This window comes from Pyrus communis, chromosome 7 (genome assembly GCF_963583255.1).
Source record: "Pyrus communis chromosome 7, drPyrComm1.1, whole genome shotgun sequence".
Classification (NCBI taxonomy): Eukaryota; Viridiplantae; Streptophyta; class Magnoliopsida; order Rosales; family Rosaceae; genus Pyrus; species Pyrus communis.
This window is the reverse complement of record NC_084809.1, coordinates 11613390-11730283: the sequence shown is the minus strand read 5'-3', so window position 1 is coordinate 11730283 and position 116894 is coordinate 11613390. Positions and strand designations below refer to the sequence as shown.

The following is a 116894-nucleotide window of genomic DNA, read 5'->3' as shown; positions in this document are numbered from 1 at the left end:
TAAAAAGAAGACATGGAAGTATTTTAATAGTAAAATGCTGAGGTGTACAAAGTCAAGGAATTTTAATAAAAAACTAAAAACCAATAAAATTTCAATCTATGAACATTAATGATTAGGGATTGGATCCTTATTTTTCCTATTTTAATTTTGCATACCATTTCATACACTTATTTAGCTATTTTACATCCCTCTACCGTAATTTCTCTTCCTCCTTCATTCTTTATTTCTCTAATATTTTTTCTCCTTCATAAAATAATAACAAAATAAAAATTAATACCCAAAACTGAAATGATTATCGAACAACAAATCCTTTCTTTTTCTTAAAAAGGCAACACATGTTTGAATGGAAATTACATGGAAGGTCAGAATAAATAGTTACTTCACTTTCTTGGTTATAACCTGGAAGCAAGAACATTGACTGCCTAAACAAAATGTGTTGACCTCCTCCCAGAAAACTGTAACCTTGTGAGTTCGTCTCGGTTGCATACATCAGGTCCTGCCTGCAGTCCCACACAACTTGAAGGAAAGCAATAAAGCAACGAATATGATATATCTTTTCTTTCTTTTTCTCACCTTTTTTATCTTCTTTTTCACTGTGTCAACTGACGGATTTCAAGCAATGAATATGTTTGTTGTAACGAACACAAGTCCTATCGTCTAATGTAACATGATAGAGGCTGGCGTTTCTTTAAGCTCATGGTTTCATACAGAGTTGCAGCCACAAGAGTTAGATCAGATGTGCTTCTCACTATGTACCCAAGTTTTTAAATTTACTCACCGGATTAATGTGTCATGCCACAAGCAATTTTAGTGGTCGAATTTATGAACAAATGAAACATCTTAACGAGTCGACGATAGGGATTTGTTTTAGTGTTTGTCTTCCAAAGTTTTACAAAAAAACCTTTCAATCTGTCATCTAACTGTTGTGTTTAGAGCCGAAGAGCGCACATTAATTTAGAACCAACAGAACTGAAAATGATATGAAGAGATTCAGCTTTCCAAAGCACAAATGTTAACACTAAAGTCAGACTGCACAGATCAATGATTAAATAAAACTATTAAAACTGACCATGCTTGCAAGGGGGTTCTTATAGCTCAAGGGTTACGTTCATTCACCCCAATACTCGAGATCTTATGCTGGAAACCACTTCACTTGAGATCCCGTGTTCTAATCCAGCTTCCTATATCTGATGCACTGAATTTTCGGAGTACTAGGAAATGAGAAGTGAGAACATGGGTTATTCCATTCGACTTAGTCGTTGCCGCAAAAAAAAAAAAAAAAAAAAAACCAGCAGTTCTCTGAGGTCTCACAACGACCAACACTTGAACCTACTGGGAAACTCCATTAATTAATTTAGCACATGATCAAGGCAAATTAATCTTGAGACTTGGCCCTTCATAATATGAAACATCCAAAAGTGCGTTTTTGCAGTAAACCTTCCAAGTCTTGGAGGGACCAAACTTTATACACAACTTTAGACTCATGACTGAAATTAAAATAATATTTAGAAAATTAAGAATGATATATTTTTCTTGTACCACACATGAAATATCAACAAAAAGGGAAAGGAAAAAAAAGGTTGGTTATCATCATTGGGTCCTTGACTTCTTTTTGCAGTTTATATAAATGATTACCCTATAGCCCTATATCTACCCCCCATATTATTCTCTAGTTTGATCCAATCCAACCGTATGCATTTTGTAAACTAACTTCTAGCTTCAGCAAATATGAGTCTCAAGAAACTAGCATTCACCTTCTTGACTCCTAGTTGTTTCAAGGCCAACAAACTAAATGCAGATCAAAAATCCCAAACGTCAAAAGAAATCTCATTGCGGAGATTGTCACTCTCGGATTTGAGTAACTCATCGGTATGCACAGCCCTCAGTGATCTGTCAAATTCACTTATTGGCTCAAACCTTCATATTTTTGCACACAAGGAGCTTAAAAAGATTACACAAAGTTTCTCCAAGAGCAACTATCTCGGTGAGGGTGGGTTCGGGCAGGTGTACAAAGGTTTCATTGATGACAAGCTTAGGCCTGGATTGGAAGCTCAGCCTGTTGCTGTTAAAGTCTTGGATTTAGATGGCAAACAAGGACATAGGGAGTGGCTGGTAGTAATTCTTTTTTTTTCCCATTTAAAGGCTATGCTCCTAATCATATCATATGCTTCCCAAGTTGTGGGAAAATGCTCATTATCAGACACTTTTTTATGTTGTAGGCTGAAGTGATTGTTCTTGGGCAACTGAAGCACCCGAATCTTGTTAACTTGATCGGGTACTGCTGTGAAGACGATCACAGGCTTCTGGTGTACGAGTACATGGAGAGAGGCAACTTAGATCACCAGCTATTTAAACGTACAATTCTGATCATGCACGCATGGTTTTTATGCTTTTTTAATTTTGAAACGAGCACAAAATATTTGGATCAGAAAATTTATGAATTTGTTTGTTTGTTCATTAATGCAGGTTATGGTGGAACCCTGCCTTGGCTAACAAGAATCAAGATAGCAATTGGAGCTGCAAAAGGCCTCAGTTGCCTCCATGAGGAAGAAAAGCCAGTCATATACCGCGATTTTAAGACTTCGAACATCTTACTGGACTTGGTAATTTTCTCTCCTTAATTAGCACTCTTCCGCTCTTCATACAGGCGTAAATATTGCTCATCTGATAAAATTATGTCTTCCTTTTTCCTGCAGGATTACACGGCTAAGCTGTCTGATTTCGGTCTTGCCATAGATGGCCCGGAAGGAGATGAAACACACATTACAACGCACGTCATGGGAACTCATGGCTACGCAGCTCCAGAATACGTCAAGACAGGTAATTCAAGTTGGTATCTTGAGTATTGCTATTTGTACCATGTCAACCGACCACTATTATATCAACTACACATCGAAAACGCTGCACATGTCCAGTTAATACTATACAAATTGTTTTATTATTTCAAGTTACTACTTTCATTTATTCATAATAGCATGAAATTTTAAATTTTCATTAATCATACTCTCTTCGTTTTCAGGTCATTTAACAGCAATGAGCGATGTATATGGCTTCGGCGTAGTTCTTTTGGAACTACTAACTGGTAGAAGGTCCGTGGATGAGAGCCGTCATGGTAGAGAACAGAACCTAGTGGAGTGGTCCAAACCATTTTTGAAGGATACACATAAACTTGACCGCGTGATGGATCCTAGGCTCGAGGGTCAGTACTCGACCGAAGGAGCTAGAAAAGCAGCTGCATTGGCTCACCAATGCTTGAACCACAACCCCAAATGTAGACCAACGATGAGCAGTGTGGTCAAGACCTTAGAGCCTCTTATGGACTTGACTAATGACATCCCAATCGGACCCTTTGTGTACGTTGTTCCAACTGAGGAAGAAAACAAAGTTAGTGTGCATAGGGTTGAAAGAGAGGGGCAAGCTGAGTGGGAAGTGGTGAAAAACGAGAGCAAAGGTGAAGAAAGAGTGGTGGAAACGAGGGCGAAGGGCCGCCACAGGAGACGTAAAGGTCATCGGTATAGAAATCGGATTAAATCATTGAGGTCTAGTACCGTTTATTCTGATACTGCTCTTTATAGAATTCTTGGAACTGATTTGTACTCTCCCAAATAAGCAATTGATGTCGTTAGGGAAAAAATGCACATGATTTGGTCATACATCCTCTTGGAAACAAACGGAAAAGGCGAAATATGCACAGAAAGAACTGATTACAAGCTTTTAATTAGTTGAAAATAGAATTGAAAAGACACTAAACATATAATATATTTGTACGTATACATTAGAGTTGTTTTATTTCTTGTGAGGATCTTCCCTTTGTGTATGATTTTTGTAACTTATTATTATTACAAGGAAAAACAAGTACTTTGAAGAAACACAATACTCTGTTTTCAACTTCAAATTCTATGCTTTCCATATAAAGAATTCATATTACATGAATTTATTACTAGTGCATAAGGTTATATAAAGAATAAAAATGACCTTGATTAAATTATTTATGGACTCACTATTTCGTTTCTGGAGTGCAAAATATTCTATTCAATGTTCCAAGTCAAATTTCCATCAATTCTTCCCTTATGTTCAAAATTAGCTCAAATGTAGTGCACCAATCAAAGGGTTTGAACAACCCACCAAGCAGATTTCACAAAAATATTTGCAGGGTTAAGGTCATCATGGTTAGACTAGAATTCTGCAGGGGCCTGCCTCATATTTTTCCACCCTTTGCACCAAACCCACCCAAATCCCAAGTTTGGCCTAATTCATAAGATGAGTTTTGCTGATTCAACTGATGAAAGTCTTTGTAAGACTTTGAATTATTTGCCATTGCTTATGACCACAATTAGTAAACAACTTGCAAGGGTCTCATTGGGCTCGTGTTCAGGTTTACTCATTTATATCCATGTCGTTTGAAATCACATATTGATGAACAAGCAAAACGATATAGAACAATTTATAGTACAATAATTCATACTCATGATCAGAAAAATGAGAGTTCGATTAATTCATATTGATGACTAAAAAAATGAGAATTCGATCTAATATTCATTGAGAAGTAAAAATTGTGTACATCCATCCCATCCCCAATTTGAAACAAGTAGGGTTAGAAAAGGGTCAGGGTTACAGAAATTCAAAGCAACTTTTAGCTAGATAAGTTGGAAAGCTTAAGCTAGAAATAGGGTTAGCTTGAAGACTTAAGACCCCCAAGATAACCTTTGTACAATCCATTTGGATGAAAGTCAATGGATGGCGTTCGAGTTGATGCAATTGCTTGTCACTAAAATTTCTAGCTTCCATCACCAGGAGGTGAAACTTCATGAGCAGCCTGATCCGGATTAAGTAACCGAGAGCACTAATGCAGGGGCCATAGGTGTGATTAAGCCTTGTATTTTTCGTCACACACCCAGTCTGCGTCATACTTTTCACCATATGGAAGAGCAACCCCTTCAACTAAAGGCTCTCCTGTCCAAAACCAAGAACATGTTCAGAAAATACAATGATTGATAACCTATATGGGAACATGGATTGTGGCTTGGCATCACCTAGATGAGTTTACATGTTATGTGTTGGCACGACTTGTAAAGACGTCCGAGAATAAATCCGCCCAAGTAAGCAGCCGCTTTCTAGCTCGAAGAAAGCAGACCCATTAAGTTACTCCGCACTAATAAACTTTAGCCGTTTCGCCACTTGCATTCTAATTCTTCTTAATGACTCTTCTTAAACCAACTCCATCCCTGCCAAATTGCCCAAGCAAATTGAGCAAGCAATTACTGCATTTAGTGAACATTAACTCACTAAGTGCATTTTATCTCGAAACTAAATAGCTTAGGCTATTGGTATTAAATTATTATTATTTTTTAAATATAAAATAATAAAAGATAATTTTATTTTTAATTTCAAATAGGATCTGAAAGTACAATTTTTGTAGATAGATTTTCCAGTAGATTTTTAACTAATTTCGCAATGTCACTTGTTATGATTTTGTAAGAATTTTGTGGATAGATTGGTTGAAAGTAGATGAAAAATATGAGAGAAAGATTGGTTGAAAGTATTTGAAAATATTTAAAATGTGGTGTAAGGTGGAAAAGTATGGTTAGATTTTTGAGTAGATTTTTAACTAATTTCGTAGCATTACTTGTCATGATTCCGTAAGAATTTTATGGATAGATTGGTTGAAAGTATATGAAAAATTTCAGACAAAGATTAGTTGAAAGTATTTGAAAAGGGAAGTGTTATTGGCACTCCAAAAATCTCATTCTACACTCCTCACAAGTGCATTTTTCTTTCCAAATATAGAAAGTTTGGAATGTAGAATGAGATTTTTGGAGTGCCAATAACAATTCCCTTTGAAAATATTTAAAATGTAGTGTAAGGTGGAAGAACATGGTTAGGTACTTATATTTTTCTGTACTTTTTTTTTTATAATTTTTATTAACTTAATTAATATGGACCATTATATTACAAAAAAAATTGTGACTCAACAACCTAGATTTTGACACGTATGCCAACGGTAACTGACACATCCTGACCCAGAATGTCCACCTAGACTCCGAATCAAGCTGTGCTAGCTGACACCCGGATGGTAACGGAGCCATAAAGTGTAGTGAGGTTAAAAATGTGAATAAATTTAAACCTAAAAGTGCCCAAATGTAAGAGTGCGTATGTGAGTGAGAATGAACTCATTTCACACGTGATGTCAAATCACAAGTACAGTACAATAAAAGTAAAATGAGAATTATACTGTCGAAGGTAATATTCTATTCCAACATGGAATGAACCCATTTCACACGTGATGTCAAAGCACAAGTACAGTACAGTAAAAGTAAAATGAGAATTATACTGTCGAAGGTAATCTTCTATTCCAACATTTGCCAAGAATCCTCGTTGACACAAAAACTCTGCCACTAAAACCTAGAGGAGCGAAAAACAAAGGTGAGTGTGCTTAAAAATAAAGTTTTGTAAAACGTTTTCAAAAACGTATAACCCATCACCGTAAAACAAGTATAGTTTCCAAATATATATACTATATATAGCATGAAAACACTTACCGTAAACAGTAATACTTCAGAAATACAGTAAGTCACAATATTTCACATATAAAACATATAACATCCAATAATCACATTATCTTGCGTAAATGAACATATAATATCTGGTGCTCATCGACATATGCTCACACACGAGCTCATGCATAAGTATTCTGACATGAATAAGACTGGATGTAATGATGATTTATGCGCTAGTACTACAATCATATGAAGACTGGCGCTATGCGCGTCACATACAAGTTCTAATTGCCTTTAGCAATCTAGGACAAGACTGGGACTTACAATGGATCCAAAGTGAGTGTACGGTGCGATATGAACATACATGTGAAGACTGGCCCTAGTCCAGTCGAGTACTAACACAAATATAGCACATGATAAGCAGATAACATAAATATGATAATGTAACGGTAAATCGACAATTCGATAATTCTAATCAATGAAATATTATTCATGACCATAAATACAACCAAGGCATCCATAATAATACGCATACTTGTGCATCATATAGGACATAGCATAATTTCATGAATTCCGTCAATACGCTAATTCTTATATATGTTACTCTAATCTATGCGTAACGTAGAAAATTATTTATCAAATATATAACTAGAAACTAAATAAATATATAATATTTAAAAGTAAAGACCCACTCATAAATCATGTCGCTGGGTCGAACCTGCCTCGCGGGCATCAAAGATCCTTGCGATGTGTTTCACCTAGGAACGAAACCCTTTACATCAATATATAACGTACTAACGTAAATTCGAGTATTTGTACAAAGTACAGTCAATAAAGAAATTATTTTAAATTGATCAAATTTCAAAAAATGGAGGGCAGATATGGATTCGGCATATCAAGAAACTTAAGGATGGACCTCAGGTTCCTCCATGTGCCGCCACAAGGTAGCTGCATTGGCAACCACGCGTCAGTTACCACGCGCCTTCATTGTGATTTCTAGATTTTTGCAGGTTTTCTCTCCAGCTTCTAGAGCTCATTTCGAGCTCGATACTTAACCAAAATTGATGATTCAAAAGCCAATTCGAAGCTAGAATTGTAGGGAACAAATCCATACCAAAATAGGATTGAGTTATGGTTGGTGTTGGCCGAAGGAATGAGCTAAAAGTGACCAGATGATCATGGTTCCTTTGCTGAAAAACTGGGGAATCTCCCCCATCGAGATTTATGTGTTATTTTGTTCATTTAAAACATGTACACAAGATCAATATTGAACCATAAGAATAAAATGAAAGGTTTTTAGGATTTCCCGAGGCTTACCCCTAGTTGAAAATGCAAGAAACTCGCTAGGGAATATAGCTCCATTGGTGGTTCGGTTTAATTTACAGAGGAAAGAGACGAGAGAGACAAACAAGCTTAAAGCTTTACTCTTCAATTCTGGTCGTACAAGTAGGTGGTGATGGCAGTGATCTGAAGGTGGTCTTGTTGTGAGGTTCACCAGAGTTAGCGAGGTGGTGTGGCGGTGTTATTGTTGCACCCACTCGGTGCTTGCAAAGGAATAAGGGAAAGTTATAGATGCGAGTTTGATATAGGAGAGTGAGGTGAGACGTGGTGGTGATCTAAATGGTTAGGATCACTGGAGTGGGTTGGTGTTGCTGCCTCTGTGTTTACAGAGAGAAGAAGAAGTAGAGGGCTGAGGAAAAAAGAGAAAGTGAAATGCGAGGGAGAAGAGAAGAGAGAGTTGAGAAATGTGATAGAGTGCCCAAGAGTTCTGGAGGAAAATGGGACACAGGAACAAGGAAAAAGTGGGGTGTGGGCCCCACGTGGCTCACAAAACAAAGCCCAAAATATCTTTCGAACGCGAAATTACCAATTTGCCCTCAGTATTCGATGTTTCGTAAGATCTTTATTTCAACTCCGAATTCAAATCCACTTGCGCCTACAAGTTCCTGGCGACGATTACTACACCAATATGCTAAAAGAATGGGTCATACATCTCACTATACGGTGGTCAACGAAAGTCAAAATCTTAGCCTCTAAGGTCATTTTGGTTAATTCACTCTTTTAAAATTAATAAAATTGTAAAATTAGGGATATGTTGCTATCGTAACAATTCAAAATTTTCTGATTTATATTTTTTTTGTCCAAAAAGTCTAGACACTTGATTAGAAATACCCAATGGTCCATAGGGGTGGGCATAAAAATCGTCAAACCGCAAAACCACATTGAACCGTATGAAAAAAAATCGAAAAGAACCATGTTGACCGAAAAAGTCAACTTTGAGTCAAAAATTGAACCTTACTGGTTTAAACCTGTTCTGGTTCTGATTTCGAATGAATAAGAACCGACCAGAACCGAACCGAACCGTTTTATTAATAATAAATTAATTAATTATATATATACACACATGTCATGGTATAATAGGTTGAAAAATTAGTTTCACCAAGTTGCAAAGTAGTGGATCCCATCCTAATTAGGGCTCACCCTGTAACATCCCACATCGTCCAGGGGAGTGGATCCTACAAGCCTTATATGTATATTCCCATCTCTACCTAGCACAAGGCCTTTTGGGAGCTCACTGACTTCGGGTTCCATCGGAACTCTGAAGTTAAGCGAGTTTGCGTGAGAGCAATCCCAGGATGGATGACCCACTGTGAAGTTCTCGTGTGAGTTCCTAGAAACAAAACCGTGAGGGCGTGGTCGAGGCCCAAATCGGACAATATCGTGCTACGGTGGAGTCGAGCTTAGGATGTGGTGGAGGCCCGGGCCGGGATGTGACAATTTGGTATCAGAGCCTGACCCTAGCTGTGGTGTGCCAACGAGGACATCGAGCCCCTAAGGGGGGTGGATTGTAACATCCCACATCCCCTAGGGGAGTGGATCCTACAAGCCGTATATGTATATTCTCATCTCTACCTAGCACGAGGTCTTTTAGGAGCTCACTGGCTTCGGGTTCCATCGGAACTCCGAAGTTAAGCGAGTTTGCGCAAGAGCAATCCTAGGATGGGTGACCCACTTGGAAGTTTTCGTATGAGTACCCAGAAACAAAACCGTGAGGGCGTAGTCGGGGCCCAAAGCTGATAATATCGTGCTACGGTGGAGTCGAGCCCGGGATGTGGTGGAGGTCTGGGCTGGGATGTGACACACCCACCTCACCCTCACCTCACTCACGGCCTCACATCCCCCATTTCACACTTTTAGACTTTCATTCATTCTTTTTTCACTCAGCCGACCACCTCACTCACGGCCTCTCATCCAAAAATATCAACGATTCCTCAGGAAGCCCACAACCTCAGCTCTCTGCGACTACCCTCGTCATCCCTCTTCCGTGACAGCTCACGACTCTTCGTCCTTCGTCCTCCTTCCTTGGTATCTTCTCTATCTTTTCTCATATTTGAGATTAGGAATATGGTTGAGTTCTACTGGTTTTCCATTTTCTCTTGGGCTGAATTACAATTTACTCTTGTTTTGTTGTCATACTACTGTATTCTTGTGAGGTTAGCTCATGTTGAGTGATGTGCTGCCTAAATTGTAATAGTATCACTTAAAACTACCATATGTTGTTAATCAATAAGAGCATTTATTATTTCTGCCAAGAATTAAAATGTAGAACTGGACATTGGGTGGATTGGACGGGGTTTACCCTCAACCCATAGGCCAAGCCGATATGCTCAGAATACCAACAAAGATGCATAGAAAACTAGGAATCTTAGAGGAAATTTAATGGAGTGGCTATGGAGGATGCAACGGAGAAAACTGAAGTTGGGGATTATGGAGAAGGAAAGTGGCTTATGATATTTTAGAAATCAAAATGCTAAGGTGTGGGAAAGACCACAAAGTTCTAACTTGCATCCATTAAGAGCATGCCATGTGGCATGTGTTAAAAATAAAAGCTTGTATTAATACCATGCGGGTGGGTTGGGTTTTCATGGGTTAGGATTTTATAAACCAACATTGGTAACACAACATTAAGGACAATCAAAACACATGGGTTGTTAAGGACAATCCCCACACCTTATGTGTGAATGTATATTTCTATAATTTAGTATATGTGTGAATGGATTTGTTGTTTGTATTGAAAATTGGATTGAAACTCAGAAGGGGAGGGAAGGGAAAAGGTGGGCTGGTGTTTTACACGGATGAGAGAATACAAGGTGTTGATGTATGTGTGCTTACTTTCTTATTTTCTAATGAGTTCTTAACTTTTATATGTTCTAGAAAAAAGGAATGGCGGCACATCTAGCATTGGGGCTTCAGAAACTATTAAGTCCTAACTTATCACCTTTTACAACTGCTGGTATGTATGTAACTTTAGTTTTTTAGCACTTACCTTACTAATTTGAATTGTAAGCTTGTTGTTTGATGTATGTTGTTTGCTTGCTTTCCGAAATAAGAAGTTGTTTGATTTTGCTTGCTCTCTGAAATAAGTTATTTGATTTGATTGTATGTTGTTTGATTGTATACAAGAGTTGCTGTTTGAAAAAGAATCTGCCACTACTAAGGACATTTGGATTTTTTTTTGCTTGTTGCTGCCAATATCAATAGACCAATGCATATTTCCTTTAATGCTATTTAAATATTTCTTTTTGCTTGCTGCTGTTGATGCTACTGCGAATATCAAGAGACTAATGCTACTTGAGTTCTTGATTTTTTTTTGTTTGTTGGCTGACAAATGCATACTTCTTTTAATTGCCTCTTTTTGTTGACTTGATGTCACTGACCAAAGACATTTGCATTAAAAAAGAATATATGTTGTATGCAACTTTATATAATCCATTTTAGAATATGTATTTGAATGCCTGATGATTTGATGTTTAAATAATTTAATATTCGAAATCACAAACCGACAAGAATCGAATTCAAGCTGGCATGTGGGACAGTGCATAGCACAGGGCCCATCTAATGGCACGTGGGTTGTGAATCGTGTGATGGGCATAACACAGGGCCCACCTACGTTTGTTTTGTTTGTTTATTTGTCAGATTTTTTTATTTATTTGTGGAGGATATGATTTTATGTGGGCTCAAATTAGTTTTTTTTTTTTTTTTTTGTTAAAAGGTTATTCTATTAAACACCGAAAACAAACAAACAAGCAAAACCAAGGCCCAATTTAGTTTTTGAATCATACTTTTGGGTGTGTTTTGGTTCTATATTTTTATATTTAATTTGGGGATTTGTGGTTGTTTTAGTTTGGGAAAATTAGAATCTTCTGCACTTTTTTAATACTATTTAGATTAAACATTGGTTCTATTTTGAAATTTGATTAGGGCCTAAACAATAGCCATGTCAGCATTTTTATATTTATTTAGATTACATGTAATTATTGTGTTTTTTTTTTAAATTTAAAATGCTAATTATTAAATTCCATATATATCCTTTTAGGTTAATATATTTTTGTACGTGGCCTTTTTCTTAGGAAGCCAGTTTCTTCTCCCATGTTATAATTATGTGATCCTCATTTTTTAATTTTGAATGGACTTATCCATTTCAATTAGTGGTTGTTTTCACTATTTTATATTGATATTATGCGAGATAATTAGACGTATTTTCTATTTTCGGAAGCTTGAGGCCGGTATGTTCAGATAATATATTTAAACGTACCGAATACGTACCAAGAAGATATATAAAGTAACGTACCAAATACGTTTTTTTAAAATAAATATAAACGTACCAAAATAATATATAAATGTATCAAATACATACAAAAAAGAAATATGAACGCACCAAATACGTACCAAGAAGATATATAAAGTAACGTACCAAATATGTACCAAGGAGAAATATATGTACCAAATATGTTTTTTTTTTAATAAATATAAAAAACAAACATACCAAATATGTACCAAGAAGATATATTAAGTAATGTATCAAATATGTACCAAGAAGAAATCTACGTTTCATGTGTAATTTGAAAGACTTTTTATTAAAATTGAATACTACAATATTTATCTACAAGAGTTTAGGAGTTTTAAGATATTATCTAAGAAAATTAAAAGGTATATTAAATATAACGGCAAGTCGCATTCATGGGTATTTTGAAAGACTTTTTATTTGAATTAAATTCCACAATATTATCTACAAGATTTTAAGAGTTTTGATGTATTATCTAGGAATTAAAAGGTATATTTATATAATGGCAAGTTGGGTAATTTAAATTATAAAAAAGGCTACTTCTAATACATGTGGCACCTAAATTGTAGGAAAATGTTTAATCAAGGGAAGTGTTAATGACATTCTAAAAATCTCATTCTACACTCCTCATAAGTATATTTTTATTTCCTAATATAGAAAGTTTGGAGTATAGAATGAGATTTTTGGAATGCTAATAACAATTTCCTTAATCAAAACTCTAAAAGGCATAAATGTTTAATCTCAAAATTTAAAAAATAGACATCTGTATCAAAACCTCCCTTTTAGTTTTGGTGTTACTTTTTTTTTTTTTTTTTTCTTCTAGGAAAACTATAAAATTTTGGAGTTACTTTCATTCTCATTGTTTTGTACAAAAAAATAAAAAAAAATAAAAAAATGGTTGGTTTATGGTATCGATTTCAAGTTTAGTAGAAAAGTTTGTGTATGGCATCGATTTATGGTTTTTTTTTATATATTCATGAGAATTTAAATAATCGTCTTTAAATTTCGCTCATCACTCTTGAAGTTCAATGACCGACAATGTTGTTCTGGTTGTTTAGTTTAGACCATAAAATAGTTGGCATTGTGGAATCGATTTAAGTCTAGCCGAAAGAATTTGTTCATGCATCGATTGATGTTAATGTTTTTAGTATGTTCATGTGAAATCATGTAAGAACCTCAATTTCAGCTTTCAGACTCAAGAATCTTGGCTCGATCGTTTTGTTTTTTGTTGCTTAGTTTTCATAGATATTCTTATAAGCTCTATTGTATATTATACACGAAGATTTTTTATCATTAATTTTTAGTCAATGAATTTTAATCAAGAATTTAAACGATCCTAAGAATCAATCAATGATAACCGCTCACCACACATCGTTGAAAATCGTTATTCCACATAAAAAGAATTAAAAAATTAAATGATTTATGATCGTAAAATATATAGTGAGCGAGATTGATTAATCTTTACGATCCCCCAATGAAGATCTAGAAGAGATCCTGATCCGAATTTAACAACTAAAAACCCTAAATACACGCAACTTGCAGTTTCAATTGTTCCATCTAAATCATGGCATTTTAAAGGGGACCCGGCTTCTCTGCCCTTTCAGTTTCCATACACTTCCATCTTCTCCTATTTTGTGTAGTTATAGTTAAGTCACGTCAACATTTTATATTAATTTTTTTTATAGAGATAATACGATAAAAAGTAATAACATGTTGACGTGATTTAATCATGATCGTACAAATAAAATGAGATAAAAGCGTATAGGAACCGAAAGGGTAAAGATGCGAGGTACTTTTAAAGGGCCGACAGGAATGGGTGGTCATGAGTCATGACTCGTCAGTTGTGATTTAATAATTATCTTCAACAATTATTTATATTTTTGGACTTCTATGACCATATCAGAAATGGGAATACAGTAAAGGCCTGGATAGGGATTACAAACTTTCCCAAGCACTCAACATCGGGCCCAAACACACTCATAACGTACTTTCCCAAGTACTACATTATTGAGGGGGAACTAGCTGAGACGAAGAGACTCACGTGATCACAGTGAGTAAACATGAGGTGGAAGACGAGGCTCGCAGACTGCAACGAGGGGAAATTTTTTCGGTGTCGAAAGCCCGAAAATCTCCTCCATACTCAAATCCTCTTTCTTCATGTTATCAGGCAATCTCCATGTAAACCCATGCAAAAGATTAGCCAGACTTGACTGAATGACCTTTATGCCCAGACTGTAGCCAGGGCACATCCTCCTGCCTGACCCAAAAGGCAGTAGCTCGAAGTCCTGGCCTTTGACATCAATGTCCTTTCCTAGTAACCTCTCGGGGCAGAACTCCTCAGGGTTGTCCCACAATTCAGGGTCTCTTCCTATTGTCCACACACTGACTAGGGCTCTGGTGCCCTTGGGAATGTCATAGCCAGCGATTTGGCAGTCTTCCGTGGTTTGCCTTGGCACCAACATGGGTGCCACTGGGTGTAGCCTCATGGTTTCTTTGGCAATGGCATCAATATATGGGAGATTAACAATGTCCTTCTCCTCAACCCATCTCTCTCTTCCAATCACCCTGTCTAGCTCCTCCACTGCCTTCTTGAATACCTCCGGCTTCCTTAGGAGCTCAGCAATTGCCCATTCCACCGTCACCGCTGAGCTCTCTGTTCCCCCGGCAATTAAGTCCTAATAGCAATAGAATCGATCAACACAAATACTGAGCAAGAGTACACCAAAATAAATCTCAATATTTTCAGTCACAAATAAGATATCAATGTTCATCTAGGCTCGTCTTGAATCTCTTTCTTACGTGTGAGCGGAAAACTATGACCTATTACTGTATTGTGAGACCTAAATGCAGCCTAACATTCCTCGTATATCAACTGTACATGACACTAGTATTTCACACCTCATATGTCACACATCTACTAAACTTTAAGAAATATCTCAGTAATTATAGTCAATTAATGTTCTAAGAGACGTTAGACAGTAGCCACCTGTGGATTGGGACCTAGTGTTTAGGCCCACAGATGGTCCCTAGGTGGGACTTAGACGGAAGCTTAAGCAGACTAAATAGATTTAAATAAACATATTATTATCATATAAATAATAGATGCACATACACACTGTGTGTGAACAATTTCACTTCATTTTGGTTTTTTATTAAGGATTGTGATAGTTTTTTAAATTTAAAAAAAAAAAAAGTCAGATGAAAAATGGAACAATGATGGGGTAGTTTCTTCTAACGTGAGCAAATTTTTAATTTTTAGTTATTTAATTCTTTATTTTTAAATAGGACATGTTATGCTCATATGGCTGTGAGGTTAGTGTAAAAATTAGCAAAACTTATGTTACATGTAAGTACTAAATTGTCCATGTTATTTTTTATTTTTGCTCAATTTGGATGAGACGGTTAGAATGATAATTTTTTAGATGACACTTTGACATTTTTTAAACTTCTGCTCTTTAATCGATATGTCAAATTTTAAATATAAAATAATAATTCATATGTATTTTCTTTGCATTGAGAATGAAAAGAAACAAAAGAATAGAAACAAAAGAATAATGCTTTAAACCAATAAAAAATTAATAAAAAAACATTTAATAATTAATTAAAAAAATATGAAGGTGCAGTCAAATTTGGCAATAAGGGAGAGAGATGTTAATCCATGTCATGCCACATGAGATTTGGCTTTTTAAACATTAATGCTGTTTTTTGTTACCGTTATTACTGATTTGAACAATTTAACATTTCCTTTAGAGATGTTTTAAGCTGCAGGTATGGGGTCCTCAAATTTCATGTCTCTTTTGTATCTTTTGTCTAATTGTATGACACATGTCTCTCAACCTAACATAGTTTAACACTGTTAACTTTTATTATTTTGTATTAAAAATATATAATAAAAAAAATCAAAAAACGCGAAGGCCGTGGACGGCCAAGAGCTCTACAGCCACCAAATCGTCATCACCCACGACCAACCCACCTCACCGAATCGCCATCAATCCCCACTGATCAGCCCCGACAGCCACCGAATCGTCATCACTCACGGCCAACCCAGTGCGATTGCAGGCTACGAATTAATTAGATTTCAATTATCGATTCCGACTCAATTTCATTTCTAAAACGTTTGAAATCTGCATCGCAGCTCTCGATTTTTCTCATCTTGACTTTGTCCAGGTACGGGCGTGGACTTAATTTTGTGAATTGAGGTTGTGTTTATAGCATTGGCTGGAAGATTGGATTATAATATTAATGAGATAAAGAAGGAGGAAAGCAGAGAAAAATGTAGAGAAAGAAGAGGATTTTTTTCCGGCGACTACCAGACGGGGTCTTGTCGGCCGTGTTGATCTGGGTTGATATGGGTAATGCCCAAAGATTTTTGGAACTCTATTTTAATAATGCAAAATAGTAGAAATTAACGGTGTTAATTCTAAGTTAAATTGGAGGACACGTGTCAAGCAATTAGAAATGAGAGACATAGAAGAGACGAAGTTAGAAGACGAAGTTTGAAGACAGCAGACGTGCTGCAGCCCCCTAGGCCTTTTGCCTCGGACTCAAGTAAATATTTATAGATCGACTGCAAATCATACCTGAGTAAATGCCTTGACCCCATGCCTCTCAAGTTTAACTTCAAGGTCAGGATCATCAGCAAGCTGCAGTAGCACATCAACCATGTCTTTTGCAACAAAGTCTTTCCCGCTAGCCTCCCTCCTTGCAATATGTTCATCCAACACATGCTCCAAAAACCTATCCAGCTTCTTGCTTAAAGTCTTCATCCTCTTTATGTACCCTTGCAAGTCCAGAAAGTCAAGCCAAGGTATCGAATCGCCGATGTTCAGCACCCCACTGAGCAAGAACAACTCATCCAACATCTTCTTGAACTCATCGGGGCTCACGATGGAGTCTTCAGTCTCGTCGGTGTACTTTTTTCCGAGCACCATCCGGCTTATGACGTTGAGGCTCACGGTTGAGAGGTGGTCTTTGAGCAAAATGTTGGAGTTGGAGGAGTCATATAAGCCTTTAAGCAAGGCGCTCATTTCCTCCCTTCTAATGTATTCATACGACTCTAGGCGTTTGTTGCTGAAAAGCTCCATGATGCACATTTTACGGGCTTGCCGCCAATATGGCCCGTACTGGGACCAAGTGATGTCTGAGTAGTTGTAGGTGGTGTGCTTGCCGGCTGCAAATTTGGGGCGGCCGGCGAAAGTGACGTCGTGGGTTTTCAGGAAGGCCTTGGCCATTTCTACTGAAGATCCGACGACGACGGGGTATGACCCAAACTTGAGCTGCATGATGGGGCCATATTTTTGGGAGAGCTCGTGGACGGAACGGTGGGGAAGGTGGCCTATGAGGTTGAGGTTTCCAATGATGGGCCAGGGTTTTGGTCCGGGTGGCAGGTTGAACTTGCGGCGGCGGAGGCGGCGGGAGAGGAGGATGAGGGCTAGAGCTCCTAGCCATGCGGCAGCGTATGCAACCCAAGTGGCTTCCATTTTCTTGGAAGTAGCGGTGAAGTGGTATGTGTTGTGTGATGAAATTATTGATGCATGTTTGAGGTGGTGGGAGGGGATTTTATAATTGAAGTCAGTACACAAGTCGTGATGAAATTATTATTGTCGTTTTTCACGATGCCAACTTATGCTTCAGAACAACTTCGTTGAATTGCCATTTTGCCCTTCTGGAGTAGAGTCAATGTTGATTATGGTTAGTAAATGGCAAGTGAGTTCAATGGGAGAGATTGTAACACATGTTTGATTTTGGAAATAATTTTTTTTTTTTAACAATTAAAGTGCTTCTAATTACTTCAGAAAAACTTTGTAATTTTTTTTCCCCTCATAGAATGATTTTTCAGCCATAAAAGCGTTTTTTGGAGAAGGAGATGGTATGTACTTGTTTAGAAAGCACTTCTAAGTATTTGTGACCGTTTGATTTAATTTTCTTCTTATTTATGTAAAGCACTTCTATTCAAAATAATTACGAGCGCAAGTGATTCATAGAATACTATTGCATTCATACCCACAGCTAGGATATGATAGTCGCATGGAATCTTTGTAAATACAATTTTTTTTTCCTTGCGTTTTGCTCGATTGCCCACGATTATAATAGTAAAGGAGAACCAAATTACGTAATAAAATAAAATATAGACTGAATTGTCCAAATAAAATATCCAATTGAGTCACCACAACTCAAATAATGTTGTGATTAATAGCTACAAAAATAGGGTTAGTAATAGGCTCCTAAATAATAATAGTGAAATGTCTTAAGAAACTGTGGGAAGGCCAACTTGGTAATTTGGTCAATGATCAATACACTTGTCTTTAGGAAAATAACAAGAAACCTACCAAGCCAATACAACAAGAAAATAAAGTATGTTTCCTCAGTTGGTAGGTGTGAATAGTCCGAAGAACTTGACCGAATTCACTTTATTTATTACTCTGAAGAATTTGACCGAATTCACTTTACTTTCTTATGAGTTTCCTGGAAAATTTTGGATCATATTTTGGGATCGGATGCAAAAGTGAAAAGACAATTCAAAAAGTGGTTTTCTTTTATTTAATTTTTTTAAGCAGACATTTCACTCAATTCAGAGGCGGCTCTTTTAAATATATTCCGAGTCTCTACATTTTATACACCCGCATTTCTTTGCATTTCTTTGAATCTTGATCGTTTTATTAATTTAACGTTTTAAGACAGCACACGTTAAATTTTAAAGTTTAGACACCTATGATTATCTGGTAAGGCTAGTATATTTTGCAATAAGGTTAGTATGGTCTCGTGCTGTGTGTTGAACACATGATGAATATACACGTGTTTGTCTGTTGGATAAGTTCACCAAATATTGACTGCCCAAGAAGCTTAAACGTATGGATGCATACCACATGTACCACGTTAAAAACTCCGGGTTGTAGTATGCGAATAGCGATTAGACCTGAGGTATCATTAGATATCTTGTGCTTATAAATATGAACTTTAATTTCACCTCAAAGTCCTCGCTAACTAGCATGGGAAAATAGTATATTGTTTGGGCTCATATGTATAAGTATGAAGATATATGGATGCACAATAATGAAGCTATCATCTTTTGGCAATTGTTCAATAGCAGGAGATATCCTTCGAAGCCACTTGAAGATTCGTATAAAAAATTTCGATTGAAATACTTGTTGATCAAACTATGTTTGTAAGAACTGTTTTAACATGAGATTCATCATAGTTATCATAGATATCTATATGTGATTTGACATTATCCATATCACATCAATCTTGATTGGGATATTGATGATAGAAGAACTGAATTGCAATAGCTACGATCAAGGTTCGAAAGAGTATCATGTTTGATTCACAATACATCTATCTATTCCAGGTAGCCATGACATATTGCTAGATGTCATTCATGGCTTGTGGAATTAAATTAACTTATCAATTAATTTCATTGCCAGCTTTAGTTATAAAAGAGGTCATACATCTATAATAGTACCAATAATGTTACGCGAATTATAAATTATTCCATGAGAGAGATCTTGCTAGCATAATCGAAACTATCACTCCATCATTTGTCGTTGGTGTATCAATGTGGATACTCCTACATGCTCAATACTTAGGGAGTTTCACATGATCAATCATGAAGAAGAAGAACGCAAGCACAAGAATGATCATACAAAGTGATGCACATGTGGCTAAGGATCTATGTAAGTAATCCCTTCATTATTTTTCTTTGTTGCTTTATTAATTACAATCAGCTAGATATAATTGAAATAACATATTATTTTTTATTTTTTATTTTTTCGAAATGTATCTAATTATTTGAATTAAATTTATCTCAACCATTTCATTAATCTAAGTTTTAAGGCATATGACGTCAATTTTAAATTTTGACACCTATCCACTTGATCAACTTTAAATTAACTATAAAGTGTATATAAACATACATAAAGCAATAAAGAATAAATGTATCAGCCAACAATACCTACAACCTAGTACGAACCAACGAAACACCCCACCCTCTAACAAATCAGCTACCCCGCTCCACTCGATCACCACCACGGTAATCAATGTAATTAGGGACCGAAATCAACGAGTTATTGGTCCATAGCTGCCAAATTCAATCAAATAGGGTCTGAACTCTGAATTCCGAATTGTTACGGACGTACCAATACTTTGACGTTGGTATTAAATGCTGTGAATCTCTAAACTAAAATAGGGTTTTGGGGGTGCGATGGGTGTTTTAAATCGTCTATTTTTATTTTTTATTATTTTCTTCTTTTAGAATTATGAGTGATAAGTTGGAGTTAATCAAGTGCATAGGTTTTTTTCTCTCCCGTTTGGTGAGTCCTCCTCTTTGTGTGAGAGGTTTCCTCAACTTTGTTTGAGTGCTTCCAACTGCGGCACCTCGTTTAGCCACCGATCTTAGTTTTGGCTAAGGTCGGTGGCAGCCCATTTCCCTTCACACATGCTTTTCCCTCTTCTGTATGTTCTCTGTTTCCCAGTCCATGTGCCCCAATTTTAGCCATGCTTTGCCACAATCGAAAAACCTCTTTTTTCGATTTCCCTCTTATCCTTCCCTCCACTGTCTTTCCCCCTCCATGAGTCCAATTGTTTCTTCTTCTTCCCCTCCCACTTGGCTTTGCCCTCTCTCGATTCCACCTGTGATTCGATCTACCACTACTTTGTTTCACCATCGTTCAGGGCTTTATCGGAAGGTGAGTAGAGCTTAGGCTCGGGTGTTCACACCACCACCTTCCACTTGTGTGTCGATCTCGACATTGTTGCCAGTGGTCCCACTAGTTTCCTTTTCAAGTTTATTCCCTTGGTGGTGGCAGATTGGTTCGTTGTTGGGTTTGATTGAGGACAACGACAGCTTCTCAGTTTGTGTTTGGGGTTTGGTTTGGTTTCTTCTCTGGCAGTTGCAAGGAGGCTGGTTTGTGGTCGTCAGGAAGTGCTTCTGCTGCGGCAAGAGAACTTGGCAGCTAGGGTTTGTTCAATGTTTTCTATTGTCGGCTCAACCCACGAGTAGGGCTTTTGTTGTTGTTGTTTTGGAGGCCAATCATTTGTCTTGTGTTTTATGTGTATTTGGACCTATGTTTATGTAAGCTTCTTGTTGGTAAATGAATTTACCTCTTATCACCAAAAAAATAAAAATAAAAATAAAAAAATCAAGTGCATAGGTGTCAAAACTTAAAATTTGGCATGTCACGCCTTGAAGATGTTAGATTAATAGAATGGCCAAGATTTAATGTGAGTAAATACGAAAGGTGTAAATGTGGAGACTCAAAATCTCACTAGATATTAGCTATAGAGTCTTTTATAAGACTTAATTCTAAGGATATATATTTGCATAAAAGGGCAGAGCCATTCTTAAGTTGCGGGTTCAAATCCAGTGCGAAAACTTGGAATTATAGAAATTTCATATTAATTTTGGTGAAATTCACCTTAGTTAGTGAATATTAGCACACCGTAATTTTATATTAAAAATTGTTCACTCCACTCCAGCAAGTCCTAAAATGAAATAAATAAAGTAAAATCACAGCATATATCCTTATGAAACTTCATGACTCTGCCCTTATTCGTTTATATTTCTAGTCACGTTAATATGAGATTTATTCTCAACAAATTGTAACCAAATGGAGAGTAACTCAACTCTTTACAAGTCTATGCAAAGTCCATTCTCACATCAATACATGATTCATTCTACGATTATGCTTGCAAAAAGACACTCCAACACTCAATTTTGTCAGTGTTTGAAATTATTGCAATCAAATTGCAGATAATATGTCTACCTTTTCCCACTTGAAACATTCTTACCTTTGATCATAGGTGTAAACACGAAAAATTCCTGAAACAAGAAACAAGAATACGTGTACAAAATATATTTTTTGTATTTAATGATTTTGGGGTTACAATCTCTTTGTAATTTGATCCTCTGATTCTATCTTCGTAGGGTGTAGGTTTGTGGATGAGCTGTTGATCCAAAGGGCCGTTGGGGCTTGATCTAAGGATGAACGGATGATGAACACTTTCTTCAAGGGCCGTTGGGGCTTGATCTTGAATAATGGTTGTGTGGATTTCTTCAAGGGCTTTTGGGCTTGATCTTGAATGAACGGATGATGAACGATGAACACTTTCTTCAAGGGCCGTCGGGGCTTGATCTTGAATAATGGTTGTGTGGATTTCTTCAAGGGCTTTTGGGCTTGATCTTGAATGAACGGATGATGAACGATGAACACTTTCTTCAAGGGCCGTCGGGGCTTGATCTTGAATAATGGTTGTGTGGATTTCTTCAAGGGCTTTTGGGCTTGATCTTGAAGGTTGATGGATGAACGGATGAACACTTTCTTCAAGGGCCGTCGGGGATTGATCTTGAATAATGGTTGGATGTGTGAATTTGTTGAGGTTGTTGATCCAAAGGGCCGTTGGGGCTTGATCTTAGGATGAACGGATGATGAATGATGAACACTTTCTTCAAGGGGCCGTTGGGGCTTGATCTTGAGTCGGTGGAAGTTCTTCAAGGGCCGTTGGGGCTTGACCTTGAAGGAGGATTTGACGAAGAACGAAGAGTGTTTTCTTGATCCTTCGGGATTTGCTTGAGAGCTTTAGAGTTTCAAAGCTTCAAGGTTTTGGTGTGATGTAAATTCCCTTCTTTTTTCTTCCCTTCCTTCCTCTTTTTTTTTTTCCTTCTTTTCTTTCTCCAAAATGAATGCCTTGGCTTCCTATTTATAGAATTCCAAAACTTGATTTTTGGATTTAAATAATCAGATGAAATAAATCTTTTCTGCCAGGTATTGACACGTGTCCTATTTGATGACTTTTCCAATTTATTTCGATTTTTCGTTGAGTCACACGCTACATGTAAAATTTATGTAACACGTGAGCGTTGAAATTTTAATTATTGGTCAACATTCATTTCACCGAAATTTTGATGTCTACAAATGTCCCCACTTCAAGGCGCGTCGTAGACATGTGCTTGTCACGTGTAGAAGATGCGTTTTGAAGTCCCTTAATGTAGATGTCAACCCAAGGGCCGTCGAGGCTTGATCTTGAGTTCGACTGGAAGATTTTCTGGTTTCCTCCAATCGTTGATTTTCCACAGGCTACTCTTGAACTGGGCTGGAGGATTCTTTTGGTTTCCTTCAATCGTTGATTTTCCTTTGTGCTACTCTTGAACTAGGCAGCATGATTCTTTTGGTCTCCCCCGAAGGTCTGAGCTTACTCCTTTTATCTGTTTCTTTGTTCAATCTCTCCAATTCGTATTGAAGAGGGTTAGAGGATAGCTCAGCATATGCAGTTGTTGCTTGTCTCCACATGCTTCGATGTATTATTTTCACTTGCCTTACTTGCTCCCCTTTGCAGAAGTGGTCCCTTCTCTGGAAGTGTATCAACCGTTGAAGATGACTACTCGAGAGCAACGCTAGGTAAGCAACCAGGGAATAACTTCCAGGCAGTCGGCTCCAGGTCGGAAGACTGACTCCAAGTGCCGGCTGATTGCTTCTTTCACTTTGCCATGCGAGTAAGAACAAGGACAAAGAAAAAGACAGGGAAAGAGCATGATATGAGATACTTTTGCTTTTGACCTTGATGATATGAGATACCTTTGCTTTTGAAGAAGCAGTGAATGAATCAGCACATGCTTCAATCTATCGTTTCCTCCTGGGTCATCTGTACTCCAGGCATCTGGTATCATCTTTGGGGAAGAAGAAAAAATTGAGTATTTCGAAAGGCTTTGCTGGGAGTGCGCCCTCAGAGGTGAGGAAGAGTTGGGCATTTTCTTCAGGTCTGCCTTGCCATAAAAGATGAAGGTCGACATATATAGGGATTTCCCAATAGCAAGTGGTGGTACTGTTCTTTTACCCTTGTCGACAAACGTCTCTTCGATTTTTGAACAAGCGTCTCTTCGATTTCTGAGCGAGCGCCTCTTCGAAAAAGTAGTCACGGGTGCGGCTCTGTCACCACGCTTGTTGGCAAAGGCGCGTAGTTGGGATGATAACCTTCACGTGTTTTCAACTTTGTCAGAGATCTTTTGACAAAGTTGAACGCGTTATCTGAAAAGCCGCGAAAGCGTCGCCGAACTTCACGCAGGAAAATTCGGTTTTTTGAATCGTTGGTCGTGTCGCCTTGGCTTTTTATAGAGGTATCGATTACCTCCAACATGCACACTTTGAAGATCGCCCGTTTGTGAAAATCGTCTCCGGCCCTTTGAGAATTAACTTCATCCACCCTTCTCTTTCAACACCTTTGAAAAATGACTAACCCATCGAACCTTTGCTTAAATTTGAGTCTCAGCAGTGATCCGGTTGCGCCCCGTCAAGGTAATGTATGGCGCCCTTCTTTTTTATCTTCTAATGGCCCTCTTACAGGTGAAGACTCCATGATGACGGATGCAACAACAGCTACGATAGTAGCTCGGAATCTCCTCACTCCTAAAGATAGTAGGCTGTTTTCAGGACGGTCCGATTTGTTGGCCGTTCAAGAGTCCCTCGCTCTTAGTGTTCAGTGTGCAGGCTCTGTGTCCAACATGGGCCAACGCCTGCTTGCTCGCTCCCGTCAAGTTGAATCGTTGATGGCAGAGGTGGAAAATCTCAAGCAAGAGATCAAACAGCTTAAGCACGAGAATAGAAGTTTGCACGTGCTTGCAAATAACTATTCGACGGGCATGAAGAGGAAGCTTGATGAGCTGCAAGAATCTGAAGGTCGGATTCAAAGTGACCGTCAAAGGCTTGCGGCTTATCTCCAGAGGCACATTTTTCCTGGGTCATCCAGCGTTCCACCAAGTATTGAGGCCTCGAATGATCTATCTTCGATGCCTCCCGCTCTGATGCCTCCCGCTCCTAGAGTTTTGCCAAGTAATGGGGCTTCACGTGAACATCCTTTGTGAAAACTTCATCTTTTTTTTTTTTTTTTTTTTTTGTACGCACTTGTAATTTCTCGGAGATCAATGGACATGCTTTATTTTATTCAGTGCATTGTGCTAAATATATATCTCCAAGATGTGTTATTTCTTTTTTTTTTTTTTTTTTTTTTTTTTCATCAAACTTTTGCAAGTTTCTTCTTTGCAATAATTATGTCGCCCTCCTTTTTTTTTTTTTTTTTTATCAAACTTTTAAATGATGTTGTGCACCATCCCATAACCTTTTTTATTTTTTTTTATTTTTTTTTTTATTCTTTACCTTCATCATTACTTCCCAACATCATCATTACTGCCTTTTTATTTTTTTATTTTTTTTTTACCTTCATCATTGCTTCCTCTTTTCCTTTTTCTTTTGACTTGCTAATAGTAGCATGCATCATTTTTTTTTTCTTTCTGTATAATTGCTCTCAGTGGGCACCATCAATACTTTTCTTCTTTATTATTATTTTGTTTATTTATTTATTTTATTTTATTTATTTATTTATTTATTTATTTATATATATATATATATATGGTGCTATGCAAGGCTAGGTTTGTGGGTGAAAACCCAGGCCGAGTTTGAGAGAAGACGGAGGAGGAAGGGGTGTCCATGTTGCTGAAGCTGATCGGTAGAAGGAGAGGGCTCGCAGAGGAGGACGAAGACGAACAGAGAGCTGGAGTCGAGCTTGGAGGTAGTGCAAAACGTCGAGCTTCACGATCGGCTAGTCGTTTGACAGCGGTCGTTGAAGTTTTTCTCCAATTCAAATGCAGCAGCAGAGGCAAGAAGATGGATGAGGTCTTTGGGTGTGAGTTGACAAACTTTGGTTTTGTTGATCACATTCAAAGGCAGCAGCCATGGCGGAGGTGCAGAAGCAGCTAAATCTTGAGGCAGAGTGTAAGGCATCGAGTTTGAAGACCGGCTAGTCGTTTGACAGCGATCAATGAAGCTCTTCGTTGATTTTGATCATGGTGGCCAGAATGACGAGCTCGAGGTAGTGCAAGGCGTCAAGCCTGAAGTGGAGGAATTGCAACAGCGCTAGGTGATGAGCAGAGGGCAGATCACAGCCACTGAGCACAGCCAACAGACTCCCCCTCGTGAATTCCTACCGAGCCCATGCCAACGTTATGCATGCCATTCCTCCAACAGCTTCAACTCATTCAACAATTCAACCGAGTCACACAAGCTCAGACAACTTCAACCTTTCATCGAACTCGTTGATTCGGGCTATAGTTTCAGTCATCGCACAGATCTGGTCCTCACCCATTTCCTTCATATCAGCATGCTTATACAACTTCTCATTGAACACCACCTGGGGATCCGATAAAAGATGTGGAGTAGAAGCCAGAGTTTTGGCAAGCTCCTCCTTGGAAACTCCGAGGGAGCTGAAAAACTTGATCTTGGGCAAAAGGGTTCTCTCCGGATACGCCAACAGAACTCTCGGGTACGACCTGACGAGCTTCGAGATCTGGATTTCGGAGAAGCCGTGGTCTCTCAGAAGGGTCAAAACAGAGTCTGCCCTTTCTGGGTTTTGCAATTCGAGCATTTTGGACACTGAAATTGCAGCTTATGGGGACAACCCACATGACTTTATGAGGTAATCGACGGTGAAATTGTGTTGGTTTTCTGGGATTTTTTAGGTAATGGGTCTGTAAAGCAACTGGGGGTCTTTGAGCTGCAGAGTAGAACCATGTTAGATGCTGCCGGCGACGAACGATTTCTCACGGCAAACCCCAGAACCCTTGGAGTGGCTCTCAGTATCTTCTCCATTAGGGTTTTATAAGAAACCAGCCCGTGTAAGATTATAGCGCCTTTGTGTTTGAAGGACTTGACGGTGTCAGCCTTAGAAGGGTGAAGAGGGCCGGGCCGGACGAGAACATACGTGGGTTGGCCGGCGGCGAGGCTGGCTTCAGCTTCAAACCTCCCGATGAAACCGGTGGCATCGACAATGAGGACTCTGCCATTTATGGCAACAGAAAGAGAAGGTGGTGATGGTGAACTTATGGTCGCTCTGGTAATCCCTGTACAGAAGATCTCTGGCTTTCTTGCCGATGTCGGTGTAAAGCCCAGGTCCCACCATCTTCTCAGCAAAGATTTGGGATTAGAACGCGAACAATGGAAACCCAGAAGGGACTTGGGTGTCTCTGTAGCTCTCTGAGAAGGGGAGCTTGACCCGGCGTAATCCCGGCCACAGACGGAAGACGTTCTGGACGGTGGAGTGAGATCGGGAGTAGACAGTGAGTGAGGTGACGGATAAGAAGGCGTCACGGAGGCGCTGGGCGAGGAGGAGAAGGTTCTTCTTGGCGTGGGCGGAGATGCAGGCGAAGTGGAAGGAATGGGAGCACTCCGCCGTGAAAATGGCGGTGCCCTGACCACTTTTCACAGTTTGTAAGCAGATTCCGCATCTACTTTTGGAGAGGCGTAGGGTGGACCTGAGGATTGAGAACCTGGAGGGAGATTTGCTTTCCGAATGCCTGCACATAAGCAGCCTCGAGAGCTCCAGTGGTGCTGAATGTCCAGCAAGATCCACAGTGACCTTGATCTTTAACTGGAGTCACTATGCCTTCTTCTTTCCAGTTTTTCGATTCAGGAAGAACGGCATCAGTGAGCTTGTGGTTGCCCTTTGTGGTGGCAGAGCAGTTCTGAGCAGCTTTGTAGGCGGAGATGGTGCTTTCTGCGGCCTCCTTGCGCTCAGCGCCGGTCTTGAACTCGGCAAGATAACGGTGGTAATCGCCCTTCATCTTGAGATAAACGACCTTGGAGTCGCCGGCATAGGCGGAGGGGATGAGCCTGGAGTCAAGGAGCTTGAGAATGCCGTCGCAGATGTTAGAGAGCTCGGTCTCGATCTTGGATCGGGAAGATTTGAGGAAGACAGACGGAGACGAAGGCTTGGAGCCGAGTGAGGATGGGCTTTGAGAGCTGGGCCCGAATTTGTTGCTAGGCTCGCTGGCTTGGGCTTGGATTTGGGCTGCTCCTTTTTGTGGACTTCAACTTTTGTTTCTTTGAGTTGGCATGGGTCTTAAGTGTAGGCAAACCTACTTTAACATGTATAATTTTTTTTTTTTTTTTTTTAATTTTTAATTTTTTTTTTTTTTATTCATTTTGGAATAAAATTGACTTTCTTTAATAAAACATTTATTTATTTATTTTGATGTGACTGTACTTGAAGTTTTGAAGTTTCAAGTTGCCTACGTATTCTTCCAAAGAAGGGATCAAGTCATAACGTAGTTCAAATGAGTGATGGTGTTTGATGATGATTTTGCCGTACACAGTTTATGCTCTTGCGGGCCAGGAGCTTTTGGTGCCGTTTGCAGTTTCAGCTCATGCAGACAAGGAGCTTTTGGTGCCGTTTGCAGTTTCAGCTCATGCAGGCAAGGAGCTTTTGGTGTCGCCTTTTATGCTCGTGCAGACCAGGAGCGTTTGATTGTCGCCTTTTAGGCTCGTGCAAACGAGGAGCTTTTGGAATTTGTCAAACGATCTTAGAGAGGCATTCCTTGCAATCTTTATAGGAAGGAGCCTTGACCGAGTAATTGAAGAAGTCTTCTGGGAAGAAATCGCGCATCGTGATGGTAACGGACGATCTTTGTGTCATAATTTCATCATCCTCAACATTTTCATGTGGCTTTGAAGGTTGACGGTAGCTGCTTTGCCCCCTTTCCGATTGGTGAACTTGTGGATGAGACCTATGTTTCTTGTGCATTTTCTTTGGAGTGACATAAGTCCATCCTTCAACTTCACTTGACTTGACTGACATGGTTTTGGAGCATGCCCCCAGCGGTTGAGGTGAAGATTTTGAGTTCAAAGAGCCAGAAGTGACGGTGGTATAGTCTGACTTCACCACATCATTAAGATCTAGCTCGATGATCCCTTTCTGAGCCAACTTCATGATGAGATCTTTTAGCACAAAGCACTTTTCCGTCGGATGACTAATGAAGCGGTGGAATTTACAGTACCTTGGACTGTCAGTACGGTTCATATCTTCTGGCCGTTTGCACTCAGGTAGGTCAATCACCTTTTTGTCAAGCAAGTCTTTCAACATGGCAACCACGTCAGAGTCAGGGAATGGATAAGTCTTCTCCTCAAGCTCCTTCAAAGTGTGTCTACGTATCTCTTGATCACGAAAAGCTTCGGTTTGAATTGCCTTGCTTCGTGTATGGATTTTGACTGGAGTTGTGTTGACCGTCATTGCTTCCTTGGTGGGTTTCGACGTAGCCTTATCCACCTTTGGCCCCAAAACTTTGTCATTCTTGTAGTCGGCGATCTGTTCTTTCTTCCCATGACGGGTGATGCTTAACTCCATATCATGGGCGCGGGTGGCTAACTCCTCAAATGTTCGTGGTTTGATGCCTTGAAGGATGTAGTGTAGTCCCCACTGCATGCCTTGAACGCACATCTCAATGGCAGAGGTTTCAGAAAGCCGATCTTTGCAATCCAGGCTTAATGAACGCCATCTATTTATGTAGTTAATGACAGGTTCATCTCTCCACTGTTTCGTACTGGTCAGCTCTAGCATGCTTACAGTACGACGAGTGCTGTAGAAACGGTTGAGGAATTCCCTTTCTAGCTGGTCCCAACTGTTGATAGACTCAGGTTCGAGGTCAATGTACCAGTCAAAAGCGTTACTTTTCAGCGAACGCACGAACTGTTTGACGAGGTAGTCTCCCTCTGTCCCAGCATTGTTGCAAGTTTCAACGAAATGGGCGACATGTTGCTTCGGGTTGCCTTTTCCATCGAACTGCATGAATTTTGGGGGCTGATAACCCCTTGGCATCTTCAAAGCATCAATCTTCTTGGAGTAAGGCTTTGAGTACAGTACGGAGTCATGCGAGCTTCCTTCGTACTGTGTCTTGATAGTGTTTGTGATCATCTCCTGTAGCTGCTGGATAGAGAGAGATCCCATGAATGCCGTTACTTGGTCTAGCTTCGGCTTCTCTTCAACTTTCTCCGCTGGTGGCTCCTCTTCTTCGTCGACTTCTTTCTTTAATAGGCCAACATTTGGGTCGACTTTCACGTCGGGCAGCGCATCTAGTTGGTTGACAAGTGCGGCAATCTGCAAGTCCTTCTCTTCCACAGTCCGTGTGAGCTTTGCGATTGCTTCATTCATCCGAGCTAGCTGCTCCTCGATTGAAGTTGCTCCAGTGGTCATGACTTGCATGGTTGTACTGCCGCTCGGATCAGCGTCGGAGAGTAGGGACTCTGAGTATTTCCTCGGGCTTTCGTCTTCTTTACCTTCTTGAACCGTGATGTAGAAAACATCTTGGATCTCCTCTTCAGTGCCGTTCTCTTGGGTTTGTTGGCATAAAGATTTGCCAGTGTGGACGATGATGCGCCTCCTTACCTTCAGTGGTCCTTTTGTGTCGACCTCTAGGATTGCTTGGCGCTTCATCCTTGAAGGAATCAAGCTTCGAGCGTCATTTTTTTTTCCTAACCCATCGAGCTTTTCTTCCTTTGGTGTTGTCTTCCTCTTTCCAAAAGGCTTACCATTATCTTCAAATCTTTCTGAAGCTGATCGTCGCAGAGGAGAGATAGTTGTGTTGCTTTGTTTCTTAGGCTTTAACAACCTTTCAAAAACAGAGCTTTGGGATGTCGGCGCGTTAAGCCTCTTGAAGACAGAGGTTCGGTCTTGACCACCAATGCGATTAAGCACTGAAGTTATGGAGCTTGAATGGCTCATTCTATCGAAGACCAACGTCCAAGGGGAGGGTTTAGGCTCTTCTTGGTCTTGTTCAATGCTCACGCTGATGTGTTGAGCGCTAGCTTTCTTCACTTTGCTTGAAATCTTCACGGGCGCATTTGGTGTGAAGCCAAGTCCAGCTTTGTTGTTGTCAACTTCATAATCATGCTCCTTCAACTTCTTTTGAGTCTCGGTGAGGTCGCGATCTTTGTCGTTGACGGTGTTCGAAACCTTCTTTCCAAGATTTGAAGAGGAAGCAAAGTCATGCCTAACCTTTGACATGAGTTCGTAGGCATTTGGGTTGAAGCCTTCTTCGGTCCTCTTAGTTGGAAGAGAGCTTGGTCTCACTATGACACCATGTTGCGCCTCCAGACGATTGATGAGTCCGGCGGTTTGCAAGTTTTTCTCCTCTGCAGTCTTTATCAGCCTTGCAATTGTTTCCTTCATCTGAACCAACTGTTTTTCAATGGAGGTAGTGCCGATAGTCATGACTTGTTCTTTGTTTGAAGCCATAGACTGTGCTTGAATATCTTGAACGGAGACAGAGATTAGAGGTAGAGATAGTCCCACCGAGCGTGCCAAATTTGTAAACATGAAAAATTCCTGAAACAAGAAACAAGAATACGTGTACAAAATATATTTTTTGTATTTAATGATTTTGGGGTTACAATCTCTTTGTAATTTGATCCTCTGATTCTATCTTCGTAGGGTGTAGGTTTGTGGATGAGCTGTTGATCCAAAGGGCCGTTGGGGCTTGATCTAAGGATGAACGGATGATGAACACTTTCTTCAAGGGCCGTCGGGGCTTGATCTTGAATAATGGTTGTGTGGATTTCTTCAAGGGCTTTTGGGCTTGATCTTGAATGAACGGATGATGAACGATGAACACTTTCTTCAAGGGCCGTCGGGGCTTGATCTTGAATAATGGTTGTGTGGATTTCTTCAAGGGCTTTTGGGCTTGATCTTGAAGGTTGATGGATGAACGGATGAACACTTTCTTCAAGGGCCGTCGGGGCTTGATCTTGAATAATGGTTGGATGTGTGAATTTGTTGAGGTTGTTGATCCAAAGGGCCGTTGGGGCTTGATCTTAGGATGAACGGATGATGAATGATGAACACTTTCTTCAAGGGGCCGTCGGGGCTTGATCTTGAGTCGGTGGAAGTTCTTCAAGGGCCGTTGGGGCTTGACCTTGAAGGAGGATTTGACGAAGAACGAAGAGTGTTTTCTTGATCCTTCGGGATTTGCTTGAGAGCTTTAGAGTTTCAAAGCTTCAAGGTTTTGGTGTGATGTAAATTCCCTTCTTTTTTCTTCCCTTCCTTCCTCCTTTTTTTTTTCCTTCTTTTCTTTCTCCAAAATGAATGCCTTGGCTTCCTATTTATAGAATTCCAAAACTTGATTTTTGGATTTAAATAATCAGATGAAATAAATCATTTCTGCCAGGTATTGACACGTGTCCTATTTGATGACTTTTCCAATTTATTTCGATTTTTCGTTGAGTCACACGCTACATGTAAAATTTATGTAACACGTGAGCGTTGAAATTTTAATTATTGGTCAACATTCATTTCATCGAAATTTTGATGTCTACAATGGGCATGAAACATTCTTGCCTTAGACAAGTTCCACTGATTGCATAATTTCGTTTTTGTGGTAGTTGGTAGGGCTGGGTTCGGTTCTAATCGGTTCGGTTTTTTCTCAAAACCGAAACCGAACCGAAATTTCGGTTCGGTTCGGTTCATTTTTTTTTCGGTTCGGTTTTTTTTTCGGTTTTTTTTTTTTTCTCCCTCCAAAATTATTAAAAAAAAAAAATGGAAATATGAAAGTTCACATTCAAAACCACTTCTTCAAAGTCATCCACATGAAAACCTACAAGTATGAAATCAATTTTACACATCTACATTTGACATAAAATCTTCCAACGTTTCATCATTTCATGTCTTGGGACAAATAAAATCTTCCAAGTCCTCAAGCTCAATGCTTAGGCGGCAACATAGCACCTTTGTTTGAGTTTCCACTTGCCATTTCTACATACAAATAAAAAATGAAACATGTCAACATGATGTAAAGCAAGCATGTAATTAAAATAGTCTAAGTTCTAACAAAACCAAATGGAATAAGTAAAATTACCTTTCTCAACTTCTTCACAAAATTCAATCTCCTCAATGGTTGATGATCTCATTGAGTTTGATGATCTCATTGAGTTTGAGCTTGAGCTCGAGGCCTTTGATGCACTTGACTTCATCTAATTAAGATACAAAACATATAATAAGCAAAGGTACGATGCACATATATGTTTTAACAATTTAATATGAAGTCATGACAATGGAATGGGTTCTTAAGAAACTGAACTAAGTTAGATGCAATTTGATTAAGAATGAAATGCATGAAAAATCAAACTGCACTAAGTTAGATGCCCTGCAGCCCTAGGGTACAATAATTTCTTTCCACAATATGTTTTTTGTCTTCTCATTTGACAAAAGATTTCTGAAACTTGTAGGAAAGTTCGACACAAGAATGTTGTACAATTCATTGGTGCGTGTACCAAGCATCCAAGCTTGTGCATTGTAACAGGTAAGTTACAATGACTGTATAACTTTGATGACTTGATATTTTCAAATAATGGTAGTTATTAGTTCCTTTTTTTTAAGATTTATTCTTGTGGTATGGCAGAATATATGTCCGGTGGAAGTGTGTATGACTACTTGCATAAGCAAAAGGGAGTTTTAAAGCTTCCATCCTTGCTCAAGGTCGCAATTGATGTTTCCAAAGGAATGACCTACTTGCATCAAAATAACATAATCCACAGGGATTTAAAAGCCGCCAATCTCTTGATGGATGAAAATGAAGTAAGAGACCCTCATGATACTTTAATCAAGTTAGAAAAGTAATTCTTTGTCTAGTTTAGCTGCTAATATTTTAATGATCATTAACCTACCATTTCTAAAGCCTTTTTGATATATGCATCACTTTACAGGTTGTTAAGGTTGCTGATTTCGGGGTTGCTAGAGTAAAATCTCAATCTGGAGTAATGACAGCAGAAACTGGGACTTATAGGTGGATGGCTCCAGAGGTCTGTACTTCCACTTGAAAGTTCTGGAATTGTTTTCGTTCATTTCATCATTTAAGTTTTATATCTGTGTGTGAATATATATACAGACTAGCACAAATGCACGAAGAGAAGGATGGTGTTAGGGTTTTGGTCCTAATTGATAGTCTAACAATAGAGAGAGAGAGAGAGAGAGAGAGAGAGAGAGAGAATCCAGCCGTGTACTCACATTTGTGGGTCGGCCGTGGTCACATTTGCTGAGCATCCAGCCTTGTACTCACATTTGTGGGTCGGCCGTGGTCAGAGCCCTTCAGAGCAGCAACCTGTGCAAGAAAGAATGATACTCCAATAAGTGAAAGATAATCACTGCATGTCAATTTAAGATATTTAAACATAAAAAACTCAAAAACTTACAGCCTCATTCGTCACTATGGGGGAGGATTTTCTTGAAGCTTGAGAGAGACAGATAGTGATTGAAAAATAAGGAGGCGGAATGAAAAATAAGGAGGAGGAGGGTTAGGGTTAAGTTAAAGGGTTTTGTTAAAAAGATTAAAAAATTAAAAATAATCTCACAAATCCTGGAGGCATGAGGGTTCGAACCCATGCCTCCATGCTTGTAAAGTTTCACTGAAACCAACTTGGCAACAGGTTCTGTTTTGTTATGATTGTATGACTAAACTATTTATAAATATTCAAAAAAATTATATATATATATCGGTTCGGTTCGGTTTCCGAGCCTCAAAAACCGAAACCGAACCGGTCAGATTCGGTTCGGTTCGGTTTGACAATTTCGGTTCGGTTTTTTTTCGGTTCGGTTTTTTTCGGTCTCGGTCCGGTTCGGTTTTCGGTTTTTTTCGGTTTTCGGTTTTTTGAACCCACCCCTAGTAGTTGGTAGAAATGGTGGAAGTGTTGCTTGACCATATAATTCCACTTATCCACCTTTAGGGTGGGAGATTGTTGCTTTTTTTCCTTCATAAAAAGAAAGACAGCTGATAGTAAGTCACGGTTAATTATCGTAAATTGTTGTTTTGACTAGTATAATTTTTTTCTCCACACACAATAATGCGTAGGTATTGCACTGTCTGAACAAGTTAATATTTTAATCATCTTGTATTATATAATTATGAAACCGTTCAAACAGACAGCAACACTTGGCCTAAAAATGAAAATAAATCTTTCACAATTAAAATCTCGTGACGTCGAGGTGTATTATATATGTATGAAAGACCACACATACACAAATTGTACAAACAATTGTTTAATTTTGGGTGGGAACGGGGCCACCGTGGCTGATGTATTGTATACATGAGTCAGTAAACGCGGGTTAGGCTTTTTTCTCACTGGATTTTACTCGATTAAATTTTGTTTCATAGGCGGTTTCTTTGTAACATGCAGGTTGATGTTTATGATTTTGAATGATGTTTGAATGAAATCCAATCTTTACGGTAAAAAAAATCCCTTCAACCATACTACATACCGTCTTTACTTGTTTAATATTGTTATATCATATATTTCTTTTGTCAATAATCTACCTATATCACGGATATATTGTTTTTACCTACCTATATTTATAGATTTTTTTTTTATAATCTACCACTTCAGAATTAATTCATCTTAAATATGTTTCGCTTGGAAAAGTTTTGTAGTCTTCTAATGATATAGGTATGTTATAATTGTTTTTTGAACAAGTGATATTATCTACACTAAAGGGTGCGGGAGTGGGTTAAGTCTCACAATGGGCTAGCAATAATGTTGTTCAAATTCACCTATGGTGAGTATTGAACATAAGACCTCTCACTTATAAATGAAGAGAAATATCAATATTAGACCATGGTACTAAGCAGCGATATAAAAATGTTAGAATTGGACTCAACTTAAAAACATCTTGAATTTTTTTCACTTGGATTCGATGACTGCTCCTTGTTTAACTTTGTTCTAAGGTTATAACTGGCCGCTCCTTGTTTAATTTTGTTCATTATTACATAGAATTGGAAATAAACGAGTGGCATGGAAACTTCCCGACATAAGAGTTGATGCATGCAAAATGGCAATAAATTATTCAAATCTTAGATTGTTTATGCATCTAAATGCATTAAACAAATCGATTATATGAGTACCAAATAACATGTTTATGATGAATTATTCATTTTTGAACATTTGGATGATTAAAAGAACTTCGATTCGAATGATTATTTTTGTAGGTATGGTCTTTAAATGAAGGTCGCGAAATTGAATTGTTTCGATTATATGGAAATATGTCATTAGTAAAAGGAGGAATATGTGCATTATGTCCATGTTTGATTGTATACATATAATATAACGTTATTAAACATGAAAATTCTGCTAAGCCACAAAATAATCATTTATAACTAAAATTCAAATCGTTATTTACAAAAATTAAACTAACATCTCACTTACAAATAAAAAAACGTTTTGACCGAAGCATAATGCTAGTGACAATTCTTTAATACACGTACATTCAGATCGCGTAGTGTGGACATAGTGCGGGTCACATTTTGGGTTGGTGGGGGAGGGAAGTTAGCCATTTTGCGTTTGAAGGACCCAGAAACGATTTTGTGGTATATAATTTTCCGAAGTGGGTTAACTTTTTTTGTTGAAAGGAAATTTCGAGGACAGATAAAGGTACAAACAAACAATGACATGGGAAGCAGACTTGTACTTGTATGGTTCTCGGAAAAGGTTGCACTTTTATTATTATTGTTGACACGACTAAACTTTATATTACTTTTTGTCAAAGGAAAATTACACTTATGGAGACTATAGTTTTTCCCCATTAATTTTTTCATTTACTTTCATGACTACATTCTATGGTTGTGGGATGTAAGAGGAGTTATCTCATAATCCACAATATAATATCCGGTTTTTCAAGACTTTTTTATACTTAATGACGTCTTTATAGTTTTATTAGCAAATACACCGTCATCGTCTTTTTTATTGAAGAAAAATTATGGTTGTATAAGTCTTCATGAGTCTGTACTATTGGGTAATTTGGTTTTATATTCATTAGATAGACAAGTAAACAAAAATGGTATTTCTCAATTCAATCATTAATTATTGTTCATTAATTTTATGTATATTAGTCCAGACTAGTGAAGAATAAAATTAGTCTTGATAGCCGTTGTGAGTCAAATAGTAATATTCCTTCATAATGTCATTAGATAGATTCAACTTGAAAGACTAGTTTTCTTTTGTTGTTTAATAAATCGATTCAGGTTGTTGTACTGAAAGTGGAAAGCAAATGAATCGAGTAGCGAACCTGTAGGAGCATAAAGGATGTACTACAGCCTAGAGGGAAATTCAAATCCACGTTCCTAAGAACAGGTTGGAAGACTTGCCCTAGCCACTATAGCGACCGCACCACCAACTCTAGCTCTCAACAACTATAAGTTTGGTTTTTCCTCCATAAAAAGATGACATCTCTTCTCCGAAAAAAAAAGGAAAGAAAAAAAAAACAAGATGACATCTCTTCTAAGGTGATGTCGCCTTATTAATTTCACCAGAAAAGAGCCTTTGTTAATTAATTAGCTCATGGTTCTTGCTTCTACACAAAGTCTTTGTATTATATTGATCAATTTCTATATATATTAACACTGAGCTTACTTCAATATCTCTCTTTTGGATTTGTTTTACCTTTTCTGTTTTCTAGTGTCAAAATGGAGCTTCAAATCCCCATCGCATAGAGGAGAATTCTCTCAAAGTCGTATTTCCGCTACCATTCAGCTGTTTCTCTTACACAGCTTTACTAGTATCACTTTCGGGTTTGAAAATTATAGAGGCAAGGCAAATCATACCTCTCCAATAGCTCAAAGCTCAATCTCAAACCCAATAACAGCATATAATAGAAGCGATTGGTTCCAAAACCAATGCCGAAAATTAGAAAATTAGATAGAAAATGGGGTGCAAGAACAAAACAAGAGAATTAAAAAACGAATAATCTGTACATTAGCCAGAAAACAAAAATGTTATTCTTCTTACAATCTATTTGTACCGTCTCTCTTATACAGATGGAATCCACATGCATTGGTGGGTGCTACCTCTATTAGAGAAATAGTATCAATGATAGTACAATAGTAAGTGTAGCACTATTTGTAAAAAAATGGGTTAAATTGAATAAAGATTTGACGATACGAAACCAAAGAAACGAACATACCGCAAAATGAATAGCCTTCTTGAAGCCATTGTTGGAACCAGGAGATTACTCTTCCTCGTTCCGAATCGACCCATTCAGCCCACCCGTCTTCGTCTTGGCATCGTAGGTCCCGGCATTGTACTACCCGATTTCACACCTCCAAAAACAATCAATCATAACTCTACAAAAATCTATGCGAACAATGGCATGCAAACACTTCATTTACAAAAAGAAATCAAGGGCCATTCTGTAAGTATGAAACACTATGCAATGGTTCTGTTTGGCCGAGAAAACGGAAAGAAAAGGAACAGGATTTTTCATTCATCGAAAATTTTATCGTTAAACAAATAGAGAAAGAGAGAGAGCATATACCAAACGGAGCATAATCGGAGCGTAGCTACAGCTGTAAATGAGAGCGCGAAGATCACAGCGAGCCTTGTCGATTTCTTTGAGGTACTCGACTGCGACTCAGAGTGAGGGAGAGGATTTGATTTGATTTGGGGCCAGCCTGATTGAAGATCTGAGAAGAAGGCGCCAAGTTTACCAAAAAAATTGACAATGGTAGAATATTTTCCATCTTAAGATGAGGCGTGCTAATTGAAAATCAAGTGCTAAAATAAATTTTTCAGAGAGGGTATCCATTGACGTCACAACATCATTTGCGACATTACTTAAAGCAGAGTTGCAAAAGTTTTCTTGCAAACACTTGCGTGCTGTATTATTGAGAATTTACGAGGGCTGTGTGCTCTGTTGCAAATAGAGTGTCGCAAAAGAGCCTTTTTCTTGTAGTATAGTTGTTACTAGATAATAAACCCACGCGTTGTGGCGGGAACCAACTGTTTCAGGCGTAACTGCATGAATAACATCATTCTTTAGTGCTTATCAAGAGTATTTTCTATTAGCATGTTTACGAATTCCCTAGTATGTCCATCAAAACGTAAATAAATTCTCTATTATATATGTTTTCAGTAATCGTACTTGGTGGTGAAACAAACAATGTTTACTGATGCATTCAGACTAAGGACAAATAATAATCCGCCAACGGAATTAGATCTATGCAGTCAATTGAACATGTCAAGTAAAATCATATTCAGTTGAATCCCAACTTTAGCATGCTAAATAAAGACGGAAAAAGGATACAATAGTAGAAACTTCTGAGAATAGACATAAAAGAATTTTATGTTCTGAAAACTTCTAATAGGAAGAGAGAAGTTTAATGCACTCACAACATCCTCCATTGTGGTACGCCACCCTTGCGTGGACGATAAACCATATCTGACACAGCCATTCTCACAAATTTCGGAGAACTTTGCAGTTTTAGCAGTGCTCAGATTGCACCCATTCTGATCTGGAATTAAATAAGAACTCAATCAAAAACTTTAATCCTACAATTCAATGCTGAAAAACTAAAGTAGCCAGAAATCAAAAGATCTAAGTGACAACTTGTACGGACGTTACGAAAATGCAGGACGCGAAACGCATTAAAACTTCTAGAAACTAGAAGGATATAATTCTCCTCTCCTTATATTCTTCCCCTTTCTCTAACCAAATAAAAATTCCCAAAAATATGCACAAAAATTTCTCAAAAAAAACAATACAAAATTAATGCAAGCAAAGAAAAAGAAACGAAAGCTCTTATGTCAGATTCTGTTAGTTTTTTAGTAACCAGCAGTGAAATGTTTCTTCATCTCACCAATTAATTAATAAGTGAATAAACAAATTACTAAACTTTCTTAATCACAAAAGGCAGAAAGAAAAAAACGAAAATCATTTACCTTAATGGTAAAGCACTCTGGAGTCTGAACGGTTACATTTTCTCATTGTTTAAAAACTGAAAATCTACAAAGTGTTTACATTTGCACATATATCAGAAAAGGCATTATCGCTTGGATTTATCCTTTAAGAAAACCGACAACAACTGTAACGTAAACTTCCAAATACCAAATTAAATACTCGAACATGACAACCCCAAACATAAACAAAATTCTATATGAATTCAAAACACTATTAATTAGGGCAAAAGAACCCCAAACATAAACAAAATCTCAAACCAATTGAAAAAAGAACTCAGGCCAAAACAGGCCAACAGGTGCATTCCTCATCCTTCCCTCCTTCCCTTGTTTTTTTTTTACCCTCATGCCATTAATCTCTCTCCTCTTAGAATTATATAAACAACAGCAGAAAACATTAATAGAGTAATGAAAATAAACAGACCTTACGAAAACACAAAAAAAAAAAAAAAAAAAAAAAAAAAAAAGCCCAATTACGCATCAACTTCATGTTTATATAAAAGAGATGAGATTATTGGAAATACAGAACCTTGGTTAGAGTGCAAGAGCAAGACTGAATGAAATGATGAAACTTAAAAGAGATATATTACATGGATCAATCAGCATTATACGAAACATGGAAACTGGTAGTGCAGCTGGATGCCTCAGGATCCTCAGCCCCACAAAAGTCGTAGAACTTGGCAGCATATGGTGGATTGTCGGGTCCCAATTCATAGTACCTTAAATTGATAAAAGAAAAAAGAAAAAAAAAACGTCAATCAAGTAAAGCTGTCAATTCTAATTAATCAAATACCAGACCCTGAGAAATATTGAAGCATAGTTATTGAAGAGCAATTTTTCTTTCTCCCCCTCAATATTTCCAGTCAACTAGGAAATAGAAAATACAACCCAAAATGCCCAAAAAGCAGAAGCTCAAAGACAAAAATAGAAAATAAAAAGGCATTCGAAAAGAGAAAGTCGTTGAAATTTACCCAAAATGTACAGAGATCCAGGACTCACGGATAAATTAATTTCAGGATCAAACACTAAAGGGATAAGAAACTTTACCCTTTTCTCATTTGCAGGTACCCAAATCAATTTACAAAATTAAGGTTAGGGTTTTCATATTCTCTATTGGGCAATGAAAGTCATGTGAAAAGTTCGGAAATAACCAAACCAACATCCAATTTAGTACACACCTAAGGAAAACATAAGTAAGAAACTATTTCCAATTTGTCATTCATTTATCAAATACAATAATACAGTCAAAGAAAAACTCTTAACTCACTTATCAAAATTGAATTAATTAAATTGGATGTTGGGGTCAAAATTTTGTGTCCACCTAACGATATTTGAGGCTAAAAATTTAACTCTACTCAATAGTTATTTTATTTTCGGTCTTCAGATTTAGACTAAATATTTAACATTCCATAGTGTAGTTTCAATTTCAACTTTTCCATGAGAGCTTGTACTGGATTTGTCTTCTTTAGCCTTTTGTTTGCAATTTGAATTACATGACTCAAAATACAACCCAAATAGAACACAAATGGCCCATAGAAAAAAAATGCGAAATATTTACCAATCACTATTCACAGTTATAGTCAAAGAACTCAAATTTCAGAGATACAAAACAGAGAAGCTTGTATAAATCATTTATAAAGGTTACCCCCTTTTGGTTGAAAAACTGAAGGGTGACGCCAATTCTTCTTCTGCTTCCACCTCCTTATGGAACTTGACCCGCTAGTCACATTTGTACGTGAACCTGAAATCAGCAACCACTCAGTACCTTTGGCAAGCTCATGGGGGTATGACAACATGTATGGAAAGATTATTGCAACTCTAATATAAAACAAACGCTTATGAAAAAAGAATTTTTTTTGTCCGATGTTAATAACTGACAACACTGATAATAGGGTAAGCAATTTCTGTATTTATGAAGGTTATCACCATTGCCATCAAAATTTAGGGAGTAACTGAATGAGTGTTTGTTAGTAAACCGAAAAGAAACATAATCAACTACAACCTTATGGATCTTTCTTGATTCATTGAGTAATATGTGTCGTAATCATTAGGAGGATCAGGGAGAGGACCTGATGCAGGTCCTTGAGAATTGCACAGATCTACAGTTAAAGCTCTGAACAAATTATCAATTTAACAGCAATTGTGACATTCATTATTCCAAAAAAAGTTTTCACAAATAAACAAATGAAAGTAATCGGAAAAGAAACGCTTACCACATGCTGGCTGAATCTGAGCTCAAAATGACCATGATATTTTCCCGGTGATGATTACAGAGAGATTGTTGCCTGGGACTTCTGTCCATCCCCTAATAACAATGTCATGAACTTATTTATTGGATAAATGTGTGTGTACCCAAGAACTACACTGAAACAACCACAAAGATTCAAACTTCCACAGTAAATATGATCTGCAACTAATAAAAAATTAATCAACTGGAAATCACATATAAACCCAAATGAATCTGAACCCAGCAAGCAAAACAAAAAAACCCCCTAAATAGACAAACAATCAAACAGAACCAAATGAGGGTTTAGTAGCTTCAAAAATTTTGTATCAAAGCCAATTATGAAGCACAAAACGTCACCCAAAAATGGAAAAAGAGGTAAAAACAAAGCAAAAGTCAAAGAAAAAGAGATGGATACCTTTCTTTTCCACTTCAGATTTCTGTGTACTTTGTATTTCTGCATACAAACCAATAATATCAATCCAATTTTTCCTGTGTATTTATGGTAATTTCATCTCAAAAAGTGACATAGCAAACCAGCATCCATAGCGTACTCATAAGAATATATAACTTCTGTAGCTAATTAGTAATATAGCTACCACCTGAGTTCCTCTGAAAAAATTAACAAAAACAATAATTTTAAGAAAAAAAAAATGAAGCTTTTTTCTCCTGTAAGGGACCAACAAATCCAAAACTATAAAAAATTGAGAAAAAAATTAAAAGTTGAGATCGATGAACACCGTACCTTATGGTAAACACACAGAGCTCTTCGATGAACCCTTAGTAAAAATTCTTTCAATAACCTTCTTGCATAGCACGGCCCAAGAAGAACCAAACCATTTGAAAAACTTATATTCCAAACATAACAAAACTAAATGAAATATCAAATCCCAGAAATCATAATGCTTCTATACAGTGAATGATCTTTATGAATCACAATTTGTAAAATCCTAAAAGCTTCACTGGAAGATGGGAATTACACATTTCCCCTTGGACCTAAGGATCATACGCCCAACATCAAACACCTCATCATGATCAAACCAAACTAAACTTTCATTCAATTAAGTCTCAAACATTTTAATTAAGTTAAAAAGAAGAGTCCAATTCTACCAAAACTATATACAGAAACTGAGAAAAACAGAACAAACAGTGGTGCAAAGGTGTATAATGACACTAAATCTTCAAATAAAATTAAAAAAAAATACCCAAACCAATATAAAAGCCAAAGTCATTCCTAGCAACTGTAAAATAACAATTAAAAAACGACCCATATGAGTTCACAACAAATTAAAACGCCTAGATCAACATTAACATTAAATTAGCTACAAACCTAGACAAACCAACACTAAATTAGACTAAACTAATAAGACATAAGCTTCAAATCAAATTCCAAATAAAAAATTTGGATAAAACCGACAACAAAACAACACCTTGTTCCTGTTCTGTCTCCCTTCTCTTGCTTTTCTCTTTTGCCTACTCCCCACATTAAGCCTTTTTTTTCCTCAATTTTTCTCTTTTGGCTGCTCACTTAACCCACATTTTTTTTTCTCTTCACTTTCCTCGATTTCAAGTCCCCTTTCTTCCACATCTATCTTTTTTTCCTCATTTTTTCCATCATCACTCTTAATTCTCCACTCTTTTTTTTCTCTTAATTATTCCACTCAATCAAAACATGGGATCACATTTTCTCAAGCAGCCAAAAAAAAAATTGACCAACCCAAAATCAGAGAAACATCCAAACTAAAACATACAATCACCATTGTCCAGCAGCAAACGATAAATTAGAAATACAAAAAAAAGTAAAAAAAAAAACAGAACCCGCAAAAACCCAAATGCAAAAAGAACAAAAGGGTGTTGCTTTGAATGTAAACGGGGAAATACCTGAGCATCAGAAGAAGAGGACTTATCATTTTCTTCATTTGGAAGCGACATAACTCTGCTAAATGGGATTATAAACCCACCCAAAATACAGAAAATTATTGGAATTCATCGCCGAACAAAAGAAGAAATCGTTTTTCAAAAGAAAATTTGATATTAAATCAAGAATTTAAGAGTATATGTATATCAGCTCAGAATTTATAAGTATACAGATCGTGTAATTGAATTGATTGAACTGAGAGAGGGAGAGAGAGAGAGGGAGGGAGGAGGAACTTACTGATTGTTTCGAAGGGAGGGAGGGAAGTGATCGGAAGCTGCTCCCTTACTCTTTCTCCCTAAACCCATACCTCCATACCTCCCTTACTCTTTGTCGAAGGGGGGGGGGGGGGGGGGGGGTGGGAGAGAGAGAGAGAGAGAGGAAAGGTGGGTTCGTGATGAGTGAAGGGGTGAAAAGAAATCTCTGGAAGTCAGCCTACCGCATACTTCTCCCTTAATCTCTCCCCAAACCCATACCTCACTGCCAAAAACCCTCTCCCCTCTCCCCTCTCCCCTAAATCCCAGCGAACCTCTCCCTCCAACCCGTCAACCCTCCTGTCCCGCTTCCCTCTCTCTCCCCGACTCAAAGTCTAGATCCAGCCCAAACACTGAAAAACCGTTCTTAAGCCCAGTGCAATCTTATAAATAAACCAACTATTTCAGGCGTAACTGCATGAATAAGACACATTTCAGGCGTAACTGCATGAATAAGGCACAAAGTGCAGGAAGCAAAGCTCATATTTTTAGCAGTGTTATTTTAACAACAATTCTTCAAGTAGTGGATTGCCCCGTTGGGTAGGGCATTTTTCTTAGTCCTACTGCATTCCGGGTTCAAAGTTCCAACCATCCCCCATACCAGTTTAAGCACACCAAGGGCCAAATTTAGCATGTTCTGTTGTCATCCACCCAACCCCAGCAGATACTCATACATAAATCAAACAGAACTTGCCAAATTCATCCCCTTAAAATACAAAACGAAAATAGTTTATGATCAATGACCTCTTTGAATCGAATGATATTTGGATTCTTCCGTGATCTGTGGTTCATGATTTCCCTTTGAACATGTTTATCCATCTGCTTCACCAAAATAAATAAATATTTTTTTAAAAAAATACAAAATGAAAATAGTTTATGATCACTAACCTCTTTGGATCGAATGATATTCGATATTCGGATGCTTCAGTGATCTATGGTTCATGAATTCCCTTTGAATATGTTCATCTATCTGCGATTCTGCATCACCAAAAAATTAATAAATATTTTTTAAAAAAATACAAAATTTAAAGGATAAGAATTGCAAAGATTCTTAGGTCTTAGTCCGGAATGAAATAGCTCGTCTCACCTCCATATATTACCAAATCTTAGCCTATATGATTTTGCCAGAGCCACCCAATGTTGAATATTTATCTGTTGAATGTTCTACTACCATCAACATTATAGGTTTCTAATTGAATCATATGTTTAAAATCCAAGCATGAAAGCTTTGCAGAGATAAATAAACAAATGTTAATAACTAATTAGGCAATACACAGTCTAATTGAATCGTCATGTAAATCCAATTTCAGTACCACCTTCTGCAGAAAGAAAACAATTTTCAATTAACAAATTGTTTTGGGAGAGAAAATGGAACTCCTACAAATGCCAATGTTAGAAATCTGAGCCACTGAGATTTGTTAATGTTATAAATTCTACATTAATCATAATCCCTTAGAGAAAATCTCCAATATCCATTATCCAATTAACCTAATTGTATTAAAAACCTATCAAATCTCCATTAAATTAAGCACATTTCACAGTGAATTACCATCTTTCCACAGTAAAGCAATAAAAAGATCATGAGCAAGTAAATCTGGATCACTACGATCAAAATTCCAACCATCAATAACCATAATTATAAATTTTGACAAACTTACAGTTGCTACAGCATTTGACAATGATCAGGCAAAAACTGAATCTTTCATGGAGCCATAGATGTTCTATCGGAAACAAAAAAATGAATAATCGAATTAGTTGATTAAATTTACGGAAGAAAGAGAGAAGAGGGGAACGGAGGAGAACAGCAGAAGGAGAGGAAATCAGATTCAGAGTTTGGGAGTCAATTGCTGAAGTTAGATGAACTGACCTTTTCGATGGTGTCTTCATGCACTGAGTGGATTGTGTTTCAAGGTGTTTTTCTGGTGTCTTCGTGCACTGAGTGTTTGCCCAAGTGGGAGAAATAATGTATTATGAGCTTCACACTCATCATTTTCCTACAAAAACTGTTAAATATGTGGCCAAATTCACTTTCGACTGATAGTACCAAAAAAAAAAAAAGGAGGACAGCATCACTGAAAATAAGGCTAGGAAGTAGCCTTCCTTTTCTTTTGGCATTTTTATTTGGCAGCAATAGCTGCTTTTCTGATTGAAGCAGCAGACTGGAGGAAAAACAGAAGCTGGCTGACAGCTTCATTTGAGAGCTGCTGCTTTTATGGCTCTCGGACATCACCCATCATTGGAGCTAATTTTGTAGCTTTTGGGAGAATAAAATTGAATGTGAAAGCTGCTTTTGATGTAGCCATTAAGGTGGTGCTTCAGCCACCGAAGCAAAAGAAGAAGAGAAAGGGACGAAGGGAACAAACACACATAAAAATACATACATTGAATCATTTTTTGTATCTATACACTGATAATTTGACATTCAATACAGAAAACGAATCTATAATTCAGACTTTAAAATACATTATAAACTCAATTAATACAAACACAGAAAGAGCATCACACCAAACAATTTCATTAACCCCAGAAATCTGATTGCCTCATCACTTCACAAAACAATATTTTTGAAAACAGATTGAAAGCAAGCACCACTAAACTCTGAAGTCTGCACACAGAACCCTAAAAAACCGCTATTTCCTCAAAATGAAAAGAGAACCAAGTTATCTAGTTACACCTAGGATCCAAACACATAAACAAAACCCTCTAAATTAAAAATGCTCTCCTTTTTCGTGTATTTATACTGATCAAATCATCCCCTTTTTTTAACCTTTTTGTACTCATAAAACAATAATATATTACATAAGAAATACCAGGATTTTTACCAGCATTTGGGTTTTCAGCGGAGCCTATAGGTGTCAAATTCTCACCAGAACTACCAGAATTTTCATTAAACTTTTCTTTATCTTTGTGAGAATCAGAAGATGAACTCGAGCATCCTCCTCCAATTAGATGCCTGCATAAAGCCACCAACAAATTCAATTAGCGTTTAAAAATTAGAACATTCAATGCAAAGAGAGCTCGAGCTGCTTCATATTGTTCTGAAATTAGAGAGAGGGTGTGAGAGATCATTTGAGGACGGAGGGCCGAATGCCGGAGTGAGACTCAGCACGTCTCTTCTCTGCATATAAAAGATGCCGCACAATTATGCAACTAACTCCGTAGACTGAAAAACATCACAATTATAAATTCTGAAACTGATATAAATTGAACAGACTTTACAAAAAGCATAAACAAATTCAGCATATGAACACCAAAACTTAGCAAATTCATCTGCTTGCTTGAAGCTGCTTTTAGTCATTTTTCTACAAAAAAGGACCAAACTGTCACATCCCGGCCCGGGGCGGATCACTTCCCGGGCCCACTCCACCAGCGTAGCACGATATTGTCCGCTTTGGGCTAACCATTCCCTCACGGTTTTGTTTTTGGGAACTCACGAGCAACTTCCCAGTGGGTCACCCATCATGGGATTGCTCTAGCCCCCTTCTCGCTTAACTTCGGAGTTCCTACGGAACCCAAAGCCAGTGAGCTCCCAAAAGGCCTCGTGCTAGGTAGAGATGGGAATATACATTTAAGGATCACTCCCCTGGGCGATGTGAGATGTCACAATCCACCCCCCTTAGGGGCCCGACGTCCTCGTCGGCACACACGCGGCCAGGGTTAGGCTCTGATACCAAACTGTCACATCCCGGCCCGGGACGGATCACTTCCCGGGCCCGCTCCACCACCATAGCACGATATTGTCCGCTTTGGGCTAACCATTCCCTCACGGTTTTGTTTTTGGGAACTCACGAGCAACTTCCCAGTGGGTCACCCATCATGGGATTGCTCTAGCCCCATTCTCGCTTAACTTCGGAGTTCCTACGGACCCGAAGCCAGTGAGCTCCCAAAAGGCCTCGTGCTAGGTAGAGATGGGAATATACATTTAAGGATCACTCCCCTGGGCGATGTGGGATGTCACACAAACTATAATGGCAAACTATATATATAATTTGCTATAATACCAAAAAAATTAAATTAAATTAAAAATTGAGTGGAAGCCACGACCAAAGTGTAAAAATCAAGAAAATATCCAAACCCCAGAGGAAAAAATACAAATTCTTTCAGAAAAAATCAAAGAAATTCAATCAGGTAATCAATCAATTAAGTACCTAATTCCTTGGATGCCTTGAATAAATATAACACTCCCAAGATAAATAATTAACTGTCCAATATTATATTTTTCCTGTTTCTTTCTTCTTATTCTCGGGAAAGAAACAAACCGAAAAACAAATAATTGAAGAAAACATACAGAAAATGTTGGGGAGGAGTGACATACAATCTGCTGAGTTCTTCTTCGCTCAACATTATGTTTTCTTTAACGTTATGGCTTTTATAAGATACAGAAAAAAAAAAGAGCAACATTGTGTTTTTGGTTCTTTATTTTAGACAAAGCAAAAAATAGTTGTTAGTCTTGGTACTTTAAAACAGATAACAAAGAGAAAGCATTTGCCACTCTATGCACACCCTTTGCAGAAGAACTGGAACAAAGAGTTGGACAAAACTTTGTCCAGTTCATAGACATCATGGTTTCTGCTTTTATTTAAGCCATGATACCAGACCACAACCTCCCTTATCAAATAAATTAAAATTAAAATAAAAATAATTAGTGCAAAAGAGCCCAGCCATTTTTCTCTTCCACCCCCGCTCTCCCGTTTCTCTCTCCCCCTAATATCCATTTCTGCAAACGACAGACCTTCGTCTAATTGTTTTACCATGCCATAACATGTTTTACAGAAATCAAAGGTCCAAGACCCAATAGTAAAACATACTAAGGTAAAACAATAGTCCAAATAATTATTAAAAAAAAAAAAAAAGGAGAAGAATTGACATAAACCCAACAAAGATTAAACACTTACCCAACTCCAAAATTACCTTGCCCTCAGCATCTCCTCCAAAGCTCTGCCGAAACGACGACAGATCAGACAGCACCCGGCACGGAAACTTCTCCCCGTTGTGCGTCACAACTGAATCAATGGCGTATCTCGTATCCTTACTAGATTTTATCATTGCCACATTCCTGCACATAAAAAATAATAATAATAAATAAATAAAGTACTAAATTTAAGGGAAATTTAGTACCGTTTTAACACGACCTTACACAAAGCTTCAATCTCTACCCAAAATCTTCACAAATCAAACTTGGGTTTAACCAAAAATTTAAACTTTACCTGCCGCTGTTGCCCTCCAACTTGATCCGGCGGAGTAGGGCGGTGGTTTTGCCGGCGAACATGGGACCCATGATGACATGGACCTCGCCGGAGGTAGAAAAGTAGTCACTGGTGGGGGAATGGAGGGCTTGAAGGAGGCCATGGATTCCTGTTTTATCGTTGAGAAATTTTATTTCAACACATATAACCGCTGCACTAAACTTAGTTTTTATATCCATATTATTTTTAATGAAAGAATTAATATTATTTTAAACTCAATTTTATATCTAAATTAGCCTCACAAATCCAGTTCAAAATGTGAATTTATCTTTATATCTATTTAAAAAATAAAATCTCAATTGAATAATTTGGTGAAGTTTCTACTTATTTATGAATCTTTCATATACTTTCTTGATATCTACGTCCCCATGATTGTATTTGCATAAGCATAAAGTACATGCTTTCATATGTCTATATTTAAAACACCATAGAAAATAAACTAATAATTACTTTTCTTTCCATGCAGATATTGTGATTTGCGGAACTTAGGCAGGAATGCAAGGGGTATCGATGAAGCTGGCATAGGTATAGAGAATGGTGATGGACAATTTGTGTGCCCTGTAGTGGTGGAGGATGAGCTTGCCAAGTTCTACCGTGGAGATGATGTGTTATACTCATAGGTGACTTATCGTCGGGAACACTCACCTCGTTCTCAAGTTGAGAAACCACTTCTTTTCCGTTGAAATATTCAACCAAGAATAGAGTCTTTAAGTCCAAGATGGGACTTCGCCACCATCTACACAACGAAGACCAAACCCCCCAAACCCATCTTCTCAACTTTTAGTGTTGATGGGCGAAATTGAAACTCAAAAACTCATATTCTCAACTCTATAAACAATAGAAATCAAATGAAAAAAAAAAACGTTTCAACGTAAGATTTTAGCCAACGTAGGATAAATATTACATGATTGTAAGGTTTAATGGACCTGACATTGATGAATTATATAGTTATGGAAACCAAAACTTTCTGCCAAGTTTTTTGAGAAAATATTCTCAATCGCTTGGTGGAAATTCCAACTTGGAATCATTTTAGGACAAGGATTGTCTATCTTCCCACTTCCGGTGCCCTTCCGTGTCCTCCTGTTTGTGTGGTTACAGTTAAGCCACGTCAACATTTTATATTACTATTCATTTTTGTCTTATTAGCTCTATAAAAAAACAATATAAAATGTTGACGTGGCTTAACCGTGACCATACAAAACAAGATGGCACAAGAGGGCACAGGAAGTGGGAGGGCAGACAATCCTTGTCCATCATTTTAGTTTGGACCTGACACTGATGAACAAGGGGGTGGATTGTCTACCCTCCCATTTCCATACTCTCCCCATGCCCTCCTGTTTGTGTAGTCACGGTTAAGCCACGTCAACATTTTATATTCCTATTACTTTTTGTTTTATTATTTTTATAAAAAAATTAATATAAAATATTGACGTGGCTTAACCGTAATCACACATCACATGAAAGCATGAGGAGAGTATGGAAATGAAAAGGCAGACAATCCACCTCCCATGAATAATTTGGGGGGCTTCTGTTGCTACCACTTGCATGGCAAATTTTCAAAGCTTTGGTAACTATAACAATTTATTTCAGTGATATTCCGCTGGCCAGCTCCTATGGAAGATTTCATTGCTAATTGAGGTGATCTTAAACTTCTCTTAAAAGTTAAAACAGTGTAATAATTTACAACCAAATTTGTAAAATTCAAGAATTTTTTTTTTTTTTGTTCGCTCTCTAATTAATTAGTACTTATTTATGCTGGTAGGAGAAATAATTGGCTGTTGATCATAAAAATTTGTCAATAGAAGAGGAATATAATTAAAAAGAAGTCGATGATAGGAAACAGAGAGAAAATGACCAATTTCTAGAACATTATTAATTACGATTAAATTATTTACCATATACATCCCACTAGATTTTATTTTTGTCCCGAATATACATCCCACTAGATAACCCAAAGACAAAATAGCCTGATTTAATTACAAATTATTGAGAACGGTCAGTAATTGCCACCACCACCTCAAAATAATAAACTAAATGTTCTCGAGACTCATATCGAAATACTATTAGGCACACCACGACATGTAATCCCAGGGTCGGAACTTGGTACAAGCAACTCATAAGGCAAAACTCCTGCTCCACACCTGTGTTTAAGATTTGGATCACTATTCCTCCTATCAATCTCCTTCTCAATCTCTCTAATCTCTGCAGAAAACTTGTAAAATGCCTCCACCACATCAGCATCCCCTGACCAAGTAGACGGTTGCTGCCTCTCCCCGAGGTACTCCTCATCCGGCGAATGTGTCGATAATGTGTCCACCACAGCCATGTATTTTGTGGCTTCCAGGACGCTTGGCAAAGCTGAGAGAAAGAACTTTTGTGGGTCTGATACGAAATTTGCGTATTCTGGGTCACCCTCTTCCGGGATCAATCTTCTCATCAGGGGTGGCCTGTTGGGGACATAACCTCCATAAGGGTACTGTGCAAAATTAAGTGCAGCATGTTGAGCTGATGCTAGCCAGATCAATGTGCTGAGGATTGAGACTAGGTCATCTGCTGTGGACAGTAAAGGCCACCAGGTTTCATGGCGGAGATCAGCGTGACCTACATTGATGGATTCCCAGTACCAGGCTTGCAGCTCTCTGTCTTTTCGGATTACACTTGAATCAGGGTAGTAGTGGTGCACGTAGGTTCGAACCCAGCTCTCGATTGCACCCCAGATGAGTAATCCATCACTGCCATATGGGTAGTCTTCCATTACAAGTTTCACACCATGGGGTTGTGTTGGATCAGGCACTGCCATGCCCCTACATTACAAAATAATATACCAAATAAATTAGACGAAGAACATAAAAATATATAGTATATGTAGGTAGCGTACGCTAACCAGACTTATATTGTCAAGCTGTAAATTTGAACCATACATTCAGGAAAATAGTAAACCTAATGGAAACGCATGCAACATGCTATATCTTTAGTCACCTACCTTTGTACAAGATCTGCCGGAAGGCTTTGATGGTCAAAGCGCCAGGTTTTGTACGCTGAAGCACTGATTTCCATGGCATACCGACCTGGAGTGAAGCATGACTCGACGACACCATCAGCGCTGATCAAGCTCTGGCGAGCCAGTGCATTGATCTCTAGTGTGTATCTCATGTGAGGATCCAAAAGCTTGTAAATCGGGTGCATTGCGCTCAACTGTCTATGTGCTGCCAAGATAAACGGCTCTAGGGTCGCATGGGTACGTAGCCTGAAACCAACGCAACAAATTTTTAGCACAAACAACATTTGCAACAAAATTATATATAATTATAAAATAAGTAACTCTAAGTCGGTCACATAAATTGGTATGAATAATTTTGATAATATATAATCAAGTATCACATAATAATATAAGCCAATATGACAAAAGAGAGAATTTATGTACCAATGGTGTATGAGTTGGTGGACGCCGGCATCATTCGCGCTGACATGCGCCTTAGCAAGCATCCACATCCAGTTGGTGGTGGCGTCGACAGCAGGAGTCAAAACACGCTTTGATCTTGAACTTGGTCCTGTATTGGGGAGGGTAAGCTCAATTGCGATGGGCTTCAGAGCTCCAGTAGGTGTCAAGAAATAAATGGTACGAGTTGCATATGCTTTTCTCCCATCCAGAGCATTAATCCGATCAAGAAATGGAAGGTATACGTCATGGTAATCCACTATGTACAACTTGTTCTCATCCAATGCCTGCAAAATTAAACAATACAAAAAACAAAAATGAGCAACAACATTACAAAATATGGTTCATGAAGGAGGTGTAAGGTCCCATAAAAATTGGAAAAAGTTATTCCAACTCCTAGTATGCCATATTTAAACTACCAGCACTACAGATTGACGATCAGAATGTCAATAACAGCTTCCTTAAGAAAAAATATCGGAAGTATTAAAAAAAAAAAAAAAGAGATAATGAGCAGTACCTGTTGAACAGTCATGCCATAGAGATTCGGTAAGATGTGTTCTTCTTTAAGAGCAGACTCTAATGGCCCATAAACCTCAGGATCAAGTTTGCTTTCCGGTGGAAAAACCTTAAGCCTCTGAATGCTTAATGGATTAACCCCTGCAACTGCTTGGCGGCCAAATTCGTCATCTCGCAACCAAACCAACCTGTCCTCTGCACATGAAATAATATCTAAGTTAATCAAAAGATTAATCATGGCTTCTGAGTCATTAATTAGTTATTTAGGGTTTATTATTTTCCCACACAATGACTGCGCAATCATATTTTTATAAACTCAGTGGACACATTGAGGGGTTTATATTGATTAAGAGCATGTTTGTAAGTGAAACTCACTGCTTAGGATCTTGGGGGTGTCATATTTGAGAACGCCCTGGTTATAGTCCTGGAATTTGCTAACCATACTTGGCAACGGAAGCTTCTTTAGGAATTCATCCTTCAAACCCAATTTGAGGAGGACGCCTTCACTGTAGAGGCTGTCGATGTCAGCGTATCCCCGGAAGTCTTTGTCAGCCTTGAAGCTGGACATAAGGGTGGGGATCAAGTTGTGAAGAACACCCTTGAGCCTTCCAAATGAAAATGTGTCCATTTTTGACTCTTCAAATTGTTCATCTCTTGGCACATACATTGGTAGTGGCTTCTCAACCCTGCTCTCCGCTTGCATGTCTGTGGTACAAACAAAGCAAACAGACAATTCAAATTTAAGTTATCAAGATAGCAGTTTGGTAACATAATGTGACAGACAGTCTAACGAGTGAACATTTCATACCAGTATCTGTAGGGAGGCGACCGGTGCGACATCTTCTAGGGTAAGGGATTTTTTTACCGCCAAGTGTAGGCCTAGCAAAGTCGATTCCCTTATCAGGATTTCCCAAATCATTATACAAAGCATAGTCATAGATCCTATCTGATAATTTTCTAACTCCACTGCCTTCACCCCTCAGATTCTTCAACTCCCTCTGTCTCAGTTCCTTAAGCCCCTCAGGGGTCTGGTCTGGTAAATATGGCTGCTCAAAATTAAATAAAAGTCGATAATTATTTAATGCATTTAAACATGCTGCCAAAAATAAAAATTCTGTAATAAATTAAGTAATATAGAACAAAAAGACTGGAATGATGATAGTTGGTAATGGAAACGGATCCCTTCCACCAAATCCTTCCCATCAATTAATTGAAACCCTTGAAATTTAATTTAACAGCTAAATTTCTTATAACTTTTAAAACGGACCTCTGTTTTTAGCCGTTGGATCAAATTTCAAGGGTCCGGATTAGTTGATGGAAAGGATTCAATGGAAGGGATCCTGCGAGGATCCCTTTCCGTTGGTAATGCTCTGTGGGGGCTAGTGTTCCGGTCACAATAAAAAAATTTTACATCAAGAGATTTTTCAATATGACCATAACACAGGATGATATATTGGTGAGATATATGTGACAAAAAATTAATAATTTAAAATTAAACTTTCTACCATTTATATAAATTGGTGATATATGAAAATTTTCTACCATCAAAAAACAAAAAATAAAATAAGAATATTAATAATATCTGTAAATGCTACAGGCTGCTTGCCATGAAGGTACGAACTGAACCATTCAACTTCTCTGACGTAAATATACCCACATAAATTATTAGTCACTTGCAGATGTATTCAAAGCCTTAAATAAAAAATTAGGTTTGACTTTCCAACCTAGGCCAAGCAAAATCGATGGGAAATGGAAAAATGGAATCTACCTTGTTGCAGAAGACTATTCTTTTCCCAGGGTGATCTTTCTTAGATTGAATCCAGGAATTTACAGGAAAATGCAGTGGACCGCAGGCAAAACCTTCAAGGGTTATGGTCTCCAGAAAGAACTCGTTTTGGTGCTTGTTTGTAACTGTGATTGCTCCTGGGACGCCAAAATTTGAGTCCACCATAAACTCAGCTGTGTAATTCACCCTCTCTGCCTTTAGATTTGATTTTTTAGACCAATCTTTTACCACACCTTGACTGCTTTTCTTGGGAGCCTTCGTTCCTACAAAAATTTAGGGAAAAAAAAAACCAAAAATGAGGAAATAAAAATCTTAGTACAATTTTAAATAGTGTACTTAAAGAAATTAACTTTCATATTTCTAAGTGATTTCCACACACTCACACACCCTTGTTTATATTTAGTGTTCAAATTGAATAAACAAAAAAAAAATCAAATGACAGAGATAAAGTTGCTTACTTGGGTCCAATTCTGTACTGATAAGCTCCAAAACAACATTTCTACCAATTTGGTCAGCGAGGGAATCCCAGTGTTTGGAAATGGCCTCCTTAAAATCCTCCTTGTTCTTATTCCTCACAGTCACAACAGCTCTCACCTTGAACTTCACAGGCTTCTCAGCAGAAAAAACAGGCACAATCTTCACCAAATCTTCACTGATGGCCGCCAAAGGACCCCTCTGTGACCTCCTTAAATGCACCGCCGTCCTCTGTGAAGGCACCAAACTTGGTCTTGCCAAAAACAACTTAGAAGATGATGAAAAAAACTCAGATTTTTCAATCAGAGAACTGCCCATGATTTGTTTAGTCAGTGCCATCTTCTTCTTCTTCCTTAATTCTCTGCAAACTTAAATTTGTTCGAGAAAGTTTGAATCTTTTTTTTCCTTGCTTTGTGCAGAGAAAAAAAAAAGAAAGGTAGCTGCAGAAGAAGGGAGATGATTTATTTGTCAATGGAATACGCAGAATATGATGAGTTGGTGCTTCTGCTTTAGTGTATATATATAAAGAGAAAATGATCATGCGAGAGAAAAGTTCGATCACACCGTCCACACGTTTATTTTAAAATATGTGCTTGTGAAAAACACTTGGGCATTTTCCCTTACTTTTTAATGTTGGCTTCGTTTTTTGTATTTTTGTTTTTGGGAAACATTTTTCTGGGGACGAATTCAAAGAGAGAGAAAGAGAGACTAAACGGGTCCGAGTCAAAAACGAGTTTCAGGTTTCCGAGTAAAAACGCGGTGCGGTAACGTGGGGAAGCCAACGAGAAACTAAGATATGTTGGTTGCAAAGGACGAGTGTCTCCTTGTCTTCTGTAGAAATGGCAACTGCGTCCGTGTGTGCTGAAAAGTTTCATGAGTGTGAAGTTGATTCTTGGAGAAGGGGATTAGCAAATGGTCCATGGTTGATTTGATAAAATATGAAGTCTTTGAAAATCGTATTATAAACTAAAGTTTCATTTTTCTCTTTGATCATGTTTGGTTCTTATTTAATATATCCACTTTTTGTTACAAAATAAGAATTGCAATACTAAATCTTTAGGCTATTCATAGTTTCATGTTAATTATTTTACCCATTACCGCTATTGATCACTAATTAACTTTGATAACTTTTGACATTTCTTCACGAGAAAAAGTTTTATTTTGTTTTATTATAGCATTTGATAACTTACAGTTTAAATGGTTAAAGCATTTACTTTTATATTCGAAGTCCTATTTTGGATTGTCTCTCTCAACATCTATTGTTTGAAAGAGGTAAGCTTTTTTTTTTTTTTTTTTTTTATTCTTTTTGTTCTTCATGATGTATCAAGAACCTAGTTTTTTTTGGTCAACTATCAAGAACCTATTATCTCATTGAATACGTACATATGTTTTGTGCTTGTTTCTGAAAGGCAAAAAACGTTTGAGACAAAAATTTGGAAATGCTTTTGACTCGTACAAACGTTTTTTTTTGAAAAAAAAAAAAAAAAACCTACTGTATGCTTATTCAAAAAGCATTTTCAATTTTTTTTCCATTGAAATTTCAATGTGTTTATAACATGAACACTAATAGAACAATCTCTTAGGAGCAAAAATATATGTTATGGATTAAAATATCATATAAACGTTAATTTATTGGACATAAGGTAAAATGATAAACTTCATGAATTGTATACATGCAATATGGTGGTGTTTGGTGGTGGTCAAAGTAGAGATCGCGATGATGCTCATTGGAATGACAGTGGTGGCGATGATGGTGTCAATGTTGGCGGTGGTGGAGCTGGAGGAGATGGTCATAATAAGGTTATGAGGCGACATGATGATGGAAGTTGATAATAATAGTCATTGCATTATGGTGGATGATGAAGTATACTAATAAAGAATTAAGAAAAATGAAATCTATCAAAATCTTAAAGGGAAGAGGTTGGATTTAATATAACAAAAACTTACAACAGAAGCACCAAGTCCATCAAAATTCATGGCTTTAAAAATCCTTTAAAGTAGATGAAATTTTGAACACCTAGACTTTTGCCAAACTCACAAAAAGTCACAATTAAATAACACAAGATTTTTGTGGATATTTTAGATCAAAAAATTCTTTATTTAACACAAGGTGACTTATTGACATCTTAGATCATCCTTAAAGGAAATGTCAAATTATAAGAGTCACATTACAATTGATGACTAATATAGCAATCTGAAACCTTATGTCAAATTTTGTATTTCTCCAGCCGAATTGACAAATGTTATTTTATTATTTAAATAGAGTTTTAAATGGTTTTAATTATTAAAAAAATGTTTAAAAAGTTGGAATGTTAGTGGAATGAGGGACCTACCATTAAAATGAATTAAAATAAATATGACATTGATGTCAAATTTGACTTCAAATTACAAAGCATTCAAATCCGGTGCAAATAACACTTTGGTTTGAGAGACTTTTGTGTCAAATATGCATAGTAGCATATTTGTCACATCCCGCCCCGGGGGGGGACCACTTCCTGGGCCCGCTCCACCACCGTAGCACGATATTGTCCCCTTTGGGCTTACCATTCCCTCACGGTTTTGTTTTTGGAAACTCACGAACAACTTCCCAGTGGGTCACCCATCATGGGATTGCTCTAGCCCCCTTCTCACTTAACTTCGGAGTTCCGATGGAACTCGAAGTCAGTGAGCTCCCAAAAGGCCTCGTGCTAGGTAAGGATAAGAATATACATATAAGGATCACTCCCCTGGGTGATGTGGGATGTTACAATCCACCCCACTTAGGGGCCCGACGTCCTCGTCGGCACACCACGGCTAGGGTTAGGCTCTGATACCATATTGTCACATCCCTCCCTGGGGGGGACCACTTCCCGAGCCCGCTCCATCACCGTAGCACGATATTGTCCACTTTGGGCTTACCATTCCCTTACGGTTTTGTTTTTGGGAACTCACGAGCAACTTCCCAGTGGGTCACCTATCATGGGATTACTCTAGCCCCCTTCTCACTTAACTTCGAAGTTCCGATGGAACTCGAAGCCAGTGAGCTCCCAAAAGGTCTCGTAGCTCCCAAAAGGCCTCGTGCTAGGTAGGGATGGGAATATACATATAAGGATCACTCCCCTGGGCGATGTGGGATGTTACAATCTACCCCACTTAGGGGCCCGACGTCTTCGTCGGCACACCACGGCCAGGGTTAGGCTCTGATATCATATTATCACATCCCCGCCCGAGGGGGACCACTTCCCGGGCCTGCTCCACCACCGTAGCACAATATTGTCCGCTTTGGGCTTACCATTCCCTCACGGTTTTGTTTTTGGGAACTCACGAGCAACTTCCCAGTGGGTCACCCATCATGGACTTGCTCCAGCCCCTTTTTCACTTAACTTTGAAGTTCCGATGGAACCCGAAGCCAGTGCTAGGTAGGGATGGGAATATACATATAAAGATCACTCCCCTGGACGATGTGGGATATTACAATATTACCTAGAATTGCTCTTAAAAATTTGTATTAAATACACTTGAATTTAATAGTAAAGTAAAGTCTATCAAATTTTATATACAATACGTCCATTTAATTTGCATGTATACATAGTGAAGAATAATACTATATTGTATTTAGTGGCTGAAAATTTTGGTACGAATATTAGTAAAGTAGTACAGAACCATAGACGACAATGACATGGAAACTTCATGTAAGCATACTGCAATGTATTCGATCAAAGCTGACCGAGTGGGATATGGACCACGTCCAACTCAACCCGAATCAACTTTTGGGTGGATCCAAGACATAATCTTGTATTTGACTAAAAAAAATGGTCTGAAAAATTCTGTGTGTTGATCTGTCCCCTTATATCTTAAACATAGTGATTCGCGTCAATCTGTTCGACTAACCATCTAGCTACCCAGAAACTGCAAGAGAATCAACATTAATTAATTTGGCCACGACCACATTGACCACCATGACATTTCCCAAGTGCAATATTAGAGCACTTGGTAACTCGTAATCAGATTTATTTATATGCGTATTAATTCCTGCTTCTGAAGACTTCAAATTGAGACTTCGGAGTTTGGCCACAGATTGTTCAAGTTAGATATACTACACATTTCAATAATTCATGCACGTAGGTTACTAGCAATCATTCATGCACGTGTTATAACTGTGTTTGCTATATATAGATGCTATATTTCAACCATTCATGCATGTAGGTCGTATGTGTTAACTACATTAGAAGAGGCATGAAACTATCGAAATTACAGAGAAAAAGATTTAGAAGGAAATCAAAGCTTGTATTCAGTGGCGGATTCAGAAAATAATATTATAGGGGTTAGTAAAAATAGCGCGCGCAAATTTTTTTTACCATAAATAGCATGCATATCGTCATTTCATCGAATCTTGGTAGGCCTGAAGTTATTTGGAAATGCATACTGCACACCTATTAATGCTTCATTTGCGAGGGTAACTAACATGTTTCAAGGGTGCTCCCATATGAATGCTTAACAAAGAAACACACTTATCTTGAACACACTAATAATGTTTGATATCATTGCATCCATTAATATGTTTGTCCAAAAATGATGATGTTGGATGGCATGTATGAAGTCAACTCTAATCTTCAAAAGGGTAGCACCCAAGGTATTTATGGACATTCACCGAAGTTCGGAAGGTCAACAACCAAAGTATCTATAGACGTTCATTGAAGTTCAGGAGGTCAACTGACCCCCATGCCCCTCAATGCATCCACCCCTGCTTGTATTTGATAGTTGAACAGATTACAGAAAATGAGAGAGAATTTACAATTTATACTAGCCTACAAAGTAACTAACTCGAACCTTCTAACAAACTCTTACTAGACCAATCTCCACCATACATCTATTAATAGTATGTTGATATCCACATGAGTGATATATTTACGATTGTCAATTATCTATACGTACATAAATGACTGTAGTCTGTTGATAAATTGTAAGCCTTAAAAAGTTGTGACCAGTATGTTGTATATTGTATATTGTATATTGTATATTCATGCGTCTTTCCGCTAGGAAAGCTGCCATACTTTGAAGTTTGCTTTTTGTTACCAAATCTATGTGCGCATGCAAAGTTCCAAACGTTAATTATACCTTTAAGGCTAGTTTGGTATGTCATATATAGAATCGGATAGTACTAATCGAATGTTGGGTGCCTAACGTTTTTAATACTACCCGGACTAATATCCGACCCCATCACTTTAATACTCTTCACACCCGACTAATTATCCTCCTCAAAATCGGTGTATTATTAGTCCGACTCTCTGCTTTGCCAAGTTCTCTCTCTCTCTCTCTCTCTCTCTCTCTCTCTTCTTCTCTCCGTCAGAGGAACGCCCCTTCCTCCATTCCTGAGATCCGTTACGACTTGCGAGGTCGATCCATGGCTTCCAAACAGATCTTGAAAGAGCTCAAAGATCTCCAGAAGGACCTCCGCATGGCTTCCAAACGGATCTGAAGGAGCTCAAAGATCTCCAGAAGGACCCCAAATCTCCAGAAGGTCAATCTATGTTCATTTTTCATCGTCCTCAGCATGTGTCGAAGTTCGATTTGAGAATTTTCCTTTTGGCGATATGGGTTGTTTGTAAAATGGTAGATTATGATATGGGTTGTTCAGATTTTGGGTGCTTGATTGGTTCTGTGTTTGGAGTTGTTGAAGTTACATTTTTAGGTGAAAATTTTTTGGGAAATTAGAAGAAAAGTTTGCGAATGCAGGTTAAAAAGTTTGTTTTCTCCCCTTTTCTTTTTCATTAATCATCATTTTTTTCTTAAAAATAATAATATATTTTCGAAGTTCTCTTATCGGTGCATTGCCAATCCAGTATAAATAATACGATATCAATCCGATATTGTACCAAACTGTTTATTGTTTACTAATTTAATCAGTACTATTTGATAGCTACTTATCATATTCAATTAAAATAATCAGTATAGTCCGAGCTGTCAAACGGGACTTCATTTAAAAAGTAACCCTCATTTGTATAGCTTTGGACAGGGACATTGTTGCCACTAAAAGTAGAGTGGGCCGGGTATCTAATTAGTGGATTTTGCATAGTTGCATATTGTAATGGAAAACCAGAAGTATTAGCAAATTTATAGCGTGCTGCAATTGTGACATTCTGTAAGTAAATTATTTCGGAAAGCTGGCTGCATACCTCACCTGCACGAACTTTCCTCTAGTGCTTCTCATAAGAGCAATCTGATGACTCATAATTCAAATCAACCTTATTTTGATAACAACTCATTTGCAAAGCAGTCAACAATAAATATTAATCAAAATCTCACTAGAATTTGATTGATCGAAATTGTAATTTCTATGAAAGCTTAGAAGGCTGTATTACTTTGAGTTTTAAGTTAAGGCTGCATGATTACTAGTTAATTGGTCAATTCTGTACAACCCTTATCTGTTGAATTATTGGAGACAGTTCAATAACGCAATCAGTACTTTAATTTGAGAAAGAAAATGAAGGTGGCATGTCATGCATTTGAGTGAAACTTTAGTTGAAAATAAAAGATTTAGGGAAAATTTAGAATTCTGAATAATCTCGTATAGTTCAGAATATTTGATTCTTCTTCATAATAAGGTATTTATAAGAATACAATGGAGCAATAATAGAAAATAAATAAAATCAAACCTTTGTTCACAAAACAAGGAAACTTAGACCAAATCAAATCATATCAAAACTCTAACTAAATCAAATCATATCAATCCCTAACTAAATCAAGTCTCTAAAACACTCAAAGGAGGATATGGGTGGGTTATGAGGGACTTTGCCGGATTGCAGCAAGCGGCAGGTGGGAACGATGGCAGAAGTTGCTGTGATTCGTGCGGCGTTAATTGTGTGTATTGAGATAGGTTGTGATAAAGTGGAGATTGAGTCTGAGTCTCAGGTGATAATTAGTATGCTTAATGGGGAGTATGTGGTAGATGCTACTTTAGAGTGTCTTATCCATGATATTGGTCATTTGGCGTCTCAATTAGGAAGTGTGAGGTTTATGTTTGTCAAGCGGAATGGAAATATCGTTGCTCATGCTGTAGCCTCGTATGTTGCCTCGCATGGAAGTGCTTTCCATTGGGATGCTCTTAGTCCCGAGTTTTTATTTGATATTCTTAATGAAGATGTAAACGTTTCTATTATAATTTAATAAAAGTTATACTTTGAAAAGAAAAAAAAAAAAAAAAAAAACAACTTTAACATTTTAGTCAAAGTACATTTTGACATGGTTCATATGTATAACTTATCTTAAATATTAAATGATCTCAGTTAATTACTGAGCGTGTTCATTCTTTTTGGACAGAGATGATACATATCCACATGAAGTGGATATTTTCTCTCTCGTTTAATGTTACATTTGAGAATTCATTACTCTATTCACCATCAGCACCAGATTAATCTCAATGATTTGATACTTTTTATTATAAGAAAAGTTAGCAACAACTACCAAAATTAACTATTTAGTTGTTGTTGTGGTTGATGTAACAATGATATTACAAAAAAGAAAAATGTGGCAGAAGGTCAAAAAATGTGTACATTTTTAATGTATTAGTTACTATTGTGGTGCGGTTATTACTTAGTTTTAGCTTTTTTAATTTTTTTTAATAGTATTACGCCAACAACAACGAAATAGCTACTAATCTTAATACTTGTTGCTCACTTTTCTCGTAGTGTTTTCTTCTTTGTTGGTGCGAATGATTTGCCTTTTCTCAACCCACGGTTTTGAAGAAAATAAAATTTATCTATGAAATGGTAATATAGGTCTTGAAGTGTTTTGCCGTGCGGAAGCAATATTCAAATGTCCAACAAACTAGAATTAATCTTTCAAAATATTGAATTGGATTATATAATGTTTTGTAAACTGTGGATTCTAGTAGACCTAATTCGTTCACACATTGAGGGATTGAGTGTCATAGCTAGCCATTGACCGTAGAACCACTCCTCTTGAATTTTGACTACAACCAAATTAGAGAAGACCAAAATAGAAAAGGAACAAAAACAAGTATAAAAAGACAGACTTTTATTACTTATTAGGTTGGTCAAACTTTAGTAATCAATATTAAGTTGATTCAATCAACATATGTAATAGAATAATTCAAGTTCTAGTTTTACGACTGTATTCGAAGTCCACGAGTAAATTAAATTAAATAATGGAACACTGCCGCTAGGCAAGTCATAAACTTCTCAAACTTAGATTTAGAAATTGTTATAAGCATAATGCTTGTGTTCTTCCATGTAACCTATCCTAGTGACATACCTAATTGTATTGTAACATCCTACATCGTCTATGGGAGTAGATCTTGTAAGCCTTATATGTATATTCCTATCTCTAACTAGCACGAGGCTTTTTTGGAGTTCACTGGCTTTGGAGTTCATCGGAACTCCGAAATTAAGCGAGTTCGTGCGAGAGCAATCCAGGATGGGTGACCCATTAAAAAGTTCTCGTGTGAGTTCCGGGGGCCCAAAGCGGATAATATCATGCTATGGTGGAGTCGAGCCCACGATGTGGTGGGGGCCTGGGCCGGGATGTGACATGTATTGTAGAAATTTTCAAGATCAATGATTGCCCTAGATTTTTGTTTGTCCTTCACTGTAATGATAGATTTACAGCGCTAACTTGGTATATCTACTATACGACCATTAACTAAAATATGGCTGTGGTTAACTAATTGGCGGGCTTGAGGAATAATCAAAGCCATACCCAATTGAAAAAAATGTTATTTTTTTATCATCCAAACAATATAATTATAAATGTTCATTCTCTTTACCATCATTTAAATATTATATATGCAAATGATTATTCAATTTGGCAATCTTCTAGCCATTCATATGCAGAAAACAAATGGACAATTCATTATGAGAATGTTACTTGTTACCATAACTGTTGATTGATTTAACACTTATAGATAACTAAATGGTCTCCAAATTGAATGCTTTATTTATTTTTTTTTTACAAATATGATGATGATAAAGAGCATGAACGGTTCGATCATAATGTTCTGATGCTAAATCCGTTAACCGTATTGTAGGACAAATTTTCAATACGGTTATTACATTAGAAAGAAGTTCAATTTTTAAGAGAGAATTTTTACTTTTCATGAAATATTTTTTTTCTACCACTAAATTAATTGAAATTAGCACATACAATATTATTTTCCCCTTTGTTTTCCTGTCATGACTTAAACCCTATTATTTTCGTCTCCGCTTCATACATGCATCCTTGAACGACACTAAAATATAAAAAAATAGAATTTGTACATAACATGCATGCATATGCAGTTATTTAGGAAACATATTATATTCACTTTTTTTAATCAAACCTTAATAACATGCATATGCAGTTAGTTACGAAAAATATTTATATTCACTTTTTTAATCAAACCTTCATAACATGCATAGGCAGTTATTTATTTTTCATCATTTTTTTCTCAATGTTTAAATATGAAGTCAACTTATTGTTAAGATTGTCTTAATTTGTACTCTTTCCATTGACTTTAATTGTCAAGAATTTTCTCTTTTTGTCGAACTTTTATTGTCAAGATTAAAACAATAACAATGTTAGGATACGCTACCCTTCTTTATTGATGTTTTTAATACAAGCGCTACTTTATACTAAGTTGATGGGGGACGAAGAAGGGAGTTAAATTCCGAACACAATGTATTGAAAAGGAAGACCACAACCAGCATGACAAATTCATCACTTGCTTCTTTATAGTTTATTTCATCAATTCATTCCATTACTTATTAAATCATTTAGCTTCACAATATTAATCTCGTGGTAAATATTTTCTCAATCTTCAAATTCTGTATAGAATGCTCAATTTTGCGTTTATTGAAAAATGTTTTAACGGTTGATGGGTGGTATATATGTATATATAATTAATACTAGAAGACAATTCAATTGCTCTATATTATGAGAGTCAGGCTTTATGTCCAACTAAATATAATTTTTTTTTTTTTTAATGAAATTCTCTCGTACCATCGAGGTTTTTTTATAAAAACAAAAAAAACATACCAGAAGAAAATTAAGGTTAGAAGCAATGCCTTCGTCTTCAGCTTTATATGTATTATAATATACAAATGTGTGTGTGCACGCGCGTGTGTGTGCCTGCATGGTCCACGTAAATGTGTGTGTGCATGCATGCTCCACGTAAATGTGTGCGTGTGTGCGTGTGTGTGTGTGTGGTCCACGTATATGCTTGAGAGACACATATTACTAGTACAGTACACCAAACAATTGTAGGTGGCCGAATAATTGTTGCTATAAATCTTTTGTGGTCATGCCCTCCCGAGCATTTACCAGGCATACTTTCATTCCCGAATGCCAAATCTTGACCAGCGCTAGCCGATAATTAGAAATTTTCAAAGCGTTAACCTAACACACCATGCATGTCACCATTGCACCGGCCAGGAATCAGCGCTGGAAATCCAAACAACAGATTCTGCAAAGACTTCCAAGTCCAAACATAAACCAAAACAAAATTTATTGTCCTTTTATAAAAGTCCGTGCATCATGCATGCATGCTCCACCGTCCTGGTTAGCACTGGGGTTAATAGCCAATAATTTTGTGCCATCTATGTACGTAATTTTTGTTAAGACTTTAAAGTTGAGTCATCTGTCCACAATTGATCATATCGATATTATTCCAATTTAATATCACAAAAAACATCGATTGCAACTAGAAGCGAAACTGCTTAATATATAAATTGTAATTTAATTTGTGAAGTTTTTGACCTGGAACTCTATTCTCTTGCGATTTTTTTGATATAGCATTATACAACTCTCTTCCCAAAATACAATTAGCTAGGAGGACAAATTAAACTTGAATTATTTTCAAATGAAGCTTCATGGGAAACATGTGATAGTCCTTGGTCGGTAACAAGATCTGAGACCCCGCCGCAACTTTATGGATTTCAAGAGCCTAAGATTGAGGATGGATCTAATGTTTTACAAGAAAGGTTTGACCCATGGCCCAACAATTGGGTCTGATCATTGTCCCCTCATCTTTACCTACAACCAAAACAAGCTAGACCCAAGAAACTTGTGGTGATATTGTTAAACATGCATGGGACGGAGGTACATGCGCCTTGGTCCACAGGAGGTGGTTTTCCAGACTTGGCCATTATCGACGCCACCTAATATATTGGAGTAAGCTGAAATTTCCAAACAATTCTGCTAAGAATGGGGAGATTTTGGGGAAACTATCAGTTATTCAGGCAACCCACTGTCACACAAGCTATGAACTCCACTCTATGTTGTCCTTTTACCATGGAAGAAGTACGAGACATCACTTTCCAACTTTGGTCTTTGAAGACTCCGGGCTCGACGGCTTTCTCGATCTATTTTCATAAATTTTGGAAGACCATCTATGATACCAAAGTTGATACGACAATGGAGTTTCAAGAGGGATGGTTTTGCTCCAACAACTTAACCAAACTCACATAACCCTAAATCTCAAAAGTTCCCAACTCCGAATCCACCTCGCATTATAGATTAATTATAGCCTTTGCAATAACTCCTACAAAATCTTCTCCAAGATAGTAGCCAACTGACACAAAGCCATACTACCTGACATTGTCTCTTAACACCAAAATGCTTTTGTGCCCAATCGACAAATACAAGATAGTATTTTAATTGCCCACGAATCATTATTTGAAGATGAAGAATTTGGGCTAATGTTAGATATGAATAAGGCTTACGATCGAATGACACTTTTTGGAGGTTACCATAATAAAGACGGGATTTGATGAGAGATGGATTAGGCTGGTCATGATGTGTGTCACTACTGTTGGAACTTGAGTTTTATGTGGGACTCCAAGTCCCACATCGCCCAAACCAATTTATAACTTCTTCTTTATAAGTGAGTTCACTCACTTATAGTTAGAAATGAATTGGGCCAAAACCATGGACCTTGGGCCTTAGACTTGGAGGGTTTGGGTGCATATATTAAATGTCAAAGATGGGCCTCGGATGGATGAAAAACCCAAGTATCATTTTTACGTTTTTGATTTAGTTTTTTTTTTCTGAAATGATAAAATCGATCACATGAACGGTTGTAACCGTTCTTAAAAGATAAATATGAACGGTTTCAACTGCTCATTTATGCCATTATATATGGTTGTCGGATCAGAAACAAGAAGAACAATCTTCCATCAAATCCTTCACAGTTCACAGAGAAACACCACAACCAATTCGCCAAGAATCCGAGTTCGAGTGCAAGAACTTGAATTAGATAGTTGTATCCTGCAAGATAGACGTCCATTGAACTGCTGCACTGGTGTAGGGACGAATTTCTGTCTTAGGAGATTGCTTCTGCAAGCCTCTATCTTCAAGAAACAAGTCAGTGATTTGTGATTTTATATATAATCTCATTAAGCGTTTATGTTTTAATATATTGTATTTGTCGTTGAGTTTTTCCATTTGAAATAAAACTGTGCAAATTGTTATATAATATACACTTGACATTTGATTGGTTATAACAACTACAGCATCTTCCTTAGTAGCGATCAGTGGAAAGTCAGGGCCCTTTTTCGATCCCACCGGAGGACTGAGACTGCGGGATCCCCTCTCCCCTCTCTCTTCCTTCTTGTTAGTGAAGTATTATCCCAAAAGTTCTTTTTGTTCAACCAACAACAATTTTCTGTAGGGAATTAAACTTTGAAGAGGAGGCCCTACCTTGTCTCATCTTTTGTTTACGGATGACTCTCTCTTCTTTTTGAGAGCAAGTGAGACAAATTGCAGCAGATTGATGCAATTTTTTTATGAATATTGCATGGCATCTGAGCAGAGCATATTATGAAAAAACCTCAATTTATTTGAGCCCAAACACACCTATTTCTCTTGTCAACACAAAATATTCTATTTTGAACATTTCTGCCTCTGACGATCCAGGGAAATATTTCGGTCTTCCTTCAATATGGAGTAAGTTAAAACAAGATGCTTTTGTTTACACCAAGGATATGGTTTTGAGCAAGATACATGGATGGAAAGAAAATACACTAACGATGGTTGGTAGGGAGGTGCTCCTGAAATCAGTGGCATTGGCGGTCCTATACTATGTCCTGCTTCAAATTCCCCATCTCTACTTGCAACTCCATCAAGGGAGATCTCGGGAGGTTTTGGTGGGGTGATTCTGATAGGGCGAATCACATCCATTGGAAAAGCTGGAAATACTTGTGTCGTTCTAAGATGTACGGGGGAATGGGCTTCAAGAACTTTGAAAACTTTAATATTTCTCTTCTTGCAAAGCAGTGCCGGAGAATTTGGAAAACCCCGACACTTTTGGGTTCATGTTCTCAAGGCAAAGTACTTCCCAAGGTATGGTTTTCTAAAAGTTTCTGGATTAACTCGCCCTTCATGGGCTCGGTCTAGCTTACTTAAGGGCAGAATAATTATACTAGAGGAGGTGAAATGGCATGTGGGGAAATGGTGAATCAGTCATCATCTGCAAGATAATTGGTTGCCTATTCCGGGTAGCAGCTGCCCTCGGCCGTTACAGGTAAACTAAAGAGTTCATCTCTTTGTATATCGGAATATAGTGCACGATACAGCTCTGGTTTTGGGACGTAAACTCCTTATATGATTCGAAAGTGACAACAACTAAAGAGTTGCATTCAACACCAATGCACTGAGAGATTACAACTAACGTGCCATCGGACCATGGAATAAACGATTTAATTCAGCTTCAATAATACTTGGAAGTCCAAGATTAGCATACCTATCCACCATCAGAATTTCTTAACACTTACGCCTCTCTCGCACAAATCTGGTACTTTGAAGGCCACCATCCATATTGAGTTTATACCTGCCAATAGAGTGAGATTTTTAATTAACTTTAACAATCTGCTTAGAAGGTTTAGTATTCAGAGACAGCTTTCAATCAAACCAATTTCTAAAATCGAATGAGAGTATTTTGAGGACAGAAGGGGGTTATAATGCCACAAAGAAGTTGATACATAGGTAGTTGTAAGTAAAGGGATCACAAATGGTCATCTTCGGTTAAAATGCAGGAAAACTTCTTAAATATTGAATGAAACACGCAAGACAAATTTTGGAAATACACCACATAAACAAACACCTAAACTTATTTGAGCCGTAAAGGACAGAACTTCCTATTCGTCAGAAACTGATCCTTCTTATTTGAGCCAGGCAAACTCGGTTGCTCATCAATTAGCTCGTTTTGCTCTTCATTGTGGAAATGATTGTACTTGGTTAGATGAACGGCCGTCCATATAATTAGTGATCTTCTTGTGGACGATGTCTCATTACCTTGTAATAATTAGCCTTTTCATGCCTTGAATGAAATATATGTCGTCTTTTATTCAAAAAAAGGCTTACACTTGTTGAGCTACTTCATGAACTTATCTGCTAACATTTTATGTCAGTGCAGACGCTCCAACTCTAAGTTATGCGAGCAACTTGAAAAGTCCAACCAACAACTTTTTTAATATACCAGTAGAAAATTAATAACATTTTAACTTGTGAATTACTAATTTTCCAATCACTAATTTTCTTAATCAAATGTAACCTTCTTCTTTTATTTACTACATCTAAAATAACTCCAATTCGGTCATACGTCACGAGCAATGAAGACTAGTCTCCAAGAAAAATGATGATTTGTTAAGATTAATGCCAAGTCTGTCCTCAAAGGACAAGGAGAAATCATCATGATTTGAATGAAATAGTGTTCAATTTCACACTCACAAAGCAAATATACAACTTCTAAGAATATGTTTAATAGTTTGAGGAGCTATAATTGATTTATGCTAACGTAATTGCTTAGTTTTATTCATCTTGTTGACATGATATGTCTTCAACAATGGGTTTGAATTGGTATGCCTAGTATATACACAATCTGAAGCCCGCTTTATATATTGTTACCAAATGAACCGAAGAACATAAACTTTTGCAGCGTGATTGTCCTCGTGTTTCTCAACTAGAGTTTGAGTATTGTCAATTATTTATGACATTGATAGACTAACAAGATAATATAATACTACATCAAAGTGCCATTGAATCCATCAACTAATTGCCAAATATGTAGTTCTTGACCTTTTCGTACAGGTTGACATTCTTGTGAATACTTTTTGCCCGACTTAAGTCAACTATTTAACTTATTGACCTGAGATTCAGTGAATAATTGACCATATTATTTTCCTGGTAATTCAGGGGGTGCATGTAGGGTTTGTTATTAGGAAAATTAATGAAAAATGCTTGAAAACTTTGAGTTTTAACGAAAATGACAAAATAAAAGGTAAAGTGAATAGTATCATGATTGACTTTTTAATGTAAAAATATAGTTTTTCATTAAAGTAAACGGTACCGAGAACTTTTCGTTAAAGTTCCTTTTATTATTTCCATCATTTTTATTTCTTAGTAGAAAGAGATGGGTTAGTGTTTATGAGAATTGACTTATGACATTTAAACAACTGTAACTATTTATCTATTGCATGCACGGTCAGTGGGGCTTCGACTTGAAAACAAACCCTAATTGTTTTTTCACACAGCCAGTCATATACTTGTTAAACTTTACCTGCTGCTTTGGATTTTAAACTTCAAAATGCTCAAACTTTCGTTCCAAAGTTGACATGATGATATTGTGGTGAATATGTAAGTAGAAATTTCGGACTTTGTTGTCTTATACGGCGGATGGATCTTTCAGATCCACTCATCTTAAATAGTACTCACCACCTGCATGTCGTCATACGAGCAGGACTCGGGATTTTAATAAACTCGTAATCTTTTTTTTTATGCTATATAATGTATGAGTCTATCCTCAAGTTCCTTGTCCTAATTATGATGCTATGTAATAATAGAGATGAAGTAAAAACGCGAGTTGCGTGCAAAACCTTGAAATAAAAGTGGCTATAATTTAAGTGTATCTGTTGTAGCCATGGTGGAGTTAGGGGTAGATATAAAAAACTAAAAATCAAAACAAATGGAACCGAAACCCAAAATCGAAAAAACCAAACAAAAAAAAAAAAAAAAACCAAACTAAATGTGAGAACTGAACTAAACCGAAATTGGTTGGTTTAGTTTCAGTTTTCATAGTTTAGAAACTGAACTGAACTGAACCGAATCAAATTAAATATATATTAATTTTAGTTATTTATTTATGTTGAGTATTTAATTGTGAAGGCCAATGTATGTCCATCTATTTTGTGCCAAGGTAAAGCTTTTCAATAATAAATAAATAAACAATAATAATTCTTTAGAGAACACTCCATGAGAAAAGCTATGTGTTTTTGCACAACGTTTTTGGAGGCACAAGTTCACAACCTAGGTTTGAGTCGATATAGTAAACAGTTGACTAGACTCCAGTAACATTTTGTAATTGATGGAACAATTCCATTACATATTATTTCCTCATATACCATTTTGGATTTTTTTTCTCTCATTGATCCTCTGATATATACGGTTACAAAGGTAAATTTCGACAATCATTTCAGCCCTTGAAGATGGATCAGTGTGATACTAGTAGGAAAACAAAAAAATAGCAAAGAATGTTTACACCAACCAAAATCCCTCTTAGTGTGCACACACAGCAATTTCTTTTGTGCCTAAGAGGCCCTAATGCAGCTGCTAATGCAAAGGTTTTATTATCTGAACAAGTGAAACCGTGACCATGACCACTTTCACAACATTCATCCCACCTTTTCCAGCCTTCTGTTTTTCTGCCTCTTTTTCCCATTACCACATGATCTGCTTGAACTCGAATCTTGATTCCTATTTGCAGTTTAGCCAAGGTTCTAAAAGATGCTAGGCGCTAGTCGGGCGGCGGGTTGGGGTCTAGCGCCCAGGCGGCTATACAAGGCTTCGGGAGCCTAGGCGGATTTAAGTAAATCTATTATATTTTGTGTAAATAAGTGTCTATTTATACCTAATATATATATATATATATATATATATATATATATATATATATAATTTCATCATAGACTACAAAATAGAATGACATATATGTTATGAAGTACTGGAGCATAATGAAACTATAGGGAACAAGCATATAAGGTGTATTCATTTAAGTATTCAACAAGTCTCTTACAATTTATTGAAAAAAATAAAATGCAAAATGAAAGTTATCTATTTTCCGTCTAAGTAAGTCGCAATCTAGGTGGTTGCCTAGGCGGGTCTGGGCAAGTTAGGGGGTGCTTAGGCAGTCTAGGCGGGCGCCTCAACAGGTCTATGTGTCATTTCTTAATTTTCAAACACCTATACATTAATTAGGGCAGTAGTCAGTTGTCTAGCGCCTAGGCGAGACCTAGGTGAGGATTTTTAGAACAGTGAGTTTAGGAGGTTTGACACCTTCAAGAGCATGCCAGTGGGAATCACATTTACACACTTTTTGCATTGGCTTGGAGGTCTGCCTGTTTTTAGATAGCCAAAATTGGTGCTTACTCAGTGTTGTGTTATCTTGTTTAGATATCCAAATGTGATGCTCTTTTCGAGGTCCTCACATCCCTTCCCCTTTTTTTCCAGTTCTCTTGACGATGCTGCTTGGTCAATGTAAATACCACATTTGTTCACTTTTGCATACAAGCGACGTCTGTTTAGGTAGTGCTTTAAATTCGCACGTCAATCTGTTTATTATCTATTAGAAAAAATCGAACCGAAATCAAACCAAAAAAATAGAAAATAAATAAAAAAATAAATCAAACCAAACTGAATCGATCAATAATTTCGGCTCGGTTTGGGAAAATACGGAACCTATTGGAATCAAACTCACCCGTAGGTGGAGCAGCTAAAAGAAGACAAGTAGCTCAAAGCTATAGGTAGGTAGACAAGCAATGCGAGCAAACGTTGGAATCTCATGACAGCTTTGTGTGTCATATGAGGTCACACCTGTTGGGCATGCAAATGGTTAGTACTCTTCAGTATTAATGCCACCACTTGTGATAGGGCTTTTTCTGTTAAGGATAAAAAAGGTTCACCAGATTAAATCTTTGCTTAGCTGTTAAGATAGGATTGTTAGCTCATAGAATCCGTTAGAGTTTGTTAGTTGTTATGGTGACTCAACCAATATTGTAATGTATTTATACATGTGTACTTATTCATTTGGATATATGAAAAACACACAACTTCAATTACTTTCTCTCTCTACAATTTCCCTATCTCTCTCTCTCTACCTTCAATATTCTCTCGGAATCATGAGTTTCTACATTTTCTTCTATCCATTGCAGTTCGGCTTCAAATGTCTCTTTCCTTAGTTTAGTGTAGAATATAAATTTCGTTCGGAATCGATTGCTTAATGCATTTTAATTCGGAGTTTTCAATTTATTTTGGTCTTTGTGTACTTTCCCAACTGTCAAACAAAGCATAAACGAAAATGAAATCAAGCACTAAGCAAGTGGTATTCCAATCAAATAAGCAAAATTGCAGAGAGGCACAGACTAATTTAATATAATTTTGCAACAATTGTCAGATATATAATTTAATTAGGTTTTGGATTGAAATTTTCTAGTCATGGTTTAGTTTGATAAACTTCAGGATCTAATGTAGATCTGCTAAGCAAGATCAAGCAGATATACAGAACACAAAGTACAAGACCAAAAGCATATATTATCATTTCAGACAGACAAAAGCATACAATGTGCTAGCTATTGCGAGTTGCACTTCAATAATTCATCAAGGAAGAAGAAAATTATTGAAGAAGTCATTGGATCCCATCTCATCCTGCTATTTGAGCACTAGATACCAATCTAATTTCACCGTCATATATGTAGTATTACCATCTCTTGCATGCTTTCTTAATCTGTCAGTTATCTTTATTTATCAACAGTTCTCTATCAGCAAGGTTATTACTTTCTGGCTTTCTAAGATAACTTGCCCCTACTTTCAAGCTAACATCAATTTCCGCTCGTTGCGTAGATGGTCGGAGTATGTGCTTGGTATAACTGGTCCTATATCTTTTTGTGTTTATCTCTCATCTCGTATATATAAGAAATATGTTGAGAGTGAATTTCATGTTAGGAAAATAAAAGACATTTCATGTGCTTATATTGGATTACTTTTTATATTGTCAATCGGTGATATGGTAGAACTTCAAAATTTTTATTGTATCAGAGCAGATTGTCTCATGTGTAAAGTCAATAATCACAGTGTTCATGTCACCCAATTTGTGTTGTTTATGTGTTAGGCTCGAAAATTTCCACACGTAATGGAATGTGTTGAGAATAAATCTCACATCAAGAAAAGAAGAGACATTACATACACTTATAAATAGTTGGATTACTCTCCATATTATCAATAGAATTTACGGTGAAATGTCAACTTCCATCGATGATATATAACAAAGAATCTTGTGCAGATGCTCTGCTTAAATGTTTTGATTCCCAAACCAGTCAGGGTGTACCTCCCAAAGCTCTTAGTGATTTGCAAAGGAGTTATTTTACTTCATTGATTTAAGCCCGATTTAATGGTGCATATAATATAAGTTGAATTATGATCATTAGGGATGTCAATGGATCAGTTTGGGGACGGAAATGTTAAATCCATCCCCATAACTACGAAAATTAACCATATCCATAACTGCAAAGTAACCACCAGGTATTATCCATAACCATACCCACCAGATAACGGACTCCTCATCGGTTAATGGTTATCCATCTTCGTTAGTACAAAAAATATATTCGCCCAACTAACGCATGATAATTTAGTAAATATTAATTTTGTTATTAAATATTTGATGTTCAAAATGATTTAATTAATGGATCTTGTGGAGCATGAAAATTAAAGCTAAACATTGATAATGTTGGTTGATCTTTTATATCGCCCATAAATACCATTAAATTGTCATAGATTTTGATTCATATCAAAACTATTGAACTTTGCTATAAAATGCAACTCACACAATGCAATTTTTGTATTCTCAAGGTAATGGATTCGGTGAATAATGAATACACATACACACACATATATTATATAATACTTTAATATTATATATAATTATATTATATATTATTCGGTTCATATTCGGGTACGGATATGGATTGGGGACCCCTATAACCATATCCAAAACCATAACTGAATAATATTCACGGTTTTTCCCCATACCCAAAATATACCCGAATTTCCATACCCAAATCCAATCCATTTAGGCGGTTATCCACAATTATCGAGTTTAACGGTTAGAATTGTCATCCTTAGTGATCAGGCGCCACAGACGTAATAACTAATTAAGATCTTCTCCTTTAAATGTACATTAAATAATAACGCAAATAACTCCAAACTCGGCAATGCGATGATGTATGTGTAAGTAACTTGTAATTAAAAGCATCTTCAAAATAGATGTTAAAATGTCCAATTACTCAATAACGGTAATAAAAGACAGCAGTAATGTTTTCCAATTGATAAGCCAAATCTGATGTGACATGACATAGAATGACATTGCTGCCAAATTTAACACTAGCTTCAATTTTTTAATTAATTATTAAATGCTTATTATTAATTTTTATTAGTTTAAAGCCTTGCCTTTTAATTTATTTTTATGACCAATGCAATGCTTAAATACCTTTATACATTTTAAGTCATTTTCTTTCATTACGAATGCAAAGAAAAAAAAAATATGAATTTTTATTTTATGTTTAAAATTTGATATCTCGGATGGAGAGCAAAACTTTAAAAGATGTCAAAGTGCGACATAAGTTGTCAAATTTAAGCCTTATGTTTAAAATTTGACATCTCCCTTGAAGATGGTCTACTTATGCCGAAATTTGCATGCACCGTCTAAAAGTTCTTCGGTGCAATTATTTCACTATAAAATTCTATAATCACGTAATAAGAAAGATATATAATTACGTAATAAGAAATATATATAATTACGTAATAAGAAATATATATAATTGTACACTGATCATGAGGAGAAATATACATATAATTGTGTACAATTGTTGATACTGCAAAATTGGTTTATTTATGATTGTATTAACTAGGGATTTTATCTCTGACACAAAATAGTTCTGCAAAACAAAGATGCATTCTGTAATGGGTAATGTTAGATAAACCAAATTTTTAAACAAAATTCATAAACTAAATAATGTGGTACCAATAAGAAATAAGCACACTAATCAACATTTAAATAATAATCCAATCATCAACAACCACATAATTTGGTTTACAATATTTGGTTCAAAAATCCGGTCTACCTAGCATTACCCTTATGTAATATATGGTTTTTCTTTTCGAGTAATGCTAAGGAGCTATTAAATGTAGACTAAATTTTGTAAATTAAATGACATTAAGTTGATGATTGAATTATTATTGTATATTGCCAGAAATTAAAATGTCGATATCTGTTTGATTGCAAATTAAAAAGCCGCATGCAAGACAACACGAAAATTAAGATCCATTGCACACAAACAATCCCTCCAAATTAAAACCGAAATAAACTATACATTTTCATCAATTTGTTACTCTTAATACAGAGGTAGAGATTCATTCAATAAAATAAAATAACAATTTATTTTTAAAACGTACAAACAGAAACAACAAAAGGGTAAGATCTACATGAAATGCATGTATTGAAGCTTGATGATATTTGATAAGATTAAAGAGTTACATCTACATGAAAAGGGTTCGAGGCCGATCTGATCCAGCAACAGAAGGGTAGCTAGAGAGAGAAACTCCCATTGGAATAGCAAATGTACTCTCCATGAAAACCCTCTGGTGGAAGGTCTCCAAGCTCGCCCCAGCTTCCATGAGGTCCTTGACCATGTTCCTGTAAGACTTCTTGAGCTTCTTCAATATGCACAAGTAGTGAAGTTTCAGCCACCTTAGTCTGATCTTCTTAAGCATTCTAGCAAACACAACGCCTCGCCTCGGCTTTGGCCCACCGAGACGGACCAAGGGGAGTTTCCGGCGCCGGATGGGGAACCCGCGTCGTATAAGCGGCTGGCTTTGGCGGTGGAGATCATGATCTTGAGCCATGTGGTTGTGTTGGGGTGAGGGGTGTGGAAGGCGTGAGGAGCATAGAGTAGGGAGAGGTTTTGATGAGGTTATGCATATAAAAGAATGAGTTGACGAAATAAGAACAAAAGCATCCTCTTTTCGGTGGGGTATGTGGGGCCGTTAAATAATTAAGGTTTGAGATTTGATTTGGAATCAAATCTGTGAGTATTTCCTTAATCAGATTTATTGAGAGAAAAATGATCAATTTCATAAAAGTGATTTCTGTACATATATTTTTACGCATTCATTTTGAATTGTTGTTCTCAATTCTTTTTGGATTTGAGAAAACTATTTAAGCACACTTTTCTTTCTCTTACACATCTATATTTATTTATGTCGATTAATTTTGTTTTGTTGTGGTCGATCTAAAGCTAAAAACAAATAGGAGTGTGCATGATGAGAAAAACAAAAGTGTACAAAAATTGAAAAAACTTGTGCGCAAGAATTAATTTCCTATATTTATGAAGTTTTGTTTTGTCAAGATATTTAAGAGGACAATATTGTCCATTACGTTAGATTGAATGACTTGAACAACATGCATATCATGCTTGTTATGTTAACCTTTTCTTTGCTTTATTTATTTTGTACAAAGTTTTCTATTTTTATCCCTTTTTATTGTTTTTAAGAAACGTATGAAATTCTACGTGCAGATTGAGCACTGCACTTCTATGCATGCGTGCAACACCTGTACTGGAGTAGGAGTTTCAATATGCCACAACACCAAGACTTTCTTCTTCTTTTTTCCTCCTCTTTTCCTTTTCAGATATTTCATGTGAACGAGCAACATGAACATGCAATGCATGTAATGTAAATTACCAAGAAAATGTATGTTATAGAAGAGAGATAATGAGAGTTGTAAAAACTGAAATTCAACGACTAAAACTTAAAAGATTGTGAGGAGCATAATTAATAATTTACGAATTTCAGTTGACAAATTCTGGTTTTATTGAAGAATGGCATAGAGATCGACAAGAATGAGTACTAATTAATTTTAACAAGCTTAACTATAGGTCAAAAGCGCACATACGTATTTTTCCAAAAAAAATAGTGTACATAAATATTTAGGTAGTAGGTAATTTGCGACCAAAACAAAAAACGAAAACCTTTTCTCCTCAAGCTGCTGGCCCTTTGACAGGGCTTGGGGTCGGCGGCAATCCTCTTCTCTACAATTTTTTTTCTCCTTCATGCCATATCCCGCGCCTCCCCCTTCTCCATCTCTTCACCCACTGTTTTGGAGCAACACTCCATAATTTAATTTAGCTCCATCTCAAACCCTCCTTTACGCTCTCTTCCGAATTTAGATTAATTCATGAGTTTTTATGCGGTATTGTGGTTGTGGTGGGGTGAGCCCACGGCGGAATCATGGCTTGATCTGTGGCCATGAAGCCTTCCATGGCAGGAATGGCAGCGGGTTTCCTTGCTTTGGTCGTGGTAATGCGGATTGTTCGAGGTACGGTGATGTTGTTGATGGTCCGAACACGCAGCCCTGTTTTTAACTGGGGAGATGAATTGGTGGCTTCCTAATTGGTGTTTGATTGTGCCGCCAAGCTGTTGTCTGGCGTCACTTCCGTCATGGTTATGTGTTCCTCGATGTCGAATCTTGCATCATTGATCTATTGTGGCAGATTTGCACCTCTTATTCTTGTGTATTATGTTGTTTGTGGCGGCCATATAAGAGATTTATTATGTTCTTTGTTGCACTTTACTCCCTTCAGATCAAAGTTTTGATCACTAGAGAAAATGCATCCAATATGTCACCCTTTCTGTACTCATGTTATAACTTTTAACGAAACATCGCTATCACTTGGGATAGAAAAGAAGGTAGTAGGTAATTTGAGTTCATATCGTACATGATTGGAACATTCAAATTCGAATACCATCCACAAGCAGAAGTCGGTATTAATTTTATTTTTTGGAATTGGACAATGTCAACCAATGTGAACTTTTAATTTATAATTTTATATATGGGGTTGTAATCTTAAGCGCTAGCAACTTGAAGAATTTGAGATTAAAATATAAGATACGAACAACTTAAATTGACCGTTAAATAGCAAAAACTATTTTTTAAATTTTACCACTGTTTAAAAAATTCCTTTGTATAATATAATGTGTAATGCCTGTACATATACTAATGTAACCTCCTAATAATACAATGTCTCTCACGTAGGTCATTACTATGGTCTGCAATATCATATTATTATCACATTTCTATTAAGGACGAGAAGATTACAATGTATGCTTATTTTTTGTTATGCCCATTAAAACTCTACTTCAAATTCATTTTATTTTCGAAAACTTAATTTCCGTCAATTTATAAAAGTTCTGTTAAGTTTACTGACGTGGCAAAATTAGTGTCCACTTATTTTTGCGTGATTCCATGTCATTGCCATGTGTGCATAACAACATTAAACATATTTTAATATTTTAAAAAGTAAAAATAAAAATTCACTCTTTCTTCCCCTCCATGGTCTCATCTGCCTACAGTATCTTTAGCCTAATCCAAACCACCCACTCACCCACCCATGGGATTCCTATTCACTACTATGTTTTTTCTTTTTCAGATTTATCATGCAGCCAAAGAAATCAACCTCTACTTTTTCAATTACAGTTTATCTTATTACACTCAATATACTTTCCGCTATTATCATGTCTCCTTACACTCTATACATACACATCACATTCTTCACACTCTTCACATACAGGAGTCGAAAAGGAAAGCTTGGTGAAGCTATATATCGATTGTGAGCTCGGCATAACATTGGCCAATGTAAAGGAGAGTAGAGAAGTGCTTATGCTCACCTCATCCCAACAAAGGTTTGTGGACCGGGTTTGCTATCCCACTTATTTGAACATTATAAAGGACATATAGTGTAAAAAATTGTAACTTAGAATAGTAATTGTCAACTTTTTAATAAATATGGTACTAACTTTTACAGATCATAAACTAGAGGGATACCATGTGCAATAAACCTAATCTTTTTTATGCTAACCATGCGGCATATAAATATAATAATAACAAATGAAGTAATGTGTCAATTTGGTTCATGAATTATTACCTGAGTACAAATTAAGTTTTTAAACTTTTTTTTTAAGTAAGTCCTTAAACTTATTATGACTTGTCAATCTGATCCCTACTATAATACTCAAAGTTATTCTATTTAAATATTAATTAATCAATTAAGTCAAGTCACTTGAATGTGATACTTTTTAATGGTAAATTGGCTATTTTTAATGAATTTAAGAATTTAACTTTATGAGAAAATAGTGAATGGAGTTAAACTCAAAGAGTAAATTAATAGTTAGATTCGCAATCTATATGCAAATGTTAAGAGTTTATGGATGAGAAAATGACGATATTACCACTTGCAAGTCACATGATTTATATTGATTGAAAAAGAAATAGAATATTAAAGATAAAATTGACAGTTTGTAATGACTTTAAGGACTTAATTCAACGAAAAATAGTTTAGGAACGTTTTCACTCACATAATAATTAAGCAGAAAATCAACAGTATACTCTAATAATTTTTAAGTTGAGTGGTTCTTTGTACACCATTTTTTTTATTTATGGACCACAAGTTTTTCTTTATTTTAAAGACCATTGTATCCATCGTAAAATTACCAAAATATCCAACTAAATTTTAGGTAATAGTTCTTAGCATTTTGAAAATAAAATAAAAAAAATGAACGCAGAGGTGTTGCAGCCACCCAACTCTCTCTCTCTCTCTCTCTCTCTCTCTCTCTCTCTCTCTCGGAGTCAACCTTCCACGGTGTTTTCATCTTCCCTAGGAAGCTATGCAACGTCGCCACTCTTGCCCCTTGCTGTTCCTCTCTCCTGGGTAGAGAAAGAGAGACCTCACGTGTAAAATCTTTCAAACCCAGTTCCCACTTTGGCCTTCCGACGCCGTTGTGCTCCTCCTCCTTCTTCTTCTCCTCCTTAGAGGGCAAGGGGACAGCATCGTCAAGAGCCATCCCATTGTATGTGGGTCCACCACCTCCTCTTGGTGCTCCAAGCCATAAGGTTTTCAGAGGGTGCTTGAATGAGAATCTAGAAAATGGCGTCGTCCTTTTCTAAGCCGCGGTTGCGGTGGATCTTGTCAACCCCAGATGCAGTGGAGACTGGAGCGCCTAATGGCGATCACCAGAGATGGAAATGGGGTCTGGACTGGACTGAGATTTGCTGTTTTTGAAAAAGAATGATGAGGTGCGGAAGAAGAAGAAAAAGAAAGGGTATGGCAGAGAGGGTCGAATGGTTGTGCCAATTTTTTTTTTTATATATTTTCTAGTAGGGATAATTTAGAAATATTAAAAATTTACATGTTTCAGTGGTAAATGACGGATTGTAATATTTCTTTAAAACTAAAAACTACAGGTTTTGGGTTCGAAACCCACTGCTAGTGTGGAAGCCAGAATTATGGCTAGCAGAAGGCTGTAATGCTTATGAAAGTCTTCCCGAATCCGACCCCAGAAGAGGGGGATAACCGTGACTTACCATTTGTCTCTTAAAAAATAAAAAAAATAAAAAAAATTGTAGGTATCTAAAGAAATAAGGTGTTCAAAGATGAAAATTAGATATACAAAGCCCACTCATTAAGATTCATGGGCTAGCTATTGGTTTTTGGGCTTCATAACCCGGCTTTGGTTTTACGTCTTGCTCACCTGCTAAGATTCTATTTTAACAAGAATGAACAAATAAATTTGACCAAAAAGAATGAAAAAAATGGAAAAAGATGGAGACGACGCCTGAGAGATTCGAACTCTCGCGGGGAAACCCCATGTACTTAGCAGGCACACGCCTTAACCACTCGGCCAAAGCGTCGTTGGTGTTAGGGTCTTTTCACCTATATATATATATATTACATATGTTGCAATGTGTTTTGTCTTATCAACGGTTCCGGCTGTACTTTATTTGCACGTTATTTAGACGTTGTATTGTTACAAACTGGACACATGGAACACTTTGAGTCTTTCCCATACCAATTCATTAATTGAGTGTCTAAAAATTGTAATCTATCACCATCGATTATCTTATAAAAATTGATTAGTTCAGATGAAGTTTCATGTTAACTAATTGATAATACAATGAAAGGCAACATAGTTCTTTTTTTTTATTTTTTTTATTTTATGATAAAAGACGAGATATTTCATTCCAAGACTATAAGCTAGGCTAAATAGTACAAGGAAAAAGGACGTCCTCCTCTAGAAGATCACATATAAATAAAAGAAGATTACCAAACTAAGTACAATTACTCTCTAAATGAAGAGCAAACCTAGCAATTCTATGGACTGCAGAGTTGGCATCTTGGCGAACATGGGTAATAGAATCTTCAGCGATCATTTCCATAGAGGGTTTGACATCTTCTATGATAGGTCCAACAGTCGACGAATCAGTAGAAGAATCATTTAATGCGGAAACAATTTGAAATGAATCACTTTCAAAAATTATATTCTGTAAACCCCTTTTGATAACCAATTCAAACCGACTTTAATCGTCAACGCTTCGATTTGAACAAGGAAGAACACCTCCTGGAAAACAAATGAAGCAACCCCAATAAAACTTCCATTAGGGTCGCGGATTACCACACCCACACCACCAACAGTTGAGTTTGGAACCCGCGCCCCATCCAACGTAGTTGTTGTGCCCACCAAGCAACAAAGGTGTGCATGTTGCATCTCAAGCACAACAAATTAAGATTGTGCATGTGCATATCAAGTGGGGGTTTGCAAATGGACATATTGTTTTGTTACGGTTTGACGGTTAAGACCTCTAATTCGATTGAGAATATGTGTACTTAGGATTATGATATGTGTTATTATGTTATTGGTGTTGAGAAGTGAGGGAAATGAGGGATCTTATATGTGCTTATAAGTAGTTGAACTACTTTTCATATTGCCAATTGATTTTATGATGGAACCTCAACTTTCTTCATGGTATGAGAGCAAATTGTCCATGTATGAAGCCCAACGATCACACGTATTTCACGTCACTCTATTTGTGTTGTGCACAATTATGCTTGAAAATTCGTCTCACGTGAGGGAGCCTATTGAGAGTAAATCCCATATCAGAAAAATGAGGGACCTTACATATGCTTATAAATAGAGGATAACTAATGAAAATGGCTTGAAAACTTTAAGTTTTAACGATAAAGACAAAATAAAAGGTAAAGTGAATAGTACCATGATTGACTTTTTAGTATATAAATGTAGTTTTTTGTTAAAGTGTACAGTACTGGGAGTTTTTCGTTAAAGTTCCCTATAAATAGTTGGGCTACTTCTACATTGCCAATTGGTTTTATCGTGGAACCTCAACTTTCTTTATTGTATCAGAGCAGGTTGTTTCATGTATGAAGCCCGTGTTCCACGTCACCTTATTTGTGTTGTCCACAATTATGCTTGAAAATTCATCACACGTGAGGAGTGTGTTGAGAGTGAATTTCATATCAGAAAAATGAGGGACTTGCATGTGTTTATAAATAATTGAGCTACTTCCTATATTACCAATTTTTTTTTATGTTGTAATCTCAACTTTCTTCAATTGGATGTGTCTTAATGTAGTTATATGAGTGTATACTGTTGTAATTTATAAATACTCTCAGTTGTAAATTGTAATTATAACACCATTAATTGAATGAAAGTGAAAAACAGTTATTCAGTTTCTTCTCTCTCTTCGACTTCTGTGATTTCTTCAACTTTTCTCTCAAGATTACTTAGTACAGTTGACATGATTAAATGGATTGGGTTTTGATCTGAATTCGATGTAGGAGATGAATTGAGATTCTATGCCCGACAATTAGATTATGATCAATTTCGATACTTCGACTATAATGGGTTTAGAACAGATAATAGATAGATATCTTAGCCGTAGAATACAAGTTGAATGAATAAAGTGGAAGGGTGCATTGGTTGTGATGTGCGATCATCGTATGCCACTAAAGATCAAGAGGAATTATAGGATGACAATATAGCCAGCGATGTTCATGGCACGAAATGTTGGGTGGTCAAAAAGGAACACATGCAAAAAATGAATGTAGCAGATATGAGAATGCTTCGTTGGATGTGGGGGCACACGAGAAATTATAGGATTAAGAACGAGGATATCAGAAGTAAAGTGGGAGTGGCCGCAATTGAAGATAAGATGAGAGAAACTCGGTTAATATGGTTTGGACACGTGAACCAAAGACCTACAAATGCTTCGATTACAAGATGTGATTATAAGGCGAAGGCTCATGGCAAAAATGGAAGAGATAGACGGGAGACTTTGAAAGATATTGTAAGAAAATATATAGAGTACTTGAAGTTAACGAAAGACTTGCGCAAAACCGTGCATAATAACGTTCTAGAATAATACAATTGACCCTACTTAATAGGATAAGACATGGTGGTTGTTGTCCATAATGGGGTTCCAATTTGTATCAAATCGGAGCATATGTAGGGCTATTGAGACAATTACTTCCACTACTAAGAAAACTTTATTTTGGTTGCCAATCCATGAGCTTTATTGATTAAGCAAAAGATCGATTACGATCGAATCCAATGGTCAGACTGTAGGTGTATTAAGGTTTGGTTCAAACCTATCCAATCAAAATTTCGAGCTGTATACGGACCCTCTGAGACAGATCTTTTGGTTGCCAATGCATGAGCTTTATTGATTAAGCAAAATTTACACAACGTAGGATTCGAGAAGGCCCTCCAGCCAAGGCATACAACGCGCCATACCCACATCCCCAGCCCTTCATGTATATATACAAGTGGGCTAACTGATAACTTACAAATTGCACAAAACAAAGCAAAGTGATCACCCAAATGCTAGCTGAACAACCTTAATGCTAAATCTCACATGGAAGCTGTATACCGAGTGCTGCTCCACCTCACAGCAACCGGACTCCTCACCAGATGGCTACCATCTGTCCACTCAATAGACCCGTATCGCTCTCCGTCATCATACCCAACTCCTCTCCTGAATGTAACCTCATAGCTCAGACTCTGGTTTTCTTCACTGAACTCCAGCTTGCTCGGCGAAACGCTGATCTCAACACCAGCCGGAGCAGTAACATTCACCTTATAAACTGCGTCCACATTGCTCCCCACATTCGTAGCGACTCTCTTGTACTTAACCAGGCTTTGATCCGAGCTCAAGATGACAGAAAGTGAAGGGTAATTCAGATCACCAGGACTAGCCAAACTGTTCTTTGTGCATATATCAGAACCAGTAGGCTTTCCCAAGAAAACCGCAATTTGCCTTGGACTGTACCCGATTGAGCACAAAAATGCAACATAGTCATTCACATTGAGATCGTAAATCAACCCGGGATTAAGAGCTCTGTTGGGATCAACATGTCCTGCTCCATGAACAAAAGGAGTCGACTCTTTCCCTGTTGCAAGGTCCCTGATTTTCTTACCTGAATCGTCTAAAGTGTAAGCTGTTGTGATCAAAGCAGATTTTATAGCAGCGATCGACCAATTCGGATAGGCCTTTCGAAGCAATGCAGCAATGCCGCTCACATGCGGGCACGACATAGATGTCCCCGAAATTATATTGAACTCGGTTCTTCTAGGATCAATTTCCAAATCCGTGGGGGCAGACGCTCCAGTCCAACCCGCCAAAATGTTCACTCCAGGAGCAATCACATCGGGCTTGAGAATCTCTGGTGTAAGAGAATTCGGTCCTCTGCTCGAAAAAGCTGCGACCTTTGGGGCCGGCGGCGAAGTCCCAATTACAGTTCCTCGGAAAACAATTGTGGCCGTCGGGTATTGGCTCAATCTGATGTATTCCCTTATCTGATCGGCGGCGATTTCACCCACCTCTGTTGCTGGGATAAGGTGAGCATCAGCGAGAAGCTCTTCTCCGCTGTCGGCTGTGTTGGCCAAGATAAACCCAAGCCCGCCGGCTAGCTTCACCGCGCTTCCCTTTCCGACTCTCGCATTGCCGCCGCGATCACAGACGACAATTTTTCCCTGGACTTTCGATGGCTTGAGAGCCCCTGCGTAACAGTACCTGCTTCCGGCGTCTCCGCCGTATATTAATGGAAGCTGGTGATCGACTAGAGGCTCGCCGGAGTACAATGAAACACCTCCGAAAACCCGGTTATCGCCGAGGATAACATCGGCTGGGAACTCTCTGTCAACGGTGGAAGCGCCGACTGTGAGAATCCATGGAGCTATGTTGGTGGCCGTAAATGGGTTGGGCCCAGAATTACCGGCTGAGGCGGAGACGAGAACACCATGCTGGGCGGCCCCGAAGGATCCGATGGCTATAGAGTCTCGATCGTACGGTGGAGAACGACCACTGGCTCCGACGGAGAGTGAAATTATGTCAACGCCGTCGGCAATTGCTTGATCCATAGCGGCCAAAATGTCGGAATCGAAACACCCAAATGACCAGCAGATTTTATAGACGGCGATTCTCGCCTTGGTGGCCATGCCTCTGGCTTCGCCACGAGCGTACGAGAACAAGCTGGCGTTAGCGACCGGGGAGCCGGCGGCGGTGGAGGCCGTGTGTGTCCCATGGCCTTCGGTGTCTCTCGGCGATTTCGATTCATTCGATTCGTCCATTAATCGTCCGATGTAGGCTTCGTAGCCGTCGAAGTAGGCTCTGGCGCCGATGATCTTGCGGTTGCAGGATGAGGATGGGAAGTCCGGGGCACTGACGCACGTGCCCTTCCATCGGGACGGAACCGGGCCGAGACCCGAGTCCGAGAAGCTCGGGCGCTCCGGCCAGATCCCGGTGTCGAGGACGCCGACTATGACGTCGTCGGCGTAGTCGGAGTTGGGCCATAAGCCGAAGGATTCAGCGAGGCCGAGGAAGCTGGGGGTGTGGGTGGTGTGGAGCTGACGTGGCTGGTCGGGCGTGACGGAGAGGACGGCGGGGTGGGAAAGGAGCTGGGTGGCCTGAGAGGATGTGAGGGCGGCGGAGAAGCCGTGGACAGCGCGGTCGTATGTGTAGATGAGTTTGGTGGGGTGGGGGGACGGGAGGGATTGGATGATGGAGGTGTACCAGCTCCGGTGAGAGGAGAAGAGGGTGGGCTTGTCTGATTTGGACACGTGGACGATGAAGGTTTTTGGACGGTCGGATAGGTCGGGCGGGATCGAGAGCGCAGCAGGAACAAGAAAACAGAGGAGGAAAAGGAAGGGAAGGAGGTTGGAACCGGCCATTGCTATCGAGTGTTTGATTCCTCAGAAAGAGGAGGAAAATCAACAAATGGGTTTGTCCGCAGAACTGCGAAACTGGGTGTGGGGTTTTCTAATTGCCACGTGGCTCCATAATTTTTGTTACGAATGGATTGGTGCGCGAATTTTAGGCAGGTTCATCCGATTGCCGTAGCTGATTATTTACGGTTGGATTTTGGATTCCGAATTTTGGAGGATGCGAATGAATAATGTAGCCGCGATGATAGGCCTGCCACATGACATAGGGTGGGACCGGGATTTTAAATTCGGTATTGCAGGCAAAACGACGGCGAATGGGGGAATCAAGTGGAGTGTGGTCCATCACTCTAGTCTATACCCACCACCACCTACGTAATCACCAAAAAATGTACGTACTTTTAAATTTGAGATGGGGGGGGGGGGGTGTGTTGTAAAGTTTGGTTGATAAATGTTTTACGTTATTACTAAACCAACAATCTTTCAACTTGCGACAGAGTCCACAATATCATATCGTTTGAGTTTGTCTCAAAAATGATTGAGTCAAGCAAACTACAAGCTCGAGTTTGCGTTCGTGTTTACAAAGAGCTGAGCTCGAACTTGAAAAAAGTTATTTGTGTCGTAAGTACACGGCCGACCCTGAGGGTGTATATCTAGTGCCACTGCACTGGACTACTGATTTTTTTCTCTCCTCTAATTGCTTGTGCAAAATAACAAGAATGCGCCTATGGTGCAAACGTCCCGTTTATATTGTAAGATTGTAACAAAAACGACCTTAAACACGCTTTCACAAGGTCAGAGACAAACTCTAAATCAGCAAGGAAAAAAAAATTCAAGTACCAAAAGGTAAGAACACCAAAAATTTAGGGAACAAACATGATATTAACAATACTCGTAAGAATTAGATGACAACGTGAATTTTATCAAAATTTGGTCTCTTCTTAGTTGCTGATTCGCTTCCCACCATACTCGAGTGGGCAAAGGCTGTTCTAGTCTCTTCTTAGTTGCTTGATGACCTCACAACATAACACAACACATCAAAGCTACCCAACAGTGGTGCGGAGACTAGAACAACTTTGCCCACTCGACTTGGGATCCATCACACAACCAGTAGCCTTAACACCACGCTTAGTTGCAGCCGACGCTATAAGACTCGACAACTCTTCTATGTCAGTTGAATCGTTTCTTACCAGATATTTGCACTCAGACGAGTGTTAGAACCAGAACCATATGATGTATTTTCTCTTACAAAACGGTGGGAGAAAGAACCTATTCCCTTTCACCCTTCTAAACAAATAATAAGATAAATTACATACCAAATTTCAACTCCGACGAAGCAACAAAACATGGTAACTTTTAAGAACCAGAATTGTTGCTCAATAACAATAAGATGAGGTCAGGGAAGAAGGAAAGCATAAATTTGACACAGCAAGCAGGAACATTGTTACTTGTTCAAACAAACAAAAAACATTCTCAGACAATTTAGTTTAGAACGATTCCGTAACAAAATCTCATGACAAAAATTAGGTCTATGATGCTAGTAATACCCAGAATTGGCAAAACAACAGTCATTCCCCAACAAACACAGACATAGGAGCTTCGATAAACAAGACAATGTCTGATTGATCACCGCAACCTTCTTGCCTCCCTCTCGGACTCAAGCAAGGTAAGGATATCCCCCTCCCTCACTGGTCCCTTGACATTCCTCATGATAAAGCGGTTCTGGTCATCCAGAAACTTGACTCTCACCTGAGTCACCTGCCCACGAGATCCAGTCCGTCCCATAACCTTGATCACAATAGCATGCTTAATCGTGGATTCCATTCTTCGCGGAAAACAGAATAAGAAAGAAAAATTTAGAATGCACAAATATTTGATTTAGTTTCAAACCCTACAATCTAGTACATCAGAGTTAGCGAAATCCCATCGTACTTAGGGAGGATACAACGGTATCCAAAGCATAACGAATTTACGAAATAAGTAAGACACAAATTCAAATTCAAGAACCACCACAAAACAGAGCAAAAAACTCAATAGGGCTTCAAAATCTCATGGTATTTGGTAATTGCTGCCACTAAGAAGTGAGCACCAAGCTTCAAGGCAACTTCTTGAAGATTAAATTTTCTTTGAAACAGAATATACAGTAATATAAACCCTAGAAAATGAGATTACAGAAAATTTAATCATTATTCAACAGCTCCTCACATTTTACGATATTAATAAATTAGATTGGGTTCTGGGTACCAAATCTAACCCATATGTTTCTACGAATCAAGCTATAAAAACTAAATAAATAAAATTGTCAGGAACAATGAAAATTTCTCATTCATTCAGAAACCCAACAGAAACTTATTAAAATAATATAACATAGGATTTACATTATGCGAAAGATAAAACCCTAACCTGGAGGCTGGATTTCCAGATGAGAGCAATCGAGGTCGGAGAAGACGGGAAAGTGGCGGCGCGGAAGGGGAGGCTGAATCGCGAGACGAATGAACGACGCAGTGCAAAGTAGGAGAAAGGATAGGAAATAGTCTTTTGCATCAACTAGGGTTTGGGTTTTTATGTTAGGTTTACAATTTTACCCTTCATTCTATTTTTCATTTCATATCAACCAATAATTTTTACGTAATTTAGGGCCCGTTTGGTAAAAAGAGATTCAAAATTTTGATATTTTTTCCTTTCTAAAACACATGTTTTGATTTAAAAATTTTAAATCCAAAACCTTGTTTGGTATGAAACGTCTCAAAACAAATCCAAAACAGAAAAAAGTTAAGGCCCAGGCTCAAAACCAATTTCCAGACCAGTGGCCATTCGTTGTTGTTGATTTATCTCGGCCGGAGTGGAAGAAGTATTTTCTTCCCTTCTAATTTCTCTTATTTTACCTCACCTCCTATTTAAACGGTCACAATTAAACCACATCAACATCTTATATTGATTTTTTATAAAGATAATAAGACAAAAGAGTAGTGTGTGAGAAGAGGGAAATGAAATGGATGAGAATACAAGAGGGAAGAGGGCATCGTAGGCACCCCACATCATGCTCAACTGCCTCCACACCACTCAGATGCCAATCAATCACGTCCCAAACCAAACCGCATGATCTCTTCTACACGGAAGTCTGGGCAAAATAATTGGCATGAGCGATGTGATTGGCCATACCGTCTAAAGGATAAGCAACGCAGACCCGCACAAAGGACAAACTGCTCTGAATAAAGATACCTAACAATTAGCATTATATTTTGTAATATGATATATAATCTAAGAATGGTTTATGGACCACACGAATGGTTGTATTTTTTTTTTTATTAAAATAGCTTAAGCAAAAGTAGCATACAAATAGTGTGAGGCATAACCCAAAAAACTCAGTACATTTCGACAAAAAATAGCATACGAACAGTCTCTTAATTGGGCTCCACTCAACTTCTGTTTAAGCCGACATAGTGTCGAGCATATGGGCTGCCCCAATTAGTCCCGCTAGAGGGCCTTTTATATTCCATACATTTTTCAGTCATTTTTCAGTTACTGATAAAAAATCTAAACTAATTGTACGTTTTATCCAAAAATCAAGTAAATATTTTAAGGCTCAGCGCATGGTCTTGCAATGTTTCCGGAGCAAAACATTCTTTCACTTTCTGCTCGTCATATTAATGTTGGGGTAATGACAGATGGCTAGTTTGAAAGTTTTTTTTTAAATAACTTAAAGCGTTTTTAGAGAAAATATTTTTTTTTGTTCTAAAAACACTTTAAGTGCATTTTCAGTATTCATATGCGTTTTTACTAAAGATTAGATCTAAAACCTTTTTACTAAAACCGTTTTCAGTAATTTTAAAAACACTTCCAAATGAGTGGCCATATGCTTCGCCAGAAAATTAATTAATCCCTATTGATACAAAGACAAGAAAGAATGAATCATGTGACCATTAATTATAATACCATATAAAATAAGAGATGATGATTGAGTTAAATGTATTATCTTATTATTGGATTAGGTAAATGAGATATTAAATAATTGAGGAATATGTATTTTCTCAGAAGTTAGCCACCATTTCATAGGAAAAAAGACACTTAATTTCTTCATATTATATTTTCTGTCAGTCTAGTTGGCGAGTTTATCTAATTTTGACCCCCTAAATTCAAAGTTAATGAGTAATTTGGATATGCTAACGCGATATACGAAGATACCAGGTGATGATGTTATTGGGTTGGCATTACTTGGCTTTTGGTATGATCAATCTAAATCATACTAAAAATCTTTAAATATATTATGGGCGGTTACAATAAAAGTATTGGTGTATCAAGACTGATAATTTATTTATCTGGAAGTTCGAATTTATTTCCTTTTAAGTTTCTAGCAAAAAGGGTCAGTACGAATTTTATTTCGAAGTGGCATATTTTTCATGAAAATACTTAAGACCAAAGAGATCATTGTGAATGATTGTCGGTCGTAAATGAATGTAAGACCTATTTCAATCAACAGTTGACATTCAATCATGCGGGTAAGCGACTATCCTTAACAAAACTAATAAATTTTGGAATGGCTAAAGCTGAGGAAACAAATATTCTTCATACCAAGTTGCCATGTTGCATTACACGTTCGAAGGCTTGAAGCTCAAGCACTCGATAAGTAGATATCTGCTGGTAATCAATGATTGAGTTAAAGATATTGAAGAATATATCTAACGGCCAAAAAACTTGGTGTGGGTCCAAATCTGATGGGAAAACTAGTATAATTGTATTGTGGCCATTCATGCAGTGCACCAGATCCGGTTCCCATATCCTTCCCTTGTTCTATCCACTGTCCACCAGAGAGTCACTGAAATAGTGCCTGTCTGGCTCTGATTCTGGTGTTATTTTCTTAGTTGTCACTGCATTTCTGTGTTGGGTTTGTGTTGTGCCAGCCACTATGATTTATAAAACGGACAACGATTCTCTCCTTTTTTTTTTTTCTTTTCCTTCTTTTTTGTTTGAACGTTCAAGATTTCATCTTTGCAAAAAAAACGGAAAAAAAAAAAAATGGAAGAGGAGGGGAGGGAAAAATGAAGGGGAGAGAATCCTGTCCTTATAAAACCTCTTCGTTTACCTGTCATAGTCATCTTTTGTTTCAATTCTTTCTAATTTAGGTTGAATTGATAGACCTCTCATTGTCATTTAATCATATATTTAAAAAACATTTCACTTCCATCTTTCATAACATTAAATGTTATCGGCGTTAGATAGTCTAAATTCACGGGTCTACAATAAAAATAGTAATCTAAATCAATGTATGTTATCTAATGCTGGTAGCATTTAACACCATTAGAAGAAGAAAAAAGTTGTAGATGGGTGGGCATTTTCCATGTTACATGCAGGCCATGTGTAGGTTTCCACATTTCTCTTGATTCCTTTGCAGAATGATCCTTCCATTCTCATAAACTTATATATATATATATATATATATATATATATATATATATATCATGTCAACAATTTCACCTTCAAGTTTCATAAATATCAAAATTCTAGCAACATAACCATAAGAAAATTAAGAAAATTAAAGGAAAAAAAGGTTCTGTATTTCAGTACTAATTAATTAAATTACGATTAAAATTAAACATCTACCCTTAACAATTAAATTCCTTGCTTTTCCTTTCTGGGTTTTTATTTTCAGCAAATAAAATTGCAAATTCGCCAAACTTTTCCCAACTTTTGATCCTTATTCCCAATTTATTCTCCAGTAATCAATATCCTCAACCAGTCAGAGTCGGAAAGCAACTCTCAGACCTTGTGAGCCCTTTGCCTGCATTTATCTTTGTAGGACTACTTGGAGATGATCTCAAACCCCCCCTCGGAGAATCCAAACTGCGCCGGAGAATCTGTCTCATGGCAGATATCAAGTGAATGGTAGGGTTTGGAGGAGGCCCTGAGGCCTTAAACTTTTTGCAGAAGTTCATGTGTGTGGCCATGGCTTCTTCCGTGCTGATCAGCCTCTTCTGCGACCTAACAATCTCATCTTTTATAGCTTCTGCACACAACCCACAAATCCAATGGCCCTGATATCTCTCCCTCACGTGCTCAATGTACGCAGGTGTGCACTCTTCTGTTAATCCACAGCAGTCGCATTGTACGAACTCGATTTCGATGGAGGGAACGAGTTTTGTTGTGGTTTGTTGTGGCTGAGTTTCCGCGGCCGCGGCCGGTAGAACAATCGTGTCGGTGGTGACGACAGTTGCGGACATTGCCATTATTGTTAAACCTGCAAACAATGCGAGCAATGCAAATATGATTTCTAGAATCATGAGCAATGTGTAACATCTGATGGGAATCATGGGAAGTTATGTGTGTTTATTTTTTTTATAAGAAAAACAGAATTCGGCTTTGGATAACAAAAAACGTTGAGCTTCTTAGCAAAAAATAAACAAGGTTTGAGCTGGAAATCCCAACTATGTTCTTGAAATAGCTTTGTTAGTTTCTTTCTTCCTCAAAAGATAGAAAAATAAAATCATGGGTTTTGCAGATTAATTCCAATCCTATATGAATCAAAAGAAAAGAAGAAATCTTGCACCATTTTTTCTTCTAAAAATAAAATAAAAACATACTTGCAATGCCATGTAAATTGGTTAAAAACGTTTTCCTTTGAACTCAACGTATCACCAGTTCAGTTCCCCTTCCAATATCGCTTGCATCAAAACAAAAATGAAAAACATGTTTTTGAAAACGAGCTTCTCATTGAAAAGTGAAAACAGAGAAATATCTAGTTGCAATTCAAATGAAACAAGCTCAAGTTAAAAAAAAAAGAAAGTGAATAATTACCGGCAGAAACTGCAGAGCAGATCAAAACCTAAACCCGATATATCCTTTTTGGTTATTTTCTTCTTCTGAATTTCTGCTAATCTGGGTTTGTTTTCTGTGCGTATCCTCTATCGCTCTTTCTCCCAAGCTCCTTCTTCAACCTTCTCTTCCGCAGCCATTTTCTAAAGAAATAATCTTCAAACCTCAAAACTCTTTATCCAAACGGAGCCTTAATTTTCAGCTTTCTCAAACTTTGCTAGTTGGATTATCTCTTCGTCTTCCTGATGCAAGACTCAAACTTTGATCTCTTTTCTGTGTTTTTGGAAAGAACCCAACTCTTAATATTATGAGCAAACAAAGAGATTGCTTTTTGTTTCTCCTCCACAAAATCTTCTACTCAACAATAAATGAATAGCAGAGAAGTAGAGATACAGAGAGGAAAACACAACACACTTCCTAGAGAGAGAGCGGTGCAAGAGACAGAAGACCCAATGATTGAAGGCTTAAGGTGCTGGACTACTACTACAAGCATATTCGACCTCAGCAGCACTTGCTGTCAGGGAATTCTGACCGTTGATTTATTTGATTGCCAGCTAAGCATTATCATGTTTTCAGACTATTCTTACCCAATATGTGCTGTTTGGGGGGAGGTTTTTCCATTTTCTTTGTTATTTAAACCAATGAATTGCATCCACGTGTAAACCAAAAGCGCGTAAGCTACGGGTTTAATTGTTTGCTTTGCTTCCACAAGTCTTTTTTTTTTAAAACTAGACTCCCAGAGGAAAAAGAAAGCAAACAAACAAAACAAAGAGACTTCCAAAAGTCCTTTTTCCCAATCAAATTACCGCTAAGCTTTCAACCGATATGTACTACGCAAGCCCTAACTTGGTGTTCCCCAGCCTGCTTATAAATGGTAATCTCTATATTTCCACTACTTTTTGTCATTTCGCGACATGCACATGTATGCTCACATATCTATATTCAACCCAAAAATTTAAAAGTTCACAGCTCTTTCTTTGAAATCAGGAAAATAATATCATCACATGTGAGTTTTTACAATTTATATGTGGGTATTTCTGTCATTTCAGTTTTGGGCATGACTGGTCAATGACCGGTTTGTCCTATTTCAATCCAAAGATTAAGAAAATTGGTACAGTTTCCAATCTATTTTTCATGTGGGCCCCATATTGTCATGATTCCTCCATATCTTAGTAAACACAATAATGATCCGTAATCACAATCGGACTCCTTATTTTCATTCTGATTGCGAGTGTGTAAACACGCTTAATGTATTTACAAGTAATTAAACTGCTTTGCTTGAAGCTATAAACTCCTTCAAATAATTTGTTTAAATAAATTATGTACATAGTAACAATTAGTATTATCATATTGGAATGTCTACTTAATCCTATATCAAATTAATTTGCAAGATAGTAAAAGTAAAATATATTGTATATATTAGTTAAATTGAAGAACCTTAATCAAACTAGTCTTCATGTCCTAAGGTCCTCATTTTGAGGACTTGTGAGGACTAAATGCATAGTAGTCACAAGATTATATTAGTTTAGATCTAAAAGCTTAAAATATTTTAAAACTTAATAAAGCAAAACAAGAAAATGAGTTTTCTTATGGTTCGTACGTGGATTTTAAGTTAACTAATATAATCTTGTGGTTAATATGCATTTAGTCCTTATAGATCCTCAAAAAATCAAGACCTTAGGAGAGTAGGACTCTATTTAAACTAGAGTATGATATTTAATTGGTTTGTAAATAGAGAGAGATGTGTTTGTAGGGTTGTGTAGAGGAATGTGTTATCCCTCCTACACAGTGCCTTTATTTATAGTAATAAGAGAAAGAAGAAATCATTCTCTTCCAAGGAATACGAGTCCATATGGGAAAAAATAACTAGAATCAAATCTAATCTAGGATTTGCACAATCACACTTAAACTAGAAGTTTATAACACTCCCCTTTGAGTGTGTAAATACTCAAATAGATTCGGCATCATGTAGAGGTTGAGGAAGTCGACTTGTTGGCATTGACGCTATTCTCAATAAGGTAGGAACTTGTATAAGAAAGTAAGTCTCACAAAAAATCCTATGGCTATGGTAAAAACCCGAGTAGGGACAAAACCCATAGTTTAAGGAAAAATGTGTGAGAAATGCAAAGTCAAATGAAACTTCTACATGACGTCATCAGGGATATGATCAACCTAAGGTGGGTGCCTCGTTAAAACCTAGTTAGGTAGCAAAAACTCAGTGGGAAAATGCTCATAATCGTAGGGAAAAAGAGTACATTAAGATTAAGCAAGTATACTTCAGGATACTTCCCCTGAGTTTGACACAACTCCAAAGAAAACTAGCAATGTTACAACTCAGAAAGTTTACGCATACCAATTCCTTGAACAAGCTTTTGAAATGTCGCATTCGGTAGTGATTTGGTGAAGAGGTCGGCCAAATTGTTTTGTGAATGGATTTGTATGACTTCAATCTTCTGATGTTTTTGTTGTCGATGTGAGAATAAAAACTTTGGCGCAATGTGTTTGGTGTTGTCTTCTTTGATGTAGCCTTTCTTAAGCTATTCTATGCATGATGCGTTGTCTTCATAGATTGTCATCGGGACATCAAAGACGGGGTAAAGATCGCATAAGCTTCGAATATGGCCCACAACTGCTCTCAACCAAAAGCATTCCCGAGTTGCTTCGTGTAAGACGATAATTTTAGCATGATTAGACGAAGTGGCAAGTAAGGTCTGTTTAGTTGACCTCCAAGAGATTGCGGTATCTCCAACTGTAAAGACATAACCTGTTTGAGAGCGCGCCTTATATGGATCAGATAAGTATTATACGTCGTCATAACCAACAAGGCAAGAATCGACTCGAGATAAGGGGGTGCAGCATCACTCGAGGATCCGTAGGGATAGAATAAGCCCAAATCCATAATACCCTTAAGGTAGTGGAAAATGTCTTTAACACTAGTCCAGTGTCTGTATGTTGGTGTATTACTGTATCTTGCCAAAAGATTAACAGCGAAGGAGATGTCGGGTCTAGTGTATTGAGCTAAGTACAATAAAGCGTCTATCGCACTTAGATAAGAAACTTTAGGTTCCAAAATATCTTCATCATCCTCCTTCGGACAAAAAGGATCTCATTTTGCATCTAACGATCGAACGACCATATAAGTACTCGAAGGCTTCGCTTTATCCTCATTAAAGCAGCACAACACATTCTGGGTGTAGTTTGTTTGATGTATTAAGATTCCATCTGAATGGTGCTCTATTTCGAACCGAGATAGTATCTAGTATTTCCTAGATCTTTCATCTCAAATTCCGACTTTAGGTGCACGACAGTTCTCGTGAGCTCTTTAGGAATTCCAATAAGATTCATGTCATCGACATAAACTACAACTATCGCAAAATCGGAATGTGACTTCTTAATGAACACACAAGGGCATAGTTCATTGTTCACATATCCTTGACTAGTCAAATACTCACTCAGACGATTATACCACATTCTTCCGGATTGCTTCAAACCATAGAGTGAACGCCTCAACTGAATTGAAAGCGTGTTCCGGGGTTTGGAAATATTTGATTCAGTCAATGTAGGTTCTTCGGGAACCTTCATATAAATTTCTGTATCAAGATCCTCATAGAGATACGCAATTACTACATCCATTACCTGCATACTCAGTTTTTCAGAAACTACCAAACTGATAAAGTAGCGAAAAGTAATCACATCCATAACAGGTGAATAAGTTTCGTCACAGTCAATTATGGGGCATTGTGAGAAGCCTTGCGCAACAAGAAGAGCTGTGTAACGCACAATTTCATTCTTCTTATTACGCTTCTGAACGAAAACCCACTTGTAGCCAATAGGCTTCACTTGTGGAAGAGTAGGAGCTGCAGGTCCAAACACTTTATGTTTCACAAGCGAATCGAGTTCGACTTAGATTGCTTGTTTCCAATTTGACCAATCAGTTCTACTCGACATTCACCAACGGAACAAGGTTCAATGTCATCGCTCAACATAATCTTAGTAACTACTGCATATGTTAATACATCATCAACGATCATCTTATTTCTTCACCAAACATAATCTGAGCTAGCATAATAGACCGAAATCTTATGATTCTCACAAGGTGGATTTGTCTATTTAACGATGCTTCCGTAATCTAGAATTTCATCATGAGTTGGATAGAATAAGTAAGCGACAGTTGGATTCATGGTAGGCTCTTCAAGTGCCTGTGTTGTGGGTTTCCTCTTTCGAGGGTGTGAATCATTTGAACTGATGCGAGATTTATACGCACACAAATTAAACCCTCTTTTTGACAATTGTAGTATAAGTATAAGTAGGGATCGTTCTGGACCGGGGATTAGGAGGGATTGTTAATCACTTGGATTTGACTAAAAAAACGTAAAATAAAGTTTAAAACACTAAACTAGACTCAAAGAATGCAAAATTAAACTTTAAAACACTAAGACAAACCAAAGACTCAAAATACTTTAAAACATAAAATAAATTGATTTCTAACTAAATTGAACAATAAAGTAAAGGGGATTGAGTTTTGGACTAAATTAAACTAAAATGCACAGATTGTAAATTAAAGCAGAATGTAAATATGAATGTGATGGAATTGAATGGATGAATGCTAGCTAAGGGGTTCTTCTCCACACATGTTACACTTGCATACAAGATTGATTCTCAGTTGGTCTTTCGATAAATTATTAAACTCAACACCCCGGGTTAATTAGGTCCGCTTAAATTAACCGTCAAGTTTTCCTTAAGTTAATGAATTGGATGGGTTAGCGCAACGCAATTCACAACATTCTCCAAAAGTTCTTTACGTGAACAGCACAATAAAGATACAATCAAAGATCATTAAGCATTATGAAAACTATAAGTGTTGACGAGGCATTCGTTACTATGATGAGCATGAAACTCTTGCCAAGAATTCATTTAACGCAATTGTTTATAAGCAACCTCCACTACTTGTGAATATAAGTTCATAACGATTAGGTGAAACTCACTTATATTCTAGCGTCATATTCATGCATGAAAATTAAGCGCGCATTCTTAATAAACATACATAAATAAGTTATCAATCAAACGGTTAAACAAATTGAATCAACAACTTATGAAATTCCAACAAAAGTTAATCAATTCATATTGCAAACATAAACATAGTTTCGAATCACCCCCTAGCTAAAGGGGGTTTAGTTCCTTATGGTACAAAACAAAGAGAATCAAAGAAACACCTAAACATTCCAACAACTCAAACTTGAATTGTATGAACGTTTAGGCCCTCTTCTCTTCCATTCCTCATTCGTACAAAACAAAGAGTATTGAAATTAAACATTGAAATCAAAGAAACACCTAAACATTCCAACAACTCAAACTTGAATTGTATGAACGTTTAGGCACTCTTCTCTTCCTCTTCGTTGTAGCACAAGGTCTAAGGATAGTTTGATGGTGTGAATGGTTTGGGGAGTGGTGGAGGAATGGAAGAGGAGTGGTGGAAATGGAAGGATGGTGTTTGGATTGTAAGGGAGTGGGAGCTCACGGCAATGAGGGAAGATTGGATGTGTTTGTGGTGTGTTGTGTATGAAAATGAGATGTGTTTATGTAATGGGAATGCAAGGGTTTTTATAGGAGGAATGGAGGTGTATATGGCTGTTTGTTTAAGCATTTATGTGGCTGGAATGTGGTGGAAAAACAGCTAGGAAAGCATGTGAAAGCTGGAATTGCATGTGTGTGCATGTGTAAGCTGCCAAGATGGTGTGTGTAGGCCACGGCAAGGGTGTTTTCTTGCTGATTTTCTGGCTACATGATGAAAGGTTAATGAATAATGCATGTAGATGGCTGCAATGATAAAAAGTGAGAGCTGGAAAGGGCATGAAATACACGGCACAAGGGAGAATGGTGCTGGAATTGCATGTGAAAGCTGGAAATGGAAGGTAGGCCACGGCATGGATGTGTTTTGGGTGCATGTGTGTGTTGAATGGTGTCCTTTAATTATGCAAGGGTTAGGGCTGTTAAGGGGAGAGAAATGGGAGTGAATGTGGCTTAATGATGAAGGGGGACAGCTTGGAAAGCTGCAATCATGAAGGGGAAAGCTGGAAAGCATGTGGCAAGGTGTGTAGGTGCTGGAATTAGGGGGAATGCACGGGTTAGGCTTGGTTTTCTGGTGGAAATGAATGTGAAAACCACGGTTTGGATTTGTGTGATGGTGTGTATGGTTTGGGGAGTTGCATGTGGCTGATTTGGTTGAATGATGATGATGCATGTGATTGGTGGGAACAAAGGGGGAAAGCTGGAATTGTGATGCAATGATGAAGGAATAATCTGGAAATGCAAAGTGAAATGAAGTAGAATGAATGATTTCTTAGTGAGGGGATGCACGGCACAAGGGTGTAGGAAAGGTTTAAATGTCCTAGAACTAAAGGGAACAAGGTTCCAACACTTTGGTCTTCAATTAGGTCTTCAATTTCGTCCAACACTTTGGCTCCAAGCATAAGTTATCCATCCTTAGCCCAAAAGTGCTCCAAAAGTCACCAAAATACACTTTCTTGCTCCTTTAGCCCTTTGGACCTACAAACACACGAAAATAGCTTAAAGTACTAAAATAACTAAAGAAACATAACGTAAATGCACGAGAACAAGCCATTTAAGTCGCATGAATATGCTCCTATCAAACTCCCCCACACTTAGCTTTTGCTAGTCCTCGAGCAAAACAAAACAAAAGAAACCAAAAACAAAACGAAACGAACAAAACACAACCTACACCTTCCAACAATCGTATCAGGGATTTCCAATGCACATGACAAGTTAAAAATCATTATTCTCACATATTTTAGCCATCTTTACACTTAAGTACATTCTTAATCATAGTCACCACATACTAGTTCACAATTAAGCATTTAAAACACATTTCAAATGTAGTAACATGCTTTAGAGAATTTCCTCAATTCCTTACTAGAATGCACTCTATTTTCACATAGATTTTCTGACTACACACCCTACACTAGTTATATGTGAGAGATTGATGTAAACATGAAAGACTAGTATCTCACATATGTTATAACAAAGAAAGCATTTTCTGGATTTACGATAATGACATGAATATGATCTCATGAATGGAATGCTACTACTTAGAATGAGAACTAGTGATTCCATAAGCTCATATCAATTCCAAACTCCACATTTTGAAACACATAACGATCAAGATAGAAGCATACGGGTTGAAACGGGGCTAAAGGTGTTTGGCTAACAGAGAAGGGATATGGAAAACAAAGGTTCTTAAAGAAATAGCGAGCAAAGCATTTGAATTAACGTAGAATTCACTTTTGAATGAAAACTCAATCTTTTGAACAACAAGGGGGAACAAGCTCTTTTTCTTTTCTTTCTTTTCTTTTCTGTTTTTCTTTTTCATATGTTTTTCACAAATATTTTTTTTTCTTTTCTTTTGACTCTCAAAACATACATAAACACTTAAGAACAAAACATTCTCTACCCCCACACTCATTTTCTTTCATAATGTACTCAAAAGGAATTCATTTAAGTCATGCTCACTATCTTTTAAGAACAAGGGTGTGGACTGTCCTATACTAGGCTAGGTGAGGATAATGTGGTTAAACAAAGAATAAAGGCTAAACAAGGCTCAACGGGGTTAAAACTTACAACAAATACGAAATATGGGAAGTAAGGCTATTTGGCTATGGTGGCAACTACACAACTTCATCTTGATATATGTTATGCAATTCAATGTCATGCTTTGAATGAAACGGATATAAGTTCTAGCATTTAGTTCTATCATGATACAATTGCATTCTAAGTAGCAACCAAGCAAGGAATAATGAGATCATGCAACAACTTTAGAAAATAAAGAATCACAGAAAATAACTCTCCAAAGAAGGTAATGGCTTGAGTCTCACAGGGTTGTAGCGTTTGTTTGAGTTCCTTCCTTCAAGCATGTTACAAAAACGAATTTTTCTTTTATGATTGCATGTGAAGTCATACATTATAACCATAACCAAGCATATACCAAGAGTAATTCAAACTTTTCTCTATGTTTATAACTCTTTTTAACCGTCATGCAATTACAAACCAAATCCTTATCATTGTGTTGGAAGGTACCCTAAGACACAAACACACAAAAACGACTCAAAACACTCTTTTTAGGCTTTTCAAAACATTTTTTTCAAATTTTTATGTGATTTTCGGAGTTATAAAACAAAACACACTAAAAACACTCTAAAACATCTTAAAAACACCTTAAAACAGCAAGGAACAACATTTGAAGTAATGGGTGATAAAATCCAACGAATTTGCATTAAATATACTTAGTTACCCCCCCCTCCCCCCCCACACTTAAATCAAACATTGTCCTCAATGTTTTAAGCATAGATTCACACAAAACATAAGTAAACACACAAAAATCTCGACGAGATTACGAAAATCTCGACGACGATTTTGACAGGGATGACTTCCAGTTGTCGAGAAAGGTAGCCGTGGTGGCTGAGCATGGCTGCAGGCCATGCTTTTGTCAGAAAATCAGTGGTGACGCCGAAGATGGCGTCGGGTTTTGGGTTCGAATACTAAGGGGCTCTATGGTCTCAGCTTGCTCGCGGGTGTGGGTTCGAAGAACCCTCGAAATTTTATTTTTTATTTTTTCTTGATTTCCATATTATAATTCAATGCATATTGACAAATAATTTAATGCATGAGCAAATATAGGATGCAAGTCATAGCAAATATCAAATTCACATAATTTAACAATTATGGATATAATGTATACACAATTTATGTAGAATTTAAAATTCGAAAAATGTAAAGTTGGGTCATGCATTATCGTGAATGTTCATGCTATCAGGGCTACAAAAATATCGAGATAAAAACCGTTGGTTTGGAAGAACCTAATTGCGTGATGAAATTGGTGAACTGGTTTGATGCATAAACTTCCACGTTAGATTCCTAAACACAGCGGTAAGAGCATGTTGATAACGTATTGTGGCCTATTTTATCTGACAAGGGGAAGGGGTCCAATGGCGTAGAAAGAGAAAATAGAGAGAGATGTGTTTGTAGGGATGTGTAGAGGAACGTGTGTTATCCCCCTACGCAGTGTCTTTATTTATAAAAATAAGAGAGAATAAAGCATTCTCTTCCAAGAAATACAAATTTATATAGGAAAGAATAACTATAATCAAATCTAATTTATGATTTACACAATCACATTTAAACCAGAAGTTTATAACATTTTGAGCACTTTCGTTCATCCTTATATATATATTGTTTCCCACATACACATTCCCCTTCTTCTAGCACAAAAATATAGAACTTAAAAAGTAAAAATAGAATAGTTATCAAACAAACTAACTGCGTCTTATATTTTTATGGGGTGCCGAGGGCCTTTTGATTCAATGAGCATAAAATAATAAGGAAAACGATCACGGTGATTCCCCTGTAAATCATTGATCAACGTACAAAATAATCGATTGTTCATTTTTAAATCATACGAATCACGGCATGATTAATATGTATTTTTTATTGACAATCGTCTAAGCGTACATCTATCCATTAATTCGTTTACTCGAGCGCATGAGCACTCACATGTTTAAATTGTGAATGAATAAAGAATTAAAGGGGTGGAACTTCTGAATATGATCTGTGCATTCGATCACGATTCACGCCTTTAATAATTGAAGTTTCACATTAGAACATAAGTGTGTCTTACGCAGCCCTCTTTAGTCCCCACGATCCATTCATTTTTTAGGCACGAGGATATGCCAATTACCTGGTTGACCATTAATCCTCATGACCAGCAATTCCACAATTTGGTTGTTTTGGTAATTAACACCAACCAATCACAATCAAAATTACATAAATATATGATTTTGCTTTCACTATTAACGAATGGACCAGGCTTCGCCAGACCCTAAAAAATAAATTAAAAGAGGCTGAAATTATTGCAGATATCGATCAAGAAAAAGACCTTTTTTTCCAAGTGATTATTGTGAAAGAGACTAGCAGTTGGCCACAGCTAGCGGGAATAGATAAGCAACCCACCTAAGCTAAGCAATTGTTCCTATCACAAAAACAAGGACCAAATTTGTTGCTCCTTTTAATGCGTCTCTTGAAGTACACTGAATTGGAACCATGCATGCCCACAAGTTCACATGGACATGGGCAGAGATACTCCAAACGATCGTGATCACGCTCGTGTTTTTTTCTTACTTATATGCATGCATACTTCACATGCAACTTAACTAGCAAGGATAGTTTGTCTTCAATATGTGTTTATGCAAACTAGGGATGATTTCGTGCAAGCTAGGTTATAAGGGATTTGGAATGGAAAACGTGGCCATGAAAGTGGTTGTTTGGTTCAACATTTTCTTCGTGCATGTAGTTGAATCACTATTATAAACAGGTGTACATAATTATTCTACCGACATTCATTTTTTACTTATAATTTGTGGAGCAAGTTAGTTTAAACTTCATGGGTGACCACTGTTGATAAAAAGAAAAAAAAAACTATGAAAGGAGTTAATTGAAGTTCTGCCATACATATGGGAGCAGAGGCATATGAACCCGGATGGTCTCAAGACCACTCAAAAGTCCAAAGAAGTGTCGGTGAGGACCTCTCGGGATCACCCAACGGTCTAGACATGTGGTGGAAGAGAGAATACCACAATGATTGTGCAGATGTGGTGAAACATAAGCTTTGAACCAAGAAGAAAGACCAACGTAGCTTTGTTGTTCTTGGACCTAAGTTCCTACAAAGAAGAAAGACCATCTCTCCCTTTCCCACGTGACCAATTCCCCCTTCTTTTTTTTTTTATTGTTTTCCATTCAAGTTATGCCACCTAGGATTTTAATTAACAAAGGAATGGTGTATTACTCAATCAATACCTTTTCTACCATCTGTTCGACATCGTAAATTCTTTTAAAATTCATTATAATTAAATACGATCTCTGAAAAATATTTCGTAAAATATTACAAACTCATAATCAGTTGAACTTTCACCTCATATCATCAAATTCACTAAAGTACTAAAGCAAAAGTTATAATATTTTATATGTTATATGTTAAATAGTAAACCAAACTCAAATTCTCAATATCAATATAGTTTTTAAGCGTAAGTAGACACTTATTTATATGATATATAATAAATTTACGTAAATTCGTTTATTCCGTCTAGATCCATTCTAGGCACATAGGCTCGAGGTCCTAGCCTATCACACCCGAGCGCCTAGCGTACCTTGATTATGACCACATAATGTATTAGAATTCTAGATCTGCTAATTCATGCAATACCCCTATTGGTTTATGTTCATTGGATCCTAATTAGTAAAAAGAAGAGTTTATTAATTTGATTTCTTTCTTAAACAATGTTAAGGTTATTATCAGCATATATTTGTATCTCTTTGGGTTTTGTTGAATGGACACGTCATGTTCAATTAGGTCAACCAAAAGCCAACTGGCATCCCTATCTCCTGTGGATGACGTGGTGATTACCTTATATGAAATCGTGACAGGGCAGCATAGTCAGCACTTACGTGTTGCACACTAATCATGTTGGTAAATTATCCAGGTGGGTCATAGTTATCATTTTAATTGGAAAGGGATCATCTCTTCCATCTAATTCTCCTCATCAAACAATTCGGACTTTTGAAATTTAATCCAACGGTTAAAATTATTATAACTTTAAAGTAGGCTTATATTTTTAAGCGTTTTATCAAATTTTAAGGATCCAAATTATTTGACGAGAAAGATTAGATGGAATAGATCCGAAGACGATCCCTTTCCATTTTAATTGCCAATTTTTCTTTCATTGATTGCTCATGATCACCATTTTAATATGTATTTCTCCGGTTGAGATATAATCAATTTACAATTTTTAATTCTTTGTTATTGCATGATTTTGTTTTTAATTTTTGAGGTTGTTGTCTCCCGTGTGTCGTGGCTCTTTGGCCCGGTTTAATGTGAACTATTAATTTGAATAAGACTATTCATTACATTGAAGATATTTTCAAGATTACTCGAAGAAAAAATATCATTACTAGTTCTCCTAAAAATAGTAGAATTAAAAGGGATAACTTTTCTTTATAAGTAATCTTCAACTTGAACAAAATAAAAAAAATTATCATCCATTTTTATTGTCAAAATGCTTTAAAATTGTAAACAGTCTTATCAAAGATAGAAGCCTTTAAGTACTGTTTGGTAAAATCATTACTCTTGTGAAATTTCTTTACTTCATGAATCATGATCTTTTGCTTTTCTTTTGATGTAGTTAAAATGTTTTTAATTGGATTGCTTTAACCTACCATAATGGTGGATTATAAAGGAAAGCAAATGTCGTATTAGATGCCTGCAGCAATACACAGCTATCAAAAGTTGAAAATAAAGGGTTTATGATATATTAGAATTCTCTACAATCTTACAATTCTCAAAATACTACTTCAATAATCTATTCTTCTCTATAAGGAGGTATTTATAAGATTACAAAGAAATAATACTAGGAAATAAATCAAAACAATTATTTGTCTACAAGACAAGGAAACCTAGACTAAATCAAAACCCTAATTAAATCATATAAAATCACTAATTAAATCAAATCTTAAAATATTTTCCTTTTTATTTTCCAACACCCCCTTAAACTCATGATGTGAAATCATGAGTTTGCCAAGAAGGAAATCTTCATTGATACGCTGAAACTAACGCCAATTTTTTTGAAGGCTCAACAAATTACAATCCATCAGAATTAACTCCTATTTTCGAATGCTCAGTTGGAACTAGTGCTAATCTTTTCGAAAACCAAACTAGAACATATGTCTCTTTTCGAAAGCCCAACGAACAAATCATAATCCTCGGAACTAACGCCTCTTTTCAAACGCTCAACTGGAACTAGCGCTAATATTTTTGAAAGCCCAATTGAAACTAACATCTTTTTTCAAAAGCCCAATAAATAAATCTCTTGATATGTTGGAACCAACGCATCTTTTCGAAAGTCCAGTTGGAACAAACGCTAATCTTTCCGAAAGCCAAACTAAAACTAACGCCTCTTTTCGGAAGTCCCAACCACCAAACTAAAACTAACGCCTCTTTTTTATATCTTTATTCTCTTTCTTTTTTTTCCATCATTTTTTCTCTTCTTCATGGCAGGGGAAAATTATCTTCTTCTAACAATTGTAGACAATTCTCACCCTCAGGTTCATGGCATGTGGGTGCACGAAGAAAATTAGATTCATACACCCACAAGGAAGCGCTAACAACAAAGTTCAATCGAGAATCAAACTTTGCTATGATACCAAGTTGAAAATAAAGAGTTTAGGATTGATTAGAATTCTCTACAATCTTACAATTCTCAAAATACTACTTCAATAATTTATTCTTCTCCATATGGAGGTATTTATAAGATTACAAAGAAGCAATACTAGGAAATAAATCAAAACAATCCTTTGTCTACAAGACAAGGAAACCTAAACTAAATCAAAACCCTAATTAAATCATATAAAATCACTAATTAAATCAAATCCTAAAATACTTTCTTTTTTATTTTCCAACGTCAAATTATTTTATATTGAATCGATTTAGAATTTCTGGTTGAGAACCCTTCAAAAACTCAACAGAGAGACATGGCCATGTATCCTTAATTTGACAAAAGAACCAAGCCAAGGACATGAGTATTTCAATTTCCCTATGCTTTATTGTTTCCTTTTGCTCGTAAGTATTTGTTCTTTAAAAATAAATGCATAAGAAACTGCATCGCACGCAAGTGAATAAAAGCGATCGTTCATGCACTTGAAAGTTGAATTTATGTGTTCGGTTTTCCCCCTCTAATTGTATTTACGTGATAAAGAAGCGTAAGTTTTTAACCATGAATAAAAGGTTCAAGTCCAACTAGAATTTGCGTCTAATTAGTACTCGACCAAAAGCTATATATATAGCTAGTAAACCGACTCCCAAAATGTGGTTGCATGCATCATTCCAAACCATTGCCTTTGATGATTTTGGCTTATTTTTGTTTTCTTTCAGGGGCTGCAAGACCCTTTCTTTGTTATTTTTGCAACGTGCTTTTAACTAATCGATCTCGACAGAGAAATCAAATGCATGATCATGTATAAATTACAGCCCTTAATATAAATTAATTAACAAAAACTCAAAGATCCTTGGAGACGATCCGATGATGTGAGCTTAGATAGTGACTCATCAAATATTAATAATCAAACACATAGATATGTATGGTTTATTTTGAGAAATGGAAGTTACACACTATTTTTATATTTAACACAAGTTTCTTTATTTTTTATTATCAGAATGAATAAATCAAATACAAATTAAACATGAGTGTACAAAAAGAAGTTTTTTTTTAACGAAAATAGTCCTTGAGATTGTAGTAACTCCTCACTTTGGTCTTTAAGATTTAAAATTGATAGAAATGATCCCTGAGATTGTCCTATTAATCATTTTGATCATTCTGTGAGAATGTATTTTGAAAAGAGAGATGAATATGAACGGCTTGGGGCATGAAGAGAAATGAAGAAGAATGAATGAAGCAAAATTTTGAATGTGAAAACAAATTAAAAGTAATTTTAGATTTTAGTTTTCATTCATTATACATTCCGCATGCATTTCTTTTATTTCTTTTTTACCATTCTTCATCCCTCATTTTGTCCCGCCTATTTTCTCTGTAACATACAAACGAAAGACAAAAATAAACGGACCACAAAATATAAAATAGCTTCTTTTAATGTATATAAAGTGGGTCTTTGTGATTACTACTAGGAGTTACATAGCACAAGTTCAAAATCGTGGTAGTGTTAATAGCAAGTTCCTTGGACAAGTGGTAAATCTATGTGCATTATTATATATCGTCAAGGTTGGCCTTGTATTCATTAATATATGAACCTTTATTAGATATAACACCAAAAGCAAACAAAGCTAGTTATTTAATTAATTAATTAAATTATGATGCAAGTTGTCATGATATTTGAGCCGGAAAGGGTTGCATTCGACGTGGAACTCCAATTCCTCATACCTCGATAATTTAGCTTTACAAGAAAATAACTTTTGTTTGATTAGTGCACAAAGTAACTAATTTATGATTTATCGAGTTTTATGTGTTTAAATAACATTACCATTGTCAATCATCCATAAATGTTTAAAGGGAACATTTAATAGAAAATCAGCAAATTTTGGCAACATAGAGAAAAAAAAAAAAAAAAAAAAAAAAAAAACCAAAACTTACATTCCCATATTTGCATACTGATGTCATAAGGAAGATGTTTAAAATTTCTCTAACAAAATTAAGATGGGAAACTCTGAGTGCATTGCCTTAAAAGCTAGAGAGTAATTTCCATGGCACGGCACACAGCCACCGTGGCATCTCATGCCAATCGCACAATGCCATGTGAAGAAAAACTTACCCGTGCCATGGAACCCTCTCTCTTACAACTAAAGAAACTAATGTCGATCAGGGCGCACAAAAAGCAGAGAGTTTAACCCACAAGTTCAACAAACAGAGAGATGTTAAAAGTCGCCTACCACCTTAGTTTAATGAAGGAAAAAGAAAAAACAGAGAAATCAAGTGTAGCACCTCAACTAATTTACAGAAGACGAGGATTTTTGCAACTGCATACAGGTTCATCCACCAGGTTCCTCGATTTGAAATTCGCGGCATCAAAGCCATCACCATTCTTCCCAAATTGCAGCAAAGCAAATGAAGGAGGATTACCGTCTCTATGCAGCTCAGATTCAAAATTGATGGAGGTAAAAATCCAAGTCCGGTGCAGAGTGTATAGACAAATTGTTATTCCAATGTGTATCTCCCTATAATACCACCTCTCCGTTGGAAGCCATTTCTTCCTCAAGTTCTTTAATTAACTTCTCAATCTGCCTTCTATATACCGGCATGAAGTGATCACTAATCATGGTTTGTGACAACCTCAGCTTACTGTACAGAGATCTTGAAGTAAGGAAAATACCAACCCTGGTCTCTTCTGGCTGCTCATTGCCCAATCCACTCAAGCTAGGGCCACCGCTTTCACTATCAGCACCACCATGGTGAACGGTAACAATATGCATGATTTTCCCTGCAGGAAAAAATCTATGTGCTTCCTTCATGTCAGGAGCAGAGCTCTCTGGCCGACCATCACTAGCCTCTGCAATTGCGGCTTCTTCTTCTTCCCTTATTTCATTTTCCGCATTCCTTATTTCATTTACCACATCGCCATCCTCACCTTCTGTTCTATCATAAAGCTCATGCTCAAGTTGTTGCCACAATTCAACTTCAGTCATCCGGTCTTCATGTCTATCATGGTCTGTGAGCCCCTCACGCTCATCACCGACATCACCATCAGCATCTTGACGCATTCTATCAGAATAAGAACAATCAATCTCTGAAGTCCATTCCATTCCTACAGATGAAGATACAGGAAGGTCAATGGTTTCAATGGCAGTTGAGCTTGTGGTTCTCTTGGGGGGTGTAAGAAGAGGGTCAGAAGTCTCTGTGTTGCCACCATAGGATCCTCCAGAACTTCCTTCATCATTTGAGTTTGAATGAGCAGCTGAGGCTCGGTGACGAGGAGCCATGCACGACCATGATGACAAGCCAAGGGAAGGACGAGTCCATGCTGCCTGAGCCATGCTCTGGGCTCTTCTCATAACAACCTGTGAAGTCAGAAAGTTTCACAAGCTAATCAAATGATTAAGTAGAAGAGGAATACAGATTCCAAGTTCCAACCGCCAAATTACACAGTTGAAAGCTTCTATAACAAGAATGTCACAAGACATGACACATATTAGAAGTGGTATTTGGTTGATTACAAGCAGGTTGTGAAAGGACAAGAACACAATGCGAAACAAAACTACATTAAAAAGAAAAAAGGTTACCTGTGTACCATTGGAAACAGGGCGTAGAATCGCCCCCGCCCCAGCAACTTTTGCTTTTGCACTGGCAATGGAGGGAAGCCGTGATCCCAAAGCTGAAGCAGAACGATAGACAGTGCTAAGAATTCTTGTCTGCTCAATCTGATTTCTCAAGTCATTTATCCAAGCAGACGCTGTAACCTGTAAAAAGATACAAAATTTTATAAAACAATACATTAGAAAGAGACATAGTAGAACCATAAAAGGAATATCATAAGCATTTGCAATGTCTCAATGAAACTACAGAAAGCATGCAAGTTTTTCAAGCACCAACAAGCCAGAGAACCAGCACTGAATGGCTGTACAGAGAAAATTTATCGAAAATAACAAGCTATCATGGAAAAAAACAATATTGGGCATATTCAACAAATATCATTAATCCTTGTTGAAAGCCCATTTATTTACTGGAAGGAAATATTACAATCACTAAAAGAGAAATGAGAAAAGAGCATACAGAAATGGCGCTAGAGTATGAGCTTTTCCTGCTCGCTTTTTATTCAACTTCATTGTCATAATCAGACTAAAATCACCAGTAATAACACAAACCATTTAGAAGAACAAACAATGTACTGTAAATTGAAAAGCTTTATCAGCACTCAGCAGCAACAAAAACAATCTGAGTACTACAAACTTTGTCCAAGTCAATTTATAGGGAGAATATACTAGTTATGACCCTATTCAAGAAGTGTCGTCCCTATTCAAAATCAGCATATTTAGTCAACCAGATAAGCATCATTAGCCCCACAACAACAAAGATAGCAATCTCCCAAGGAGTACTCAATAACAGAGTTTAAGAACATAACCTCAGCACGCAAATCATCCACTGACGCAGCAGAGAACGTGGGCACTAAGTCAGCTCCATTGACAACGGATGTAATAAAACGACCTCCTGATTCTGCCAATTCCCACGTCATACAGGCAGCTGCGTTGTTACACGTAGTTAGTGCTAATAGAAATACTTAACCGAACAAAAAACGGTTACATAATGCTAAACTAAACAAATATCCAGATTCAGAACAAAATAATACAAGACAGAACTAAAAGGGTTTTTTGGTGTTGAGAATACAAAAAAAGAAACCCGACCTGATGCACAGCACTGAAATTCATATTAGGCCATGGCATCTAATGAACACAAACCTGGAGCAAATGTCACACAGGTGGTTGTTGAAAGTTCTTTCTGCTCTCGCAATATATATGTTAGAAGTGCTGCAGTGCCTCCACCCAAAGAATGCCCTACAATCTGTCAGAAACAATTATGTTATACATGTTTTGATCTTGTGGACCATAGTATTGTTCGAAGCTACCAAATGGTTTAAGACGAAACATTTGAACAATATGTTACACGAATCTACTTAAAATATTGTAAGTTCGATCAAGTTCCAAGAAAAAACTGTTGGTAGTCATACGGTATGTGTAATTCATAATACAGTTAACAGGAGAAGACTGCTGAAATAACTAATCTGATAATCCATAAAGCCCCACCCATCAACTGTAGCAGCAAAGCTGCTACAGTGGCACAGTTATAGATATGCAAAATAAAAAAAATCAATAAAAATGATACTGGAAGGTATCAGAGCCAAGATGTCTACTGAAAAAGTATACTTTCTAGAAACTACTACATCAGAATCGTTTAGATCAACAACATAACAATATCTGCTAATTAGCCAATTAAGATGAGTAGTAAAATAGAGAACATCCACACTTCATGCCACTACCTTAAGTTCATAGTCAGGATATTCTTCAAGTGCTTTTAGTAGGCAAGGTTTTGCAAGCTTTGCAATCCATCGAGCAGCTGCAACCATTCCACAATGTGCATAACCCAAAACTAAATTACTGACTCCTCCCTCATGTACAACACTGTGATGGAATGGTACAATAGCTCCCGTTGCAGCCGTCAGAGTGTCCTTAATACTATGGGTTCCACGAATCAGCAACAGAAAACACTTCTCATTATGATCAACAAGAATTGTAAAAGCAGGCTTCAAGATCTGCAAAACACAGTAAATACAGAATTTGATATTAATGGATAATGCTAATTAATTTTTTATGCCATTGACAGTAAATAGTGCATAAAGACACTGACCAACGATCACTACAACAGTAACAATATGTAAGTAATGTAACCTACTCCTGCTTTGGGTTCCTGCAGAAGAACATTCTCTTCTGAATAGCCTGTCTCCTCTAAAAACAATGGAAAAGGTTTCTTCGAAAAATGCCAACACAGTGTCAATAAGTTTAAGAGGTATTTGAGTTCAGCAATTATTTGAGATCCTTTTAGCTGTTGACTGTCTATTCCACCAAATACACCATGAACGTGTAAGTTTCCCTGCACCATGCAGACGAGCTATTATCAAATATCACTCTTCCAACCAAACCAAAGAAGAAAAATGACTACTTGGTATATATACCAGATAAGGGCTCATATAATCAAACAATAAATACAAGAAGGATAGCATGTCATGTAACATTTTTTCTTTTTTTGTGAATCTATTTATCTCCAGAATGGCACACACTTTTGGATAATTCCTGTCTTGGTTCTGTTATTATCCCAAAGAAGTGCTAATGATAGGTAAACTTCCCAAATTTTTTGTGAAAGCTGCAGAGTATAATGTCACATTTTTCACCATTCTGTTTTTAACACTCAGTTAGAAGGATGCTTTTCATAATTCAACCGCCCAGTTTTCCATCTCTAGATTGAGTAATATATTCAGACATAAGATACTAATGATTTTTGTAAAAGCAACATCCGTCTATCATGCATCTTAATACTAAAATCTCGACACAATGAAAGCAACCATCTAAGTGACACGAATCCCGCATGCGATAGTTATAAAATCAGTGTAACCACTGTATTCAGCACATAAAGCAAAACCCACATGCAATGATCGCAAAATCAATGTAAACACTGAAACCGACACAGTAAAGAAACTATGTCCATGAAAACATTTTACCTGCCTCTTTAGAAGAAAGCTAATCCCAAATGCCAAATCCCCTATAGGCCACTTCCCCAAAGTCTCGGAGTAAGTAAACCTAAGAGTCTCTGACAAAGTCGAAATGGTCTCCAGCCATGTAGCCGGGGCTTGAATTAACCTATGCGAAACGCGTTCAATTCCCAAAGGAGCATGATTGGGCACACCACCACCCCCATTTTCGTCATCATCACCGTCCGATGTAGGGGACTGTAACTTACGATTCAATGTATAATACAAAAGAGCAGCTGCACCGGCTGCGGTAGCCATAGTTGCAGTTGCCATTAGCTTACTGTCCCTACAACAATACAAAATTAACAAAAATATGATCAAAATTCAACTTTAACAAAACCCCTGAATCCGAAATCTCCCAAATAAAATAAAAATTAATCAAATTTTCCTGCTTGTGTACAAAATCAACTCCTTTCTTAATTACCGCGAAAATTCTATAAATTAAAACCAAAACAATAAAATAAAAAAAATAAAAAAAGTGAACAAAATCGAAAACCCAATAACGTGAAGAGAAAAATTCAAGAAAACCTGATTGAAATCAGAAATTGCTTAAGCGTTAAAACCCTAAAAATCGGAAATCCGAGAGACATTTCGGGGGCAATTTGATACAATAACATTCAAAGGCAAGCGGAAAGCGTACCTGAAGAGATCGATTGTGGCGTGGATAAAATGGTAATTGAATGAGATTATCTTCGAGCATAAGGCATCGAATAAAAGATTGATCCTTTGACAAGAGCGAGAGAGAGCCTATAAATTCTGCGCTTCTTCCTCTTTATGGGGTTTGGAGAGTTTGGGAGAGCTTTCGCGCAGTTTTGAAGCAAAACGGCAGGCGGGGGCGTAGTTTTGGTTGGGGACACGTGTCGGGCGACGGAAGACGGTGCGTGGGAAAGGATGTGGCAATTAGAAACCGACCTGAACACGCTGCCTCCCTTCCTTGTACTTTTTCTCTCTGCCGCCGCCTCAGGTCGTCAAATTGACTTATATTAAAATATTAAAATTTTAAAATAAAATAAAATATAAAAAAAAAAAACCAAAATATAACTTTTATTTTTTTGTCTGTAAATATGAATTATTTTATTTATTTATTTTTTGTTAGAAAATTATTTTATTTTATGGACAAACAACTTAAGCATGTTTGTAGTCTTAAGTTGTTACAAAAAATTAAAAAATAAAAGCTTATGCATGTTTGAAACTACTTCTAAAATAAGTAAAACTGTTATTTTGACAACTAACAACGCTTATAACTTTATAAGGGAAGAAAACCCAACTACATTTAGGTCGTAAAAGCTCCTCTAGAGTGCTTCCCTAAGGCTTTCTCCAACCCTGGGCTAAAAGCTAAATTTTAGCTTTTATTCCCCCTTACCCCCCCCCCCCTCAAACCCAATCCAACTCAAGCTAAATGCGTGGGTTAAAACCTAATAGCCAAATTCCACCTAGAAAATAGCCCAGGATTCGGTATGGGCCCCACCTGTGTGATTGAATTTGGGCGGTTGTGCGCCAAACGCCCCCCACCCACTCGCCAAACGCGCACAACGCGCGAGCACGTAGACTGACTGGGCCCCACCCACGTGGGCATGTCGACCACGTTCCCCAGGCGAGCCAATGGCTCTTTTGATCGAATAGATGGAATCAACTGGCCGTTGGATCACCAACAGCCTAGATTCAAATTTTTTTTTTTTTAGTTTTATATTTATATATTTATTGAATCCAACGGCTGAGATTGAATATAATCAAATCTAACGGTAAAAAAAAAAAAAAAAAAAATCTAAAGGCCCAAATTTAAATCCAACAACTAAAATAATTAAAAAAATTATTTAACTCAAAATTCACCAAAAAACTCTATAAATACCTATGTATTTTGTTCAAACATCCACACAAAACTCACTTTTTTCCTACAATTCTTCCAATTTTTCTTTCTACCATTTCTTCCCATTTCCAAATTTTTCAAGATGGCAAAAGAGCATGTTAGAGGTCAGAATTGGACCTGTGAGGAAGATGTTGTTTTATGTTTGGCATGAATTTCTATTAGTGAAGATGGTGTCGTTGGCACGAATCAAAATAAAAAGGTTTTGTGGGGTAAAATCGTTGATAAGTTCCATGAAAACTTCAACGCCAACAGAAGGGAAGGTGGTGATGTTTACGATTGGTGGAAGGTTATTAACAAAACGTGCATTTTATGAAAGGGAAGCTTGGAGAAAGCCGTGGTTGACATGGCTAGTGGAAGGAGCGCCGTAGAAATTGTGAGTTTCTTTGTTAATATTTTATTTGTCATGTACATAATATTATTTTGCAACTAATTGTTTTTATGTATTGTTTGCATATGGTGACAAAGCAATGACAATTTACAAGACAAGAGTAACAGCAAAAGGACAACCTTTTAAGTTGCATCATGATTGGGACATCCTCAAGGATTGTCCAAGGTGGGGAACCGATGTGGACCAACAATGGGAAATATTATTTCAACTTGAAGTTGCACCGACAAATGATGTCAATGAAGGTGTCAATGAAACTGTTGATGAATTGACCCCAACTTCTTCTTTTGCAAGGCCCCTAGGAAGAGATAAGAAAAAAGGAAGCAAAGAGAAAAGGGAAGTCCTAAGATCCAACAAGTGCACGAATTGCTATCGGATTTGCA

The 116894-nt window shown here is 37.2% G+C and overlaps 9 protein-coding genes and 1 non-coding gene across 15 annotated transcripts; 1 reads left to right on the top strand and 9 right to left on the bottom strand.

Moving 5' to 3' along the window:
- The first annotated feature begins 1700 nt into the window (after nucleotides 1-1700).
- LOC137741075 (putative receptor-like protein kinase At1g72540) lies at nucleotides 1701-3609 on the top strand. The gene is made up of 5 exons (XM_068480880.1): nucleotides 1701-2112; nucleotides 2220-2355; nucleotides 2467-2603; nucleotides 2697-2820; nucleotides 3020-3609. The coding sequence occupies exons 1-5, from the start codon at nucleotides 1729-1731 to the stop codon at nucleotides 3607-3609; spliced, it is 1371 nt and encodes a 456-aa protein (XP_068336981.1). The 5' UTR covers nucleotides 1701-1728.
- Nucleotides 3610-13978: 10369 nt separating this feature from the next.
- On the bottom strand, nucleotides 13979-17644 carry LOC137739572 (trimethyltridecatetraene synthase-like). Its single transcript, XM_068479193.1, has 2 exons — nucleotides 16704-17644; nucleotides 13979-14798 (listed from the first exon to the last, which is right to left on the bottom strand). Exons 1-2 carry the CDS (start codon nucleotides 17601-17603, stop codon nucleotides 14169-14171), a joined length of 1530 nt encoding a protein of 509 aa, XP_068335294.1. The 5' UTR covers nucleotides 17604-17644; the 3' UTR covers nucleotides 13979-14168.
- A 19725-nt stretch (nucleotides 17645-37369) lies between these two features.
- On the bottom strand, nucleotides 37370-44107 carry LOC137738649 (uncharacterized). Of its 6 annotated transcripts, none has more exons than XR_011069037.1 (8): nucleotides 43753-43998; nucleotides 42290-42328; nucleotides 41861-41952; nucleotides 41650-41760; nucleotides 41293-41388; nucleotides 40238-40366; nucleotides 39084-39205; nucleotides 37370-38708 (listed from the first exon to the last, which is right to left on the bottom strand). XR_011069037.1 is itself a non-coding variant. In XM_068478128.1 (8 exons), the coding sequence occupies exons 1-5, from the start codon at nucleotides 44092-44094 to the stop codon at nucleotides 41367-41369; spliced, it is 279 nt and encodes a 92-aa protein (XP_068334229.1). In that variant the 5' UTR covers nucleotides 44095-44107; the 3' UTR covers nucleotides 37370-38708; nucleotides 39084-39205; nucleotides 40238-40366; nucleotides 41293-41366. The 6 variants fall into 6 exon arrangements, 4 of the variants coding, with proteins under 4 accessions (XP_068334229.1, XP_068334227.1, XP_068334228.1 ...); XM_068478128.1 differs by lacking the exon at nucleotides 41650-41760 and adding an exon at nucleotides 44027-44107 and having other exon boundaries at nucleotides 43753-43810; XR_011069038.1 differs by having other exon boundaries at nucleotides 37370-38377; nucleotides 39084-41388.
- Nucleotides 44108-44154: 47 nt separating this feature from the next.
- LOC137740561 (thymidine kinase a-like) lies at nucleotides 44155-49465 on the bottom strand. The gene is made up of 5 exons (XM_068480404.1): nucleotides 49248-49465; nucleotides 48936-49096; nucleotides 45908-47158; nucleotides 45699-45761; nucleotides 44155-45018 (listed from the first exon to the last, which is right to left on the bottom strand). Exons 1-3 carry the CDS (start codon nucleotides 49463-49465, stop codon nucleotides 47106-47108), a joined length of 432 nt encoding a protein of 143 aa, XP_068336505.1. The 3' UTR covers nucleotides 44155-45018; nucleotides 45699-45761; nucleotides 45908-47105.
- A 1654-nt stretch (nucleotides 49466-51119) lies between these two features.
- LOC137740857 (linoleate 13S-lipoxygenase 3-1, chloroplastic-like) lies at nucleotides 51120-56091 on the bottom strand. Its single transcript, XM_068480664.1, has 8 exons — nucleotides 55486-56091; nucleotides 55010-55290; nucleotides 54050-54287; nucleotides 53617-53946; nucleotides 53243-53436; nucleotides 52711-53012; nucleotides 52270-52533; nucleotides 51120-52090 (listed from the first exon to the last, which is right to left on the bottom strand). The coding sequence occupies exons 1-8, from the start codon at nucleotides 55838-55840 to the stop codon at nucleotides 51334-51336; spliced, it is 2721 nt and encodes a 906-aa protein (XP_068336765.1). The 5' UTR covers nucleotides 55841-56091; the 3' UTR covers nucleotides 51120-51333.
- Nucleotides 56092-82180: 26089 nt separating this feature from the next.
- On the bottom strand, nucleotides 82181-82262 carry TRNAS-GCU (transfer RNA serine (anticodon GCU)). The gene has a single exon. It is a non-coding gene; the product is annotated as a tRNA-Ser (tRNA).
- A 2800-nt stretch (nucleotides 82263-85062) lies between these two features.
- LOC137741144 (subtilisin-like protease SBT1.4) lies at nucleotides 85063-87772 on the bottom strand. The gene has a single exon (XM_068480947.1). It carries the CDS (start codon nucleotides 87593-87595, stop codon nucleotides 85277-85279), a length of 2319 nt encoding a protein of 772 aa, XP_068337048.1. The 5' UTR covers nucleotides 87596-87772; the 3' UTR covers nucleotides 85063-85276.
- Nucleotides 87773-89005: 1233 nt separating this feature from the next.
- On the bottom strand, nucleotides 89006-90122 carry LOC137739762 (small ribosomal subunit protein eS28). The gene is made up of 2 exons (XM_068479466.1): nucleotides 89990-90122; nucleotides 89006-89411 (listed from the first exon to the last, which is right to left on the bottom strand). The coding sequence occupies exon 2, from the start codon at nucleotides 89408-89410 to the stop codon at nucleotides 89213-89215; it is 198 nt and encodes a 65-aa protein (XP_068335567.1). The 5' UTR covers nucleotide 89411; nucleotides 89990-90122; the 3' UTR covers nucleotides 89006-89212.
- A 2872-nt stretch (nucleotides 90123-92994) lies between these two features.
- On the bottom strand, nucleotides 92995-94516 carry LOC137739542 (uncharacterized). Its single transcript, XM_068479148.1, has 2 exons — nucleotides 94379-94516; nucleotides 92995-93821 (listed from the first exon to the last, which is right to left on the bottom strand). The coding sequence occupies exon 2, from the start codon at nucleotides 93808-93810 to the stop codon at nucleotides 93316-93318; it is 495 nt and encodes a 164-aa protein (XP_068335249.1). The 5' UTR covers nucleotides 93811-93821; nucleotides 94379-94516; the 3' UTR covers nucleotides 92995-93315.
- A 15065-nt stretch (nucleotides 94517-109581) lies between these two features.
- On the bottom strand, nucleotides 109582-115083 carry LOC137739469 (uncharacterized). The gene is made up of 8 exons (XM_068479043.1): nucleotides 114900-115083; nucleotides 114230-114545; nucleotides 113407-113604; nucleotides 112994-113266; nucleotides 112416-112518; nucleotides 112082-112200; nucleotides 111243-111419; nucleotides 109582-111020 (listed from the first exon to the last, which is right to left on the bottom strand). The coding sequence occupies exons 2-8, from the start codon at nucleotides 114530-114532 to the stop codon at nucleotides 110181-110183; spliced, it is 2013 nt and encodes a 670-aa protein (XP_068335144.1). The 5' UTR covers nucleotides 114533-114545; nucleotides 114900-115083; the 3' UTR covers nucleotides 109582-110180.
- Nucleotides 115084-116894: the final 1811 nt, after the last annotated feature.

Excerpts from the sequence above, each read along its gene's own strand:
- LOC137741075 (XM_068480880.1), top strand. The coding sequence starts at position 1,729 with ATGAGTCTCAAGAAACTAGCATTCACCTTCTTGACTCCTAGTTGTTTC. Across the intron at positions 2,113-2,219 it reads AAGGACATAGGGAGTGGCTG|GCTGAAGTGATTGTTCTTGG; the intron begins GTAGTAATTCTT and ends TTTATGTTGTAG. Across the intron at positions 2,821-3,019 it reads TCCAGAATACGTCAAGACAG|GTCATTTAACAGCAATGAGC; the intron begins GTAATTCAAGTT and ends CTTCGTTTTCAG.
- LOC137739572 (XM_068479193.1), bottom strand. The coding sequence starts at position 17,603 with ATGGAAGCCACTTGGGTTGCATACGCTGCCGCATGGCTAGGAGCTCTA. Across the intron at positions 14,799-16,703 it reads GGGTCAAGGCATTTACTCAG|GACTTAATTGCCGGGGGAAC; the intron begins GTATGATTTGCA and ends TATTGCTATTAG.
- LOC137738649 (XM_068478125.1), bottom strand. The coding sequence starts at position 41,443 with ATGTTGTCATACCCCCATGAGCTTGCCAAAGGTACTGAGTGGTTGCTG. Across the intron at positions 40,367-41,292 it reads AGTTTTTCAACCAAAAGGGG|GTACTATGAATTGGGACCCG; the intron begins GTAACCTTTATA and ends TATCAATTTAAG. Across the intron at positions 38,378-39,083 it reads GTACCACAATGGAGGATGTT|ATCTTCAATCAGGCTGGCCC; the intron begins GTGAGTGCATTA and ends CCTTCTTCTCAG.
- LOC137740561 (XM_068480404.1), bottom strand. The coding sequence starts at position 49,465 with ATGGATATAAAAACTAAGTTTAGTGCAGCGGTTATATGTGTTGAAATA. Across the intron at positions 49,097-49,247 it reads TTGGAGGGCAACAGCGGCAG|GAATGTGGCAATGATAAAAT; the intron begins GTAAAGTTTAAA and ends TTTTATGTGCAG. Across the intron at positions 47,159-48,935 it reads CAAGGTAATTTTGGAGTTGG|AGAAGAGACGTGCTGAGTCT; the intron begins GTAAGTGTTTAA and ends TTTTATATGCAG.
- LOC137740857 (XM_068480664.1), bottom strand. The coding sequence starts at position 55,840 with ATGGCACTGACTAAACAAATCATGGGCAGTTCTCTGATTGAAAAATCT. Across the intron at positions 53,437-53,616 it reads CACCCCCAAGATCCTAAGCA|AGGACAGGTTGGTTTGGTTG; the intron begins GTGAGTTTCACT and ends TTTCATGTGCAG. Across the intron at positions 52,091-52,269 it reads CCGGCAGATCTTGTACAAAG|GGGCATGGCAGTGCCTGATC; the intron begins GTAGGTGACTAA and ends TTTGTAATGTAG.
- LOC137741144 (XM_068480947.1), bottom strand. The coding sequence starts at position 87,595 with ATGGCCGGTTCCAACCTCCTTCCCTTCCTTTTCCTCCTCTGTTTTCTT.
- LOC137739762 (XM_068479466.1), bottom strand. The coding sequence starts at position 89,410 with ATGGAATCCACGATTAAGCATGCTATTGTGATCAAGGTTATGGGACGG.
- LOC137739542 (XM_068479148.1), bottom strand. The coding sequence starts at position 93,810 with ATGGCAATGTCCGCAACTGTCGTCACCACCGACACGATTGTTCTACCG.
- LOC137739469 (XM_068479043.1), bottom strand. The coding sequence starts at position 114,532 with ATGGCAACTGCAACTATGGCTACCGCAGCCGGTGCAGCTGCTCTTTTG. Across the intron at positions 113,267-113,406 it reads TGCAGGAACCCAAAGCAGGA|ATCTTGAAGCCTGCTTTTAC; the intron begins GTAGGTTACATT and ends TGTGTTTTGCAG. Across the intron at positions 112,519-112,993 it reads ATCCTGACTATGAACTTAAG|ATTGTAGGGCATTCTTTGGG; the intron begins GTAGTGGCATGA and ends TGTTTCTGACAG.